This window comes from Carassius carassius, chromosome 20, assembly GCF_963082965.1.
Source record: "Carassius carassius chromosome 20, fCarCar2.1, whole genome shotgun sequence".
In the NCBI taxonomy this organism is placed as follows: Eukaryota; Metazoa; Chordata; class Actinopteri; order Cypriniformes; family Cyprinidae; genus Carassius; species Carassius carassius.
Genome location: NC_081774.1, coordinates 7,786,080 through 7,930,258, shown reverse-complemented (window position 1 = coordinate 7,930,258; position 144,179 = coordinate 7,786,080). Strand labels below are relative to the sequence as shown.

The 144,179-nt window shown below is 36.7% G+C and overlaps 5 protein-coding genes across 7 annotated transcripts; 1 reads left to right on the top strand and 4 right to left on the bottom strand.

The window, feature by feature from the left end:
* Window positions 1-39,086: 39,086 nt before the first annotated feature.
* On the bottom strand, window positions 39,087-48,436 carry otomp (otolith matrix protein). Its single transcript, XM_059500850.1, has 9 exons — window positions 47,656-48,436; window positions 46,826-46,962; window positions 46,472-46,574; window positions 46,183-46,368; window positions 45,808-45,982; window positions 45,376-45,443; window positions 43,167-43,351; window positions 41,661-41,832; window positions 39,087-40,393 (listed from the first exon to the last, which is right to left on the bottom strand). Exons 1-9 carry the CDS (start codon window positions 47,732-47,734, stop codon window positions 40,383-40,385), a joined length of 1,116 nt encoding a protein of 371 aa, XP_059356833.1. The 5' UTR covers window positions 47,735-48,436; the 3' UTR covers window positions 39,087-40,382.
* A 1,457-nt stretch (window positions 48,437-49,893) lies between these two features.
* Window positions 49,894-59,802, top strand: LOC132096225 (activin receptor type-1-like). Its single transcript, XM_059501465.1, has 11 exons — window positions 49,894-50,011; window positions 51,292-51,365; window positions 51,899-51,978; window positions 52,884-53,135; window positions 53,411-53,619; window positions 55,031-55,130; window positions 55,279-55,425; window positions 55,543-55,818; window positions 55,949-56,146; window positions 56,272-56,402; window positions 57,319-59,802. Exons 3-11 carry the CDS (start codon window positions 51,912-51,914, stop codon window positions 57,451-57,453), a joined length of 1,515 nt encoding a protein of 504 aa, XP_059357448.1. The 5' UTR covers window positions 49,894-50,011; window positions 51,292-51,365; window positions 51,899-51,911; the 3' UTR covers window positions 57,454-59,802.
* Window positions 59,803-60,151: 349 nt separating this feature from the next.
* d2hgdh (D-2-hydroxyglutarate dehydrogenase) lies at window positions 60,152-64,968 on the bottom strand. The gene is made up of 9 exons (XM_059501464.1): window positions 64,625-64,968; window positions 63,439-63,496; window positions 63,221-63,360; window positions 62,907-63,100; window positions 62,491-62,659; window positions 61,916-62,059; window positions 61,326-61,468; window positions 61,049-61,214; window positions 60,152-60,670 (listed from the first exon to the last, which is right to left on the bottom strand). Exons 1-9 carry the CDS (start codon window positions 64,944-64,946, stop codon window positions 60,408-60,410), a joined length of 1,599 nt encoding a protein of 532 aa, XP_059357447.1. The 5' UTR covers window positions 64,947-64,968; the 3' UTR covers window positions 60,152-60,407.
* A 1,190-nt stretch (window positions 64,969-66,158) lies between these two features.
* On the bottom strand, window positions 66,159-70,572 carry LOC132096223 (cytoplasmic 60S subunit biogenesis factor ZNF622-like). Its single transcript, XM_059501463.1, has 7 exons — window positions 70,477-70,572; window positions 68,638-69,192; window positions 67,727-67,978; window positions 67,474-67,636; window positions 67,090-67,205; window positions 66,686-66,829; window positions 66,159-66,593 (listed from the first exon to the last, which is right to left on the bottom strand). The coding sequence occupies exons 2-7, from the start codon at window positions 69,188-69,190 to the stop codon at window positions 66,460-66,462; spliced, it is 1,362 nt and encodes a 453-aa protein (XP_059357446.1). The 5' UTR covers window positions 69,191-69,192; window positions 70,477-70,572; the 3' UTR covers window positions 66,159-66,459.
* Window positions 70,573-75,660: 5,088 nt separating this feature from the next.
* zgc:110158 (uncharacterized protein LOC553590 homolog) lies at window positions 75,661-142,273 on the bottom strand. 3 transcript variants are annotated; one of them, XM_059501462.1, is made up of 18 exons: window positions 142,050-142,273; window positions 133,097-133,169; window positions 131,347-131,408; window positions 126,102-126,186; window positions 96,718-96,807; window positions 87,246-87,329; window positions 85,557-85,616; window positions 84,228-84,294; window positions 84,075-84,142; window positions 82,696-82,760; window positions 82,528-82,573; window positions 82,265-82,300; window positions 81,494-81,548; window positions 80,905-80,975; window positions 78,908-78,986; window positions 78,782-78,810; window positions 78,304-78,405; window positions 75,661-77,238 (listed from the first exon to the last, which is right to left on the bottom strand). In XM_059501462.1, exons 1-18 carry the CDS (start codon window positions 142,103-142,105, stop codon window positions 77,077-77,079), a joined length of 1,290 nt encoding a protein of 429 aa, XP_059357445.1. In that variant the 5' UTR covers window positions 142,106-142,273; the 3' UTR covers window positions 75,661-77,076. The 3 variants fall into 3 exon arrangements, with proteins under 3 accessions (XP_059357445.1, XP_059357443.1, XP_059357444.1); XM_059501460.1 differs by having other exon boundaries at window positions 75,661-77,423; window positions 142,050-142,270; XM_059501461.1 differs by lacking the exon at window positions 87,246-87,329 and having other exon boundaries at window positions 75,661-77,423; window positions 142,050-142,271.
* Window positions 142,274-144,179: the final 1,906 nt, after the last annotated feature.

Sequence of the window (144,179 nt, the reverse complement as noted above, 5' to 3'; positions counted from 1 at the left end):
TGTAGAGTCACACTGAAGGCATCAAGGGCTATTTGACCAAGAAGGAGAGTGATGGGGTGCTGCGCCAGATGACCTGGCCTCCACAGTCACCGGACCTGAACCCAATCGAGATGGTTTAGGGGTGAGCTGGACCGCAGACAGAAGGCAAAAGGGCCAACAAGTGCTAAGCATCTCTCGGGGAACTCCTTCAAGACTGTTGGAAGACCATTTCAGGTGACTACCTTTTGAAGCTCATCAAGAGAATGCCAAGAGTGTGCAAAGCAGTAATCAAAGCAAAAGGTGGCTACTTTGAAGAACCTAGAATATGACATATTTTCAGTTGTTTCACACTTTTTGTTATTTATATAATTCCATGTATAATTCCACATGTGTTAATTCATAATTCAATTTTGATGCCTTCAGTGTGAATCTACAATTTTCATAGTCATGAAAATAAAGAAAACTCTTTGAATGAGAAGGTGTGTCCAAACTTTTGGTCTGTACTGTATATATATATATATATAAACACTATAATACAATAAACATTAAATTATAGATCATTAAGAATATACTGATGTATAGAGAAAACTCACAAGCTCACCATATCATGAGCACAGACACTTTCTCCTATTGGAAACCATATTCTCTCTCTTTCCTCTTATGTTACCCTTCATTTTCAAAGTGGGGCAGCGGCAGGTGAAAGCCTGAGTTTTTGATCTGCTGGCTTGGCCAGTGGCTTGTTTGCCAGCACTGATCTTCAGTGCCTGGTAGAGCAGTTTCTCTGCTCTCACTGCTGCGTGTCATTCATCAGGATTCGCACTAAAACCAGAGTCCAAATGATTCTAATTACTGCCCAGGGATACTGATGCATTCTGTCACTTCATCAGAAGATGCACCAGCCAAGAGAATTAAAATAGATAGAAAAAGCAAATGCGTCATGCAAACTTTTATTTATTTATTTATTTATTTATTTTTTTGATGGAACTCCAGTGACAGTCATGGTTTGTTGTGCGCCCTGGATTGTGAGTAAATTATAAATAATTGATGCAACTGATCTGCAGAAAGTGCAACGTGGTTACTGATCAAATTAAAACAAGTGTGATTTTTTGTGAAGAAAGTACTGCAGCACTTATTACAATTGGTTATTGCATAAGGTATCATAAGGGAACAACATTTTTTCATTAACATTTATCTATTTCATGTTAATTTATAAACACATTGTTCACTGTTAATTTGTCACAGTATATTAAATATTTATACAACATTTAAAAAGTCAAATCAGTTAACAGAGAAATGAATTGCACAACATTTAAACTTTTGAAGATTAATCTAAACAAATTATACTTACATATTTTACACAATTTTATAATGTAAAAATTAGTTACCCAATAAATATATTGCTCAAATATATTGCTTCTGATCAAAAGCGATCAGTGCTTCGGGGAAAAAAATACTGTAGTTTGCAACTTTTTTTTCTTTTTTCTTGTTTTACAATATCTCCTTTCTCATGTTGTGGCTTAATGTGGTTTCCTGGTGGTGTGCTGTATCCTTGGTAACCAGGTTGATGAGTACCGCAGGGTAGATGGGGTGTGGTTATCTACTTCCGCTGTGGAGAAGTCCAATGGATTTGTCTAGAATATCCCAGCTAAGTGCTTCAGATAAGACCCAAAGGGAAACAGAGATGCCTCTGGAATGACTGACACAGATTGCCATCACCGCTGTCTATCAGCTAAGAACTGGGAGATTATGTTTTATCCACAAAATAAACTCAATAAACAAAGATTTCATATTAGAAAGAACAACTTGTTCATAAAATATTCATTTCATTAAAAAAAAAAAAATTTCATATGAGTTTAGAAACTGAGCTATAAACTCAGCAGCAGTTCCATACATCAAGTTTTTCTTGTTTTATACATCATTTGCCTGATTTATTCAAAATGTATTCCTAAAAATAGTGTATATTTAGTCTATTTCAGTCTGTTGACCATATTTTCAGATTTATCGAGAGATAAAACGACTCCAACAGCTATTCCAAACCTTTAACTCTACAGAGCTTTGAACCTGACTTTATCCGATATTCAGATTTTGGTTTATGAAATCTTTGCAAATTATTGCATATCTATTTTTTATTGATATATATATATGGGGAGGGAAAGGCAGTTCAGAAAACTTCAGGAAACAGCGGTCTTCATGTACTGTGATTAATCACTTGGGTAAGTATGGTGATATCTTCAAGTTGAAAGGTTTGCCCTATTTGCCTTAAGATGAATTAAACAAAATAACTTCCCCTTGCTCACATCATGAGAAGTTTACATCAGTTTAGAGTAGAAGATGAAAAATTGAATATAGAACTTTGCACAGAAAGGTTGATAAGTGGTTTTAATTACACTAGTCCCATGTTAAAAACGAATGAAGTCTTGAGTCTATATTTTCACTTTTAAAACAATGTGTATTGTAATGTTTGCTTTGGTGCAATGCCTTCCCCAATAAATGCCCACTGTAAGTGGATTACTTAAAGTCCAAAGATGAGTCTAAATTATTTTCTAGATTAAAACACACACATAGGCCCATTAAGCAATTAAACAGAAAGACGTTAAAATATGAAGCATAACCCAACATTTCAAACATTTCAGTCGGTTACAGTAAAGTATATCAATTCATTCAAATCATGTCCATGTCTTTGAGATATCTAACCCACACAGAAGTGATTCCACCTCATCTAAGCTCACACTGAGTTCCCAGAGCTCTTTCTGTTTATCAGCTCACCTGAGCACTTTTATATATGCTTGCTGAATTATTAGCAGTAAACGTATTGGTGAGGTACATACAGTATAATGGGGATGTGATGTTTATGTGATGATCTACTGTAGATCCCAAACTAATAATTCACTTTCACATCTAATATTTCACATTTGAATCTCTTGAATTATTCAGGAAAGGTTTCCACCGATTAAACAGACTTTAGTGCTAAAGGCATCTTAAAACAGATTCCCATAGTTCCTCACTGTAAACTAAATGTAGACAAAGGAATACAAGACATTAGCTTAAACCTGTTAATTGCTTCAATTCCTAGGAGATTTGTGTCGTCTCTTTGTGATTCTACATGGGACACCCCATTTTGTTCCCATTACACTGGTGATTTGTCATCTGAGCAGCTGTATTTCCTCGGGGTCAGGTTTATCCCTTTACTCTTCCCTTTGGGATGCCGCAGAGATGAGGAATTATTTGGGATTTTCATGTATCACAGCACTTTCTAGTCTCGTCGAAAGATAGAGTGAACATATACCCACCCACGCACACAAACAACATTGTGAAACACACACAAAAATATACAGGAAATGCACACACTCACACTTTCCTTCCTCTGTTGTTCATTTGTCTGGTATCAGTTTAGAGTCCTCTCTAATTGGCACCTGAGTTCGGCTACACAACAGTCTGTCAGCTGTGAAAGCCAAGGTATCATTATTTTCCTTACAAACACACATGTCTCTTAAAAATAACGGGATAGAAAGTCATTCTTCACACAGTGAGTGAATTTGCTTACTGCCTGCACAGACAGACTGTTCACTTCTGTGAGGTTCAGGGCATTTTGCATAGAGTTTACACATATAAAGCCAAGAAAGATCTGGAATACCTGGAGAAATTTATCGGTTAACACTCTTATTCATTTCAAAGGCAGAGGGGGAAAAAATCCATTACAAAAATATTCATTTCACTCCTTACATAACCCACAAAAAATAAATGTATATAAAATAATAGTAAAAGATATAAATAAATGTACATTAAAAAAAAAAAAAAAAAAAAAATATATATATATATATATATATATATATATATATATATATATATATGTTGCATAAATAATTTACAGGTTAAATTAATTTACGTTTAATAAATTAATTTACATAAACAAAAAAGTTTGTGCTGAATAAATAAATGTTTAATTTTGTGTCGTCTTATTGATTAATTGTGATTAATCGTATTCTAAATAAAAGTTTGTTTACAAAATATGTGTGTACTGTATATTTATATATAAAGACACATGCATGTATATATTTAAGAATTATTCATTCATATTATTTAAACATTTTATTAACTTGATAAATTAATAAACTGACATATTCAATCAATACAACTTACAAATAAACCGACATGTTTAATAAACATACATTTAAATAAACAAATAAACAAATTTACATTTTAAATGTATGTTTAATAAAAAAAGAAGTAAACGTGAAAACTGATAAATAAATTTTCATGATAAATGTAAAAAAAAACTAAACAAACAGGAAAGATGCATAAATAAATAAATAAATGTGGCCTCTATGAAACATCTACTGTAATATTTTGTGAGAATACACAGCTAGTTTTTAATGGCTATCAATTAAGACAAATCCATCACACACAAGAATTGTGTTGTTACAATAAATTGACAATCTACAACTAGGTACACCTTTTACTTACTAGCACTATCACACTCAAGATGGTACAGCACAGCACCAGCAAGCAACAGCGTAGTTATTGTTTCCAGGGAATGGACATACTGATAAAATGTAGCTATACTTTAAATGCAGTGTAACTCTCTCTAGATAATAGCATCAGCCAATTTAATAAATGTAAAAACGTCTAACTGAAGAAAATGTAAATGTCTTCCGCTGAGGAGAGTTTCTTTATTGCCTCACTTATTGCCTATATATATATAGAAGCAATGTGACGATTTTGGCTCACATTTAACAAAAACCCACCAATTCACAGAATACTTCATAGGACCAATAAAATCAATTAATAAATAAAAATAAAATAAAAACATTTTAGTGAATTGTTGGCCTTCTGGAAAGTATGTTCATTTACTGTACATGTACTCAATACTTGGTAGGGGCTCCTGTTCCTTTAAATACTGCCTCAATTCGGCGTGACATGGAGGTGATCAGTTTGTAGCACTGCTGAGGTGGTTTGGAAGCCCAGGTCTCTTTGACAGTGGCCTTCAACTCATCTGCATTTTTTGTTCTCTTGTTTCTCATTTTTCTCTCTGGGGTTCAGGTCTGGTGAGTTTGCTGGCCAGTTAAGCAGACCAACACCATGGTCATTTAACCAACTTTTGGTGCTTTTGCCAAATCCTGCTGGAAAATGAAATCAGCATTTTCAAAAAGCTGGTAAGCAGAAGGAAGCATGAAGTGCTCCAAAATATACTGGTAAATGGGTACAGTGTCTTTGGTTTCCAAAAAACACAATGGACCAACACCAGCAGGTGACATTGCACCCCAAATCATCACAAACTGTGGAAACTTAACACTGGACTTCAAGCAACTTGGGCTATGAGCTTCTTCAACCTTCCTCCAGACTCTAGGACCTTGGTTTCCAAATGAAATACAAAACTTGCTCTCATCTGAAAAGAGGACTTTGGACCACTGGCCAACAGTCCAGTTCTTCTTCTCCTTAGCCCAGGTAAGACACCTCTGATGTTGTCTGTGGTTCAGGAGTGGTTTAACAAGAGAAATACGACAACTGTAGCCAAATCCCTTGACACGTCTGTATGCCTTGACAATCCTCATAAGGCTGCGGTTCTCTCGGTTGGTTGTGCATTCTTCCACACTTTTTCCTTCCACTCAACTTTCTGTTAACATGCTTGGATACAGCACTCTGTGAACAGCCAGCTTTTTTGGCAATGAATGTTTGTGGCTTACCCTCCTTGTGAAGGGTGTCAATGATTGTCTTCTGGACAACAGAGATCATTTTGAAGGCTCAGGAAAACTTTGCAGGTGTTTTGAGATGATTAGCTGATTGGCTACTGAAATAAACTTTTCCATGACATTCTAATTTATTGAGATGTACCTGTAAATATGATATGGAAAAAGTAAGATTAAAAATAATAAATAAAATAAAAATGTGCAGGACAGTATACTGTAGACTTAAAAGATATTATGAGCTTGGATGTACAAGAGAAGAATGTGCAAAAGGTTGTACATGGTATTTACACAGCAGCAATAGAGGTAGTAAAAAAAATATAGAAAATGCTGTGTGCTAGTGACAATGTCAGTATATTAAGTATCGTACTGATAATTAAGTGAAGTCATGTAGAAGTTAGAAGAAGAATGTCCTTCTCTGTGGCCTGTAGATAAATGGATGGGGTAATGGGGCCTAGTAGTGAAGATGAGACCCCAGAGCGACAGGGAAGGGGAGGTTTGGGGGTAAACTCACACAGAAAAATATAATCGCAATGGGAAGAAAATCAATTCCTTCGATTTGCAGCAATTCCATGGAGTGCTTTTTCAACAGTGATGCAACAAAAGACACCCTTGCCAGTCAATTACACATTATATAATAGAGGTCACCTGAAGTTTAGTAACCACTAACTACAGATGTGAAGTGTGCTGGAAAAAGAGAAAATCCCATTCCCTTTCCAGGATTGTATTTACATTTCTGAAAGGATGCAGAATTCACAACTCATCAGAATAACCTCATCTTGAGTTACAGCTCTGATTGGTGGAGTTCTGATGTTTGAAAAACAAGACGTCTCATTCCGATCCCATCACTGCATTGAATTTGGACGTTTCTTTCTTTTTTAAAACCCTGCAAGACACAGCGGCTCTGAAAGTCAGAGTATGCTACAGTACGTGAAATGTCAAACATGACCACAGCAGCTTGGAGCAGCTGCCTGCACATTTTCAGCATCACAGCAGGTTTTTGTCTCCAGTGGGGAGTTTGTGTCTGAGGTAGTTTAGATAGAGGTTCAATGTTGCCTCCAACAGGCTTGAAGCAGCAAAACATTTTTGAAGTTTTAGGATGTGTCAGGCATTTTTCACATATCAAGTGTCAATTGTTTACTGAATGTAAAAAAAAATATCGGCTTCATCATTTACACGCTGTTCAAATGCTTGAGGTCTGTAAGATGTTTTAAAGTGCATGCAAGAAGCCTCTGTTGCTCACCTAGGCTGCATATATTTAATAAAAAATAGTTAAAATGCTAAATATTATTACAGTTTAAAAATGCTGTTTTCTATTTTAATACATTCTAAAATGTAATTTATTCCTGTGATGACAAAGCTGAATTATTCAGCATTCATTACTCCAGTCTTTAGTGTGACTAAAGACTAATCCTTGATTTGGTGCTCAAGAAGCATTGTTATCAATGTTGAAATAATTTGTGCTGCTTAATATTCTTGTGAAAACAGTGACACTCTTATTCAGGATTCTTTATAAAAAATTCTTATATTCTAAATAATAGATTCAAAAGAAATATGTAAAATAGTTAACAGACATTATGCATTCTTGTTGAATAAAAGTATACATTTCTTTCAATAATAATAATAGTAATTATAGTAATAATAAGACCAAAACATTTGAACTGAAACATTTGAACATCCGAACTGAGCACTGAGTGGCTCCAATCCAAGGGTCACACTAAATAAAATAAAATAATGAAATGAAATTAAATGAAATGAAAAAAAATTATATATATATATATATATATATATATATATATATATATATATATATATATACAGTACAGACCAAAAGTTTGGACACACCTTCTCATTCAAAGAGTTTTCTTTATTTTCATGACTATGAAAATTGTAGAGTCACACTCTACAATTAAAGTTTTATTTAAGTTTGGGGGGGGGGGGGGTTTGTTTTGTTTTTTTTTACAGTGCAAAGAATTAAAAAAATATATCCAATTTAAGGGAGCATATAGGATTTTTTTATGCACATTTAGAAATTGTATTGCCACAATTTTTTTAAGAAATAGGCTATCTCAAATTTCACCTGAAAAGAGGCAGCTGGAAACCTGACTAGTAGCCCATAAATGCAAACATACTCACTAATCATTTATGGAAACATGTAAATATGACAAACATGCCTACACTCATCTTTCCAAACACATGCATGAAACACAAATACTCATTTGCTTGTACATAAACATCAGGCTTTATGGGTTTTCTATATGAAGGACCGATCCATCACGCCAGTCCCTGAAGAGTTGTGAAATATAGCTCGCCGAGGGCCAGTTTGCTTTGCCTTCATACCAGGGAATGGAAGCATAAGGTCAGACTGTACAAGTGCAAAGAAAAGGGCTAACATAACTGATGATTATCGCCTGTATGTGTGTGTGAGAGAGAAAGCATGTGTGTTAAATAAAAAGGATGTAAGGTTACTGGTCTGAATGAACTCTTTCTTTAAGAAACCGTGTAAACGGGTCTGATGTCTACAGTGGAACGGCCTAAAGCGCTCCTACATCTATCAGGGTTAAAAGAGAGGAAAAACTGCACATTTATAGGCTCTTGAAAACATTAATGCTGTTACAGATTTATAGAACAAATTCTGTGGTCATTAGTAGCCATATGTCAAGCTCAGGCAACACATAATGATTTCTTCCACACCACAGTTTCCAGCAAAAACAAATGCTTCAAACTCTTCATCCATGAATTCTGAGAACACGCACACCCAGCCACACACAGCCACACAATATTCTCTAATAAGCGTGCTGGCAAGCAGCAACCCGATAGCTTACAGGCATGAGAGATTACATTAGCATGCATTAATGCAATTTCAGGATCCTACATTGTTTGGCACTGTAAAGAAATCTATTGCTCTCACCAGAGACAACCAGAAGCCGAAAGGAAGGGTAGGATCAGGAGCAGAGAAAAGAGGATGGGCTGGTTATTATAGAGGTTTATGTAGTGCCTGTGCATAGGGATGGCCGTGCGAGTGGTGTGTTTGTCCTCTGATAAGGCCCATGTTCCCGAAGCGCCTGGACTCCCCGGTCCAATATGATTTGGACAGACAGTGGATCAGAATGTCCAATTTCCTGCCACTGGAAAGGCAAGATGGACGGCGGATATCACTAGATCTATGGCGCAGGCGTTGGAGCAGACCAATCAGCTTAATGGCTTAGTAGTCTGTGGAGACGTGGAGGACGGACACTGCTGGACTGGATTATTACCAGTTTATTTGGATGGACAGTCAATATGTCTTTCTCTGTCCCATGCAAATTATTCCTTGTTGATGTGTAACTTTTTGACACAATCAGCAATGTGCTCATCTTATCATTTATATATATTTGTATATATATATATATATATATATATATATATATATATATATACATTTATTCATTTAGCAGACGCTTTTATCCAAAGCGACTTACAAATGAGGACAGTGGAAGCAATAAAAAACAACAAAAGGAGCAATGATATATAAGTGCTATAACAAGTCTAAGTTAGCTTAACACAGTACATGTAGCAAGGGCTTTTAAATAATAGAATAAATAATTAAAAGAAAACAGATAGAATAGAAAAAGAATAGAGCAAGCTAGTTTTAGAGGTCTTTATATATATATATATATATATATATATATATATATATATATATATATATATATATATATATATAACTGTGTGTGTGTGTGTGTGTGTGTGTGTGTATATATATATATATATATATATACACACACACACACACACACAGTTGCATAATAAATGAAAATAAAATAGAATACAAAAAGATTAGAAAGGTAGTTAGATTTTTTTTAAAGAATAGAATTAGAATAGTGAGTGCTAAAGTTAGAGAGTCAAATAAAGTTGGAAGAGATGTGTTTTAAGCCGATTCTTGAAGATGGCTAAGGACTCGGTTGCTCGGATTGAGTTGGGGAGGTCATTCCACCAGGAGGGAACATTTAATTTAAAAGTCCACAAAAGTGACTTTGTGCTTCTTTGGGATGGCACAATCAAGCGACGTTCAATTACAGAACGCAGGCTTCTAGAGGGCACATAAGTCTGTAAGTAATAAATGTAGGTAATATATATATATATATATGTTATATATAGGTAATATACATATATATGTTTAAATAAAGAGGGAAATGATCATTATATGGCTAAGAAAAAATAACACTTTGATATGCTGGCAATGAATTAAAGTATTTTTTTTTTTTAAGAAAGAAAATTATTGTTTGAAATTCAATCACAGTAAATGAACTGAAGCCAAACAGTAAATTAATTCCAGTTATCTGAAGCGCTTTGAATGTCCATACACTCTTTCAAATGTATTGCATATATGAGATTACTCCGATATATAGGCTACATAACACACATTCATGAAAAAAATGACATACTGTACTGTTCAAAGGTTTGGGGGTTTTTTAATGCCTTTGAAAGACATCCCTCATTATAACCAAGGCTGCATTTATTTGATCAATTTTGTGAAGTATTATTAGAGTTTAAAAATACTTTTTTCTATTTTAATATATTTTAAAATGTTAATTTATTCCAGTAAATTCTCAATGAGTATTTGAAATATACATCTTTTGAATCATCATAAATGTTATTAATGACAGAGTCCCTTCAGATCAATTTAATGCACCCTTGCTGAATAAAGGTATTACTTAAAATAATAATAATAATAATCTAATTATTGGTAATTGTTAAATGCATAAATCAACTAGTCAAATTACATGCCAGTCAAAATAGCACTAAATTGTGATTACACCCTTTCTGTAAAAATGCATTACAATTAATAATTTCATTTTTCTAATATAAAATCTCTTTCACTACTAACGTTCATGCCAATGTTTTCCCTTCTAGGAGTAAAATAACTGGAGAAAGCAATTTCCACACAGCAGTTGCTTGGCTGGCACAAGACCTTGTATACAATGCCATGAGACTAATAACTCCATATCATATGACGATATAATGACAGTGTTGATTGGCTGATTGCATCCCAGGAACCCACATATTCCCAAATCATTCACTAACTAAAGAAACAGTATAATATACATTATACTGTATATATAAAATTATTTATAAAAAAACCCTCAAAATTATTCAACAGATCATCAGTCGATGGTGGTTCATGTATGTAATTATGCAAAGCTCCAGGATGACTATCTGGCCCTAGACAAAATAAATACATATAAACTCAAATGCCCTATTCAAACTGCTTACAAAACAAAATGAATATCCACATCTAAACACTAACCAAATTAAGTCATAAATCAGATTCAGATGTTGCTAGAGGGATGTTAGCAAACCCGTCAAATAACGCCCTTCAAGCTATGCAGGACACGAGCTACATTAATTTACCATATTTAACATTTATGAAATTAATTACTCTACTCTGTCAAACCGGCACGCAGCAGTCATTAGAACGAGGCAATGCTAATAAGTCATTACTTGTTTATTGGTAACACAGTGTGTTCAAAACACATTTCCCTCTTGCTTTCTGTACAGGGTTGAACAGCAGGTAATTAAGGGCATATGTCACTGCACACAGCTAGATCTTATAGAGTCCAGTATTCACTGCCATGCCCTTACTGACCAATACATCCTGCCTAGCTGCCAATAGCAATGATGTCAGCAGCACTTTCCCACTGACGGCACAGTAGTTGATCTTCACTTTATCACAGTGACAGAACTCAAAGCTTTCTCTTTTGTGATCTGCAAAACGGCACAGACCATTAGCTCACAGTGAAAGTAAACCTCTGACCTCCTCACATAATGCTGTACAATGACAACGTACAACTGCACTGCAGTCAATAAACACTTTGTAATATATTACAAGAAAAGAGATTTGCTTGGCTTCTGAAAGGTTTAAAATTCAATTCAGAGATGTTATATGTCTTCTTAGGGTACAATTATTTTTGGTCACCTTTCAAGTCTTGAAGTGATTAAAAAAAACCTAAGGGCTTTAAGAGTACAAAATTATTGATAATTGCTAATGTTATTGCATAAATGAACGCTCTTGGTTTTAAATAAATCTAATTAATAATAACTAATAAATAAAATTTGGACTTCACCCACTGCTTAAAAGCACTTTTGGTGAGTCATCGCATCCAAAATTGCATACAGCATGAGCTGCATTTGATGAAGAGCTACTTCTTGAACTAAAAACCAGGGTCAGTAAGATTTTTTTAAAGACAAATTAATACATGTTTTTCAGCAAGAATGCATTAAATTGATAAAAAATGATAGTAAACACATTTTACATTTTTCAATTCACCAAAAAATACAATCCTTCCATACAAAGTTTTAAGCAGCACAACTGTTTTCAACATATTAATAATAAGAAATGATTTCTTGAGCACTAAATCAGCATATTAGAATGATTTCTGAAGGATCATGTGACACTGGAAAGAACAAATTAAATTTTAAAATAATTAAAATGTAAAATGGTTATCTGAAATTGTAATAATGGTTCACAATAATAACATTCATTTAATTAACCTTTTTTCCATATTTCTTTATCAAATAAATGCAGCCTTGCATCTTACTGACCATAAACTTTTGAACAGTAGTGTACATACAGAAGTAGTATTCAGACGAGCGACTGTTAACAGGGTTTTAAAACAAAATAATAAATAAATCATTGAAATTATTTTTAATGAGCAACTCCAGTTACTAAAACAGACAAAAAAATCTATAAGTATTTCATACATCTGATACATACAGTATGGCATAATAACTACTACTAGGAGGCCACCTAAAAAATTCTACTTATATATTCAAGTATATTTAATTCAATAAGCAATTTTCAGACAGGACCACTCACCGGATTGGCAAAAAAAATATATATATATATTATAATTAAAAATAATGCCTGGTTAATCCTTTTAAGACACTCAAAGTTAAATTTAAGACCTTTTGTAGCAGGTAAACTACAAGCTAAGCATAGTGTTTTTGCTTTTTCCACAGTGACTTACAAACTACTGAGGTCTCAAATATTTCAGAAATATCCACCACTAAACTGCATGCAAAAAGCAAAAACTATGGTCCATCTCATGACCAGTCAGTCATTGCCAGTATTGCCACCTTGTGGATGGACCACATAAAACTACCATAAATCAAATGAGTTTAAACATCACACATCCATTGTCCACATTGTAAAGGTAAAAATTTTAATCACCTTATCTCTCATCTTATCTCTCATCATCCAAATTTGAGTGTCTCTCACCATCTGAGACCTAACTGCCTATTTTTCAGCTATTCAAAAAGTATTATGTCATGTTTGGAAAGAGCAACACACAAAGGGACATCTATTAGCCCTATAAGCTTTATTTGTGAAAACACACATTTAAAAAGTGGCACAGTGATAAAGGTTGAAGAATCAGCAAGCAGTTTATGGAAATTCCCCCAGATCACTTCTAGAAGAAAGAACTTATGCAAATGAAATCAGACAGGAGAAATGGCAGGTGATAAGCAAGTAAAGAGAGGCAAAGGTGTGGTGACGGAGGTATCTGGGTGTATATTTTTAGAGTGTAAGAACATGATGAGACCTGAAGCTTGCTGATCAGCAGGGGAGCTTCTGCTTTTGAGCATGAGATAACTCAGACGTGCTGCTCTATTCATCTTCTCTGCCAGGAAGACATTCTCCCAGACATTAAAGCTTCACCGCAATCTTTCTGTTTCCCTCTTTTTCTTCTCTCCATTTCTGTTCCCTCTCTCTGTCTTCTTTTCACCCTCATGCATACACAAAAAGAGCGCACCGCTTATTAAATTTGCAGTTCTTTCTCCATGCTAATCTGCCTCCCATCTACACACATCCCACCTGATCCACAACTGTAATGAGAAAGATATGAGTGCATTTCAATGCAATTCAGTGGCTCTCAATTATTGTTTCTCTCTCTCTCTCTCTTTCTTTTCTTTTTTTTTTTTTTGGTAAGTGTTAAAAAAATATTTTGCAAAACCCCCCCAAAAAATACACAAAAGAACATAATTTAAATATGCATATACTGAAAGGAAAGGAAAGGAAAGGATTTGTGGTCAAGTATGGTGGTATGGTATAAGCAAACAAGTATTTAAGATTAAAAAAGAAGTTAAGGTAAGGCACCACAGGTTAAAATCAAATGCACCAAATGCAGAAACAAAAATCTAAACCATGAAAAAATAACAAGCAGCTCATTACATTATATTATAATCTCATTACATTATATTACATTATAATCTCATTACACGACATTATAACATTTTGTCAGACTAATACTGTGAATATATGTTTTATATTTACACACTTCAACAGAATAAAATTGAAGTAGATAACCTAGTCAACATTAGTTAAGTCGACTCCACAGTAATGCATAGATGTGGTTGGTTCAAAGAAACTCAAAACCATAGATAACACAGAAAAATCAAGGCTGTTTACAGAACATATTTGTTATATTCATTGCTAAACTGAAACATAAATAGTTTCTCTACTTTGTTAGTGTGGCTGAAACGAAATCTCAGACATCCTTACACCAGGAATCTCTCACTGCAGGAGGGCTAAATGAATTTCCCCAGCGGCGACTGAGCTCCTGTAAGATAATTCACTCCTGTTTTTATTGCATTTACTCCCGTCTCAGCTATCTGAAGCTTTATTAGTTTGTTTCAGTCAGGCTGCACTTCTCAATTTGATATTTAAAAAAATGTCCATCGCAGATAATTACTGTTAGAATGACCGCAACCTCAACAAATCATATAAATTTTCACATGTCCGGAGGGAAATGGACCTCTGATTGATCAGATGCTCAGGAAATTGAGTTTAAATAAATAATGAAGCATATAATCATTTTGGACTGTAAGGTAAAAACAATGTTCTCTCAAGAGTGCTTTAAATAAAAAGAAATCTTATAGTCTCAGATGTATATTCTATATATAGGCTAACGGTCAGTTCGCTAGATTTATGCTGCAGAAGTTGAGTGGTGCACTATTGTCACAGCGTGACTCAGATGAACACAACAATGAAGCAAATAATAATGACAACACAACAACAGTAGCAGTCAACAACACAATATCACAAAAGAACAACACAACAAGACCAAAAGAACATTCAAAACTGCTGCATTAAAATCATGTTTGATCAATAATCTTAAGTTTTCTAGGACAAAGAAACTCATTTAGCTTTAATGCTAGCATAGGATCAATAAATTACTACCATTTTCCAATGCTCTCAATAATGCATAACATCCCAAAAAACCTTTCTGTACTTTCTAGACAAAAGCATGGCAAACTTATACATCTCCCATTTTGATTTTCCGAGGGTTGGGTTTCAAAAAGAAATTAATCACTATTACTAATTACATCATCAATATTGTATTTAAATTACTTTACTAATTACTCTGTCTGAAAAGTAGCTAATTAAGCTACATCTTAAAATCCCTATAAACCTTAATAGAAATTAAACTCTTTATTCTTTCAATTTGAGTCAAACATAGAATAGTTTAGCTTTTTAGCTTTAAAACAACTGTAATACTTACACATTTTTATAAAAAATTTAACCTTCTTTGGTTAACAAATGGAAATACTCTGAAAAACAACATATCTGAATAACAAAAAAGCTTCAGAAAAAATACTAGTAAAATCCATACAGGTTTATGTAAAAATAACACGTTAACTAATGTAGGTAAGAATAAATTACATAAATGATCTTCTCTGCTGAATAAAGCCGTGTCAGATCACACTGTTCTTCTGAGATAAATTCCTCATAGCAGGACTTCTTTCAAAAATGATGAAAATGAGACGAATCTTTATTTTATTTATTTTTTGTATCTAGATGAGGCATGCATATAATCTAGGTGACTGCATATAATGAGCTCAGATACGGGAAAGACTGTACCTCGCTTTGGTTTCATACGGATTACATAATCAGAGAATATTCGCTTTCAATTGGAATTCGTTCATTTATATTTAGACACTTCAAGCTCAGATACAGGAAAGGCTGTACCAAGCTTTAGTTTCACACGGATTACATAATCAGAGAATATACACTTTCGATTTGAATTGGTTCATTTAAAAGTAGATACAAGCTTTATATAGACATATTTCTCACGTCTCTTGTCAAATATTCGCTGAGTTTGTGACGTGTAGAAAGCTGCTCACGGAGACCTAGATGGCAGAAAGTGCACCCTGTTTGTTTTGTTTATTTTGCAAAAGCACAGGGTTTTGTTGTTATTTTCAGTGTACACAAATAAAAGTAGGCCATTTTTAGATTTGATTGATTTAAGTATTATGTGTATCTGGGTATTTAAGGTTTCTCTGTGAATCAGGAAAAACAGAAAGTAAACGCGCTGGCGCGCTGAGGGTTAAAGACAGTAAATTTAGATGTAAAATTCAATATTGATTTTACTGTATGTAACGCAGGTACTTTATAAGTAACTGTAATTAAATTACCTAAAATTGAGCAGTAATCCCTTACTTTTTCAGTGGATAAGTAATTTAATTTACTTAGTAACGCATTACACCCAACACTGCTTGTGTACAACAAGAAATGCTGTTGTTTTGTGGCCTGATACTTTTGTGTTGAACTGTTGCTTACATTGCAAATATCTTTATCAAGGATCCCTAAAATACCTGGAGAAAGCAGTACAAAGGCCTCATTGATTTATAAAGTCCTGTCTTTGCTCATGGGTGCAAACTTTTACAACCAATCACCTGCTTCATAAATGTCATGTGATTTGGCCTGGAGCCACATGACATTTTGATAGGGTTGGGTAATTGGGCTGTGATCTCAAATGCAGCAGACAGCGGGACATATAAGTCAATATTAATATTTCAACAGAGAACAAAGCCATTTGTTAGATGCAATTGCTTCTAACTATGCTAAATATGCTAACTAACCAAACTTTAACCCCTGGTTGTGCCTAGCCTGGTAGCTTTTCAATGGTTCATCAAATCTTTTATATTTTCTTTGCCCACACACTAACTCCCTGTTGATATCTTCCATGTATAATGTACAATGAGTCATGTTTTCACTAAATGCACAGTGGGAAATTTGTGATTATTTAGTAAATTTTTCTCAACAATGACCTTTACATTAGTAGCCTACCGTTACATTCTTGTTCTTGCTAATTGACAGTTTTTTTCTGAGAGGCCTGTGGACTGATGAGTTGACAATGTTTAAATAAAGTGGCCCAATATCTTCTGGCATTTTCACAATAACATGCTCTCTAATGTGTCTTACTAAAAGGCTGACTGTGATTTAAAATTATGGTGCAAGTTTTCTATGTTAATAGGAACATTACACACTGACCTCGATAAGAGGGTAATTTTAGAGGAATGAATTAAAACAGCACTTTAATGAAAAATTAATGTGTAATGTAGCTTGGCAAGTCTATCATGCCAACAGTCCTAAAGCATGGAGTGAGCGGTTCTGACATCCATCATCCACTCTGCAATTTAACACGTAACCTTTTCAGTTCACGCCACATCAAAACTCTCGCTTTGACATGAATACATTTACGGATATGATTTTGTGTCCGTAAATGGGATTGAAGATGGGAGGGAGTGTTTTTAAATGGCTCATGGGTAAAATGATATGAAGCGAGTGACGCGTGATATTTCACTTTTTTAAGTTTATCTAGCTTATCTTTTTTTCAGTTTATCTAGCTTTACTAGTTGATCTAGTTAATTATCTTAATTTCACATTCAATTGTGAAAGGAGCCATTGGGTTTGCACAGCGCTCAAGGCTAGACTAAAACCAGGCACCTCACAGGATGTGAGAAGCCAAGGGGATGTCATGAGCGCAGAAGCTGTCATGTAGAAAGAGAGCAGGGTCATACAGCGATGAATCAAGGTTCCTGCCATGGTGGATGGATGAAGTAACTTTCATCAGAATGAAATTATCCATTAAGAGAGACAGCAAGCAGGCAGGCCAAGCCTTCAGAAGACAGCATTGTATATCAAATGAGTCCAGGGCTTATCTTCTCACCTGACCACCAGGGCCTCCTGAGCCCCTACAAGGTCACCTACAAGGTGAAACAATGGTGTGGCTGGAGAATCTAAAGATCTGGGCCATGCTGAGGTTGAGAATCGTGCCCACAAGGTAAAAAATCCATCACGGCATCATTTTATATTCAAAATCAGAATCCACTGTCTTCATCCACACTAGCTCAGGAGAAAAGTTGGCTTCTTGACCAGAGCCTTATCTTCCTTCTTCAAGTATTGGCTATTCTTTCAATAGGCTGCACATCTATGAATTCCCTCTCTCTCTCTCCAACAATGATGTGCTTTAAAGCTGTAATCTTATCAAACCTGTCCTTCAAAGACACCAGAGGCCCTATGTCAGCCCGGCGTTCTTGTGGAGATGAGTTTTAAAAGGGTAATGATGTCCATAGTGTGGGCAGAACGTTGTTTTTCATTGGTGCGCTGGCGCTCAGGGGGTGGAGGGTTTATGAAAATGTCTGTCGCTGATGCACGGAGCGTTCAAAGATGATTGATTTCAATGACACAGCGAGTGACCCTAAACCTAGCACGTCTACAAGCTCCAGGGCTTCTGCCTTCTTCTAATGGCCTTGGATAGAATTCTGTCATCACACCATCAACAGCATCACAAAAAAAAACAAGAAAAAAATACAACAACCCTCGCTCCCAACAGCAATCATTGCAGCAGCACTGCTGTTTAAAGGTTTCTATTGTACTTGAACTTTTTTAGATATTAAAAGCTTAACTGCACTCACAGACCTTTGTGCATTTATCATGAAGCCCCGCACATGACACACAGGAAAAAATATAAGGCTAAATCGTGTGCACGATTTACTAATTCGTTCCCTCAATGTACTAAAACGTGCACACGATTACTATAGCATTCCCTCTATTTACTATTGCATTCACTCGACTTATAAACTGTGTGCACGATTTACCAATTTGTTCCCTCGATTTGCTAAATCGTGCGCACGATTTAGCAAATAGAGCGAACGCAATAGTAAATCGAAGGAAAGCAATAGTAATCGTGTGCACGTTTTAGTAAATTGAGGGAACGAATTAGTAAATCGTGCGCACAATTTATTTATTTTTTCTTGCATGTCATATGCGGGGCTCTGTAACTAATAGCAATGTACAATGTCTAATTTTATGTGTGTTTCAGTATGCATTGGCGAGTTTCTTGCCTCTCCCTGCATGCAAAAGCTGGAGTAATATTCATGAGGTTTGGGGAATAAATAATATGTGGTACTCCCAGAATCCACCTTATTGCAGGAGCAGAGTACAGTATGTCCTCCATGCTATATATCAGTTTTATAAGCCCTCTCCTCAGGGCCCCAGAATCAGATGTATCACGCTCTATCATCCATCATTCACTCTGCCTCTCATGGCTTGGCCTAAAAATCCACTGTCTTTAAAGCTATATTTTCTCATTCATATATTTTGATGTAATTAAATCAGAGTAATACGAAACAGCAAAAGTCAAGGTCAAGGTCAAATTTATTTATATAGCACATTAAAACAACAAGAATGTTGACCAAAGTGCTTCGCGAGCAGAGCAAGTACACACAAATAAAACAGGGCTGGAAGGTATTCAGTCCAATCATAACAAGATCATTTAAACAAAATGTTTATATATATTAAGAAGAAAAGATCAAAACCTACTATATCCCAACAAATAGCAAAAATACAGTATATAACAATAATATATGTATATAAATTGTAATATATAATAATACAAATAAAATAATATATAGTTCTAAAGTCTCACATTTAAAAAAAGTTTCTTTGTTATTAAATACCATGAAAATAAAAGGTCCCTATACCTGGCAGATATTAATTAATTTATTGTTAATTGTTTATATTTTTATAAGTACATTTATTTTATTAATAGTCCAAGGCTATTAAAATAGTAATGTCAGGATAAAGTGAAGAATTAGCACTGAAAAACTGTGGACACAGTTATTTTTGTCTCTGATCTTATTGAATCTGCCTTTGTAGGAGTTTCCCTTTCAGACGCAAAATTTATGGGAGGAGAGTATTAAAATGAACAGAATTTACTAACGTGTGCGCTCGTCACATTGCTGGTATTTGCGCCATTATTTAATGCCCAAAAAAGCATGTCTAAAACTATTTTGCAACTGTGTCATAAATAGAACACCCGCACCCGATGAGCAATGACTATTTTCTACCACACTAATTTGCGCTGCACTTGGTATATTGCTTTGGTGGATATGTAAACGAAATGTTCACCTTCAGATATTTCCATGCCCATCGGCGCTGTTTTGGAAGTGTACTCTCGCGCTAATTTGCCCTGTTTAGTAAATCTGGCCCTAAAGCTAAATAGAAAACTAGCCAATCAGAAATGCATTCTGCATTCATTCTGCTGATATCAGATTTGTTGATATGCTTTTGGAGGGCTTTTCCCTCACTGTCATTGTTATTTTAGAGTCATATTCATTCAAGATATGATATCCTGTCAACGTTTACTCACCCTAAAGTTGTTCTAAATGTGAATTAGTTTCTTTCTTATATTGAACACAAAAGAAGATATTGTTGATTATCAAGCAGTTGCTGGTAGCCACTGACTTCTGTAGTATGGAAAAAAATACTATGGAAGTCAATGGCTACCGGCAACTGCTTGATAATCAGCAAAATCTTCTTTTGTGTTCAACAGAAGAAAGTCGTACAGGCTTAGAACAACTTGAATTCTTCTTTAAGAATATTCCTTTAAAGATGATGATTTATAATACAACTTTAAAGAGGTTATTTGTTCAGCATTCATTCCTGACTGGAACATTTTCTCCACAAGCTCCCTTCTCTCCTCAACTCTATTCACCCTTTCAGCCAACCCTGATCTTGATCAACACATTTCTCAATCTCTGCATATATCATCCTCATCACCTTCCTTTCCTCCCCCACTTATCTCTCTCTGTTCACTATCAGTGCGGTTTGGTGATTGTCACCCAGCCCACGTCCACGGAGCAGATGAGGGCTCAGTATGCTTCCAGGTTCTGAGTGTCAGTTCGTTGTGTGTGTGTGTGTGATGTATGTATGATGATGCATGAAACGTGGGCTGCTGCAGATTGAGAAGAGTTCCTGAGCAGACAAGAATATGATACTCTCACCCCAAAAAAGTTACAGCCCCTGGAACCAATTGTTTTCAGGAAATACATTTGGAACAGGAAATACACCAACTAGCCTCTAATGAGACCCGGTGTGAGATATTGTCATTTGTCTTTCCGCCTGCGCAGGTTTATTGTGAACGGTGCAGTGTTGTCATTACTGAGACACATTAAACACTATCAGCAGTGACTGACAAAGCAATTATCTCTTTTGCTGCTCCACAGGGTATTAATAAGTAAGTGCTAATAAGGAAACATAGCTGTTTTAATTTTAGCACAGTAAGGAGAAAACACTAGAGAAAACATTTGCCTGGACATAAAAAGTGTAAAACATAATTGTCTTGATTAATGTTTTTGTATTGTTTACCAGTAAAATATCTAAACATCCCTAAAACAAGATAAATTAACTTGAAAAGCAGATTTGCATTGACTTAAAAATAGAAAATGTATCTTGATTTAAGATATTTTATAGATTTTTTTTTTCCTTTGCATTATTTTTTTCTCATTTAAAGCATAAACCAAACAAAATAGAGTTAATTTATGCTTACAAATGTATGCTTTACGCTGCATGACAAAAACCCAAAGCTTATTCAATGCATATGTGTCTTTTAAATTCGAGCTCTTTGTTTATTTCTGAACCCCACAACACAGGGGGAAGAACTCATCATTTTAATAAATGTCTTTGTTTTGTTTTTTAGGAAAAATATCTGAGCATTCTCTAAACTATTACTTTGACCTAAGAAGCAAATCTGCACAAGACATTACAGCTTGTTTTCAGAGAATTTACATTGAATATTAAAGTAATTTTGTCTTCTGGTCCATACAGTTTTTTTGTTTTTTTTTAACCAGATTTAATGTGCTGCATCCCAATTAAACTATTATACTATGGCCTAAAAATATGTGCCGCTACTCTTTTCCTGAAGAAAATGTGGATACTTTTGAGTGTGCAGAACAAGTCAGCTTTAGGACATACTACAACACCATAAAATTGTGATTTGAAACTAACAAAACCTAACGCTTTGTCACTGCATTTTGTCACTGTAAACATATCCACAAACTTCCCTTAAGATTTTCCCCCGGGGCACTCCCTGCAGCAAATTTTGAAGTGCATACCATATTGTGAAGTGGATGAAGGAAGATTACTGTATGTAGACAGACCCTTAACCCCTCAAATAAAAAACAAAGTGGAACACCACCCTCATTAATTTTGCTTGTTTCTCTCACAAATACTTATTTTTCTTCTTGTTTTACAGCAGATCGCAGACCTATTACCGCCCCCTATCTCTCGAATGGACCGTTGACACTCTATCTATAACCTCCCAATTAATGTTCCAACCCACATTCAATCACCCTTGATTCTTGTACCCGCTTAGAGACTTCATAGATCTTCATCTGACGCTATGTGTTCAGCTCCTCCGTCCACCCTCAGCACCTCCTGGCAAGAATTAGAATACACACACACAAATTATATTTGCCTGTGCAATCCAGTCCTTCCCAAATATTGTAACAATAATGTTATTATACTTCTACTGGATTTAGTAAATCCTTAATTGTATACTGCTCGCCCTTATTCTCAAGTTTGTCCTTTAACTCATTTATTTCCACAGTTTATTTCCTACAGTACATTGTAACATGTTTAACTGTTTCATTAACGCTACATACCTCACATAACAGACTCTCATAAATAAATATAGTTCTTTGACTTTATACTGACACCTACAGGTGTGGATGCAGCATAATGCAAGAAAAAGCCCAGCTCCATCTAAGGGTGTACTCACACTAGGCATTTTGAACCATGCCTGAGCACGTTTGACCACCAAAGCCTGGTTCGTTTGACTAGTGTGAATGCTCCGTAGGTTCGTTTAGCCATCCCTGGCTAGCTTGGAAGAAGTGGGCCAGATCACGGTTCAGTTGCTTTGAATATACCACAAACATATTCTGTTACAACTACTTGCACAATTCAGCTAATTCAATTAAATCAAGTGTAGGCCTAATTAGGTTTATAACGGGCCTGTTTTTCACCATATTGATGAACAGGAAATGTAGTTTGTGAGTAAAGCTGCAAGTTCTTTCATTAACGTCAGCTGCCTCTGTAATAATTCTCTAAAACATACAAATGAAAACGGCTGCGCGGCAGAAGTTAGAAATTTATTACGCAGAATATAAGCAAAAGTGGTTTTCTCCATTATCACGTGCTTGACGTAAACATGCTCTGGCCCGGGATGTTTTAGTGCAAGTGTGAATGCAGGCCAGCAGGGGAGTGGGGAGGGGGAGCACTCTTTGCAACTAAAAACTGAAAACTATTTGGATGGTATTTTTAACAGCAACAGTATTTTGGGGGCCTAAAAATGCAAACTTTTGAAGACGGGTTTCACAGTGCACGTTTTTGAAAACCATACCATTATTATCTCTATGTAAACTACAAAAACACAAATTTGTGAATACGGTGACGTCATTTGCATTTATATTAGGTGTTCTGTCTACAGGTTTGCAGGAGTAGTACTGGCCTGGCATGCAGTCTTTTTCGCGGATCTGCGTGGACAGATATAATTTCGTCCATACTCAAAACTTTTCAAAAACACAAAGGAAAAACTTTTCTGTTTTTAGTTCATTGTTGTTGCGTAAATGTACCTTTAGAAAAAGCAAGTTTTGTGTCATTTATTAGAGACATCTCCTGTGAGTGTACATGATTTTAAATATACCTTTATAATTCATTTCTACTGTAGCCTTCATCAGGTTTTTTTAAATGGAAAACAAAGATAGTTGTTGTGGTTTTTTTTGTGTTTTTTGTTTCTGATTTGTTGTTTGGAGTGTTGCAGTATGATGTATTTTTAATCCTGACAAGAACTCACCTTTGGTAGCAAAACTTGCAATGTTACTTCTCTTTGAAAAATATCAGCAATTTAAAAAAAAAAAAAAAAAAAAAAGACTGATTTAAAAGGAGCAAAATATTTCTCTGGAGAGAATCTTTAAAACTCAGCATTCTGCATTTTTCCATCAAGCTGTCAAAGTAGTTTAGTGATATCATGCTCTTAACATACCATCTCCAAGTCCAGGAGGCTCCTGAGGTTTGGAGTGCCGATTCACTTTTTGCTGTCGATGTCCCCTTAACCACTTAATCTGTCTTTAATTCAGGGAGAGAGAGTGTGTGGGATCCTGGGTAATTTTGAAACGAAAATTTCTTACTTGTGCGCACATTAAGGCACCGGAGATTTTTTACGGCATAAAGCATGACGGAATATGAGTTTAATTTGATCCATACCTTTATTGAAGAGGAAAAATGGCCAATTTCTAGTTGGAATCGATCACGGAATTGCTTTAAAGTGTTCATTCCTATTTCTTTTCTGACAAGATAATGCACTTGGTCAGAGAGGCAGCAAACTTTTTGATAACAGTCAAAAGGACCAGCCTGAACTGTGTTTGAGGACACAGATTCTCAGTTCTGACAGCATCTGTAAAATCAAATCCATACATCATGGCAGCTCTTGTCACGAACTTGCTCATCTGCCACCCGTTGAGTGCAGCCCTCCCTACAATACGGCTTCGTATTAAAATTGCATGATGGTAGCATGATGGAACTGCAAGGGTCTTTCCCTTCTGAGACATCTAATAATGTCACCCTGCAACATTTATCACATCATGACAAGTCTGTTCATTAAATCTGCCATGTGATGTCTCCGCTGTCTCATCCCTTCCTCCCTTTTCCTCTCTCGTTGTTACCCCAGGTGGGACGCAGGATTACTAGAATAGCTAAAAACAGCCCAAGCCCGGCACAGTGTGGCCTGGATCTGTGCTCGCTCTTTGAAGGCTGAGCTGAGGGAAGCGGCCGTATCAAACATAATGAGGCCTGAGTTATGTAGGCCACTCACCATTTTTATGTCATTTTTAATTGCTGTTGCAGACATGGCCTCTCTCCAGATTCCCTGGGCAGACAACCTCATATGGCAAAGGACAATTAAAGGCCATTTTGTCAGAATTTACATCTTCATCGGCCATAAGACAAGCCAAAGATATGTCATGATTGTATTTTTCAAGTGGGAAATCTAATTGGTCCATTATGCTCTGACGGGAGACATTTGTACGAGCTGATGTGCTTTTAACACTCCCAAAAACGCAAACTTGAAAAGTTTTTTTTTTTTTTTTTTATGGATGTTTTTGTCACTAATGTATGTGTTGTAACAAATTATTTTGTTTGTGTGTGTGTAAGGACATAAAGATATTTTATTTGTGATTTACTCAACATAATGCCAGCAAATAATAAATGAAATAAATAACCTCGTAAAGCCTAGCATATAATAGTGAAGTGAAGTGACATTCAGCCAAGTATGGTGACCCATACTCAGAATTTGTGCTCTGCATTTAACCCATCCGAAATGCGCACACACACAGAGCAGTGAACACACACACACACACACTGTGAGCACACACCCGGAGCAGTGGGCAGCCATTTATGCTGCGGCGCCCGGGGAGCAGTTGGGGGTTCGATGCCTTGCTCAAGGGCACCTAAGTCGTGGTATTGAAGGTGGAGAGAGAACTGTACATGCACTCCCCCCACCCACAATTCCTGCCGGCCCGGGACTCGAACTCACAACCTTTCGATTGGGAGTCCGACTCTCTAACCATTAGGCCACGACTTCCCATATAAAATATATAAAATAACAGTCAGACAAAACTATTTGTTTTTAAATGCAACCTTTTGACAAAATATTTAAAAAGAAATGTAAAAGCATGCTGCATCTTATTTGACTCATATTTTAACGTGATTTTTCCCCAAAAAAATTAGAATCAAGTTGCTTCATTCCAGTAAGTTCTCATTGTGAAATATAAAACGCATGATTACTTTATAAAAATCATTAAGGATATTACAGAAAAAGACACATGTACAACCTACCTGAAGACTTTTACTGGGCAAAAAAAGTTCAATTAAGCTACAGAAGGCATGTATCAGATTGTGTACAAAAGGTAGTTAGTAAGGTAGTAAGGTAGTTTTTCAGTAGTTTTGATCATGCCAGTAATTTAGAGGTGTTTGAAATTTGCATATTAAATATGATACAGTAGTTTGTTTGTTTTTTTGGGATAAACATACTTTGGTTTTTAGAATTCATTGCTCATTCTCTGTTTAAGGTAAAAACCTATACTTACACCAAAAAAAAAACTGACATTTCTTAATATATATGTTTTGCAACTGCACTTTCTCCTCTTCCTGTCGCACTTTTTAAACCTCTTCCTGCTCCGTCTGCCCTTGTTTTTATCAATCGAATCGCTAATGAGCAGTAATACCCAATGCAACTGTTTGCCGGTCGATGTCTCTCATCACAATGGCAATCAGTTTTTATAGCACTCATCGGCGCGACTACCTGGAGTCTAATCAGATGTAATCACAAATGGCGTATTGATAATGACCACAGTACGATCAATGTCCTCCAGTAGAGAGAACAAATCATTAGGGGAACATAATCGTTAACTTTGACAACATTAAAATTTTATAATTTCATTTGCACCTTGTGAAAAATTGGGAGAGCAATACCCATGTCTCCAGGGCCACTTGTCATCGGAATCTCATTTGAATAAACAGCACCAGGCAAAGTGACGACATCAGAGTGCAGACAAAGTGTGTTAGGAGACAAAATCACTGCGTAAAATGTGATTACACGTCAATCTCTGGCATGTCTGGTGTATTTTTAAATCATACCGCTGAGGTTAGACAGACGCTTTCGTGTGTTTAAGTGCCCAGCTGAAGTTGGCCAGCATGGCAGGGACTAAATGTTCCCACTCAGTGTGTGAGATGGGCAGGAAGGATGGAGGTCTACTCCTGCTGTTTGATGAATGGCTGTGGAATCAATGTGGATGGGCTCTGACTGTAGGGATTGATAATACTATCAGTGCCCTTTTCCTTACCAGCAGATACATCAGCTGGCTTTAAGCATTGATAGAGTGGCAGACAGCATATTTGTGTGTGTTTGTATTTGTGACTGTCAAGCTTTGTTTGAACGGATCTATATTGGACATTTCATATGTAGCTGTCTGTGTGGGTACAAAATGTTTCATGTTTCTTCATGAAAGTCTTAAATATTTAGTTTTTAAGACAGTGAGCACACAGTGTTCTTCTCACTTTAGGTATAGGCATAGCACATGCAGTTTTAGACAGAATGACAGTGAACATGATGCTAGACGTATCTCTAGTGGTACAAAAAGGAATCTATGTCGGAGCCACGGCCTTATGGTACGATTTTAAGATTCCTTAAGCCACAGCACTGTTCATGCAGTTTTAAATCTGGCCCATGGCATTTAGTGAACCTGTTTTCATCATTTGCTGCCCATTTGGCTTATTTTCAGTTCATGAGTTGAAGACGGATCTGTCTATCTGCTTTCTCATTATCTCATCTTTCTCATTATTTTAGCTAAAATACATCTAATTTATTTATTTCATTTTTATGGGTGGTATTTCAAGCATTGATTGTTAATATTATCTATGTTTCAGGACAGGCCCCATTATGTTGTTTATCAGTTATTCTTACTGAATATAAAAATGAAATGTATTACTAAAGACTAGTCCTATAATTACAGCAGTTATGTGATTTTCTGATTTTCAGAAATAATAGTTTATTTCTGCTTCCTCAAGCTCAAATTTGAATTACAAATCTGAATCGTGTTTGCTTCCTAAATTAAATTCTGAATGGTGCTGTCTGTGCTAATATTGTTAAAACAGCATTAGTTAATCCACATTCATTTGAGCCATTAAAAATGTCTTAAACGTGATTTATACATATTTATATTTATGAACTACATAATCTTGGCTAATAAGTTGTTTTAAAGTGTAAAGAAATCCAAGCAGATGACTATATATATATATATATATATATATATATATATATATATAAATTTTTTGTTCTGATAGTCTTACAACAATGCATGCAGCTCTGCAATTTCTTTCCCTTCTGTGCGAGTTTCCGTCAACGTCCATCTCAGCTCATCTCCTCAGGAATAATGTGATTTCTGCCGCACTTTGTTAGAATCAAACTCGTCTGTCTGATAAGCATCCAGCTATATGCCAAACTCTAGAATCCCTATTAAAACAAAACAATTAAGCCCTTATTCATTATGAGGCTCCATCTCAATAAGTGCCGATCTATGTGATTATGAATTTGCTATTATGAATAAAAGGCCTATGTTTAAATGGCTGTATATTTATCAAGTGGTTAATGTCACTGTAGACATGCACTGCAACCTAGAATCTGATTATGACTGAGGCATTAATGGAAGGTGGAGACATAGCGACCTGCAAATGTGGTTTTCAAGAAATGTATGCTATTTATTTTCTTAGTGCATGATCCTGGTCCTGTTGTGAACGATTTATCAGTGAATGTTATTCCCAAATTAAAAGATTTGTCTTTCGTGCATTCATTTGTATGCTTTGTACAAACATAAGGCATTCATGGAGGTTAAAGGGGTCAGAAGTATTACATCTACCACTTGACCTTCCTGATGAAATGTTCTTAAACCCTAAAATCCATTAGACCAGAAATCCTCATTAATTATTTACCATCCAAAGCCCTTTTTAAATACACAACTTGCCCTACATGGTAAATCAATGAGAAGAGGCGTGCGATTTGAAAGAAGAAAATCTGTCAGGTGTTTGTGTGTGATATATTTTGCCCATTTCTGTCAGGTATTATGGAGCATTAAATACATTAAGGTCTGGTAACCTTGAGCAGAACGCTGAGTTAAGGAACTGTGCCTGAAGCCATCCCTCTTCACCAGCCCAAGTGATGGAGCAGAGGCTGCTTCATTAGCTCCCATCTCAGTCCCTTGACAGCTTCCACACACACTCACATATATATCTTAGCGTATGTGCATACACATTCTCCTAAAATATATATTGCGCTAAAGTGTCGATCGGTGCTGAACTGAATAGATTATCTCCAGAAAAATTCATAGCTGCCCTATTAACACTTTAAAGTAAGTAAAAATGTGCCATCTACTCTGCAAGTGACACGATGCTTCCATTATAATCAACAAATCTATGAACGCTTTTTGAATGCAGACAGCTTTGTTCACTTGCAGAGAAGAGCTGGGATAAAATTCCCACTGTTACTCAGACACAAACAGACTTCTGTGATAGAAAGGGATTCCTGATATCAATAATTCACTGTAATCCTGCCCATGTGAAATGAAATACGGAGGTCTGGATTTGCCAAATCCTGGTCTGTTTTGAAGAGGGTTTGACCATTATTGTCTTGGCCTGCCCTGGTGGTTTTATTGTCTACCCTGCTCATGAGAGATAACAACTACAGCTGCCATTCTGTTTGATATACAAAGAGAAATATGTTTATACGGTGGCATATGAATGGAAATATGAATATCCCGGTGCCAAGTACGGGGTAAGCAGTTCTGTGAAATTAATGATGCGCCACAGATCTGTTGTGCGCGGGTTCATATTTCAGCCAGTCTGTGCTGATATTCTCTCGAGCACTTGAGCTATTTTTCAGGATACAAAACCTTGCTAACACCACAAAGAGCTTGATGAAAAAAACAGCAACTGTAATTTTATGAAATATGATTTTATATTCCGGCAGTTGGAATGTCACTACATCTACTGGATGCTGGATTTTTCGCCTGTAGGTGGAAAGACAACAAACAACAGCAGCAGCAGCAATGGCAACATTGCCCTTCAGACTAGAGCCGCCCACTATTTATTAGAGAGCGAACACGCACCAACAAATGGCTGTGGGGATGTTTACAATTCCTCTAACAAAACCAGAAGAAAAACTGATCCACAGTCTACCTGCACTCTCTCCTCTATCCATTAAAGATTGCTCAGGTAGAGGGAGGCAAAGAGTGATGGATGCCGGCCGATGGCGTCTCTCCCCTCTCCTCTGTGATGGAATGGGAAAAGTCAGTGTTTGCCTGTGGATTGAGCTGCGGGTGATTAAATAGTCCAGTTAGTCCACAAAGTCGTTAAAAACATTAAGTGCTGGGTAATTAATCAGAGGAGCCGGGCAAATGAGTAATTGATTTGCCATTAAAAAAAGCCTTTCTTGCTCTTGGTCCACCCAGAGAGCCGTTGTTTTTTTTGTTGGTGAGCCCAGCCTCTTTGGATACAGCATTTTCATTCCACATCAATTAAGGCATCTCTCATCAGGGAAAATATTAACTCCTGATTCACTTTGCAAGTGACGTCGTTGGAGCGTGATTCAGTTTAGTTTCTCTGAGGTAAGGTTGGAAATATAGCTTTGATTAAAAAAGCAGTTTAATTAACTAAAAAATATTTTAAAAGCAACTGAGTTTAATTCTATTAAACTATTCTTTAAATTTAACGATATAGAATTAAGTTTATATATCAGTATATTACCTATAAACATTATAATACAAATGATTTATGTGGTACTGTATTTCCACAATTAGATAAAAAATGCAATACAAGTGAATATTTTTGTTTTCACATTTATATATATATATATATATATATATATATATATATATATATATATATATATATATATATAATTTTTTTTTTTTTTTTTACTTTTTTTTTTACTTTTTATGTAATCCATATATTTAATTTTCAATGCTTGTTGTTATAAAATTGTTTACTTTTAGAACATGTTTAGGACATGTTGTGGGGCACTATGGAAAAACTGAAGTTTTGACATCTTTAATACAGTTTGTATTTTTGTTTTATTAATATGTCTAGTCATTAATGAAAATGTATTCATTTCACAATTAGTCAAATTAATGCATTTACAATTACCAAAAATACTAAACTCTTTTGATGTGTAACTGTTAGATTGTGGCCAGTTTGATTCAAATTCACAATCATGAAAAGGGCACAACAGTTATGAGATAATATGGAGCGGGACTTCAAAATGACTTTGAAGTGTCCCCTGATGTCTGCTCATACATCTAAGTCAGCAATTAAAAGTCACAGATCTGAGTATACACAACTTTTTCTTATTATTGACCTATAGCAAAATATTTAAGCAATGATATCTACATTAATTGTATAGCTCGATACTCTTACTCTAAGCCAAAACATCTAATTTTTTCTACTTTTATTTATCCCAAGGAATTTTAGAAGAAACATCCGCAACAAAGTTTATATTGAACAGTATCTGAGACATCCATTAAACCTCTTGAGCTTCGAAAGAGCAACTTCCGAGAAAACACTGTCCTCTGGGATCAACTCGTTCTCTGTGTTTGAGCTCTTTTAGAATGAAGTCACCCGTGAATAGCAAAGTAAATCAGCAGACCGAAATACTGCAAAACCACTATGCACGATTCTAATTGAATTAGACAGTCATCATGGAAAAGACGGAGAGAGTACGGATCTCAGCTGGGAGAGTTAGACCCCCGCACAAAAGAAAGAAATCCATTAAGACAATGGACTTTAAGAGAAATTGAGGTTTAGCATGTGAACTAGTCACAGGCTTTTCCATTTTCTGCTTCTACTGTATATGATCATGCTTTGTTTGACCCATAATGTGTAATAATCATGTTTAAACAGCATGCTTCAGCCCCTAAAGTGATATTGATTCTTTCATTTGAGTGAATTGGTTGAGTATTGATTATGCAAATCATCCCACAAAATCGTAAATTAATCTAATCTAACTGACCACATTTGTACACTCTCTTATACCTCATTTTGCTATAATGTACAAAATACAGGGTGTAACCAAGCAAAACACAACATGATTTGTCAATACTGAGTTGTGCAGGACGTAATGGGATGCATTGGATTGTGGGAGTTGAGTTTGCCTACCTGCCTACACAGCTAACAAAAATATATTCTAAGAATGTTTCTTAAACATTACCATTAAGTTAGTTAATAAAAATGTTGTTTCTGAACATTCAAAACGTCCCGTTTTTAAAATGTTGTGCAAAAGTTCATTTTATAATTTTGAAAATATGGCAATTGTGCTTTTGAAATTTCTCTGAATGTTCTTAAACAAGTAGTAACATAAGAAAACATTAGATGAGCTTCCAACTTAACTCTTTCCCTGCCACTGACATTGAGTACTGTATCTCTGGCACAAAACACTGAAGAAGAAACACAAACAAGCAATAACATGTTAAGCAGACACATATATCAAATAAATAATGCAATCATCAAACATTTAACAGCATATAAATCAAAACGTGCCTAATGTTACAGAAATAAATGCCAACACCGTAATATATATATGACTGTGCAAGCTTTGGATGTGTTGATGGCAGCAATCTACTCCATCTATGTTTAAATCGTTATTCTGAATCCGAAATGGCTGTAGTCTTTGACAAAAATGCAATTTTCTATGCTAACGTTTTGAGAACATCATTAAACACCAAATACATAATATTGAATGAATGTTCTTATAACATTACTAAAAGAACATTTGTTCATAACTTTGAAAGAGCCCTTCCAGAATGTTCTGAGAACGCTCCCTGTTAGCTGGGTCTAAAATGAGAGCCTGAAAAGAGGCAGAGGCTTGGTTTATGGCCTTAAATGCGTAAACACACACACACTGACAGGAACCGAGATGGTAATGAGGAGGCGAGACTCAGCAAGTCATCTGTCGGGGCAGTGGGAGATTGTGTTCCCCTCCACTGAGTCCTCTCTCCCCTGGCGCCTTCATTTCCTGCTGTTAGCGCACTCATCAACATTACTGCTCTAAATCCTTAAACACTCCTACAGACCCACATCGCCGGCCGGATCTTTTCTTTGGCTTGACTTTGGAGTCTGTGGGCAGGCCGTTATTTCAGCGATATATCAGTTTGTGCTTCCACACACACATCTGCTTGACATTTGTCTTATTTCCCTTAAGGATGTGGTTGGTGGCTGTTTTGTTGGGCCTCTGTGACAGAACTCAGGCGGAGGCAGATAGAATGACAGTGTGTGTTGATAAATTCTACACACAGTGATACGTCTACAAATGCCGTGACATGTAACGTCATTATGGTGCTGCTGAGCTGAGCCAGGCATGTCCATCACCTGGAGAGATGCTGAGCTGTGAAATAGCGCCACCTAGTGAATAAAGTAATTTGAAGTCTTATATTCCAACCTCTATTTTCTAAAGCCCTAGTAAGGATCTGTATGTAGTTCACTGCAAAACCTCTATTTAACCGCCTAATATTTCTAGTATGCAAAGCTTATAGGCCTGATTGAGTTGTAGTCTTATGTAAATGTCAGTCTAATTTGTGACATACATAATTATGTAAATCAGATGAGCATGCAGTCTCTGGGGGAGGTGCATGAACATCTGGAGCTCTTGGCATAATAGCACGTTTTGGCAAGTGTTTGTTATACTGCACCTGCATATAGATTATGAATACACAGAACTGCTGTAAAGTGACTTAAAGCATCCTAACCTCCTCTACAGTTTCTAACTGTAAACATGTTTTTGTTAAATTTATGGGAAGCACTGATTGTACCTAAATATTAGTGTCTACTGTTACTATGCAATATTCTATAATATATATTCTATACTCTATAATATATATTTATTTGATCATGAGCCTCTAATTTAGCTTAGATGAATTCAATAAATATGTCTGATATGACATCTGCACCAATCTTACCTGTGGATTTATAATTTAAATAGAGAGGAATGAAAAAATTTATGGGGAGAATTACATTTTTACGAGAGGCAGATTTGTCTTTAATTGGATTCAGAATCGTTTGAGTCCTGTAATGAGTGGGCTATCTAAGATCCAAGCAATTACCGTAGTGCTAATGATGAGTTCAGGCAGGTGGAAAATATTGCAAATTCCAAAAGCATCTGAGGATGTGTGCATGTGTGTGTGTGTGTGTGTGTGTGTGTGTGTGTGTGTGTGCCCGCTTTAAAGTAGAGAATCACACATCTTGGGCATGTATTGCCTGAGTACAGCCGTGACATTTGATTGATGACTGTTCTACATCATGTTGTCATGTGTCAATTTTCATCCCTCAGTAGCTGGAGGGAGTTGTGTACCTGGCTTATATTCACTATGATCCTGCATCATTCATAACATACTTTAGAGCTTACTTCAATTATACTCACATTGTATTTTATCTAATTTAATGTCTCAGTTTATTGCCAAAGTGTTGCAGAGGAAGCACAAACACAGCTGACTGATGCACTTTTTTAAAACACAGACATGAAATTAGCATGTTTACCAGCTGTGATATAAGATACTCACAGTGTGTTTTAATGGAAAGAATAAGCTTTAAAATGATTTAACTCTATAAATGTACAGGAGTTGCAGTAAAACTACACAACACATTTTTTTCAACAATCCTGGTCAGGGTTTTCCTCATCTACAGGTATTTATCAAATTATGTAGTGCTTCACCTTGCTTTTGCTGTCTTTTAATTGCTTGTAAGGCAGTGCTGCTTTGTTGATTTCTATGGTAAGTATTACATTTCTGTAATTGATTTAGTCTTAACATACACTCTATATTCAGGGTTTGTAATATATACATACTGAACTGCAAATGGTCTGCTTTCTTTAAATTCAACATAAAATAGTTCCTATCACACACAAACTAATAACAATTTATTTTATTTTTTCATCGGCAAAGTTTATGATAAACAGCGCCTTCATCAAAAGGGGATAACTGTGAGCCTGCCCATTCGGTGTTATCTGATATTTAATAATGTTCTGAAAACATTAGCACAAAAACATAATGCATGGAATGTTTTTTTTGGTTTAGTTTTTTTCTCAAAATGTTTGGGTTGGTCATCTAACATTTTTAATGTTACTACTTATTTTCAGATGTGAATAGAAGAAAACATTCAAAACTTAATTAACGTTTGAAAAAATTATTAAAAAGTTAATGTGCATAACCACAAAAAAATTTGTTAAAAAAAATTAACAAAAAATAAAGTTTTTATAACTTAAGAACATTAGCAAAAAATGAAACATATTTTTGTTTGCAAAACTTAGTTTTGTTAGCTTGTTAGCTAGTTAACATTTAATGGATAATAAATTCCCAAGTTAAAGGGGGGGGGAATTATTAATATAATTATGCATCGGAAGTATCGATATATCAAGATCGCTCCATTCATCCCTAGTCGATTCTTATGAGCAGCCGAATGAAAACAAGACTTATGCTGATTGCAAAAAATTGCAAGGCACCCCTGATAAGCCATTTTATTTACACTAAACACCAAAGGCTGAAATTTTAACACTATTCTCATACTGTCTTAAAAGCACTGCTGTTTCCTTCAGGAAATTCGATACTGGTCCTAACTAAAAATCAATCATCAGTCACCGAGTCAAATTAATAATCCATTAATCAGTCAAATATCCACTCGCCCCTCACCCCTTGCTATGTCATCCAAGCGCAAAGCCTCAGTGTGAGGGATGGAGAAAAGAAGGAAAGAGTGTGTGGAAGCTGAGGGTCAGGTGTAGCAGGCCTGTTTGCAGTAACTGATACATTACACATCCAACAAGAGCTCTTTGATAAGCGCAAGAGCTCAGCTTACCGGATGGAGAAAATCCGGTGTCATTCACATTCAATTGTACATGCATCCCTTATCATACCCGGCACTTCAACTGAAACGATGTGTGACAGGGATGGAGCAGAATAACTTTCACACGCATCACCATGAAGTGTATACTGTATCTGCCTGACCTGAAGCTGTAATCTAGAGGAGTTACAGTACACTTCCTTGATGCACTGTTTGTGGAGCCAGAGCCTGGCTGTGGTAATAGTGAGCCTGGGTACACCGGCAGGCCAGAGTTCTCTCCCACACAAGTGAGGATCACTGCACAAGGGAACCTAAAAGGTCTGTGGAGCAAAGTGCTTTGGCAAGACGGCTGCCAAATACAGGGCCTCTTCGCCATCTACTCTGCACAGATCTGGCTTTGTGTGAGAGGTACCAGCTTATGCCCTCAGGGGACTCGAAACGACTGCCCCGTGGGTGGTCCGAAGAGAGCTATACTCTAGGAGTGGGAATTATGAGGGAATTTAAGTTTTCAGAACAGAATGCTTGTTTTGAGCACCGCTTTGTTAGCAGTAAAAGTGTAAGCATAGTTAGATGGTTTAGCAGTGCCTCTTTTACACTCTTTCATCTGTCACTCCATCACTCCCTTTTCATTCTCGCTCTCACACAATTGTTTTTTTTTTTTTTTTTTGGAAGTCATGAACATTAACATCACAGTGTCATTGCAGTACATGCTCAATTTATCTAGAATTGTATGCATTATACACACAGTTAAATATTAAAATACCTTAGATTTCAAATGTGCAATATTTTCCTTGATTCTTTTTCATTTTCTTCACATATCTCATGTTTCATCTCAGGCATGCTCTTCACTACTTTGAAATGATGGCTGGAGGACAGTGCTAGGATTTGTGTGCTGTAGAAACCTCCAGTAAAAATGTAGCACATCAAGAAGAAAAGAAGAGTGTGTGCTTTATTTGAAGAGGACAAAAATATCTTGATCATTACATCTCCTTTTCTGCTCTACTTTAATATTTCATCCTCCAGACAAAATAGTAGCTGTCTGATGTCCTGAGGATCCATCATGAGTGGGTGTTCATTTTCCTTCTCTGTAATTCACTGCAGGCTTCCTTCACCTCTGCTGTCAGTCACTCTGAATACAGTGTCCCTCTTTGAGACTGTAATCTAAGTTACCATCATCATGACACGATTCTCTATCCATTTCCCAATAATAACACGCATTTATAATTTCGACATACATACAATGTCTGTATACGGTGACACTTATGTTGTCAACATACGTTTACACAGCAGAAGAACAGTTTCAGTCCTGTTTTTGGTTTAAATGAAAATGAATTAGTTGCAATGTGACTTTCTGGATATACGGTTATTGTAGGCAGCTAAACTGAGAGGGAGTCATTTCCACTGGAAAAGATCCGATACGAATTCAAAACTATCCCTTGGAGCTAAGAAAATTTTAACTGATTCACTAAAAAAAGAACCAATTCAAAGGAGTAATTTTTCTGAATTGGACTTCTGATTGTAAACAGACGACCAACTGTACAGTACACACCTCTTTGTTTCTAACGCTAGATTTAAACTAAAATAGACATGTTACTGAAAATCTACATGATTTAAATAATACAAATTCTTCTCATTACTGCATACAAATATGTGACGTTGAAAGGCTCAAAATGCTTCTGAGCTCTTGGGACATATTCATCTTTCTGTTTTGGAGTGTAGAAAGGTTTGACATTAGAAATGAATCAAACAGTGAAAGTCTACTTTTATAGGTCTCTAGAGGTTTAGCTATTTTAGTTCTGGCCCATGGCCTCTCAGTTTGAGAGTGAAAGCTGCCATTGAGCGTGTCCGTGCCTGACTGATCACAACCACTCTCTGTATCCAGATTGTGTCCTTTTGACCCCGTCAGACCCCCCCCCCCCCCCCCCCCCTCTCTCTCTCTCTCTCTCTCTCTCAGGAGTGCCCCCACCTACCGGGATAAGCCTATGAAACGTGATCGAAGGGATTGTGAGCAGCAGAGATGTGAGGTTTACCTGACACCCCACCTTGCTCATGCAGGGAAAGATTATGCTGAAGGAATGAGTGAAGCCGCCCCCGTCCTAATTCTTTACCTGAGCAGGTAGCAGATTATACTCTAGACCGAGTCTGCTGTGCAATAGACTAGAAGTCTGAAGTCTGGATGTGTATTGTGTTTATGTATTAGTGATGGAAAATAGAAATATAATATTGTCAGAGATATAGTCTAATCCCTACTTGTAAATGACCTCCAATTTTGATTGGCTAACCTTTTTTCGCATGTAAAATGAGTAACAAAGCCTCTGCCAAGTTCATGAAAAACTTGACATTCAATTCATATGCTCTTATAGTTCTGATGTAAATATGAACTATTAACTTTCTATGAATATAATACATCAGAGTGCATAGAAGTACTCTTTTATCACAAGAGCAAGGAACATTTATATAATCCATTTAATAATCATAGTTATACCTTTGCTTTGGCAGTTTAAGCCCTGTTCACACTGACATCATTTAAATTGATTAAATATAACTGCTGTTGGCTGTAGACATACTATCAGGGAGTGGATTGCTGTTTGCGCTCCCATTGGTAGTTTGCATGTTACTTCGCTGCTTAGCTGGATTAAGTAATGCATGCTTAATTCTACCAGATATGGTCACTAAACAAGATGTCTCTTGTTCTTCCTTCCAAATCGCTTTCCAAAACCTTTACCTTCTCTGTTGGAATGAGCTGCCAGCCTCTTCCCAAACTGCTGAAACCAGCAACTGAAGACAACATTTCTGCCATAACCACACCACATTCACAATGCACTTGCCAAAAAAACTTTAAAAAATAAAATAAAAATGCATTTCTTCTCTGTTCTAGCTTGTTTTCTAACATTATAATAAACGTGGAATCGTATACTGTGAATATTAGCTCTGTGATGTATTGCTAATGCTCTTCTATTGTAAGTCGCTTTGGATAAAAGTATCTACTAAATGCATAAATGCAAAATCTACAGCAACTTTCTTGAAGACAAAAGACTTCACAATTGCAACAGAATCACTGTCCATGTAAACGCCCCTTTAGGCTTCCCTGCGTCATTGACAATAAACAATGCATGTTTTGACACAAGTATTAAATGTCTGCCGTGATTTATAGGGGACGTATACTCACAGAAAGCCGCATACAAATGGATTAAAAGGCTTCAGACTTCATTAACTTGTGTCTGTGTTAATGACATACGCTGCAGTCACAGCAGTGGTGATGACTGGCTCATCTTGCACTGCTGCTGGTGAGTGTCGTCTACATCTCAGATTAATGAAGCCTGTGTTCATAAACAGACACACTCAATGTGCGAGCTGTAGGACCATCTGGTACCATTAAAACTTTCTTCTTACTTTTCCTGTCTCTACAGTTTCATTGGTGGATAAATGTTTTCTCTGTTTGACACGCAGTGTGAACAATTGAAATGTCCACCTGGACATTTTTACTGATGTACTGATGGCTTAATCGGAGGCTTCTTAAGCAGCAGAATGTACTGCCACAGAGCCTGAGAGAGTCTAGATAATTAAACTTGTATTCAACATAAATAAATTATGAAACATTCACTGAAAACACAGAGATAGTCAATAATTAGAAATGTGAGCGTACAAAATTCAGACATTTTCAAGGACATTGGCACAAAATCCTCAATTAACCTGCAATCTCATGTTCATTGGCAATGTCATAGACAACTCATTATGAATTCATGCGAGAAGAGATTGTCATTAATAATACATTAGCATTCACACACTAGTGTATACGCCTCAGCATTTATGTAGACTATTGGATAAGTTCATTTCAGTCATTGGTTTTGATGTTGGCCTAAATGTAGAAATGAGGATTGCAAATGTTTGTCAACATAGATTTTTATTAATAAGAGAAGTTTCTGTAATTTCTAAGAGTGACATGACTATTTACACTGAAGTTCAAGTTGGTAATGTGTTATCCTGAAGGGTCAGGAAACAGCACCTTTAAAGCACCTGTTACGTAACAACCAACCATAAGTCTGTCCGCCTTTAAACCTTTTATGTCCTATTGTCTTGCTTTGTTTATCTTCATATATTTTGAATTTATTTGTATCTTCTAATTTTTAATCCCTTGATATCTGCACACCACTAGTTCAGATACACAAAGAATATAACATTTTGAAGTTTAAAGCTTTGATCAAACTTAAGTCAGAAACATACTATGTGCAAGTACGCAAACTCAGATGCAAATGAATATGTACACTGCAAAAAAAATATATACATATTATTTTTGTCTTGTTTTCTAGTACAGATATTTAAACTTTCCTAAATCAAGATACATTAAATGACATAAGATACTAACTTGGTTTCTCTTTAAAGTGACAGCAAATTTTTCATGTTTTAAGATTAAAGACACCTACTTTTGATAATTGTTCCAGAAAACAAGACTTAATATCTTAAGTAAGTTCCTTCTCAAGTAAATGTACCTTGATTTGGGAATTTTTGTAAATATTTTTATGGAAAAGGACAAAATTACTAAGAAGTGTATTTTTTTTTTGTAGTGTATCTAAATCTGTTTTCTTGCATCGTGGCTGTAATAATTCTCAGTATCCAAGGGGACGATTGTTAAGTTTTTAGTGTCTTTGCCATTAAAACAAATGTAATATTATTCAGGTATGTATCATTAGTTGATCTGAGAGAAAAAAAGTTGATGTAGAAGACAAAATATGTGTTGCTACTCCATGCAAAAATTTTTTTAGCTGTTTAACTAAAAGCACTTGCGTTCATGTACTTGCATAAAGTATGCTTTGGCCCTGAACGCAGAATGTGTATTTTGCATCCCTCGGTTGGTTTGTCATGAGATTACTTGGATTTACTAGGGCAGAATTCCTACATGATTTGTGGTGTGTTCCTCTGCAGTACTTTTCTGCATAGAAGTTTATTTTTGTATTTTTTACATGGCAGGAACAAAGACCCAAAGAAGTGTAATATCAACTAAATGTGATATATGAAGTCATACAAACACTGTGAGAAAAGATCAGTAATATCAGTACTACAAAGCACAGGCGAGAGCTGGCGTTCAGCCCATATACGAGAGTAACACACTTTACACAGAGTGCTTTAGAGTTAGTGTGAGAAGGATGGAGGGGAGATCTATAGTTTCCTCTTTCCTCATCAGATCAACACAAACCTGTAGTTTAAGAGAGAGAGGAAAGAAGTTCATTCATGTGTGCAGTGCAGAGGGTTTTATCACAGTATCTGCAATACCGACAGCTTAATTACATAATGAACAACATTTTAAAAGAATAAGCTAAAGTAACATGCAAACATGCAAAAAAGTCTTTGTTCACCATTTTGAAGAACTGCTACTGTTCAAAAGTTTGGGGTTGCTGGATTTTTTTCTAAAGAAGTCTCTTATGCTCATCAAGACTGAATTTATTTGATCAAAAATACATTAAAAACAATAATATTGTGAAATATTATTACAATTTAAAGTAACTATTTATTCTTGTGATGCAAAGCTAAATTGTCGGAAGTCATTATTGCAGTCTTGAGTGTCATATGATACTTTTGAAATTATTCTAATATGCTGATTTCTAACTCAATGTTGATTTCAACAATTATCAATGTTTAAAACAGTTGTGCAGCTTAATAGTTTTTGTGGAAACTGAGATACATTTTCCAAGGATCACTGAAAAAAAATGATTAATTGAATTTACAAAAAAATAATAATAATAATAAGGTAAGTGGTTTCAATCATTTTATTTTAGCTACATTTAAATACATTTAGTTGACTAAACATTTTTTATTAAATGTAGCTAAAATAAATAGTTTGCATCTACTTTTTTACAGTGATTCTTTGATGAATAAAAAAAAAATTATATTTAATTTAGAAATGTACTGTAACAATAAAAGTTTTTTATTCTCACTTTCAATCACATCCTTTCTGAATAAAAGTGCTTGTTTCAAAAATAAATGAATTTGAGTGGAAGTGTTTATGTATCTGTAATTTTTCTTTCCTTGTATACTGTTTTCAATAAATACAATAATCTAAAACAGACCGAATAATTTAAAGTTTAAGTTATCAATTTGTATAAATCCATAAAAAAAAGTATATAAGAAAAAAATCACGGTGCACTGGTGCATAACATGCCTAGTAAATATGCTTTCAGAACTCAAAAGTCTCAAAAAACCTCAAAGTCTCAAAAAGATCATTTAAACGTTTATAAGACATTTACTTTAGTCTTAAAGGAGCAGTAACAAAAAAAATGGTTATTGTACTTTATTTGGGATTGTGCCCTTAATGGTCTTAATGATGCACATTAACTAATAAGCAGACACTTAACAAAAAATAATTTAAAAATTCTGATATGAACAATATAAGCCCCTAAATAAACATTAACCATATTGATGTTTGCATAATACAATAACTGCATAACAGCTCTGCTCCACTGTACCTTCACACTCAAAAGCCTTCAGTATGGTGGTGTAACTGGGCCCCAACCAGGAAGTGTAGGTTCCCATAACACGCAGCAGCTTTCTGGTGGAATCGCTGAACAGAACATCAGGTTGCCCATAATTCACAGAGCTGAACAGAGAGAATCCTTCAGTGGCATTAGCAAATGCATTCTAGAAGACACAAACGAGTAAAACAAAATAAGAAAAAGAGAAAATGCAATCAAACAGTATTTCTGCAATACTCAAACAAAGAAAAGGGCTGAGGGTGGGTGTTAGTTTGGACTATGCATATTTTGTTTCATTTGCAAATATTGGAATCTTGTCGACAATCTTTGCTCATATCTTGCACCTTGCTTTGCTCAGTATATCTGTGTGTGCTAGTCCTGCTTTCATAACGGAGCTCACTATAGTGTCATCCTCCCCTAATGACACAGTGTAATGTTAGACGGTGTCTTGTGGAAATCAATGATCACCACAGGGCTCAGGCTGGATGTATTGAACGCATAAGTCAGCCTGATGAAATCTGTGTAATACTTGAGACGTTCAGAGATACCACTGTTAATATAAGTTTTGGCAAGGTTCGTTTAATCATACCGTTGACCGCTAATGTGCAGGAACAACCCTTCCAATGACAATTTCATGCTCTGTATTAAACAAAAGACATTTCAGTTTTTTCATTTTACTGTTTTTATATTATTTCACAGATATTGTAATAAAAATGAGAATCAAACCTGATATCCACAGACAATGTAACAGTCTGGCAGTATAATGTGTGTGTGTGTGTGTGTGTGTGTGTGTGTGTGTGTGTGTGTGTGTGTGTGTGTGTGTGTGTGTGTGTGTGTGTGTGTGTGTGTGTGTGCAGTACAATGTGGTCCAAAAGCCCGAGACTACTAGTTATACAAAATTTTCTTCATTAAAATAATAAGAATTACATTTTAGTCAACAGTTATATTAAAATAATAATTGGGCCTAAAAATAGTGCAGAATTATACATCTTCATTTCACATTAGGGGTGTACCAATACACTCATGTCTCACTTGGTTCGATACACAATACCAATCTCACAATAAAATATTATTATACAGTGCTCTCTTTTATTATTATTTTACTTCTAAGACATAAAGAGTTAGCAAAAAGCACTGTTCATTAACCAGAATAGAAATACTTATAATTTTGCTTAGCTGAAAAGTCAGAATTGTTATATATGTTTGCACTCTGTTCTTGACCATATATTTTTTAAAGGTTTTAAATATTGTATTTCATTAAATAAGGTTAATTATTATCATTATTATCAATTATTACAATACATATAATCACCGTCCACAATACATATTGTGGCACCTTTGTATCATGATATATTGTGACAGTGTATTGTTGCACCCCTATTTCACATAATACCTTTCATTTATTTTTTCCACTAGGTTTAAGTGCAAAAAATCCTGTATTTTCTAACTGTTCTCAGATTCTGGGCTCCAATGTGTGACTGTGTGGCCATTTCTCCTGACCTGCACACGTTCCAAGAACTTGTAAACGCGGCATTTGTCCTCCAAACGCACTACCACAGCATTGGTTGGCACCACAGCCAGGTGGCAGCTCTCATGTTGGAACAGGTCAGCTTCTCTCCCATCAGGACACAAAAGTTTCAAGTCTTCCAGCTCCAGGTCCAGCGCCCAGGACTCCTGGTTCTTGCCTTACATGAATAATAAGCCAGACAAAGGTTTTTTACAGACAGCGACAATTTCTAAAACACAAGGCGTGATGCAACATTTGTCTGATGAAGCTTTAAAAAATCAAACTAAAGCTTGCAAGTCACGCAGGTTTTTAACAAAAAATAATACAACCCGAATTCCGGAAAAGTTGGGACGTTTTTTAAATTTTAATAAAATGAAAACTAAAGGAATTTCAAACCACATGAGCCAATATTTTATTCACAATAAAACATAGATAACGTAGCAAATGTTTAAACTGAGAAATTTTACACTTTTATCCACTTAATTAGCTCATTTAAAATTTAATGCCTGCTACAGGTCTCAAAAAAGTTGGCACGGGGGCAACAAATGGCTAAAAAAGCAAGCAGTTTTGAAAAGATTCAGCTGGGAGAACATCTAGTTAATTGATATCAGGTCTGTAACATGATTAGCTATAAAAGCTTTGTCTTAGAGAAGCAGAGTCTCTCAGAAGTAAAGATGGGCAGAGGCTCTCCAATCTGTGAAAGACTGCGTAAAAAAATTGTGGAAAACTTTAAAAACAATGTTCCTCAACGTCAAATTGCAAAGGCTTTGCAAATCTCATCATCTACAGTGCATAACATCATCAAAAGATTCAGAGAAACTGGAGAAATCTCTGTGCGTAAGGGGGCGGAGACCTTTATTGGATGCCCGTGGTCTTCGGGCTCTCAGACGACACTGCATCACTCATCGGCATGATTGTGTCAATTACATTACTAAAAGGGCCCAGGAATACTTTCAGAAACCACTGTCGGTAAACACAATCCGCCGTGCCATCAGCAGATGCCAACTAAAGCTCTATCATGCAAAAAGGAAGCCATATGTGAACATGGTCCAGAAGCGCCGTCGTGTCCTGTGGGCCAAGGCTCATTTAAAATGGACTATTTCAAAGTGGAATAGTGTTTTATGGTCAGACGAGTCCAAATTTGACATTCTTGTTGGAAATCACGGACGCCGTGTCCTCCGGGCTAAAGAGGAGGGAGACCTTCCAGCATGTTATCAGCGTTCAGTTCAAAAGCCAGCATCTCTGATGGTATGGGGGTGCATAAGTGCATACGGTATGGGCAGCTTGCATGTTTTGGAAGGCTCTGTGAATGCTGAAAGGTATATAAAGGTTTTAGAGCAACATATGCTTCCCTCCAAACAACGTCTATTTCAGGGAAGGCCTTGTTTATTTCAGCAGGACAATGCAAAACCACATACTGCAGCTATAACAACAGCATGGCTTCGTCGTAGAAGAGTGCGGGTGCTAACCTGGCCTGCCTGCAGTCCAGATCTTTCACCTATAGAGAACATTTGGCGCATCATTAAACGAAAAATACGTCAAAGACGACCACGAACTCTTCAGCAGCTGGAAATCTATATAAGGCAAGAATGGGACCAAATTCCTCCAGCAACTCATAGCCTCAATGCCCAGACGTCTTCAAACTGTTTTGAAAAGAAAAGGAGATGCTACACCATGGTAAACATGCCCCGTCCCAACTATTTTGAGACCTGTAGCAGAAATCAAAATTGAAATGAGCTCATTTTGTGCATAAAATTGTAAACTTTCTCAGTTTAAACATTTGCTATGTTATCTATGTTCTATTGTGAATAAAATATTGGCTCATGTGATTTGAAAGTCTTTTAGTTTTCATTTTATTAAAATTTAAAAAACGTCCCAACTTTTCCGCAATTCGGGTTGTAATAATCTATTAAACTAGCATCTGTGATCCCTGAACTTGGCGAACATGGTGAACTGAGACTAAACAAGGGTTTCACAGATCCCAGCAGGCACACAAAGAGATTCATTGTTGGGAAATGCTGCCCCCCTGTGTCTGTCAGCCAGTGAAACATGATACAGATCATGAAGTGAAGGCTACAATTGTCCTCCTCCAGTCCCTTAAAAAATTCCATTTAATAAGAAACCATCTTGAAATTCTTACTGCATCTGGACATTTTTTGCTCTCCTGTTTAACTAGCTCTTCTTACACCTTGCACTACTTACCCTGCATGTTGTCGAAGACTGTCGTGTGCTTAACAAACGCAACATCCCCAAGATTCTCGGCCACACACCTGTATGTTTAAAATAATAATATATAATAATACACATAAAATATATACACTACCATTGAAAGGTTTTGGATTAGTAGTTTTTTTTTTGTTTTTTTATAAATGTATACTTATATAGTTATTTTAAACTGTAATAATATTTCACAATACTACTGTTTTTGATTAAACTAACGGAGTCTTGGTAAATGTTCTTTCAAAAACTCAAACTTTTAAATGGTTATGTATTATTGTCCATATATACATGGATTTTTTTTGTCCCAAACCCATTAAGTAATCCAGTATTCTCACTACACAAAGCACATTCATATTTTGACAAATGATTCCACTGAAACATATGCATTCTCTCACATCTCTGATCATACAGCACCTAAGAGCTCCAGCCTCCCCGAAGTGCCGTTCCCGAGGGTTGTTGGCGCAGATGTGGCGGTCGTTCTCGTCCCCAATGCAGGCCTCACACAGGTTCCTTGGGTTGTTTCCTTTGGGATCATGTTCTGGATCCTTCACTCCTGGGACACAGCTGTAGCCAAAGAAATCTCCTACCGCTGGAAACAATAGGGAGGCGGATATAGCTTTTTAAATGGCTGCCAAAAGATGCAATTACATTCTCAATTTGCATCTGAACCATTTTTAACCACAAAAAATGAAAACATTACTTAGTTAAAGCAGATGTCAAAGCTTTGTAATCTATAACAGATAACATCCGTAACTATTTGACATGAGCCACATAATGCAGTGATCTCACCATGGGGAAAGTTGCACTGCTCATCCACGCTGATCTGTGATGTGTTGACCAAGAAGCCGATGGGGACGGTCCAGCCCACTGTAGTCCGCATCCCTGGGTGACACGAACTGCGTTCATGCATCTCCAGCATTGACAGATCGCTGGACGATGTCCGTGCCAGTGCAACCACGTAATAATTAATGCCATCTGTGTCCGACACAAAACATTGGTAAAGACATGTGAATACACACTGACGTCAGATCTCTAATCTCTGGTGTTTTTATTGTTTTAATAGTTTAAACATACTCACCCACACTGTTATAAGACTCTCCCACAGCCACATCTAAGCCATAGCAAAACCCAGCTGTATAGATCTCATCCGCATACATAGTAGAGGCATCTGCAGTGCCATTCTGTTTACATCACAGACAAATTATACTAAACCATATACTGAAAAAATTCCATCATATAACGGAAAAGCGAAACATATCAAGCATTTTGTAAGACTGAATAAACAGTTGAGAAGTTTAGTGAGTGCAAGAAAAACAAAGGAGGAGCAAAAATTAGGGCAATTGTATGGCTCAATCTGAAATCTATGAGACTTAGTAATTTTCATGCACAGTATCTGATTTTATTTGCATCTTGGGAAGCAATTGTCTACAACCTTTATTTGCTTCATGCAGTCAGTGGGACTTTGGCCCCTCACACACAGGAGTTGTCCGCGGATGTTCCTGGCTGTGGCGTTCCCAGCTAGATCCAAACACTTTTGCTCTTCAGCATCAGATACTGTGCACCACCTGACTGCAAAGAGAGTTCCATTTCAATTCAAGATGTATACTTTCCCAAGGAGTAACAATCATCAAATACATTTCAGGATAAGTATTTCTTAACTGCACCTGGATACTGGTCAGAACGTTTACTTACATTTCATTGATTTCTATTTATTTTTTACACATTTTAGAATAATAGTTAAGAAAACCCAAAAGAGATAAAGTGATGACCAAAACGTTTGATACAAATTAAAACATTTGATATTTCAGATTCTTCAAAGAAGTCACTTCTAAGCAACATAATGAGCCAAACAGTATTTAATAAGTTAAATGTATCCTGGATCTTCTTTTCCATGAATAAAATAAATTAAAATAATCTCTAAATGAAACAAAATAAACTGATTAAAATAACAGTTAAAGTAATAAATTAATTAAAATAATACAATAAAATAATACTGAATGGCACAATTTATGTTTGCCTGCAAAAATACTGCCAAGCATTTAAGCATAAACTTTTAGATTAAAATTTGAGAAACATAATTTCAGTGAAGTTTGTCCAAACATTTTCCTTAAACTGAATGCTATATAAAGTTCCCCTAGTTCATTCTGATCTCAAATGAATCAAGTGTAAAAAGCCAATCCAAAAAAAAAGAACATTTCGTTTTATAATCAGACAATGTCATAGTAAGCCCAAAAAGCTAAAACACATAAATATAGTACTTACTAATGTTGTTTTCGGTGGACATAGAAACCAGAACAAGTAAGAGCAGAACCACAGCAAGGTGTCCTCCTGGATGATCCATGCTGACTTTGAACAGTAACCTTCCAAATGGGCTCAGACTCACAGAGGTGGTGTGGGAAGTAAAGTAAAAACAAGAAAAGGTAAAAAGTCAGAAAAAAAGGCTTGGGGCTCATATTGCTCCCTTTTTAGGGTACCCAGAAGTCTCAAAAACCAAGAGGGGAGGGAAAAACTTTCCATTAGATCTTAACCAAAGTTTCCTTGCCTTTTTTTCAGATCAAACATTGTTATTTTCCACTTATCCGATCACGATGGGCATCTAGAGTTTCTCTTCCTTATCCAATGGGATCTCATGGCATGCAAGCTTTTGCACACTTCACTGCACCTGGCACCGGACAGGTCAGATCATTTCTGAGGTTATAATTAAGACACAATAGCTTTTTGTTGACAGCCACTAAAGCCCCTCAAGATTAAACCAAAAGTCTGAAACAAGCCAAGTTTGATTGGAGATATGGATGAAGGGGCAACAGGAGATTCTTTTGTGCCACTATGCAGTTGAGGAAGCATATAAGTCACTCGATACCTACTCTGCATCTTAATTCTCATGTCACTTTCCCTATAATCAATGCTTTATTAAAGGAGACACAAGTCAACTATGAGATAGGAGACAGCATTTCAGAGCCAAAAACAAACCTATAAAGGTACACATACATTGATGTCTACATTTGGCCAAAACAATTAAAAAAATAATAATTTTTAATTAAATATATAATAAATAAATGTTAAGAAACAAAATGTAATTTTAAAAAATCCCATGCAAATTTTTAGACGCGATACTGTTTTTTAAAAGCGGTAAAAAGATTGATGTCAGTGGCTTTAACATGACAGCTGGTTCAATATTTGAACATTAAATCTGACTCTAATTTAGCCAGAATGCTATATGCAGTAACTAGATATATTCCTCTGGTTTTAGTGTTGTTGCAAGCAAAGGAAAAAAGCAAGAGCGTTTTATCCCCAGAGGTGCAATTGTGTTCCACACGACATTGACCTCAGTGCCATAAATGCCCCCAAAATTACACTGCATTGATTATACATGAAAAATCTATGATATTGAGTGGAACGGAATTGTGTCTAGTCACTTGAGGGCCGTGAGACGCCTTATCTCCCTGCCCTTCGGTGCCCCTGACTCCCTATCCTTTTTTCCCCATATAGAAAATGACATGGCCATTAATCAACAAGCTATTTTAGAACAAAAAACTGTCAGGCCACTGGCTCCTTGACTGCTATCATGCAAGGACATTTTGCTTACTTTAATCAGCTCTCTCTAATAGTTCATAAATAATAATATAAATGATAATTCACTTTCAGGTAAATTGATACAGTACAGAACTGATGAGCCTAACTTACAGTTGTAAACTTGGAGGTGTTGTAACACCAGATTTTATATAAAATTTCTAAAGATGTCAATGCTGTTGGGTTAGTTTTAGGGTTGGGTGTAGCAGATGTGTATTGATCAGCACCTTTATTTTGCTATAATAAGGATCTTTGAGATTTGCCTTAAAGGAACAGTTCACCGGAAAATTAAAAATAGCTTTTTAATTTATCCACCCTCACGCCATCCAAGATGTAAATATGTTTGTTTCCGCATTACAGATTTGGAGAAATGTATCATGTCATTTGCTCACTAATGGATCCTCTGCAGTGAACGGGTGCTGCCAGAATGAATGCCAAACAACTGATAAAAACAGAAGTCCAAAAGTAATTCACAAATTTCCTTCCATCAATTAACCTCTTGTCATAAAAACTGTGTTTGTAAAAGAAAATTATAATTATAAATAATAATAATAAATCCATTAAGTCGTTTTAACTTTAAACAATTGCTTCTAGTCAAAATAAAGTCCATAATTCATAATAACGCCATTCCAATTAAGAAACAAATTCATATATCTTCATATATATATCAATATATCTTGAAATCTTGTGGGCTGGTAAATGTTTAGCCAATTTTCATTTTGGGGTAAATTCCTATAACACCATTTCATGTTTTTATAGCTGTAAAAAAAAAATGAAATCACCATTAACTCACATAAGCTACTAAACTTGTAAGACAGAAACGTGTCGTTACAAAATAAAGTTATTTTATTCAGGTACTCACATTCGGCGGACTGCGGCATCCCACAATGCTCTCGCGCGTCCCTTGTTTATGGTGACGTCACGGCGCCGTCTTTTCAGTCTCTCTGGGTGGCGGCAGACAGTCTGTCAGCGTCTAAAACACGACTCCGAAGAAAACAGTAAAAACACGGAACAATAACACAAACATGAATCTCCATTGCAGCTAAAGGTAAAAGCGATCTTTAATGTCACTTTGATTTGTTGGAAATAAATGCGGCGAGTAAATAATGGTCGTTGTTAGCACAATTAGCACCGCTGCTGCAAACGGGCCGATTTTTAGAAAACGTTACATACGGTTATAATGCAGACTTTATTATGCCATGTCGACAGCTTCAGTTTTTGCATGTTAATTTATATTTTGTTGTTGTTTTGTGTTGATTCTGCTTGGATATCTGATTAATTTGTAGGGACTTGTATCCGTTAAAGTAGATCATCTGTAAATTAGTGTTATTGTCTCCCATCTTCTTGTTTAAATAATCTGCTGGATAAACGTTTCCATTAAAAGCTCAGTGTGTATTTCATTGCATGTCAGTCATTTGATTTTGTTGCCTGTAAGACTCTTAGAACGTAACAGGCTCTCAATAAAGGCTCTCTCTGATATTTCCTGAAAAGGTTCTCATAGGCAGTTGGGCACCTGGGCACCAAAACGTCAGTGTTAAAACTGAAAAATGTGTGTGAATTATTAAATTTGTTTGGCTATTCTATACTATTTTGCTGGCTAGAAAATTGTAACTTGAGTGTATCTAAGAACTATGTTGAGTCATTGGGAAAGCTTTTGAAAAAAAAATGTAAATGTTAATATTTAAAGTGGTCATTTCAGAATCATCACTATTTAATGTTCTTTCATATCCATTGAATTACAATTTTCTGCTGTCTATAAAGCGCAAGTTTATTTATATAGTACTTTTAGAATGGAATTAAAATAATTATCATAAAAAAAATAAACACAACAATAAAAAGTAATTTAAAAATGGATTTAAAATTAATTAAAACAGTTAAGAATAAAAAATGATTATTCATAAAATACAGTGCAATCAGTTCGGATGTAGTAGCACAAAAGAAGATAATTCATAATTATGTGTAATTTAATTATTTTAATTCAATTTAATTAACTGTATAATAATAAAATGAAATTTCTTATTATTTACTCAAATTGAAATGGTAATTATATCATTTTGAATAAAAAAAACTCCATTATTTCAGAAAAATGCAAAATAGGAGTATTTTTGCGATCTTTGCATTTCGAAAAAGCATCTGTTAATATGGGGATTCAAAAGGGAATCAAGCCGTGAGTCGAGTTCCAGTTCTCTGACTATCAGTGTGCAGAGACTCCCAGGCACCCCTCTTATCCTGTCACTCACTCCTTCCTTCCTGAAGAAATGACCATGAGAAAGGCACTGCTGTGGAAAAAGTTTAACATGCTGCTTTGGTTTTAATATTCTTTTTTAGGATCCAGTGGGAAGACAGAGTGGCTGTGTGCATACTGAAAGGCTGTGCTGAGAGTTACCTAAGGAGTTGTACAAGTAAGACTCTCCTCATCTTGAAGATATTTTTTTTAGTTGTCAGGATTAAAGAGGCATTGAATAAAATTTCACTACACCATTTAAAAATCATTATTTCAAGGACTTGTAGACTATAATTACTCATGATGTCGTTGTGAACAGTGCCCTTGAACATTACACTGTAATGGTGAGTCCTACACCCTTAAAATGCTTGTTCCTTTCTGCCTCTGCTAAAGTGCTCCTCCACTGTCTTTGATGTCACTCCATAATGTGCATCTCTCTCTCTCCTCGGTTGCCAAGGAGACGGCCCCCTGTCTGAAACACTCACACACACACACACACACACTGTGGTTGTGGAAATATTTGTTGCAGGAGAGAGAGAGGCAGAGCACAGCTGCATTCTCTAAAAAATGTAATTAAGTCATCATCTTTGCGGTTTTGTTCTCTTATTGGTAATTGATTCTAGCCCACTGTTCTGTAGAACTTTGAAAATAAGCAGTTGATTCGTGGTGTTTCTTGGTTTAAATGTGTATTTGTAACACCTTTCCTTTCAGTGCAGTGAACCAAATGGGGCATTGCAGTACTTGCATCATCTTCCTGTTCCTGCTTCAGTTCTTACAGTCATCAGCTAAAGGTAAAGAATTGGCTACTTTTTTTCTTTTTCTTTTTTTTTTCTTTTTATTTACTTAATTAAATTTCATGTTACTATTGTATAGTTTAATTATTTTTAATTATAATTAATAATAATATTATTAATTATTATTTTGTGATGTGGGGAATCTTTTTAAAGAAATGATGACTTCAACAAGTGTAAATTAAATTGATCACAAGTAAACAACATTTTGAACTTTACATTAATCAGAGAGTCATTTTCAATCCGTTTTTTAATTTTAATAATATTACATTTTTTTTTTTTTCAAATCAGCATATTAGAATGATTTCTGAAGGACCATGTGACACTGAAAACCAGTAATGGCTGCTGATCATTCAGCTCTGCATAACAGGAATAAATTACATGTTTTACAATAAATAGTAAAAATACAAAATTACTATACTATTAAATATAAATTACTATTACTATAGTGGCATTAACTAATAAGGCACAGTCAAAATGTCCAGCCATAAGGCAGTTGGTTTGGTGTGCCTAGTCGTAGTTGTGCTTTTATCAGGTGTCAGTGTGCTCTCTCCTCACTCTCTGTTAGCGAGTCTCACAGAGGGGCATAAAACATGAATGCTAGGTTAATTGATCTGTGTCACTGATGCTCTCTGGCCTTTATTCTGTGTAGTCAATTTGTAAAGTCGACAGAGTTCAGTGTCACAGGAAATTAAGGCAGAGAGAAGGGAAGAAAACAGTCTCAGTTATCAGGCAGAGAGAGGCTTGTCTGTGAGGTCTGGCATTATGCTGCTCTTCCTTAATTAATTTCATTGTTCCCTGAGTTTTTACAGCTGGTGACAACTGACAAATGGATACAGACTGACTCCCTTTTTCCTTCATTTATGATTGAACTCCCCGGCTTTCTGTTTTCTGTCTTTTTCCAGATGTCTCCATTGACTGCATGTGTGTCGGCAGTGACTGTAATGAGCAGCAGTGCACCGGAGACCAGTGTTACACCTCCGTTATCATTAGCAACGATGTGACAACGTTCAAACGTGGCTGCCTTATCGGGCCAGAGAGCAAGCGCATGACCTGCTCCGCAACACCCTCGGCTAGTCATGTCGTAGAATGCTGCTCTCAACACATGTGCAATGCCAATGTCTCCAAAGAGACCCTTCTTCGACTACTGCTGACAAGTAAGTCAATTAATTCTTTATAAATTCAAGACGTTAAACAACAAAATACATTTTAGCAACCTGTTTAAATGTACTTAATTTCTTTATTATATAAAAATATATATAATTAAACTGTTATCCTAAAGTCATTGGGAAATCTTTGAGCCCAGTTATTATATATTGAATTAATTCTAGCAAAAACGTTTTTTGTTTTTTTTTTCTTCATTATATTATGTCATTGGGCCAGATTCAGGTGAATATATTTCGCTGTGTTTGTTTGCTCTGAAAATGTCCAGAAGGAGAAGCGGCTGTGCATTACCGTGTGGAGATTCTGGTTCTCTTTGTGTTGGGGCCGTTTGTGGTTCTGGGTTTGCTGTCTGTGCTGGCTTTGCTGGTGTGCCGTAGACTCCATCACGGGCGTCTGGAAAGACTGCATGAGTTTGACACTGAGCAGGGGGCCATTGACGGGCTTATTGCATCTAATGTCGGAGACAGCACACTCGCGGTATTTCATTTCTATAGTTTACAAAAACTGTTAATATTTTGCAAATATCAGATCTTGTATAGAAATGGTTACAGCTCTTTATTTGGGCAAAGTAAATAATTGTAACGGGAAATTGTAATTGAAATGTCTCTGATGCTCATTAGGGCTGCTCCTTTAAAACGGTAATATTGTGAAATATTATTACAATTACAAGAAGTGTTTTCTATTGTAATATATTTTAAAATTTTATTTATTACTTTGATGTCAAAGCTTGATTTTCTACAGCCATTACTCCAGTCTTTGTTGTCAAATGATCCTTCAGAAATCATTCTAATATGCTGATTTGGTGCTCAGTAAAATTTTTTTATTATCATCAATGTTGAAGACAATTGTATTGCTTAATATGTTTGTGAAAACCATGATAGTTAAATTTAGTGGTCGACCAATATATGGCCAAGGCCGAAATATCAGCCATATCTTTTTTTAAATATCGGCACCAGCCAACACGTTTTTCTGCTTGGCCGATGTGTTCGAGGCGGTAGTTTTACTTTGACGGCGCGCCGGTCTTTTATTTTGATGCCGCTGAGAGCAGCAGCACCTGAGCACACAGTGCTCACACTCTCTCTTGTTTGCAGTCGTCTTTAACAGTTCTGTCTAATACGGATAGAAGTCTGTCTAATAATCAGATCAGGAATTATTATATACAGTAAGTATTCTAACGATTGCTTTTATATTAGGCCTATTAGTAATAGGAAGTCAAACATATAATACTTTTTCGTTTGCCGTCTGCATTATATGCATTTATATTATTTAAACAAATCTTTGAATGACTAATGAACATTTAATTTCACAAACCTTGCACACTTAGTTGAATCCAGCTGTGAGATCTTGTGAAGTGTGCATTTTTATCGTGTTCTCTGTGATGGTCGGTCAACATGAATTGAATGCTTTAAACTTTAAACTCGTGATTTCAAATTATGCTGCTTTATGCATTTGCCCACTGTCATATTCATGTAATTTTCTCTGTGTGCTGTATGTAAAACGAGGGTTATCTTGGCTTTATTTGAGAAATATGATTCCCAATGCACACAAACTTCCCAGAATACTGAGTGCACTGTTGGTTACAGTGTTTACTTCCTTTTAAATTATATTTTTATTAAATATTTATTTATTTGTGAAAAATACTTTGTCATCTAAAGTATAAGTACGTTTCGTTTACACATTTATTTTTTTTATCCATTGTCAAATGATTTCACATTTTATAAATGATAAAAATTATATTGGCTTTATATTGGCTATTGCCCCCTGTTTCCCAATATAGCGGCATCGGCTGTCAAAAAACATATTGGTCGACCACTAGTTAAATTATGTTATTCTGTATTCAGTTATTAACAGTTAGATAAGGACTCATCAGTCTGGTGTTGTTTTCTAGGATCTGATGGATCACTCCTGCACATCAGGAAGTGGTTCAGGACTGCCCTTCCTGGTGCAGAGGACGGTTGCTCGGCAGATCAGCCTGGTAGAGTGTGTCGGTAAGTCAAATCACAGGTGCATAAAAGACTACTGAATCTGTGACACTACTATATATCTTTTAGATAACATATTACACAATTATGTGATCTCTGTCTAGTGCAGAGAATGATGTATGTGATATGATTTTTGTGTGCTCTTTGTTCTCAGGTAAGGGACGGTATGGGGAAGTGTGGAGAGGTCAGTGGCAAGGAGAGAATGTAGCAGTGAAGATCTTCTCTTCCAGAGATGAGAAGTCATGGTTTAGAGAGACGGAAATATACAACACTGTTCTACTACGTCATGAAAATATATTAGGTGAGGCGGACATCTGTTATCTCAAACAAAAGCATCTTCTCTTTAAGTAAAATAAATTCTGGAGCAAAAAACTAGCTTTGTGCATTGTGTAATGTTATTTTAAACTTTTCTTTGCAGGATTTATGGCTTCTGATATGACCTCCCGAAACTCTAGCACTCAGCTGTGGCTCATCACACACTACCATGAGAACGGCTCACTCTACGATTACCTGCAGCGTGTTGCTGTGGAGATGGCAGATGGACTGCACATGGCGGCAACAATAGCCAGCGGGCTGGTGCACCTGCACACGGAGATCTTTGGCACTGAGGGCAAACCGGCCATCGCTCACAGAGACCTGAAGAGCAAGAACATCCTGGTGAAGAAAGATCTGCAGTGCTGCATCGCTGACCTGGGTAATCTGACCGTTTTCTAGTAATTGCAGGATTACATCTCACAATTCTGACTATTGAATAAATATGTATATATATTTTTTTTTTTTTTTACATTTTTAAGAACTCTTGTTCTGTTTGTATCTCTCTCTAGGTCTGGCAGTAACACACACACAGTCTGACAATCAGCTGGATGTAGGAAATAATCCAAAAGTGGGAACTAAGCGCTACATGGCACCAGAGGTTCTAGATGAGACCATTCAGACTGACTGTTTTGATGCCTATAAGAGGGTGGACATCTGGGCCTTTGGGCTGGTGCTGTGGGAGATCGCTCGCAGAACCATCAGTAACGGTCAGCTTACTGGACTCTGTTCAGAAAGATTTAATTGTTCGCAGCGTTTAAGGACAATATAGATCAGACTGTTCTCCAAATTAACATTCAGTGGCTTACTGTTTTCATCCACTGTTATCCTATAGGAATTGTAGAAGAATACAAGCCGCCTTTCTACGACCTGGTGCCTAATGACCCCAGCTTTGACGACATGAGGAAAGTGGTTTGTGTGGAGCAACAAAGGCCGTTTATTCCCAACCGCTGGTTTTCAGATCCTGTAAGTACTGATGAGACACACTCTGTATCCCTGTAAACATGTTTACCTTGGAGTGGCTAAGTTAATAGTCCCCTCATATAGATTGCTGTATGAATGAGTTATGCATGGAATGGAATAAATTTTTTCCATTCCAGTTCTGTTGTCCCAAAATGAAATGTTTTTTTTTTATGGGTTTTTGGTTAAATGCTTGAAATGAGGTTTTATGTTGAACACAAGCTGAAGGTATTTTCATGGTTTATTCTTACGACTTAAAGTACATCTGTGTTACCCCACCCAATTTGCTAAGCTTTTACACAATCTTAAAAAGGTTGCTAATAATAAGTGGCTAAACCACAGAGGTCATCAGGGACATTAAACGTCAACAAACCAAATAAAACCTTGTCTACTCACTAGCCAGCTTTCACAGCCTTATTGTGTTTCCAGTCACAATCTTGCAAACCATGCTAGCTAAAACCTTACAACTGTTAGAATTTAAGTAAATACTAATAGAGTTGTTGAGGGCTGGTGGGGATGTTGAAGTGATGTGAGGGGGATGTAGTTTGTTTATAGCCTAACTTTAGCTTTTTACATCAGGCCATTTGTATTTAGGCTTTAGAATCCATAAAAGCTATTAATTTGTGAACAAAACGTGTCAAAACAATACACTTTTGTTGGTCACAGAGTTTATTTTCTGTAGTCATACAAAAGCCAATGGAAAAATCCTACTGGGTTATTGTTAATGGAACCAGGCTGATGCAGATTTCCAGATTGGCCTATAAAAATGCATTATACCTGCAGCACTCTATAGCAGACGGTCTTTAGACTAAAAAAAGGAACTAAATCTCTTATTTTCCATGTATAAATGTTAACCATTGTATTTGACAGATCCTCACAATGATCTGAAAACAAATGTCTGTGTGTTTTTGTGTGGTCACAGACCCTGTCTGCTCTGGTGAAGCTGATGAAAGAGTGCTGGTACCAGAACCCCTCGGCTAGACTCACTGCCCTGCGCATCAAAAAGACTTTGGATAAAATCCACAGCTCACTGGAGAAGGGCAAAACCGACTGCTGAGGAGAGAGAGCCGCAGAACTGCTTGACCGCTCATTATACAGACACTGTGTAACCAGACATCTGCCATCTGTCCCAACTCTAACATGCTGTTTATTTGTTTAGTTCTTCCTGTCCATTGGCCTGAAAACTTTTTATAGAGAATTACGCTCTCTTTTATGGATCATTTTTCCCACTGAAACCGGTGGGACTCCCATTTCCACTCCAGAAACAGTGTAAAGGAGAAAAATACGGACACGGTCTGACAGACCCTCCATCATGGAATTTTTTTTAGCACCATCACATTGTCTATTTAACCATTGGCGAACTTTTAAGACCTGTCCCTTTCAGAAAAACGAAGAGGACAGATACACACGCCAAAATGCAATCAGTACCCATTGTATGTGTATGTGTGCGCATGATTCTTAATACAACCAGAAGAACTTTATAGCTGTAATGTCACATGCTTTTAGAAATCAAATGTTTTTGAGCTTTTCAAAGATTCTTGTAGATAAATAGATCAAATGTAAGTCACCGTTTCTGAATTTGCTATAGTGGACTTAGTTATAAAGCTCTTTGGTTACAAAATGCCACTATGTACAGTAGAGAACTACAGACTAGTGTCTTTAATTAGGCCTGTTTAGTGATCAGAATACAGTGGTTAAAAAGATAGTTCACCCAAAAATGAAAAAACCTGTCATCACTCATGTCATTCCGAAACTTAATCACTGTGGAGCATAAAAAAAGATGTTTTAAAGAATGTTCACGCTGCTCTTTTTTTCATACAATGAGTGCATTTAGTGTTTAAAAAAAAAACATAGGAAACATGGTAAAATGGGTTATGGAATGACATGAGGATGATGACAAATGACAGAATTAATTTTTTGTGTGGGAACTTTCTTGATCCCAGTCTAGTCCAGCTCATAGCAGCCCAAGAGGGCTTCCTTTGACACAAGGCCTTTCTGACCTGTTGCCTCTATGCCTGCCTGACAAAAGCCATTGTAGCACATCGTAGTGCTTTTTTGTAGCTGTTTGTCTTTCTCTTTGCCCTCAATGGCATGCATACTTGATGTTTCTTCACTGACAATCAGCCGCTGTCCAGTAGGGCCTGAATTATTTGCTAATGCGATGTACAAAATCACATAAGTCGCATAGGGTACAAAACCCTACTTATGAGTGTTCAAGGTGACAGAGCTAGTCATAAACACTCTGGTTTTTTTTAATTTCATATTTGTTTAACCTTACGCTTTTTTGACACTTTTGTATCACATACGCCATAAACCATGAGAATGCTGATTTTTAAATTTGAAACGTTTTTGACTATTTAAAAGTGTGACGTCACTCTAATATAGGATTTATGAGGTTTAAAAAGGAAAACACTATTGTTATGTCCCAAGTCGAAATGGTTTGTGGTATGTTGCTTTTGGTTTGGGTTGAGTTGTGTGGCATTTTATTAAGAATCTGTTGATGCTTTCATGACACTATATGAGGCGGCTGCGTGCCGCTCAACACTGGTCACTTTTGCTCTCCCAAAAACGGACGAACGTTTACATATTTGTGTTCTACAGGGGAACTATGATAGGGATTAGACAACAGGAATTGATGCATTATGAACTGTGAATATGTTATAATGAAGAAACCATATGTATGATGTTACTGGAATTTAAATGCAAGACATTTATGAATAAAAAAAAAATGCTTTATTTGTTACAACAGCGGAATGGTTGTCACGTCCTTGTGCTTAACAAAAGGTTGCTTATGCTGTGATCATGCTTTCTTTTTAGCAGTAAATTTCAAGAATCGTGTTGTGGATTATCATGCATCTGTCTTGCGTTTTCCTGTACAGAGATGAGTTAAATGAAGCCTTATGAAAAGGTTCCCCATTGTCCGAGTCTGCTGGGAAATGACCTTATCTGTGGTGATGTTTACAGGTCTCCAGCCTCTCTCTGATAACCAGTGCTTTCATAGCTGGTAGTACACCAGCTGAAGTTAATGAGAACGTGAATGCCAACCGATCTGCAGACACAAGATCAGTTGTAGACCGCTTTAATAACTCTTTAAAAATTAGCTCTGAAATAAGCTTAGGTGTAGTTCCACTGCTTTCTTCCAGATGAAGTTTTCCTATAGAAAGGAACCACATTTGTTTTCCATTTAGCATGATGGACAGATCCTTTATGAATTCATTTGTATGTGATGGGGGAGAAAATCAGTTTTTATGCCATTAAAAAGGCTTCAGCCGTTGTTAACCAAACTATTACTTTATTGTCTCAATGGATTTAACAACGTTTGTTAGTGAGGAACATTAGGCAAAATCTGGTGTATTTACATGCTGAAAAATAAAATAAATCTCATGCTGGGCTTTTATTTGAAGAATTCAGTGCTGATGTAATTCTTGTCTCAACCTACATTTTTAGATGCTCTTCGTTTGATGTGGCTCAATAGCGTCAATGCACCATCAAACTAAATTGTAAGAATAATTTTGAATACCTTACTGTTTTCCTTTAAACAGGTAGTTCTTTCCCAGACACCACTGGTTAATTTATGACTTATGAGTGCTCAAAGAGGCTGCAATTCATTGTGGTTTTATTCAAAATCCACAAATTTAAAACATTAGCTTTAACCTAAATCACTATGGTGGTAAGCCTATAATAATGTATATTTTCATCATTTTTCCATGTGTGTTTGTCATATCCATAAATAAAGGAATACCGCTAAATATTAAGTGTGTATAATATGGGTAATTTAATTTACCAAAACAGTGTTCCTATGCAAGTTACTTGCAGTTTTATGCTTTAATAAAAATACATAGTATAGCTTAGTTTAAAGCATGACTTCTAAAACACAAGACTGAACAAATTAAATACTGAAGAGTTTGATCTACTACAGTCCAACTCAAAACAATGACAGTTTGACAATAACACTTTGGCAATATATAAACAGCCTTATCTTTCATAGAAATCATGAACACCAAGAAACTATTAGTGTATATTGTCTGGCAGTGTTTTGTAAGGGTTGAGAATGCCCTTAGGATCCAGCATGGCTTTAATGCTGCCCATGAGGGCGACAGCCTCTGAGGGTTTACTGTAGTAAATGTAGTTTCTCTTCTTCAGACCGAGTCCATGCTCTGCACTGATGCTGCCTTTCCATTTGGATGTCCACTCGTACACATACGGCTCAATGGCAGCCAGTAGAGCGGGGTCTTTAGAGGGAGAAGTGATGTTCAGATGAAGATTTCCATCACCTGAAACAAAACAAAAACATTTTGGGCAAGGTTTGAGAGGGTCTTAACCTACTGTGTAAGAGTTTGTGCACATAAGTACACTGCTGTTCAGAAGTTAAGTGTTGGTAAAATTTTTGAATGATTTTGAAAGTTGTCTTAAAACAGTAGACTTCACACACTTTGAAAATAGTGACTGGATGGATTGAAGCAAAAATATCTGAATCGGTGCAGAATTTCATTCATTACATTTCTGAGACACCTGTCAACTCTTGACTGCCCAAAATCTGAAGACTGGCTTTACCTTTCAGTAACTAACATCAACTCACCCAGACTTTAAACCGGGGCAAAAGTTGTGTGGTGTATTCCAGCGATTATTGTAAGACAAAAGGGTAGCCATACCAACATGTCCATAGCCCACAACATTCTTGGCCCGGTCTCCAAGGTGCCCCCTCATGTCTTGGACTAAATCGTAGATCTTTTCCACTGGGAGGGAAATGTCATATTTGTAGGTGTAGCCTTCATGTGTCAAAGCTTCTGTGACTCTCTCCCTCAAAGACCACAATGCCTGTGAATGACACAAAACTTTCAGTATAAGACAGAACAAATGTCACATTCAAATTTTTTTTATTTTATTTTTTTGCTGATCAACAGAATAGAACAGAAAACAGAAGAGTGCCTTAATTTTTGTCGCCTCTGTTGCAACTGTCCCATCAGTTACTAGAGATGATGTCATGACTTCTTCAAGGAATTTGTGTAGTTTTTCTTCATCGTGGGCTGCATTGGATCCAGCGGTCTCGATGACAATGTAAAAGGGACTTTCTGCAACACATATCATTCCAATAAGTCCAATAAAAAAAGAAAAGAAAACACAAATGAGTGTTATCCAACGTTTTTAAAACATCTACCTACCCAAAGTTGGCATGAAATGAAAATTCACACCATATATATTTTCTTAATGCATTTTATTAATCTTGACTTCAGTCTTCTGGTCAATTGATAAACTTCTCTCTGGTGATATATGCTGCACTTCTCCAATCATAAACCTTGCAACTTTCTTACAATTGACCTTAAAGCTCACATTCAAATCTGCTTCTATCTAATGAATAACCGCAGAACAGAACCATGTCCCCAATTCTATTTTTTCCGATAGTCCACCTCACTTGGATGTATGTCACAAAGAAAAAAATCTGTTACTACTTCCATCTCCACTTGAAGAACACAGAAACCCAAGGTTGTCTTTGAAACAGTAAAGACACTAGTGTTTACCTGTGATGGGGTTGGTGAGTTTCAGATGCTTCTCCAGAAGGCTCATACAGGAGGCATCTAAAAACTCAAAAGCAGACAGGATTTCTCCCAGCATCCCTCTACAACACTGAAATGTTTCCAGCAGTTGCTGGAAGCTGGAGCACCCTGCAGGACACATGAGGAGCTGCAATAAGTGGATGTAGCCACCCATTTTACATAAAAAGAGACCTGAGAGTTCACAGAAACGATTACTATATTAGCATCCACACCAAAAGATAATAACCTTCTGTTTATTACATATAAGTACACACTGCAGTTATGTTGTCCGCTGCTTTAAATGCTCAAGCTCTTTAAAGTCTTGTGGATTCTGAGTAGTTGTCAATATTTTAATCATTCATAATCTGGAAAAAGAACCATTCTGCAACAACAGAATTCTTTTGTGTCGTTATCACTATAACTATGGTCTAGAGTTCCCTATTCTCATAGAATTAAGAATGATTACTAAAACTTTATAATTATATTTATCAATTTGATGTGAATAGCCCGCAATACATTAACAAGTTTAAAAAGTGCTTTATATCTGATGTGTCATTTACCTAAAAAAGCAACATTGACAGCTTTAGGCTTGCGGGGGCACAGGATGGAAACTGCTGTAATGACTCCTAATGTCCCTTCTGAGCCAATGAAAAGCTGCTTGAGGTCATAACCAGTGTTGTCCTTGCGAAGTGTGGCCAAGCAGTTCAAAATCCGCCCATCTGCCAAAACCTACACATGTGAGACATACAAGAATACAACTTAAAGCTATTTAGATCCTTTTCATCATATAAAAAGAGGCAGATTTCTGAATGTATTATTATCAAACTGTATCTGGAATAATCACATGTGCAAGAAATAAATACTAATTTGACACCTTCATTGTCTATGTTGAGTCAGTTTTACGTGTTTTTTTTAATGGAACATCGTCTATCAGAATGTCTGGGGTGTTCATTTCTGTTAAAGAGGAAAACCTCACCACTTCCAGGCCCAGAACTGTCCCTCGAAGCGACCCGTAGCGCAGCAGTCTGAGACCACCTGCATTAGTGGACACATTCCCTCCGATATGACAGCTTCCCTTCGCCCCTAGATCTAGCGGCATGATGAAGTCCTTTTCCTCTAGATAGTTCGACAGGTTCTCCAACACACAGCCTGCCTGACAAGTGAGGATACCTGGAAGCCAAACCAGTATCCTTTTAAGAAGTGTATTAAGGTATAATGATTTTGACTGTTTTTTTTATATTTAAATTTGTCACTGATGATAGATGCTTCATGAAAACATGGCAAACACACCCGAGATGTTGTCGAATGTGAGGACTTGGTTCATTAAAGAAGTGGAAATGATGATCTCATCAAAAACAGGGACGCTTCCTCCCACCAGACCGGTGTTTCCTCCCTGCGGACACACTGCCAGACTCCGCTCATTACAGTACCTGTGAAAAACATGGAAAATTTAATAGCACATTTTCTGTAACCAGCTGTAAAACTCAATGTGATCGTGGAAAACTGACCTAAGAATCTGAGAGACCTCTTTTGTCGTTTTGGGCCTCAATAGTACTTCACTATTACCTTCGAGAAAAAAACACCCATTAATTCAAATATTGCTATAAATCCCTAAACACCTAAATCCTAAATCAAATATTTAGATTGTATTTAGAATCTGCTGAATCTTTAAATTATTTTCATCTTATATGTTTGCATCACATTATGCCACATATAACATTACCATTTCAAATTTTTTTGTTTAAAAAAAAAGAAATAATGATTTTATTCTGCAAGGACACATTGAATTGATCAAAAGCGACAGTACAGACATTTAGAATTTTACAAAAGACTTATTTTTTTTTTACAAATATTGTTCTTTTGAACTTCCTATTTATCAAAGAACCACGAGAAAAAAAATCCGCAAAAATATGAAGCAGCACAACTGTTTTCAATATTGATAATAAGAAGTTTTTTTATTTTCTTGAGCACAAAATCAGCATTATAAAATGATTAAATCTAATGAAAATATTAAAAGTGAAGGATCTTGTGAAACTGAAGACTGGAGTAAAGATGATGAAAATTCAGCTTTACCATATGTAACAAATATGTAACAAACTTACTGTTTTAACCAGTTAACTGTCACTCACATTTTTGAACATAGACCTGAAAGTGCATGATCCAAACCTAAATTTTTATAATTCATGACTGAAAACATTTTGTAACATGATTTTGATGTACCAGTTTCATGGTAATGCACTGTTTGAATTTAAAATGGGTTTCAAAGGATGAATTTTGAGATTTTAAGTTTTCAAGTGATATATAATTTCTGATGATTTCTAAAGTTTTATTTTTTTTTGACAAAAGTCAGAACTCCTGTTTTTATGTAGTTTTTTGAGGTGCACTCTTGCCATAAATTAATCTATTACTTTTCTACATCATTTTTAACAAAAAAGATTGGTAAAATATCTATTTAGGAGTCATAGACCTTTTCAACAATATATAGTTTGTCATGATTAGATTAGGATTTAATTGTAATATAGTGAAGTAAACGTAGGAGGCCCACCGAGTGGCCGGGTGACAGTTAACAGGTTAAAATATTCCTGACACCAAACTTTAAAACTGAAAATGTGACAAAAGCTCAATTATAGATAAAACATGAAACTTTTCATAAAACTTGAAAACTACTCTTTAGAAAATGTAAATTGAGTCCACCTTCCACTGTCTTAAGCCAGTCTACATTGCTGGACTTCAGCAGGTCTGGATCAGTGATGGTTCTTCCAGGCAGCAGTGTTCTAAAGAAGGCAAGGTCTTCCTGTGTGACCCTGGAGAAGGGTAAACGTGGTGGGGCAGCACCCGGGTTGCCTGGACTGGCTCCCAACCCTCTGCTGTGCACACAGCGATGCTTAATCAGCTGGCTGGAGCGCACTATCAGAGCTCTGTCAACTGCAGTGAGATCAGTGCTGTACTGCGAGCACAGACACCAAATATATGTGGACTTCAGAGGAAGTCTTGCAAACCTCTGAAGGATCCCCATTTCTATAGTGGAGAGAAGATGACACTGATTACTTTCATTTCAAATTGCAAAATAGTACTTAAGTTTACCACTCATATAATTATATGTACATTAACTTCAGTCTTATCACATAGGAATAAATGGCTGATACAGTGCGCCAGCAAATCTATTACAGTCACCACAGTACACAGTAATTTTATTTCTAGAACAAAATATATTATCTTGAATCTGGTTATGGTAATCCGTTTAACATTACATGTTGCAGTGTATTCCATAATGGTGTATCAGAATATAAACCTATTACATAATGTATATCAGAATATAAACATGATATTATATATTATATTGTGACATATTATTATTGTATTATATAGATTGTTATGTTTATTTAACGTAACACTGACTGTCAGTGAACAGTTTGGTAAACTAGGCTCATAACGACAAATACTATTGACCCAAGTAACTACAAAATGCAATTTAAATAAAAAGCAAATTAAAAACATTTCCCGTGGTTTCCGTCTGTATTTGTTACATTAAAGGGTTAACAGCTTTAATACACCTGACATAAACATGTTGGAGCTTTGACCCGAAGTTCATTAACATTCGTTAAATTTATTCAAAATCCTGCTTCAAAACATATCAGGTACGATACCTACTTTATCAGGTGTAGACAGTTTCAGCTGGTTTCACATTATATAACAAAGGCACTTAATCTTCTACCATTTTTCTTACAACACTGACTGTTTAAATGTTACGATCAACTTCCTCCTGATCTTTTGAGTTTTCCAACAGTATTACAAACTGAAACAGCGCCATCTACTGGCGAGGAGTCTAATGACGCTAATTTATCCAGAGGGTAAGCGTTTGGTTCCTGTATAATTATTGTATGTTTTATATTTCTACCACACAGATTATAAAAACAATAGCGTTGTCTACGTTTGTACGTTTTAACTGACATTGTGTGGCCCTGGCTGTGAAAACCCAGCTAAAGTCATTTACAGTTTTCTATATACAATCATCCTTCATATGGTAAAGAACATTGTTTAAAAAAATGTAACATTGATATCTTTATTAGAGGAGTAAGACCATGTCAAAGATTGAATTAATAGTGAAATTAATGGTTGAAATCAAACTTTGATGTTTGTTATCTAAGATTTTGAGACTTTATTCTGGATTTCACAGAGAGGGTTACATATTTTTTAATCTTTATTTTCTGAAAGAAAAAAAACAGAGTCAGGCATTGCTTATTTTATTGATAATTTATACAGTATTATAAATCTGACGTAGGTTTTTATAATATGTCTTGTCTTACAAGGTCATTATGAACAATTTTCAAACCCTTATGTAGCAATCTCATGTTGATGCTGCAAAAGCACATCATTTGGATATCTAAAGCAAAATGTTTCCTTATACATTCATGTATGAATTTCCACCTTTTTTCATGACATTACCAGCAGTTCTAATCTCAGCTGAATCAACACAAAGACTATCATTATTTTCAGAAGTTGAATATCTACTGATGCTACAAATTAGTTTAGAACATGACTTGTGCTCTGAAATGGGTCTGTTTGGTGGTGTTATTGCTCATGCCCATCTTTAGCATCCACTTGGACTTCATCCTTCGCACATACTGCATGTCCTTCTGCTGCTGGCTCACAAAGCCTTTACCTGCAAGAGAAGACATGGGTAAAACAGTCAATGGTGCAGAAATACAGTTAACTGTCACTAGACAAAGATAACTCTTGACAGATCTAACTTACCAAAGTCTCCTGCCCATCCAAGTGCTTTGTACTGTTTAAGAACTCGACCAACAGCCTTCTGGTTATAAGCTGGAACCAATGCCCTCTGAACACCAAACCTCTGCTTATAGTACCTCATCAGGGAGCGATGGCCAATCTTTGCACCTGTAATAAACAGCAAAAACAAAGTTTGGTTTTACATGCATTTTAATTTTGAATAAATGCTCAATTCAGGAGAAATTGACTTTCAAGAGTAAAAGCCTGAAGCCTGATGGAATCAGTTAGGTGTAATTATTCTTCAAAAGGAAATATTTCCTGGCATGCTTAATATTTCATCTAAACATCAAGCCAATGTCATAATTAAATGTCATCATAGCATAATGCTTGTACAGAAATGTGTTGTAAATATAGCTGTTCATCAGTACCTGAGGGCAAAGTGAGCTCCAGCGTCTCATCATCAAACGCTACAGTCTTTTCATCAGGCAGTTCACCATCCTTCATCTCCACATCATCTCCATCTTTAGCATCAGGATAACTGCTCCTGTATGTTTAGAAGGACAATGATTATTATTGCGCATATTTAAAATAAAAATTATAAGCCAAGAACCTCAGTGCATTACTGATTAATTTAATAATGTAGGTAAATGTTCATTTATTTTTACCTTTTTTAAGTCATAGAAGTTTGTTCAAATGATTACCTAGTGTTAATAGAACTTTGTGAGCATTGCTCGAGTCATTATTTAATTACAAATCATAGGATATAAAATGACAATTAAAAAAAACACCAGGTTCAGCAAATGTCTGTGTACCTGAAGTCATAGAAGTCTGCGAACTCAAGAGCGGCGTCTCCGTCTGTGAATAGTTTGCAGTGACTCTTGTCGGTCATGTGTGCCTGAACTGCTTCTGTAGTGTAGAATGACTTCCCTTTTTCATTACACCATAAGCACACCTTACCAACACCAACCTTCTCTCCTACAGAGACATACACAGACAAACACACTGATTGAAGCTAATTCATAACTAATACTTTGAAAGACAACTTCAGTTCTCTCTCTGGCTTACCTAGGTATGATATAAATCCTCTCAGGTCCACCAGATACTCAATATCAGGGAGGAAGAAGCTGTGTGTTTTGGTCATGTGCGCCATGTTTCGGGCGAGTGAGCGTGAATGATGTCCACAGAACAGACAGTCTGTCACTGGGATGACCCCGGGGGCCGCAGCTGCCCCAGATGTGGAGTCCTCCTCCATCTCCTCCTCTTCATCATCATCATCATCATCATCATCATCCATATCCTCATCAACATCCTCCCATTCTTCAAAGAAAAAACAAGATTCTTAATTAGCAGTTTCTAAGCAAATCATTCAATTCAGAATTATTTACATGGAATTTTTTACAACACAGATTGTTTCACAGCAACTTCGTATTATTAAACATGACAACTACAGTGTACATGTTGTAAAATTCATCAATTATGAAACTAATTTACTTTCAGCTGTAAAGCAGCTCGACAGAAGATAATAGTTAAATTCAGTTCAATGCTGATTCAATACCTGTCAAAGATGATAAGTTCATTTAAGACTACAAAAGACAATTGTAAATATCCAGCTCAATTCAGTTCAAATTTTGTTCTCATTTAAATCAAATGTTACTAAATACATATTAATTGTCTTTTAAATGGAGCAAGCCACAAGCGACAGCTGCAAGGCAACAGTGATTTATTGTATTTTATTTTTATTTTTTATAAGAAAAAGATCTTTGGTTATGATTTATATTGTACTTTTAATTATTTTTAATCTTAATTTTACTAATTACCTAGCACCTTACTTAAATACTTTTTTTGTTACTGTTATTTCTTACTTTTACTATGATGTTGCATTGGCAATATTGAATGTAAACACAATCATGCCAAAACCGTCATTTTAAATTCAAGAAATGAAATGAAAATTGTATTTTATTGTAGATCATTCTTACCCTCCTCTTCTTCTTCTTCACCCTCCTCTGCAGTGATCTTCTTGGCCTGCTGCTCGAACCACTGCAGTCGAGGCGGTTTGTCCGGCCGCGTTCTGACCCGTTTCTCTGAGGGTGTGGCTTTAGAGGGGGTGTGTCTCTGCTGCTCCCTGAGGGCTTTCTGGAGCGCTTCGTTCTGTGTGTCTTTATCTAGCCCCGCCCCTTTCTCTAAATTCTTCTCATTCATTCTCTGGACTGTCTCCTGGGCGGCAGCCAAGGCTTTCCTCTCAGCGGCCAGGTGCTTACTGGATTGGATGTGATTGTTGTAAGCATTGTCAGTGGAGAACTTTTTGTTGCAGGTGGCGCAGTAGGCCGAGCTGTGTCCGCCGCTCTGACTCTGCTGCTCGGCCGCTGCCCGCTGTGCCAGCACTCGCTCCTCGAAGTTTTCTGCAGTGACCGGAGGCATGTCTGCAACCTTTCTCTTCAGATTATAGCGGTGCCAGTCTGTTCTGTAATGTGCCCGCTGGACCTCCCCATCAGAGAACTGCACACGGCAGCTGATGCATGTGTACGACATGACTGCAGAAAAATATACAGTGATTATCAATCAAATTATTTCAGGGTATTTTTTAATTTGGGTTACATGTGTGATTCTGACAGTCTAAGCTGCACAAAGACCAAAAATAGTGCAAATATTAGAGAAAAAAATGATATCGAATAATTGGGGGCAAATCCTATATGACCCTGAACCACAAAACCATTCTTGTGTCACAAGGGTATATTTGTAGCAATAGCCAACAATACACTGTATGGGTCAAACTTATTGATTATTCTTTTATGCCAAAATCATTAGGAAATTAAGTAAAGATCATGTTCCATGAAGATACTTTGTAAATTTCCTACTGTAAATATATAAAAACGTAATCTTTGATTAGTAATACACACTGCTAAGAACTTCATTTGGACAACTTTAAAGGTGATTTTCTCAATATATATATTTTTTTAATATTCCAGATTTTATTTTCAAATAGCTGTATCTCAGACAAATACTGTCCTATCCTAACAAACCGTACATCAATGGAAAGCTTATTTTATAATTCAGATTCCAAAAATGTACCCCTACGACTGGTTTTGTGATCCAGGGTCATATTTGACCTATGTTGTAGAGACAACAGATGGCTGTATGACCACACACATACAAGGATGTGAGAATAAAAAACGTTTTTTGTAATTACTTATTTCTGTATTGGATAATTATTAAGACATTAAGCATACTGTTGTGAAAGTTTAGGGTTTGTTTGTGTAATTTTATATTAATTAGCAAAAAAATGTTGCTCTGTAAAATTCACACTAGTTCATATGTTTGTCTGCACTATTGTGTGTTTGAGTGGGATTGTCCATGTCTGATGTGAAGTTATTTTGGTAACGTAACGTTACATGGAAACGTCATGGAAAAATACATCGAAATACTGTTTGTCCAAAATTATGTAATTAATAAACAGTGAAATAACAGCACAGAAAAACCTTATAGTTTAACTAAAATCTACAGCAAAAATAAAAGATAAAATGCATACACACTTATTGTAATTCAACACATTATTAAACTATGCGCTTGTCACAACTATAGCAAACCTCTTACACAGAAAACAAAGATTTGTATAATTGTACAGTTTGACTAGATATCTGTATTTACTGTTTGTTAACGTTACTGATGTCTGTTACACCGCATGTAACCAACAACACTATTAAATGACGTTAACATTTGCGTAACGTTATACCCACAACAAGAGTAATATGTGGTAAATCTGTCGAGAATTAATTCACTATTAATATATGTTCTTATATGAGAAAGTATAATCTTACTTGGTTTATTCACAGCCTCACAGCACTGACAACACGAGGATAGTGAACTTACCTTTGACCCCGAACAGAAGTACGCTCGCGCACACTGCGCCTCCCCGCGGTATGGAGGATAAACCACGTCTTCTGGGTAACACCATATTTGGTGTAAATGTCAAAACTCTTTGATTAGACATTATGGTTTTCTGCTTCGGTAAAAAATGAGATATCAGGGAAAAAGTTAAGTTACTTAGAATAAATCACTCGAAACTGACCTAATTTGTACTTCATAAAAAAAAAATAGTAGGCTATGTTTTCACTATGTAGGCTATGTTTTTAATGAGATGCTTAATTTCTTTCTTTTTTTATTTATCTATTTAAATTATATTCTGTGTTTTACTCTGCAACTCGGAAATGCTTCACAAATCTACTTACTTACCAATTGATGTACAAATATACAAAATCCTAACCTTCTGTGACAGTAAACCACTTAAGTGCAGGTTTAAGTTTGGATGTAGTAGGCTAATTTAATATTGACCAAAGAAAAACCCTGTATTTGTTGACCACTATTCTGAATATCAGAGGGAATATTTAAAATTGTGTCCTTTAAAATTGGCAAAGCCCTCTTGGTAATAAATTAGACTTCAGCCTTAACCAGATATAATTACATTTGAGAAAAAATAAAAAATAAAAACCTTGAAAATTTCAGTCACTAATGTCACTGTTGCCTGTGAATGAGCCAATGCCACCAAAGATATGCAATAAAAATATTAAAGACATGGTCCATAATATCAATATCCTGTAGGCCTATTAATTAATGTGGGTGAGCCATATGAATAAAAAATCTAAACAAACAAACTGTTTGAAATAATGTTCTTTTTAGTTAACAGTGCGAAGTGTCACAGCCTCTTTCAAACAGCATGTCTGCTTCCTGAAGGCTGAAGCTTTTATTCTCCCCTAAATTACAAAAGGTCATTTATGAACATTCCTGTAAAATGGCTGTGAAGAAATATTGTGCCCTTGTGTAGTCCACTTTAAACATGATGCTCATGGACATCTGAGGGATGAATTCAAAGCGCTTTTTAATAATTAATTGTGAGCCACTGCAGTGTGTTTACAGTATACACCTGACACTGGCAAATCTTCATGAAGGGAACATTTCAATCAGCACTTTCTTTTTCATCACAAGAGTAATGTATAATCTGGCAGTTGGAATATTTCTATACCTCAGGGACATCACAACCTTGGAGAATTGATAGCATTAATGCTGTTTGTATGAGTTCTTGCTGGAACCCCTCAATTGAAATTAATTGCAGCCCAAGGGTCACTGTTTCACTGCATTAATTAATATTCACACTCTTCCCTAGGAGAACAGCAGTGGCAATTTATAATAGCCGTACCCTGCTCTCCAGCCACACGAGAGGGGCACTTCCTGCCAGAGAGATTGATGTTGGTGCCGTATACTGAGTTCTCAGGGGACAAGAGAGAGGATGAAACTAGAAACCTCTGACAGAGGAGACCTCACCAGCACAGCCGGTTAAATATCCTCAGAACATGCACACCATCACAATGTTTGCCATAAACGCACAAGGATCCTGGTCAAAAGCTTTGAATAGGATTTATGATTGAATTATGATTTCTAAAAACAAGCTTCTTTTACTTCTTTACTGCATTTATTTGATCAAAAGGTAATATTGAAATGTTTGTTTTTTTTTGTATAATTTAAAATAGCTTTTTGAAATTTATTTGAAAATGTATTCATGTGATGCAAAGCTGATTTGCTGCTCAAGAAACATTTATTTTTATTATGTTGAAAAATGGCTTTGCGGTGTAATTATTTTTGTAGAAATCATGAATAGGAGCGAAAGGGCATTTATTTGAATGACATTTTAACAATGTTTAAATTTGTAACAATGTTAAAGTCTGAATGAATGAATGAATTCGCAGATATTTTCAGTAATAAAATGCTAACTTGAACCGGAAAAAAACAACAACAACAAAAAATATTTTAGTTTAAAATGGTTATAATCAGTGTAAGTTGAGCATGTACATACCTGTTAGTTGACTGAGAAAAAAAATAAAATGTCCCATTAACTGGAGATGTACAGAACTGTTCAAAAGTTTGGGGTATTTTTATTTATTTGTTTTTCAACAAGGATGCATTAAATTGATCAAAACTGACAGCAAAGTTTTATTTTATCAAATAAACATTTTTTGGAAATGACTATTCTTATAATGATCATGACAAAAATCTTCCACAAAAATATTAAGCAGCACAACTGTTTTCAACATTGATAACAATATGAACTTGAGCAATAAATAAATAAATCAGAATATTGAAATGATTTCTGAAGGATCATGTGACACTGAATACTGCAGAAATGTTGCTGACAACTTTGCCATCATAAGGATAAATTCCTTTTTAGAATACATTAGATTATATAGCTATTAGCCATTTGAATAATACTTCTCAATATAAATATTTTAATGATCAACTAAATGCAGTGAAAGTGAGCATAAGAGACTTTAATAATTATGGTCTTTCCACATCACCTGTGCCATTAAGAAGGCACACCAGAGGCTTTACTTCTTGAGGTATCTTAAGAAATATGGTATGTCACTAAATATTTTTAAAAAATTTTACCGTTGTACAATTGAGAGTATACTGACAGGTAATATTACAGTGTGGTTTGGAAGGGCTACTTCAAGTGAATTGAATCTTCTGACAAAGGTGGTTAAAACTGCAAAGAAACTATTGGGGTTCCACTGGAATCACTACAGGATATTTATTAGAAACGCAGCACTGGGAAGGCACTGAGTATTATACAGGATGTTAGTCATCTGGCACATGGTCTCTTCTCCCAACTCCCATCAGGGAGACGTTGGCAGAGCATCCCAACACATAAGTCACGTTTTAGGGACAGTTTTTATCCACAGGCTGTAAGGCTACTGAACGATAGTGTAAGAGGAAGGAGGGCTGAGGTTTGAGCGTATGTTTTTACATTTATTTTTATTCTATTCTATTCTATCTTATTTATTGACTGGTACTGAGAGAGTGCTAAGGCACATTGCATTTCATTGCTGTGGTACTCTGTACAAATATGCATATGACAATAAAACTGAAACTAAACTGAACTAAAAAATAAACTTATAAATGGTAGTTTACAAAAGCAGGTGAAGTGAACAGGACACATAAAAAGAACACACTCATTTCAAAATAAACTGTTTTAATAATAAATTAAGAGCTGGGACAGCAGAAAGTCTTGGTAAAAGGGGTTATGTTATTTTATTAGTCTTAAATTTGTATCTACAACGAAGGGACAAGCAAAAAAATAAGCAACAACTCCATGAAAAAAAGAAACCAGAGAGAGAGAGAAAAAAAAATACATTATTGAAACACTTTTTCCATCCTTTTTTAATAAGCAACTTTTAAATCTAAAAGAAACTTTACAATATAAAGAAACATACAAAGAACATCTTAATTTAGGTACTACACAAGACAGAAAGAGTCCCTAAGACAAGGATCCGAAACTACCCTAAACATAAAAATACAAAGCAAACCCCGGAGACAAGACTGCTTTATACACAATACTGCTTTTCAATTATCAGAAAGAACAACAGTGGAGGAGGATTTTTTTCTTTTTTCTTTCCCACATCTGAAGCCCCTCAGCAACTCGTCTCTTCGCTAATGTTACAGTATCGTACAGCGTCACAACAGAATTACAGAGATGGCCAACGACGTGAGTGGTTTACATACAGAGGACTGGCTGAGAGGAAGAGACCGCAGCCTATAAAACACTATCTTCAAAGGACACTTCCCTTCATTTTATAACCTTTTTTTTTTAAATCCCTACTCCGAACAATTTTTTAAACCTTTTTTTTTGTTTGTTTTGTTTCTGTTTTTTTTTTAATTTAAACAGATAAAAATCCTTCATAGTAAAGTTAGCGATGTTTGTGGTCCCTTTTGCACATAAAGAGACAAGTCCTGTGTTCATGTATGTCCACACAATGTGTTAAAAGGTGGGCTGCTGAATGGAAAGTGCAAAGTGAGGACAAGCCCGAGAGAGAACGGATCGTGAGGCTTTCGCCCTCCACATACGTCCCTCCTGTGAGTGTCTAGTCTACAAGGAGTGAACGGTACCGCTTCAAACACCCCTTACCTTCCTCTTCTCCTAAAACATGAGCGCTCAGATGTTGTTTACTAAGTAGAGGCTGACAAAACTTTACATTTGCATGATTTTGTACATCTGTACAGAGTCAAAGACAGAGAATGGTGACTCTTTAACTACAAACATGGGTTCTTTCCTTTACATATTTTTTTTTTAACCCCAAGATCTCAGTGTTCATTGGTAGTGACTGAAATATCAAAAGATGTCAATGATATCAAAATGCATTTTACAGTATTTACAAACAAACAAAGTAATAATATAGGATAGACGCTGTATAAATGTGTGTTTCTCTGTGTACATCGTGTCATCAAGCTGTGGAGAACTTAAAAACAGGTGCTGTGTGATTAATGTGGATGTAATCAGCAGGAGGATTTTAGCATCTGATATTTACTGGTTCCTTCTGATCCCTAATATCTATTTCACTGAGAGACCTACTTCCAAAAACACATTTTGTTTCAAGGGATAGGGCCACCCAAAAATCACTAACATCATTCCAAACCTAAGTGACTTTCAGCGGAAAATAAAAGAAGATACTTAGAAGAATGTTGGTAACCAAATAGTTTTGGTTCCCATTGACTTCCATTGCATGGTCAAAAATGAGTTAATTCTTCAAAAAAAAATAACTTCAAAAAGATGTTTTGGAAATTTCAGTTCCTATTCACTTCCATTGTATGAATTTTTTTTTAAATTGAAGTCAATGTAGAATGAAAAAGTGTAGTTCTCAACATTGTTCTTCCAAAAAAAAAAAAGTTTCACTTTCCATTGAGTGAATGAACAAAAATTATAGGAACTGAAACAGTTTTGTTACCAACATTCTTCAAAATACCTTCTGTAACAAGATAGATTAAAACATCAAAAAATTAAGAATATTTTGAAGAATTGGTACCTAAACAGTTTGCGTTTTCATTGACTTAGACCGTATGGCCAAAAATTATAATTGAGATCAATGAGACCCAAACCAATTTATTTACTAACATTCTTCAAAATTCTTCTCTAACAAGATATATTAAAGCATCTTCTTAAACAAATATTTTGAAAAATGTTGGTAACCAAAAATGTCCCATTGACTTTCATTATATAGACAAAAATTACAATGCAAGTCAATGGCAAATCAAAACTCTTTAGTTAGAAAGCCACAGTTTTGGAACGAGAAAAATGCAAGTAAATGCTAGAATTTTCTTTTTTGGATGGACTATCCCTTTAAAAGACAGATAGAAAATGCAAAACGACAAAATGAAAAAATGCATGTTAATATTATGAAAAAGACAGGTGGTGAGCACATTTAGTTCATGTATCCCTCATTCAGTAGTCCCTGGAAGTCCTATTACTATCCCCTCATCTCAGAAGCTCAGAAAAATAAGCCTTGGATGTGCCTGACATCTCACGGTTTTGAAGATGATGAGACATAATACAGAACACATACTTAAAATTTGTTTGAGGAGGAGGGCTCTATTCATGCACCCGAAAAAATCTCCAGCATGATGAGCACCGAGCCAACAGGATCCTCATCTGTAATGTCACGTGACTAGAGAAACCCTGTTCAGAATCATGCAGAAGGAAAGCATGTGGGTCTCTGGTGAGGGACAGAATGATATAAATCTTCAGGAGGTATCTTAGACTGGCATATTTACATGTGTACATAAGTCCTGACGGGTCGCATGCGAGACGTGTGCACGATAAATCAATTCATAAACGAAAACAACAAATAAATAAGTTGTGAATCACGGTGAGCAGACATCTGTCATGTGTTTGAGTCAAGTTTAGTTGTATAACCGGATGTTTCCGGCTCTGGCTCTGACATCACTTCCTCTCTACAGATGGATTGAGACTCCAAAAAGTGTTGTTGGATGCACAAGTTGGTCTGAGGAGGTTTAAGTCGCTGCTGGTTTGGGCCTCGAGCCTCATGGCCTCAGACGTTCACTCAACAGGGACAATTATACTACATTTCCTGTATATAGATGTGTACTAGAGACGTAGAAGAAAAGGTACGGCTACCTTTTTAATCTGCGGGAGGTAAGATTTCACAGCAAACACAAAACGTAGTGTAGACTTCCTGCAAAAGTCATGACACCGTTATTGTGCATTATGGAGGTGTGCTTTTTCTGCCGAATTTGTGGTTTAAATACAATGTGCCCCTTTCAAAAAAAGATTAAAACCTAAGCAGTAACCATCATTACAATATTAATAAAAATAAAATCAACAATTGAGAATAATACAATACATACACAGAATAATGAAAAAGTTCACTGCCGAATCCATCGTAAAGAGTTTCCTCTTGCATTCACACAATGAAATGGAGGAAAAAGGTGCAGATATTTTCTACTGTAAAAACGACTGCATCCATTCAAGATAAAAAAAAAAAAGAATCAAAAAGTGGAGTGTGTTCATAAAGTAGCCCGGTGAAGTGTGTGTCTTCTCAAACACACACCTGCCTTCCTGTGTGTGTTCAACCCTGTTAGTGTCCAGAACCAGAGAGGAAGTCCGGGAGGCAGGGAGAGTCAGTCAACAAGCTCTTCCTGTGGCTCTGGGACTGTTTCCTGTTGCCGGTGGCCATTTTGCACAGGCTGGGATGGGCCACTTTCATGTGAGTCCTGTTCTCATGGGGCATCCCAGAAGGCTGTGCAGAAAAAGCCAGAGTTCCGTGGGCAGAGGGTGCCAGGGGTTGATCGATGTGAAGAGGGGATGGGATTTTAAAAAAGGAATGGGGCGGTCGTAGGGGGTTTGAAAACAAAACCAAAAATAAAAGCCCAAATAAAACAAAACAAGAAGAAATCACACACTCATCGTCATGTTGGGTGAATACTGGAAAGAGACAAAGGAGAGGGGGGATATATAGCGGCGGTGAGATCGTGAGAACTCTACACAGAGCAAATACAAGATGGTTATGTCATCACCGTCCCAAAATACAGCAAGAAAATGCATGATTTTGTCGACAAAGCAGTAACCAAAGGACAGAAAACTTGGAAAGTGTCTGTCCAGGAAACTGCTGGTCTTTTATAACAAAAGCCATTACCAGCACTCACTCCTGGACTGAATCAATAACACTTACAAATCAAATCATTTTAATTATTATTATTATTTTTTTTTTTTTTGATATTCTGTTCTGTAAGTATCATGGTCAGTGGGTGTGGCCTTCTGAGTGCCTGCTGGGCGGAGCTACACTAATGGTCAAAAGTTTGGGGTCGGTAAGATTTTAAAATGTCTTTGATTCTTTGATTCTATGTTTCTTGTTCTTTGTCCTGCTCACCAAGGCTGTGTTTATTTGATCTTACAATAAAACAATACAAATATGAATATTTTGAAGTATTGTAGCAATTTAAAATAACTTCTATATTTTATGTATTTTAAAATGTAATTAATTCCTGTAATGGCAAATCTGACTTTCAAATAGCAATTACTCCAGTCTTCATGAGTAGTGTCATGTGATCCTTTAGAAACCATTCTAATATGCAGATTTGGTGGACATTCAAAATGTTAAAAACTGTTGTGATGCTGTGGAGAAAAAAAATTCTAACTATGTTTTAACTGTTAATTTTGAGAAATATATTTGCTGAATAAAAGTACTAATTTAACTTTTTTTTTTTTTTAATCTTGACTGACTCCAAACTTTTGGACCGTACTGTATATGACTGGCAGGTGAGGAAAGTGGCAGGTCTCTGGGTTTGGGTCAAAATCTACTCACACTTTCACTTTGGAATGGGTTAAGGAAGTTTCCTCCCATTTCTCCATCATCCCGCGGTGTGCCCGGTTGGTTGTTCATCCCTGCCATGTTGTTGGGGGAGTTCTGAAGCAAAAGAACAGTTCAGGTTGAGATGTGAAAACAGCATAGAAAAAAAAACACAATTCACAATCTAAGGGGCTGTTTACACCTGGTCACCTCATGCATTTTGTCGGATAGCTCTTCGATCGTGAAAAGACCAGGTGTAAAAGCCCTCCAAATGCATTGGAGACAGATATAAATCCATTCACTCAAACCACTTCAGGAGTTGGTCTGGGCTGCATTATAGACGAATCTGGACACGTGTAAATGCATCTTGTTGTAAATTTTACTCCTACCAAAATGTTCAAATAATGGACATGTGAGAGTGTGTTATAGGCATTAGACATTATAATCAGATATGACTGCACTAATGCAACACGGCCCTAAAAACCTTCTTTACCTTTGGCAGCCCATCCATGTCACCAGAGCCTGAAATAAATAAATAAAGTATATATTAATATTATGAAATAAACACCTTTTGAGATATCTGTATTATTTTGAATAACAGTGCAGTCTTTAAGCTTACCTAACGATCCGTTCATATGATGGGGTTCCATGCCACCCATGCCGCCCATTGGCCCATCAGGACCGGGACCCATGGGGAACTGAGAAACACAGAGAAACAAGCCCAATTCAACCAACCATCCCACATCCAGTGCCCTGAGTAACATAAGACTTCTTCTAAGATATAAACATTCATTTGAATAGGATGAGCATGTCCCCTTTGATTTCACTAAAAGCATGTCTGCATTTTTATGAAAACAATGATCATAATATGACATTTAGGATTATTATAAACAAAGCGTAATGTACAGGAAGGCGATTATTATTACAAATAAATCCAGACAGGTCTTTAATCACACTGAAGAGGTTTATTTTGCGATAATGACTGAATGACTGTACATTATAAAGCTTATTACATTACTAAAGCAAATAAATAAATAAATGGACATTAAATATTGATTTGAGTTCAAACAGTAGTATTATGTAAGAAGAAAGTAGCCATTGAGTGATATGAGCACTAGCACACAAGAAACTAGCATAGCTACAGTATGAAGGTAATCATCAATTCTACAGTTTAGGAATCATGATGCAAAAATATGTAGCTGCTAAATGAGAATAAAAATCAAGTATTCCAAAGAGCTGTAAAATATTCAAATATAGTATGTTTAGGAATCAAAAAGTGTAGATGTGGTTTTGGAAATACATCACAAATATATATATAAAAAAAGATCATTAAGTGGAGATATTTAGGGTGCTTTCACTTCTCTAGTTCGGTTCATTTGGTCCGAACCAAGGGCAAACAATTATACATTGTAGCATTTTTCAGCTTTTTTGGTTCCTTTTCACACTGATTGCTTTGGTCCGAACCAGTTGAAAAGAACCAAAATGCAGTCACATGACAACATCCACATCGCTCATTGGCCATGATGTATATCCTAAACTGCTTTTCGATTGGTCAGAATTTACATGTGGGAATATTCCAACATAAGAGAGAAAGCCAGTAAACAACATGGAGACAACACAACTATGGAGAGACGACTGCGCGGGCTGGTTTTGTCCCTGGCCATAATCTAGTACATTGTTTGTATACACCACAATATGCAAACAATACATTTCTATAATGAAGAACGGATGCGGCTTGAAAACAACGGTTTAATGCACTGCAAACTGCGAGCGGGCATCGCTCGTAACTTCAAGCGGAGGCGTGCATTAATTGTTCTTAACTCTGACATGCTCATGGTCTTCAGACCAAATTTCTATGAGGCTCCGCACCTCCTCACTACTCCAAGTTTGTCCATGAGCTGCCATGCTAAAGTGCAAACTGTCAACAAACACTTCCTCATCCCATAATGCACAACGCAGCTGACTACGGCAGCTGGTTTAGTCCAAAAATGATCAGTACTTTTTGCAGTTGGGTCGGTTTGAGGTCGGATCACGTTCTCACCACAAACGAACCGCTCCAGAGTTCGTTTGAAAGCGTACTGAGACCACCTCTTCAAGCAGGTCTCGGTACGCTTGTTTGGTCCGCTTTTGGTGCACACCCGAGTGCGATTGCTGCTTTAACACCTGCCCAAACTAACCGCACCAAATGGGGAAACGAACTCTTGTACGATTCAACCGAACTAAATGAGGCAGGTGTGAAAGCACCCTTACACTAATGTTCAAATATCTGGAGTCAGTAATATAATTTTTTTTTTTTTAAAGAGATGGATGCTTTTATTTAAAAGGGATGCGTTGAAATGATCAAAATGGAAGGTAAAGGCAAATGTAATGTTACATAAGGTTTACATTTGACACAAAATGCTGTTATTTTGTATTAATCAATGAATGATGTTTCCACAGAAATAAATGAATCACCACAACTAACAACCAACCATTGAGATTAACAAGAAATGTTTCTTGAGCACCAAATTAGCAACAGTTTTAAAATATAAAAAAAAAAATCTTACCGACCCTAAACTTTTGAATGGTAGTATAACTGCTCTAGTAAATGTATATCTAGATGGGGGTAATACATACATTGGGTCTGTTTCCTCCTGGTCCAATAGGGTTCATCATTGTGTAGATATTTTCACTGGAGTTTGTAGAGTCTAGATGAGAAGAGAGCAGAAAGTTTGCTTCTAAGACCAGTACAACTTCACCAAAACAAGAGACCAGAGTCGCTTCCAAGCATATATGGATGACCAATGCTTTATCAGCACACTGGATCAATACAGAACATGGCTGAACGAGATTAATCACCATAATGGATGTGTTTCTTTAATGATGTATGGCTTGTGTGAGCAAGAGAGAGGGAGACATCTCTCACACCTATAATCACAAACACATGCACGCCGACTGGAATTACATTAACAAAGTGGGAGGGGTGGAGCTGATCACATGTTTTATTTTCCTGCCAGAGGAAATGCAGGTAACCTTGCAGTGATATTGGCTGCTGGGTAGGGAAGGAGGGAGGAGGGTGTTAAATAGGGTGTTTGTGAAGTGCTGAGCATATTTCTTTCCTGGAGAGACACGAACTGTTTCCGGCTGTGCCGATTATAGAGGCGAGGTGAGAGCGAGTGTGTGAATGCTACGCAAAAGGGAAAGTGACAGAACAGATCTACCGTACCTCCTGGGCTTGGCATTATGGGAGTTCCTGGTGGACCGCCTCCTCCTGGAGGACCCTGAGGGAGGAAACACGCACACAAACCTGTGCTTAGCTTCTCAGTGTCTAAGAGTACCTGCCGTACTATCAAAGAACTACCAGAGGAGCAGTTTTTAAACAAAGACACACCAGGCTCAGGGGAGCCATTAAGCTGCTTTGACTAATGTGCAGATATTTTACTTTTAAGAGAGGCAATGCTAGCGGCAAAACTAAGCAGGATAGTAATTGCTCAAGTACATTTACATTTATCCAAGTAAAATCAATACATTTAGAAACTTTAATATCTGCTTAGTTATGCTTTTAGTTTCTAAAAGGAAAGACTACATTTTGCAGTTTTACTCTGAGTTAAAGACGACGAGGCAAAAAGCTAAAAAAAAACATGCCTGGCACACACTTTTGAGGAGGTTTTTGATTGGGACACTGATGTTGAAAGTCAAGTCCACCCTTGAGAGCATGTTACCATAACCTCTGATCCATGAACAAAATGACATTACAGTGTTAAACTACAGTCAATATTTTGGAAAGGCTTCATTTCCTTTAAGAGTAGCATAAAATAATGCTGAAATAGCTATTTGTTAACATTAACCAATACACTGCATGACCCATCATCAAAAATGAAAGTAGTTTTAGGGCAAGTTGATGAAATATTATGCAGATGGCTTTGAAACTGTTTCTGTTTTTATATTAAGACAATTAATATATACTGCAGAAAGCAAACTAAAGTTTGGTACTCACCACGTAGTTGCCTGGAGACGAGGAGGAGTATGCTATCTGTCGACCCAAACAAAAGAATAATACATTTACTTGGATGACAGTTAAACTACACCACTTAATAATACTATGAATATGATAATCTTTCATATATAATCTGAAACCATTTCTGTATCATGGTGCAACTGTATCATAAGTTTATATGGTCAGTGTAGCAATAACGCATGTCAGGTTTTTGTCTGCAGCCACAAAGCTACATGCAGACAACAGTGTGTGTGTGAACGTACCGAGTTAGCATTCGGGTTTGGCCACGGGCCACGTCCTCCAGGACCCCTATGAGGTGAAGGAAGAGCCAGAAAAGATAGAAATACAGAAAAGAGACAGAAGTTACCAAACATGATTTAACAGGATTAAATACATGGGGAAAGGGAGTGTTTTCATGTTGAAGGACTCACATGTTCATTCCGGGCATGCCTGGACCACCTAGAGAATTGGGAGGAGGCCTCATACCACCATAGTTCTATAACAGACAACACAAACATTTCAACAATTGTTTTTAATGGGACCATTCAAATCTGTAATCCAGTATAAACCTTTATCACTGTGTTTATAAATAAATTAATTACTTAATTAGATATAATTATAATTGCATTTATAAGAATTATATTATTTACTAATATATGTATTACAACAAATAAATGTAAATATATATATTTTTTTATTAAAATGAACAAAACCTTTTCAAAAAATTATAATGGTATATGTTATCATTATATCCAAGTATATTTATTAAAATTATTAAAACGCACAAACACACACACACACTATATATATATGAAAACTATTATATGTATATATATTTAACATATTATATACATATGTATTATTATGTATATAAATGTATAAATAAATAATAATATATGTATTAAAATAAACAAATAAATAATTGCACATTGAACTGAAAAGACGTGTTGTCTTGGCATTATTTTGTGCTATTGAAAGGATAGTACACCCAAAAATTACAATTCTTTTACTCACCCTCATGTCGTTCCAAACCTGTATGAGTTGCTTTCTTATGTTGAACATAAAAGAAGATATTTTGAAAAATGCTGGTTATCAAACAGTTGGCGGTTCCCATTGACTTCCATATTATTTCTTTCCCTACTCAGGAAGTCGATGGGGACCAACAACTGTTTGTTTGTTTTTTAATTTCTTCAAAATATCTTATTTTGTGTTCAACATAAGAAAGACACTTACACAGGTTTGGAACGACATGAGGGTGAGTAAATGATGACAGAATTTTCATTTTGGGGTGAATTATTCCTTCAAGTTCACACTTTGAAAAAAAAAGAAGATTTTTTTTGTTCTGCTGTGGGGCTGAAAATGCAGCAACTACACACTGCAGGAATCCCTGCCCTTCATTCACTGTTGTCCGCAGCGGTGGGGATCCAACCAAACAGGTTGGGATGCTGTTGATACTATGCTAACGAAGTTCTGCTCAGGCAGACGGCGGCCCACCTGTCTGGCTGCCTGTGGGTTTAGGGCAAAGTGTGACAGAGGCTTTCAGGCCTGAGGCTGCTTCTTTCTAACCCAAGCTTTTGTTCTGCGATCTACCCAATTTGTCGAACAGATGCTGCACCAGCTGCCGATTTGTGCTGCACCTCGCTTGCCAAGAACGAGAAAGACAGAGAGAGAGAGATAGAGAAGCAAGGACAACTCTGCTCTCAGCACAGGTGACTAAAGAGGAGTAACAGGGTTCCAGTCCTGTGACACTTTACTTGGGGCGACTACCAGAGGATAAACAAGTAGAAAACGGGCAAGAATATGTGTCTACCTGAGGGCCCATGCCACCCATCCCCCTGGGAGGATTCATTCTCATCGGACCGCCCATATTAGGATGTCCTATAAAAATATTAGATAAGAGTTATTACACAGCCGATACTGCGTCATTCATCATTTGTTATGAAGTTTTGGACCGAGATGTTACCTTGTGGTCTGGTTGGGTCCAAACTGTTTGGCAGGAGCGGTTGTGATCCTGGAACTCCTACAGGAGGCTGAGGAGGACATAAATAAAGGAAGGTCAGCGAAATACATGGGATGTGTTTTATTGAAAATGCGCATCCTGTTTACAATGGAGGTGAGGAACAAATGGAAACAAACGGAGCAATGGAACAAATTCCTTTTGTCCTTTTTTTTCAGTGGAAGTCCATTGGTATGAAAATATTAATTCCATAACCTTTTACACAACATGCCTTGAAAATCTTTACACATAATATCAAGTATTGCTATATTACTTTGGTGATAACAAGGACTTTATATTAGAACACCAGAGACCAGAAATATCACAAGCTGGCTTTGATGTAACAGTCAGAAATGATTTACATTTATAATGAATAAAATTAATGTAAATAGAATGCAAAAGAAAATCTGTTTACACACATACAACACATGATTTGCAAATAAAATTATTTTAGATTAGCATTTTGAGGCATCATAGGCATTTATGAACGTCAGTCGCATGCCTATGTATGCAGCTTTATGATTTCTATTTTAGTTCTTCAACTTTTAAATTTAATTTAGTTGCCAGATTATTTGCCAACATTTCTAATTTTCAGTTAATCTTTTCATCTATTTATATCTTATATTCATTTCAGTGTTATTTTCAGTTAACAAAAATAATAATTGTTTTAGTTTTATTTCATGCTAGATAATGCTCACAAATTTCAATTTCTGGCAAATAAAATATTTTAGAGCCATGCATAACAACAACAACAACAAAAATTTATCAGAAATTAAATTCCATGACCTTTATTAAAATATCCTGATATCTCCAGGTTTTTCTTGATTTCGGTGACCCTTAAAGAGATACTCAACCCCTAAATGAAAATATTGTCATTAGGTGATTAATGACAAAATTTTCATTTTGGGGTGGAGTATCCCTTCAAACAAATAGTTCACCCAAAAATTTTAATTTTGTCAACATTTACTCACCCTCATGTCGTTCCAAACCTGTGTAAGTTTCTTTCTAATGTTGAAAAGACAAGATATTTTAAAGAAATTTGAAGAAAAAACTATCGTTAACATCCATAGCAGAATGAAATAGAAAGTAATACTATAGAAGTCAATGGGGAATGCAAAATATCTTCTTTTACGTTCAATATAAGAAAGAAACTCATACAAGTTTGAAACAAAAATGTGAGCAAATGATGACAAAATTTTAATTTTGGGGTGTATACTATCCCATTAAGAGTGTGTAAAAATGGAAGAACTATTTGTATGCAATTTCAACACGACAGTGTGATGATGTTCCCTCTACCTGATTTGGCATGCGAAGAGATGGCCGGGGTCCACCAGGGTACCGTGGAGACATAAAAGGCTAAAAGAAGAAGAAGAAGAGAAAAAAAGACTTCATTAGCAACATGTTTCCCAATTTAAGAAGAAAGCGAGAGCATTGTAAAGACCAGAATGAATGAGTGCAGCAGGCCAGGCTATAGCAGATGGAATGGACAGACAGATGCACGGAGAGCAGAAGCCAACGCAAGACGAGATCAAATATATACATTTGACATCTCTCCTTTCTGTCCGTCAACACAGACTGCTCCCATTCCGCCTTTTAAACGTGCACACACATACACTACTCTTGTGGTGTTTCGGCGAACACACAGGAGAGCATCAGGAAAGTCAGACCTCGAGCGGCTGCACTTAGACGCTTCTCAAGTGAAAGTCTGGTCAGGAAGGAAAGTGACCACAACATCCCAAACGAGGGCAGTACCGTGCCTGCGTCCTGACATACAAACCATTAAAGCCGTGTGGCTGCGCGTCTAGATACGAAACCCGATGCCACTTCTGTGGTCAAGGCCTGTGGGAAGCTCCCCGAGAGACTTTCGCCAACTTTTAGGGCTCTGTTGCAACATGTTGGCAATGAACGGATGAGGGATAGACCATATGGGTGTGTGTGTGTGTGTGTGTCCATGTGTTTTTACAGCTAACTGCAGTGTTTTTACCATTGTAGGAAGATGTTGTACAACCATAGCACTCTAATATGCAGAATGTGTGCTTTTTCCTGGAGAAAGGAAGCGGAAGTGCCTTTGCGAGTTGATATGTGTAGGTTTCACTGTGTTTTGTGAACGCACATCGTTTTGGTTTCTGCACAGTCAGTGTGTGTTTGTGAGGGCGCTGTGTGGCTGTGTGTGCTATTGATGGGGGGTGGGGTGAGGGCCATCTCCAAGAACAAGGAGGAGACTGAATTATTTATCCTGTTCGCAGGGAGTCGACGTATACAGGATACTTCACACTCCCAGGATAGAGAAACAGAGGGAGGAAGAAAGAAAAAAGAAAGAGAAGACAAAGGAGGGATGGACCTTAGGGCGTACGCCCAAAGAACACAAGGCCATCAGTCTTAATGTAATTTTCACAACCATATGTTTTCCAGATTTGGCTAAATGAGAGACACAAGGGTACAACCTATTGAATTGTACTTTTATTCCTGACAGCCGTGCTTTCAGTTCTTAAATTGTATATATATAAATTATTTTTCTTTCATCATCATTAACATTACAAACCTCTATGACTTTCTTTTTCTGTGCTTCACAAAAGGAGATATTCTGAATACGGTGCTGGCTGCTCCTTTCCATACAATTTAAATGAATGGGGAACCAAGCTTTCAAGCACAAAAAAGGGTGAGAGTAAAGACATGAATGTATATTAATAATTATTAATAACAGTAAAGGCAATAATGTTACAAAACTTTAATTTTTGACTGAAATATCCCTCTAAATATGGAATCATTCCTGACTAAAGCCCATAGGATGGTCAAGTAAAACTCTGCAACTAGTTCTAGGGATCTGTTTCTATATGTCTGTGTAAAGAAAGAGGAATTATAAATAACCATGTCATTCACTCCATTCTTCTTGCCCTCATGTGTGCAAGTGTGACTGTATGTATACGGAGTGTGCGAGCAAGGACACGCTGTGTATGTGTGTGTGAGGGTTGCTGTGTGTCTTACCTGGCCGTGTGGTCCCATCATGGGGTTGCTGGTATTGTGTGGGGGAGGCTGTGCGTGTGGTGACGGCTGCGAGCCGGGAGGCCCCTTTAAGAGAGAAGAGGGAGATGAGAGATGCACAGACGGCCTTCCAGGGAGGCCTGCTGCTGCCGAAGCCCTTGCACAAACACACACGACACAAACTCACTCACTCTCATTCGCTAGGTACTGAATACTGCTGAGGAAATCCAAAGCTAGTGTGTAGAGTTCAATGAATAATGGAATAGTTTTATGAGAATCAAACAACCGTTAATGCAAGCAGAAAGTTCTCGACAAACCATGGCAAAATTCCACAGATTAACTTCAGTGTTTAAGATTAAAAAGTGAGTCTGCAAATTCATATTTTAGGCTAAAAAAGTTATAATACCAACCATACAAGCTCAACAGCACCGAGGGACATTGAACAATCATAACAGAAAATCATAACCACTACAAATATGGATGTACTAATTTCTAAACACTGATAACTAGATAATTATTTTCTGATATATTTTATTCTAAATGTTTTAATATAGATGCTAAAAAAATATTTTGTATAGCATAAAGTAAAATATAACAATAAAAATTGAATTAAAAAATAAATTCACTAAAAATATAAAATGCAAAAACATTTAAGAATTTAAGAATCACATTATAATGTAAATATGAAAAAATTAATATTCATTTTGAGACTTGCTAGAGGTTACATTTAAGGTATTTATTTATTAGATAAAAATGTGTAAAAATATAAAATTAAGGAGAATGAGAATGCAAAATTCAATATTGAACAATACCACTCAATCAAATAAAAGACTGCATTAGGTTTACAAAAAAAAATGTACACAAGTTTTAATAAAGAAAAACCAAAAAATGCACCCACTCATACCATTTTAGAAAACGCCCTTGTACTATGATGACAAGTTTTGCGTGAGCAAACGCCACACACATTTTCTTCAAAACAAGACAAATTAGTTTAGAAGGCATCGCTGATCGTGTACATTACGTGCTGCAGAAATATTTCCATGAAATGTGTCACATTAAACCCATTAAACCCTTTACTCCATATAACTAGTGCACAGAGCTTCCATTAGTGTTCATTAATGATCAACAGGCCGTTGAGCTCAAGTCCTAAATGGTTCTGTAAGGAACATGAGACTATATGACTAATAACTAACAAACAACAAAGGATCTTTGCTCCTCTCCCTCCCTGCACAACAAGCTTGAATGCGAAACATACAGCATTATGGGTCCTGTGCATCTATATTAGTGTCCCTACAGAAGTGTTCATCTAATCATGGTCACACTGCAGTCCTGCCTCATTGGGGAAAGATCTCAAAACAGCGATATATAAAAATCACTTTCAACACCTTTGAGAAGATAATAACCTGCCACTTACTGGCATGGCTATCAATAGAGAGCCCTTCAATCTCCATTCTCAGATCCTAAAGGGGCAGTTAGTTTGACAGTATTCATACACACTGAATGACCGCCGCAAGACAGCTGCAATAGTTCTTCTTGACCACTCGGAGGCAGTGTTAACAAAGCAACAGAAGTGCAACAATATTTAATTGTGAACGTCTTCACTGTTTGACTATACAGTAAACACATGCATACATTTCTATGCTAAACATATTGATCGTCTCTGAAGTTCAGTGATTAAACAAAAGAAGAAAAAAATCTAGTGAGGGAGACAGCAGAAGAGGCTGTTTCAGAAGTTTTTTCACCGCCCCTGTCGAGTCGGTGTATGTGGCTCTGACCCGCACTTATTAACGCCTCTTGACCTTTGGCCAGAACACCGGCCTCAGACAAGCCCTCCTGCTGGTTTCAGAGCAGCTGAGGAAACCATCCATCCAGCACGACCGGAAATCTCCTCGCTGATGATGAGAACTGCCACACAGACCGCAGCTGCAGAACAACACATCTGCCCAGGGTGCAACACTGACCCACCCACGCCAACAAAAATAACACAACTGAAAGAGATACAGCACAGTCAGAGTCTGACAAGTGGCCTGTAGCAGTTAGTAAAGATCCTCTGATACACAAATGCAGCTGGCCACTTTTTTCAGTACAGATGTATTTTTTCTCCACTGTCTGTATGAATAAAAGTGGCCAAAGGGCACAAAATATGCTAAAGAATTAAAAGGAATAATCCATCCAAAAATGAAAATTCTGTCATCATTTACTTATCTTCATGTTGATACCAATTTTTACGCCTTACTTTCTTTTGCAGAATACAAAAGAAGATATTTTGAGGAATGTTGGTAACTAAACTTCTTCGGGTCCCATTGACTTCCTTTTTCATTTTTGTCCACACAATGGAGGTCACTGGGAACCTGAAACTATTTGGTTACCAACATTCTGCAAAATGTATTCTTATCTTCAAAGTATCTTCTTAAGGTCAATGCGTACTGAAACCGTTTGGTTACCAAAATTATTTACAATATCTACTTATAGAAGTTAATGGGAAGAGAAAATGTTAATTACCAACATTCCTCAAATTATCTTCTTATAGAAGTCAATGGGAACCAAAATTGTTTGGTCATCAATGTTCTTAAAAATATCTTATCTTAAAAAATCTTTGTATAAAAGTCAATTGAGAACTGAAATTGTTTGGTCATCAACATTCTTCAGAATATCTTCTTATAGATGTCAATGAGACTTGAAAATGTTTTTGCTAGCAACATTCTTTCAAATATCTTCCTAACAAAGTCAATGTTGGTTATCAACATTTTTCAAAATATATTCTTATAGAAGTCAATAGGACTTGAAACTGTTTGGTTACCAACATTCTTCAAAGTCTCTTTTTAAAGTCAATGTGAACTGAAACTGTTTGGTTATCAAACGTCTTCACAATATCTACTTATAGAAGTAAATGGGAACAGAAATGGTTGGTTACCAACAATGTTCAAAATATCTTCTTGTAGAAGTCAATGGGAAGAGAAAACTGTTGGTAACAAGCATTCTTCAAAATATCTTCTTAAAGTCAATAGGAACCAAAATTGTTTGGTTACCATTGTTCAAAATATCTTTGTATAGAAGTCAATGGGAAGATAAATGGTTTGATTAGCAATATTCTTCAAAATATATTCTTATAGATGTCAATGGGACTTTAAACTGTTTGGTTTGCAACATTCTTCAAAATATCTTTTATGAAAGTCCACAGGAATGGAAACTTCTGTTCTGCAGAAGAAAAGTAAGTCTTACAGGTTTGGAATGACATGAGGGTGAGTAAATATTTATTTTAATTTTTTTTTTAATTTTGGGGTGGACTAACCCCTTAACAATTGCTAGGTTGATTTAATTGCATGGGACAATATTTAGTGATACCAGCAGCCTGTTTAAACACATGCATGAATTATGTGCACCGATAAACACTTACAGATTAGGTAAAGACTTTTTGAGCTGGTTTTTGGGAGATTTTTGTTTCAGATTTAGCCATGACCTGTCTCTGACCTCCCTGTGAGAGAGGATCACTGCGGGGTCTGGCATGAGAGCTGCTTTACTGACTGTCCCAGAAACCATGCGCCGAAACAACAGGAATACCTGAGCATGTGTGTGTGTGTGTGTGTGTGTATGAGAAAGAGAGAGAGAGTGTGTTTTCCCTGGCTCAGAGTGGGTCGAGGGAAGGATTACAGGGTCTAGGGATGCTCAAGGCCTCTTTAACTCACAGTAGCACTGAGGTCATGACTGTTCATTACACCTCATCACACACAGCAGTGGTAGCGCTCACTCTGCTGCTTGCCGTCTGCCCTTCTCTGCTAAATAATCTTGGTCCTTCACTAACACCCATTCACTTCCACTACATGTGACTTCAAATACAGTAAAAGCAGGGGTTTGTTGACCATATTGGCAAATATCTGCATTTTTCTATTATCCTGACTGGTGTGATTCGAAAGATGTTGGAAGCAGACGATACCACAACTTGTTCTTTAGATACATTTTTACATATTTCATATGTAAAATCTGGAGCTAAAAATCTACAGTAGAAAGAGTTTAATGTTTTTGAAACAGTAAAAAAGCAATTTCTTCATATTAATATACATTTTTTATTCTAATTATATTTTAAAATGTAATTAGAGCCCGACCGATATGGATTTTTGGGGGCCGATGCCGATATTAACTCGAAAAGAGCCGATTTATAAGCCGATATTTTGATTTTAAAAATAATCTGGATATTAGACCCATTTCCTATAAACTGCACTTACACAACATTCAATAGCAAAATATCTGCCTGTTCTATGTATGTGGGCTGTATAAACCATTTTCCAGAATGGATTATGTTAAAAAAAAGCCTTAGATTACAGTCTCAATGACTAAACAATTGCACATCAAAAGTATATATTTTTTAATGATCAAAAAACAGTCTGGTTTTAAACATTTAACACTTTTACTTTCTTCCAGTTGAAGCTGGTTTTAACAGTCTGTGTGTGTACTGTAAATAAATTATAATACTAAAGTTAAAGTATTTGCAGAAGTAGTCCCACACTTTGCTGCTACAGCATTCACCTTTTTCAGCCATCTGTAGGCAGATAGAGACATAAAGAATAAGCATGTGTATCAATAATATCACCATGTATCATTACTCATGTCATCATTAGAATTATAATAATAATAAACTGGGATCTCCTACATAGGCAAAAATTAGAAATATATATTTTTTTTTTATTTGTCAAGCAATGGGTATTACCTACTTACATTTAACAATATTATTTCAACATTTTCCTGTTATGTCTGTAAAGCTGCTTTGAAAAAATATGTTTAAAAAAAAGCGCTTGTTCAGCTCACATTTATTTACATGTCCCCTCTGGTTTAATCATTTCTGACGCACCTACTGTAGTTACTGTAACTACACTATATTTGCAAGTTAATAGCAAGCATTTAAGGGGCCTGCTAAAAAGGAAGCTATATTAGCGTTAGAGTAACGTAACCAGCCTGAATTCACCAAATTGTTCTCTGGACCTGACGGTAGCCTCTTCTTCCTTGCTTCTCTCTTAATTCTCATCAGCAGGACTAGCGCTATCGCTCGCTTCTTACAACGGGACAGATACATGTTGGCTGTGACCGAAAGGAGGAACAACAGACTATGAAAGAGCACCCGCTAAACGTTTTTAAAACTCCGCCTACGCCATAGCACAGCGCAGCGCAAATCGCGTTGTATCCAGTGTTGCCAGATTGGGCGGCTTTCCGCCCAATTGGGCGGTTTTGAATTTGATTGTGCGGGTAAAAATTGTCTTGGGCGGGTGGACAAAATTTGGGCTGGTTTGGGGTCAGTTTGGCGGTTTTCAAAAATATAAATTGTATAGGCTAATTGGCTTACAAACAAGCTCAAGTGTTCATATACTGCACCCGAACAGTCATCACGTTGTTATAAACTGCAGTGCAGAGGTGCTGATGATGATGTGGACGTCGCGGCCGTACTTTTAGCCAATCACTAGTGATCTACAGACACACGTGATGATTCATGAGCAATAACGGATCTAATTTTAAATGTATGAACTGTATGAGTGATCATAATGCCTAAATATATGTTACATGGTAAAGAGTGGGAGAGTGTTTTAACACTCAAAACGTTAATTACACCTGTTGAGAGAAAAGATGACACCAAGACTCTAATATTACTGCAACTCCTAAAATAGAGCACAGTTAAATTATTTAATTTATAACATAATCTATTTAGATCTAATCTATATCTAAACGATCTTGTCTTTTATCTTTTAAACAGTACAGATTGGTATATCTTCTTAGTTTTGACTGTGCAATGTAATGTTCTACAATATGAACTTAACAAAAGACTAAAGCCCCTATTAGGGCGGTATTGTTTCTCATGTGGACCGCTGTGAAAATAAATTTACATACCACCTCAATGATAAACTCATGGATTCGGATGGCGATTATTATTGTTGTTGTTAATTTTCATACAGTATTTATCAATGAATGACAACACAGTTTTGACTGTTATATGTGTGCATAAACAAGTGTGAAATACCTAATTACGTTGCTTTTTCCTATCACTTATATTGGACACTTATGCATTTAAATTCTAACTGTTGACATTGAAAATGATGCATATGTTTTTTCGAGGGTATCGGTAAATCAATTGTAAATCAATCAAATGTTTTGACGGTGACTGCTTGCAAAACCTATTTTAATCATATTCGGTAATTATCTTTAATGTATTTGCCACCATTTGATCCATGGGAAATTTATCTAATGTTATTATTTATTATTTCGTTTTAAGGAGTTAAAATGGCTCTTAACACCTTTGACTGACATGTTGTATCACATTATTTTGTTAGTTGAAGTTTTGGGCGGTTTTTTGTTGGAGTGAGCGGGTTTGTGTGAGCGTTTGGGCTGGAAATCGTCCATCCAATCTGGCAACACTGGTTGTATCTGAAGGGCAATGCTGAACCCAGCGGCAAGCGCCGTGCATACCGCGTCCTGTGTGAAAGGCCCAATTACGCGGTCATTATGTGGGAAACACACCGCAATAGAATAAGAATAAGTTAAACGCTAACGTTATAGTTTGACCTCCTATTAACGTTCGCGCTCTTCCACTGATAAACATGGTATTAGCTTAGTGGCTAATCTAATATAGCAATGCATTAGCGGCTGTAAGTGATGTTACAGAATATTTAGAAGTGATAATGATAGGACCGTTAGCTAGAACTACCACACAGTTTTTATATACAGGGTATGAACTAAATCTACAATCATTTCACATGACGAACGACAGACTCACCATCAAAACAGTAAGTTACATCTCCGTGGCTTGGCTGCTCGCTTTCTTCTGTAGTGAATTTCTGGCGCTGTTGTTAACTCTGGAGCTGCAGAGCTCCCTCTGGTGGGCACACTATGCAACACTCATAACATGAGTGAAGCATGAGACTCTGTTTCTCATGTTTCATCGGCCGTTATAAATGCCGATGCCGATTTAAATGCAATTAGCTTATATCGGCCGATAATATCCGCCGGCCAATATATCGGTCGGGCTCTAGTAATTTATCCCTCTGATGGCAAAGCTGAATTTTCAGCCACAATTACTAAAGATTTCATGTCACATGATCCTTCAGAAATCATTCTAATATGCTGATTTGGTGCTCAAGAAACATTTATTTTTATCAATGTTAAAAACAGCTGCTTTTTTCCAGTTGAAAGCATTTATTTGAAAAATGTTAAAATAGTTTTTAACATTATAAAATGTCTTCAGCTGAATTTAATTCCTGCTTAGTAAAAGTATACATTTCTTTGAAAACAAAGATTTAGAAATGAATGTTCATTAAATCAAAAAAGCTTGAAAGCATTTTTAAAAACTTTTAGACTTCAAATTTACATTGTACACACCATTTTACTTTAAAAATGGTACATAACTAAAAAAATATGGTTAAAAATGTATCAGCAGTATGAACTAATATTTCTATATTGTGCATCTCTCTTAAAAAGATGAATGAACCAAAACCCACACAGTCCTGGTCTCTCAATGATGTGGTAGAAACTAATCTCAGGTGCAGCAATCACACACACACACACACACACACACTCAAACACGCCAGAACACCTCACACCTCTTCTCTCTCTCTCCCTCAGCGCCGAGCTGATATAAATAGCACTCCTCTGCTTCTCCAAAAGATCTCCTCCGCATCTCTCCCTCCTTCTCCTCAAACCTTTCCCCTATATTTCTCTCCTAACCATTCCCTTCCCATACAGCGGAGACTCCAGACAGCGTCTCTTCCCTCGGCTCTGCCTTATCACTAACACTGCCAAATGCCAGACCTGTCCATCACTGAGCAAACACTCCACCACCGCTGCATCATGGGAAGGGCTGTGGATGTGTACAAGCATGTTTAATTATGAGGCTACGTGTGTCTGTGCATGTATGCAAGCGGTTGTGAGGTTTCATGTAAACACACAGAACTGGAAATAAAAAAATGCTCATGATAAGCAGACGAAATTTGATGAAAAACTGACGTCTGAGCACTTTATAATTAATATCACCATTACAAGTGCTCATACTGAAGATTAGAGAGCCACTAATAATTAGCCATGCACCAATATTCAAATACTGGCTTTCACCAATAAGTTTTTCATTACTTTCATCTTAAGGCAGATAGCATAAATCGCTAATATTAAAATTCTACAAAAATTCTATACGAATATATAAAATATTTTGTTAAATAAGCTACAAATAAAAACATGTCTTAATAAAAGCATAAATAAATGCTAGAGTTTGTTTTTTTAAGCAACAAAACATTGTAATGTACAGTGTGAAAATTAATATTCATTTTGAGATGTGCTAAAGATTATTAGTGTTTTTAAAGATAAACTTTAGGTTAGAAGATGACAGCAAAGGGAAACTAAACATAACAATAAGATAAATCACCATACACCATTGATGTATGAGCCAAAATCAGCCAATCCCATAAAAAAAGAAAAAAAAAAAAGAAAACAGAGTGGCTTGAGAAGTACTTTTAATCTGGCGGACAATGAAACGGGCAGATAAATGAGAATGAAGGGAGGGACCATATGTAACAGAATATCATAAAGACTCATTTTGACATGTGCCAACAAGTAACCACCTAGCAACCATTAAAAACACTGAGAACTCCTTAGCAACTGAGCAACGCCATAGCTTAACGGCAGCAATATTTCCACAGGAGAGCATCACTCGCATTTTCATCAGAACAAATCAAATCTAGTTTAACTTCAACGTTGCTGTATAGACATTACTGAAAAAGAAGACCGATCCGTTTCCACTTAAAATGGCTAAAGAAACTGATCAGAGAGAGAAAATTGTAAATGTCCACATCGCATTTAACAAGTATAACACCTTCATGAACACAACACGGCCTGCATTATGGAATGAAGAAAGCTGCAAGCAGATGGATAGAGGTATGAGAAAGAAAGAGGAGAAAGCTTAGCAAGGAAGAAAGAAATACAACAAAAGATTTTAAAGAGGCACAAAGTCATTCAAAAGCACATGAAGAGTGAAAATCCCATTCATTCATTTACTTAGAGCCACAGTTAAATGTTTTGTAACAGTTAATTGGTAATCAGCAGCAACTGTTTCCATTGATTCATTATGGGAGCCGTATAACACAAACATCAAAACTCCAGATATTAGCTGTTTGGTAACTATTGGGGTCTCAATAACTTGAGATGGGAAGTGTGATACAGCTACTTTCCACTAGCACTCAATGCTCTGAGCCTCCATCTTACTGGTGAGGAATAATACTGTGTGGAAAAAACAGAAGTTCAGAATGATCTTACACAGACAGCAGAGCTCCAGGCTGCTGTCAAGCCGCCCACAGCCACAGACAGACCCACCAGCGGCCCACGCGCACACAGAACGAGAGAGAGTGAATGAATGGATGAATGAATGAGCGAACGAATGTAGAGCAGGTGTGACATGGTGATGAATGGAAAAGAAGGCAAGGAAGAGAATGAAAGCAGCTGTGCTTACCTGAAAGAAACCAGGGGGCATGGGTCCACCTGGCATGCCGTCGTTGGGGGGCATGTTGCCCATTACGGGGCTGGGGGCTGCTGCTGCACTCTGGGAAACAGACAGAGAGAACAAGTACAGATATTAGACAACACTGATACAATACTAATATTACACCAATGCTACTTTGATTTCGACGTGACATGATTTATAGTGCATTGTTTGGTTCAATGGCAATATGGCATCAAAACACAGGTTTTTCAAAACCTGATGCTGATATTTGGATTATGAGTGTTATGCAGTACATTTACTTGTCTCCATCATGTCCTCATATATTGTTGAAAAATTTTAAAAAAATTTGTAAAGATATTAATCATATTAGTTAATTTTTTATAAAAATCGCCATTTTTTTTTTACATATGTTTATATTACATACAACATTAAAAACTGCCATTTATATTAATTTCTTTTTCATTTTCTGTTCCAAATGTTTTAAACAAAAACTTAAAACGAGAATTTTGTTTTAATTTGTAAATGAAATTAAAGTGATTCGTTTATTTTCATGTCTTATCATTTTGATATAATAATACATTTAGTTTAATTAAAAATGAATTATTCTCAATACTAATATACAGTAGTGCTGTCAAACATTTAATCTTGATTAATCACATCCAAAATAAAGGGTTATGTTTACATAATATGTGTTTACGGTGTATATTTATTATGAATATGTCTATGTATATATACATGAATGTATATAGTTACAAATAATATGACAGCACTAATACATATAGATTACTTTATATGGAATATATACATGTTTTATGGAATATAAAAAAGTTATATTTCAAATATATTCAGCTATTTTTAATTTTCAATTTATCAAAGAATCCTGAAAAAAGAAAAGAAAGAAAAGTATCACACTTTTCATAATAAAACGAAAAAATGTGCACAAAGCTTAAAATTCTGTTTTCCCATCATAGCAATAAATGCGATTTTAAAATATATTTATTAAAAGCTTACAGAACAGAAAACAGAAACGTTGTTTCAAATTGTAATAATATTTACTGGATTTGTCAATCAAGTAAATGCTTTTAGGACAATGTTATTGACCCATGACACTAATAAAACAACCAAATATGGCAGGAGAAGAAATAAATCAACGGTCTCAAGAGATAAATGCTTTAACAACAGTCGAGCAGACACAATACAACTCAGACTATAAAGAAAGAGAACAGCAGAATTTGCTATTGCAGTTTGTGTAATCACAGCAAACAAAGCTTTTAAGCTGTACAACTTCGCTACACGGCTCTAAAACAGAGCAGAATGCCAAGTATCAGTGTGCATTTACACAAGTGAAATCACTCTCGGTAAACCCGCACATTCAACTCAAAGAGTGTTAACACGAGACGTTTATTTGCATCAGAAAAACGCCTGCACTACAGCTCGGCTCTTGTGTATCTGTGTACATACTTCCCCTGGTAAAAGGGGCATATAACAAGCAAACAGAGCGAGAGGAGCCTCAAGTGGAATCTCCTGAGCTAGTGGAACACTTGGAGACTGGGGCCCCTTTCCTCCGTTGGCCCCGTTCCCTCTTTCAAACCTCTTTAACAGTCTGCTGCTGCTGGGGGCTTGTGTGCGCTTGCCAGTCTGCCCTGTTCTACCGGAGAGAGAGAAGATGGAAGGAGACGAGGTGCATTGTGCGCGTCTGTGTATGTGTGAGTGAAAATGAGAGAAAAAGAGACTAAACAAGGAGGGAAAGGGGGGAAGATAAAGGAAAAATAAGAGCAAGAGAGGGAAGATTAAAGAGCAAGAGCTGGCAGTCGGCTCACACACTCCCTGCTGAAACTCAAACCTCTCTACAGCCACTGTACAAACAGCTACCTCTGACCTCAAACACATACATACATACATACACAAACTCACAAAGTCTCTCTCTCACACACGCATGACCCTTGGGGTCAGTGGGCGGAGCCTATAGAGAACTACTCCTCCCATTTACTCCTGAAACACAAACACTGGGGAAGGCTGATATATGGAATACTCAAAGATTTTGATGCTGATATTAAAGGAAGCAACATTTTTATGTGCTTTTTATCTGGCAATTAAGCCTCCTACCATTTAAGACTACTTTTACAATCCCTCATTTGTTGTGCATCACGCAAATATGATGTTGTCAGATAATAACTTCAAGTGGCAAAACGGCTTCGAAAGTTGATGAGTTTGATTCATTTCTATGAAGCAGTTCAAATAATTCTAATTAAACTGGCCTTTTAAATGAATCAAACTGAATCGATTCAAAACTATGATTCAGTGATTAAATTGCATCACGACTCAGATGTTAACAGAAGTCCCTGCAATATATTAAATATTGAAAACGATTTTACTGCCATTGTAATGATTTTAATGTGCTGTGTCATTAGACTAGTTTCACAATTCCTCTTTGTCTTGTTTCTCAAAAACATGACAGTGCTAAGACAGTAATTCAAGATTCAGTAGAAAATGCTAGCTTATTAGATTTGGCAAGTTAGATTCATTTCTGTGAATTACTTCAACCTGGCATTTTAAATTAATTAAACACTATGATTCACTGATTTGTTTGCATCTTTCATCTTTCAATTAACGTTAAGTTGGATGAAATGAAAAGTCACTCCAACTTCTGGTGAAACGACAGACTTTTCTTTGGTAAATTATGTCAGACATCTCCTATTATTTAGTTCACTTAAACTCCATCCCTTTCTCTCAAACGACTACAAGCTCGCAAGCAGATCTCCCTCCATCCAAGAACAACCAATGAACTAAACCAAGGCCCACTAATGACTCTATATAACTGGATGTACATCAAAAAAAAAAAAAAAAAAAAAAACATCAGTTGCTACTTCCATTAAATTCTGACTTTTAAATTCAATTGCAAAAAGCAAAATTAGATTTGACCGTTTAAATTGTATCTGTAAATCTGTTCAAACTGTTCTTTTTAATTCAAAACTATGATTTGTTTGCATCATCACTCAAAAATGTCAACAGAAGTCCACAATCAGCAGAAAAGTGTCACACTTTCCATATAATAAAATTTTACAAAAAAATTAATAATAATAAAGGATAATATATATATTATTATACACAAGCATACATACAATTAAATAAAATTACAAATTTTACATAAAAAAAAACATTCTTGTGAGTAAGGAGAGTTGACGTTTTTTAGCTGTATTTTACCTATAAAATACACATTTCTGAAAATACATAGTAATCATAAAGAACTCAAAAAATATTTAAAAAAATAAAAACTTTTGACAAAAGGTTGAAAAACATCAAGATATAATCTTCTCAGCTTATATTGTCTGGCTGTAATACACAAAAACACACTTAAATGGCAGACAAGAAAGAAGACTATGGTAGAGTTTGCACTTGAACACACACATTGTGATACTGGCGGCTGGTACTGATTCAGTACTCAGGGGAGGTGAGTGTCTGTGAACAGGGTCTGGTTCCCTGTTCCACCATGAGATCTGTGGCTCTTATAGAGCTGTTATACAGCATCACCCTCTGTGCCACACACACACACACACACACACTCACACTTGGTCCCCCCTCGGCAGCCCAACCAATCCCAGCTAACACAGCAGCACAGGGGGCGTGTGGTGAACCGTAACCCGGGGCGACCAGAGAGTATTAGTGCTCAGGCTCCAGCTCTTTTTTTACGAGGAGAGAAAGAGAGAGAGACTGCGGTGGCTAGATATGGCTTCATACACACACATGCTTAAACACACAAAGAGCTGTGTATACTGCGGACAGAGGGGAGTGACACCAGAACTGCAGTAGTGTGCGCGTGTTTGTGTGTGTATGTGTGTGTGTGTGTGTGTGTGTGTGTGTGTGTGTGAGTAAACCCAGTCCTGCGAGTAAGATGCGGCTCTGTTCAGGTGCATAAAGAGAGAGTGAGGAAGAGGGGGAGAAAGAGGCCTCCTTCGCCTTGTTGTCATGACAACTCCGACCTCAGCACTCCCTCTACAGTGCCATTAAAACCCTCAGGCCGTCAATCATCTGCCAGTAGGGAGAGCATGTGCATGTGCATGTGTGTGTGTGTGTGCATGCATGTGAGAAGGGAGGGACTAAGCTTTTCAGCGCTCGTCTCGTTTCTCACTGATTACTGCCATCATCTCATCAAGCCATTAAACAGCAGCTCATTTCAGTATACACACCTCTACACCAGCCACTAAATAACAGTACTCATGTAAACATAAACATACACACACAACAAGCTCTCTCGGGTATTACGCTTCAGCACGGTACTCAATACCCACTGCACAAGTAAACAAACACTCCAGCATGTTCGCATAAATGCTTGGGGTTTACATCTCAACACCAGTTGCAAAACTAATATTCGCCAACCAGTGCTTGACAAAAGAGACACACGTCTCTGATAAAAAAATAATAATAATAATTACCATGGTAAGAGTATCATATAGAAATATCATGGTATTGTACACAAGTAAAATAACTATAAAATATATATTAAATAGATTAAATTATGATATATATATATATTGATATAAATACAAATATATATAGTGCCATCAAGCTATTAGTCGCGATAAATCGTATCCAAAATAAAAAATGTTTTTTACATGTGTGTGTGTACTGTGTACATTTATTATATATATACACACATGCAGTATATTTAAAAAAAATATTTACATGTATTTGCAACATATATACATTTATTTTCATATATATTTAATATATAAACATATTTTTCTGAACTTTATACCGCACATGGACATGTGTATTTATATATACATTATAAATATACACAATACACACATAAATATTATGTAGACAAAAACTTTTATTTTGGATGTGATTAATCGCGATTAATTGTTTGACAGCACTAATATATATATATATATATATATATATATATATATATATATATATAGATAGATAGATAGATAGATAAATACAAATATATATATAATAATTATATAATAATTTATATATTTTGTGTTTAAATATTATAACATATATCATACATACAGTGTTAAGATTTATTTATTCTACTTAACCATAATTAAAAAATAACATATTTTTCCTTCTCACATTTTGATTATGTGTGATTATAGACCAAAATTGTTCATGTGAGAATTTAAGATATACATTTTTGACTTAAGGGGCCCTATTTTAACGATCTAAACACAAAGTGTAAAGCGCACGGCGCAGGTGCACTCAGGGCATGTCCAAATCCACTTTTGCTATTTTAATGACGGAAAAACGGTTGGCATGTCCAGGGCATGGTCTAAACGGGTTGTCCCTATTCTCTTAATGAGTAATGGGTGTTTTTTGGGCGTAACGTGCAATAAACCAGTCAGAGTCTCATCTTCCATTCTCTTTAGAGCCAGTTGCGCTCGTGCCATGATGGATTTGCTATTTACATGGCGGAATTTGGAAAGCGCAAAGACAGAACGTGTCTCCGAGATAAAACGGAGCTGCTTGTGTGCGAGCAAATAGATAGCCTAATTCTGATTATGACATGTAGGCATTTATATATATACGGCAGACTTTAGACCAGGTTTGAGTTGGTCTATGGCGCAGTCTATTTTCAGCTCCTTAAAATAGCATTGCGCCAGCAATGTGCCTGAACACACCTCTTTTTTAGACCAGCACGCCCATGGACAAATGGGCACAAATGCTTTTATTAATTAAACGACATGGCGCTGGAAGGGGAAAATGTGAATGGCGCCAGACTGAAACTAGCAAACACACTTGCGCTACGCCTTGCGTTGCATTGCGCCGGGTGTATTATAGGGCCCAAGAAGTTCAATCCAGTATTTTGAAGTAAAATACAGCAATATTTTGAATTTTCCTGTAAATACTAGAGTTAAAAGAGGGAAAAACTGTCATTTCTATGAAAAAAAATAATGAAAAATGATTTGCCTTCCAAAGATTATCATGGTGTTGACATCATAGTAGTGTCCAAAAATGTTGCTATGGCATCATGTCCAAAAACATCAAAGAACGGTCTGTTTTTTTAATACCATGACACATTATGGCTTATTTATAATTTTTTTGTGTCCTCCGGTTTCTTTGCAAACCAGTTCCTACACACCACACTCCCACTCACAAACAAACAAACAGCTCTTAAGAAACTAAGCTTGATAAAAACACCACCAAGGCTGCCTCTCTCATTCATTTACATTTCAAGCTGAAGTTCAGTCAATTAAAACTTCACATATCTAAATGTTATCGGGCCGAGTAGCAGGACCTGTGGCATCCCTGAATGACTCGCTCCTGTAAATACACTCTTCTTTGAGGACAGACCTCTAAGCGGCTGTGCAGGTTATAAAAAAATTATTCAGCGGGCAGAGTGCAAAGCGGGAGGCAAGGATCGGACCCTTCAACTCAGTCCAGCGTCCTTAACCTTTCCACATCTCCTCCTCTCCAAATCACTCCTGATGTCATTCATATCCTGCTTTTCTCAGTCCCATGCATCTCTCTTCCCTTTCATTCTGTTCCCATCTCTCCATACCTCTCCTTTGTAGCTGTAGTTGAGTCTATAAAGATTAGCTGGAGAGACCTGCATGCATAATCAAGCTGCAGGCAGATGTGTCGTTAACTGAATGGGAGATGTGTGTGTGTAAGAAGGTGTGAAGGTAAGTTAAGTGAAAGTCAGTCGTGAGGTGAAGATAGTCCACTAACTAAAGCTTATTCAACCACAGATCAACCAGAACTTAAATCCTTCCTATGTATGTAAACAATCTGGGCCTAAAACCTTTTTGTACAGGTCGTCTGTGCTAAAAATGTATCGGTGTAATGTTCCATCTTTAGTCAGTTTAAAATGTTTGTTTATGGATAGAAGTCACACTTGTAGCACCATAGCAAATAAGAACAATAGTGCAATAAAGAGGAGGGGGTAATCAGGGATGCCAGGTATGCATAACAAAACCACCCCAATTGCAATCATTGCCAAAACTAACATTCTTAGGGAAAGAGTAATCATAATCACAACGAAATCAAATAACAGTATAAAAGTAGCCCAATTCCGTGGGAAAACTGCAGACTTGGCAACACTGGGTGGGGGGGGGGGGGGGGGGCTAAACTAACATTAAATAACAATAAGCAATACATGTGTTACAGTATTTGTAAAAGTTTCTGTATCATTACAGGTGCATCTCAAAAAATCATGGAAAAGGTATTTTATTTTTTATAATTTAATAAAAAAAAAAAATTCTTATATTCTAGATTCATTGCAAACAAACTGAAATATTTTAAGAATTTTTTTTGTTTTAATTCTGATGGTTACAACTTATAGCTTAGGAAAACTAAAAATTCAGTATCTCAAAAATTTGAATATTTCATTTTGAGCTTGATTAGTTTGATTACTTACCATCAACACCCTCCACAAGGAGGGTAAGCCACAGAAGTTCATTGCTAAAAGGGGTGGCTGTTCACAGAGTGCTGTATCAAAATATATTCATAGGAAGTTAACTGTAAGGAAAAAGTGGGGTAGGAAAAGGTGCACAAGCAACAGGGATGACCACAGCCTTGGGAAGATTGTCAGGAAAAGCCGATTCAAGAACTTGGGAGAGCTTCACAAGGAGTGGACTGAAGCCGGAGTCAGTGCATCAAGAGTCACCACACTCAGACATCTTTAGGAAAAGGGCTACAACTGTCCCATTCCTAGAACCAAGCCACTCCTGAACCAGAAAAAAAAACATCAGAAACATTTCACCTGGGGTAAGGAGAAAAAGAACTGGACTGTTGCTCAGTGGTGGTCCACAGTCCTATTTTCAGATTAAATTAAATTTAGCATTTCATTTGGAAATCAAGGTCTGGAGTCTGAAGGAAGACTGGAGAGGCACAAAATCCAAAGTTCAGTGTGAAGTTACTGAAGTCAGAGATGATTTGGGCGCCATGACATATACTGGTGTTGATCCATTGTGTTTTATCAACTCCAAAGTCAATGCAGCCATCTACCAGGAGATTTTGGAGCACTTTATGCTTCCATCTGATGACAAGCTTCATGGAGATGCTGATTTCATTTTGCAGTAAGTCATAACCATCAGAATATAAACAAAAACTTTTTAAATATTTAAGCATGTCCGTTCACATGAGCCACACATACCGGTGAGTGCTGACCCACCCCACAGATAAGACAGAGATAAACACCTGTGTGGGAAAACACACAGCAGATCTGCCTCGGCAAACTTAACTCTGACGCTGTGAACTACCGCTAATGAGGCTAACGTGCTGAAGTACTCTAACAGAACGAGAGAAAGAGAGAGAGAGGTGAAAGCCAGGCCTTGTAGCCTTTCATTAGGCCGGTGACAGCCCCACAGGGAGAATACTGTGTCACAGACCTCTGTGAAACAAAAGAAATGAGGGGACAGAAACGGCTGCCAAGACCACACTGCTAATTGGAGATAATTAATGCCATTAATTAGGCACTGAGAGGGAGGGAGGGGTGGGGAGAGAAGCAGTTATGCAGAAGAGAAACAGGAGAGGGATGGAGAACAGTACAGGGAGAGCACCAAGGAGTTTCTGGTGTGCGTTCACAGTGTCCGATTCCTCTGTGACCGGGGTAAGAGGGGGTCAACGACACCTTGGAGCGAACCTTTTGGCCCACAGAAAATTCGCAATGCAAAATGAGGCAGTGCACTTTTAAACTCGTAGCTTCGGGGAGAGTTACAGGCAATGCCTCGGCTAAAAGATACAAGGCAGGACTGAAAGAAAGAATATTATGTACAGTAACACTGGAACTTGCTCCCTTAATCCAGAGGCAACACATGATGAATTTTCTACTGTGGATATAATGTGAATACCACCAACTGACACATCGATATGAATGGAGTTAAGACTCAAATATAATAACGTTTCAATTTTTTTAAAATAATTGTAACAAAAGTTAATATATTTTTTTATAATTGAATAATAAATATACACTTCAAAGGTTTCATTGAAAGGTTTAAGGTTAGACTATTTTTTTTTTTTACTTGCACACCAAAGATGCATTTTAAATCTGATAATAATATGAAATGAAATAATAAAAAAATACCTGTTTTTAATTTAAACTTAAAATGCAATTTGTTACTATAATGGGACATGACACATTTTCCTTTTGACCCCATTGACTGTCACTGTAGGGAAAAAAATCCATATCTTCTTTTGTGTTCAACATTTAACTTTCATAATGAAATAAGTGAGCGTGTTCAACAACTGCATCATTATCACAGCATTATTTCACTTCGCAAGTATGTCAATTGACTATGAAAATTTTGGTATAGTGATACTCTATGACATACTGAACCAAGGTTTGACTGTGTCACTAAGAGGTAGAGAAAAGTAAGAAACGTGAAGCTCATAAAACTGAAACATGTTAGGATGAGCCAATTTAATAAATTTTTGTCACCCATAAGACTTTGGCTTGCACACTGGCCTGGGCTCAAACGTGCAACAAGTCCTCCTCACACTTTTAAAGTGACACAAAGAGTATGGATGAACACTGTGGGCCCTTGGGATGAGATTATATATGGGAGCATATTTAAAATTCTGTGTCTTCTCACTACTTTGCTTCTTAATGAAACAATTTTGTTAGTGGCAAAGTTTTGACCAATACCATACATAACACATAGTTAACTAAAATTATACAAAACAATATGGCATTTCAAGAAACTAAGCAGGCAGGCAAAACAAGTTGTAGGAGAGGAAGGCGTCTTTAATAGGTTCACAATATTGCAAAGACAATAAACAAACAAAAATAAACCACTTTTTTTGCAATGAGATATTCTTCACACATTCACTCACCATTGGCACAGTTGGCTGACACAGGTGGTCAACTAGAGATTTCCTCTACACTTGCTCACTTCAGCCTTGCTTAAACTTCGATGACCTCTCCATGCCCAAAATAATTTGGACGGGCACATGTTTCGAGTGCCCAGCTTTGGTGCAGAACCTCCTGCGTGCTCCGAGCAAGCTTTCCACTAATGTCCTCACCAGGGCGCACATACAGGTCAGATAAACAACCGGCCACAACATCTCTTAATCCAGTGTAAAGCCTGATCTCAACCCATAAAGAGTGCAAGAGCTCAGAGGATGGGCTGACAGGACACCAGACACAGCCATCTCAAGCTTTACAGAAGCTACTGGTGGTCTATGAAACTGCCTGACTGTAATATAGCGCTAAAAGAGACAGGAGGCACTCTGCAGCAAATACACTTCCCTACCTTTTAACTTCATATAGTATGACCTGCCTGTAAATAACTTAAATTACCTCATTACTTGACATAATGGAATTATATTGCTAAATAAAAGAATTAATCAACAAGATTTATTTAAAGAGACAGTTCATCCAAAAACAAACTTCTGTCATCATTTACTCACCCTCATTAGGGGTGGGAATCTATGGGTATCTCACGATTCGATTCGATTACGATTAATGATGCATCACAATGTTGTCATACAACCTGTACATCTATTAGGGGTGGGAATCTTCAGGCACTTCATGATCCGATCCAATTCTGGTAGTCACGATACAATTCCAAAACTATTCTTGATCTACATTTTTGACCCAATTAATTCTTCTGCTGTGCAAATAAATCTTTACAACTTTACATCTTAAAACTGCAGTTATATGCTTTTCTAGTTGGAATCTCTGTATGTCTGTACTCCCATCTTAAAAATATAGGGTCTGAAAGGTTCTTTTCTCTAGGTTCTCTAGGTTCTTTTTTTAAACAATTACTTATTTAAAATAAGTGTTCAAGTATCCGAAAGTGTACAGACAATAGTTGAGGATTTTTCTTTTTTTCCTCAGCATTATTGCCGTTTGATTATTACTAATGAGATCATAGAAAGTGGCAGCTTTAACAGGCTGCATTCACGCACAGATCTATTTTGATATCAGATATTTTGTCCTGCTCTGAAAAACGTAACTGTCTGTGTGTACATCAATTTCATGTAAAAGTATAAAAAAAATGAAAGTGCATTTAACCGCAGCCGCAATTGAGCTTCAGGACAACAAACACAAAGCACACGTGAAAGTCTGTCAGTGCGCGAGTCTCGTGCATTTAATAGTACTGCATTCCAAACAGCATAAATTAGAGCATATCTAAAATAAAACACGGCGGGTGGAAGCACAGATTGTCAAGCAATGCACACATGTCTCACAGCGCAAATTCTATGCATTGAAGCCATCCGCGTCTTTAGCTCGCACAAGTGTCATATTCGGGAAAAATAAACAAGCTCAGAATCGATTCTCAAATGTTAAGAATCAATTCAGAATCATTGAAGAGAGAATCGCGATGCATCGGAGAATCAATCTTTTCTCCCACCCCTAACCCTCATGTTATTTTTTTGTGAAACCCTATATATAGACACACATACATACATACAATTTTTTTTTAAAGATACAATATATATATATATATATATATATATATATATATATATATATATATATATATATATATATATATATATATATATATATTACTCCATTGACTTTCACTTTATGGACAAAAAATACATATATCCTTTTGTGTTCTATAGAAGAAAGTCAGTAAGAATGACATGAGGGTGAGTAAATGAAGACAGAACTTAAATTTTTGAGTGAGAAATCCCATAATTTCTTCACAAAAATAATTTGAGAACAACCGTGTGGTGTTTAAATCTGCTTTGGCCCTGATGAGATGCTGCAGACAAAGAGCGTGGAGTCGAATAAAGTTGTCAGGGCTTCCTCATGGCAGCTGGCAGCTTGCAAACAGGCACTTGCATGTCATTGGGGCAACCAGCACCAGCATCTCCATAAATAAATAACAACACACCTCAAAATATCCCTGCAGGACATGCCACACACCACAGCACATACAGCTTTATCAATCCCTCAATGTCATGGAATTTCATCCCTCTCTCTCTCTCTCTCGCTCTCCTCCGTTATGTTGGTGCGTGTGAGACAGCGTTACACAACAAGAGGCAAAAGAGTGTGTGCTTGAGTGTGTTGTATAGGGTGTGTTAGGCATTAACTATACATTTACAGTGATCTCTGTTTTCCTTTAGATGTTTAACCCCTCCCCTACCGTTGACGCTCCTTTTCCATCCAACTTCTGGATCTGATTTGAGGTATATCTCATGCACGCACACTGTGAATGTTTAAAGAAACTTCCATGTCATTTGTAATCATGTCTACGCTGACATACTGTCATTACAGGGTACGGTTGCTAGATGCACAAAGCTACAAATACTTTAGCAGCATATTTTCAATTATGTGAAACATCTAATGTCATTCTAAAAGCATGTTCTTAAGAATCATCATGGAAAACCAGTAAGCCTCAAAGTATACCAGGAAACTTTGCCTTTACTCAATTTTACCATAAAAACCATGGTTACTGCCACAACACCAATATTACATTAATTTCACTTGGGAAACCATGATTAATGTGTATGGAATCTCAGTACAAGAAGCTTCATGAATTTTTTGGAGATTTTTTTTTATTATATTACATTTCAGTGGGACTATTCAGTGGTTCTTGATGGCTTAATATTTAATTTTGAGATCTCATGAAAAAAAGTTGTTTTCTACTTTTTGACATGCGTTATGAATATTTTACATAATACAATAACATAAGATAAAAACAACAATAAAATAGAACCAATAAAGCAGAAAACCATTTATATTCTAATATATTATATTATAATTCAACCATCAGTTTGAGGTATGATTTGTTTTTTTTGTTTTTTTATGATAAAAAGTGCCAGTTGAGAAAATGTTAGTTTCAAATAAATGTTGTTCTTTCTATTCATTAAAGAATCATCACTGATCATAATAAGAAATGTTTCTTGAGCACCATTCAGCATATTTAAATGATTTCATTTTCATTTCAAGGATTGCGTTTAAACTGTAATAATATTTTCACAAAATTACTGTTTTTTACTGCAAATTTTGATCAAATAAATGCATCCCTGGTGAACATAAGAGACTTCCTTTAAACATTAAAAAAAAACTTACCAACCCAAAACCTTGAACGGGTGTCATATGTTTGTCAATAAGGAATAATAACCGTCTATCTCTCCTAAATTGACTTTATAATAACTCTAAAAATAACATCTGTTAAAAATAATGGTTACCATGTTATATTTTTACAAAAGATAAAAATAATACAACACAATATAATACAAACAATGACAGTGCAAACCTCCATGCAACAGACTGACCTAGACCCAGAGGCTTTAAGACCCTGGAGAGAGTCGTACCCCCAACACACTCTTACACACACACACACACACACACACACACACACACCCGTCCCCCTTCCTGCTCTATGCTAATTCTGTGAGTGAATGCACAGGCCGCCGAGTCTCAAGAGAGAGAATAGTGTCGCTTGCCTCTTCCTCCCTCCCCCCTGTCGAACACCCCCCATCCACCCTTTACCAACAGGGGATGGGTGTCAGCAGCTTGCCGAAGCTGTTGCCATGGAGACGGGTCCTGTCTGCACTCCGTCCCCCAGGCATCCCAGATCAAGAAGACAGTGGGGGGAAAGAAAGAGATAAAAGAGGGAGAAAAGAAAGAACGAGTGTGTGAAAAACAGAAAGTAAGAAGCAAAGAAGAAACCGTGCAAGAGAGAGAACTCAGCTGAGAAAATAATTATATAGGTATGGCCAATATTTGGCTAATTTGGGTTTACAGGTTAAAACAAGTGCTATTCCTGACTTTGTCAATGCACAATGCACCTTTTCTGCTAATATTTTAGTAAACTAGAGTAAATACTGAGTAAATTTGTTTGTATATATATATATATATATATATATATATATATATATATATATATATATATATATATATATATATATAGACACACACACTCACCTAAAGGATTATTAGGAACACCTGTTCAATTTCTCATTAATGCAATTATCTAATCAACCAATCACATGGCAGTTGCTTCAATGCATTTAGGGGTGTGGTCCTGGTCAAGACAATCTCCTGAACTCCAAACTGAATGTCAGAATGGGAAAGAAAGGTGATTTAAGCAATTTTGAGCGTGGCATGGTTGTTGGTGCCAGACGGGCCGGTCTGAGTATTTCACAATCTGCTCAATTACTGGGATTTTCACGCACAACCATTTCTAGGGTTTACAAAGAATGGTGTGAAAAGGGAAAAACATCCAGTGTGCGGCAGTCCTGTGGGCCTAAATGCCTTGTTGATGCTAGAGGTCAGAGGAGAATGGGCCAACTGATTCAAGCTGATAGAAGAGCAACTTTGACTGAAATAACCACTCGTTACAACCGAGGTATGCAGCATAGCATTTGTGAAGCCACAACACGCACATCCTTGAGGCGGATGGGCTACAACAGCAGAAGACCCCACCGGGTACCACTCATCTCCACTACAAATAGGAAAAAGAGGCTACAATTTGCACGAGCTCACCAAAATTGGACAGTTGAAGACTGGAAAAATGTTGCCTGCTGATTTCTGTTGCGACATTCAGATGGTAGAGTCCGAATTTGGCGTAAACAGAATGAGAACATGGATCTATCATGCCTTGTTACCACTGTGCAGGCGTGTGGTGGTGGTGTAATGGTGTGGGGGATGTTTTCTTGGCACACTTTAGGCCCCTTAGTGCCAATTGGGCATTGTTTAAATGCCACGGCCTACCTGAGCATTGTTTCTGACCATGTCCATCCCTTTATTACCACCATGTACCTATCCTCTGATGACTACTTCCAGCAGGATAATGCACCATGTCACAAAGCTCGAATCATTTCAAATTGGTTTCTTGAACATGACAATGAGTTCACTGTACTAAAATGGCCCCCACAGTCACCAGATCTCAACCCAATAGAGCATCTTTGGGATGTGGTGGAATGGGAGCTTCGTGCCCTGGATGTGCATCCCACAAATCTCCATCAACTGCAAGATGCTATCCTATAAATATGGGCCAACATTTCTAAAGAATGCATTCAGCACCTTATTGAATTAATGCCACGTGGAATTAAGGAAGTTCTGAAGGCGAAAGGGGGTCAAACACATTATTAGTATGGTGTTCCTATTAATCCTTTAGGTGAGTGTATATATATATATATATATATATAAATAAATATAGTTTGCTTTGATACATTTCTAAATTCAATAAACTCAACAGGACTCAACAGGATGATCATTATTACCATTATGTGGTTTATTTTAAGATAATGATGTGCTGACTTAACATTATCCTGCTAACTTATCAAATAAATAAGTAAATGGATATTAAATATTAACTTGAGCTTTTATTATGCAACAGTAAAAAGACTGTGGAGAGATACAACAGAGTTGCACAGCTATTTCGGCTGATCAATTAGCATCAACCATTAGTAAGAAAATCCAATCCAGCCAGATCACATATCAAACGCTGTCAAAAAGGGCATAGCTTGATTGGCTTGAACCCTGCAAACTTGTTGGCTCTCACTCCAGAAGTTCAATGTGACTGTTTCCAGTAGCTAATAGAAGTCAGTTGCGAGAACAAAAGGGGGTTTCCTGCTCTGGCTTAAGGGGGCGATATGTCATAACAGGACATGAGAGATGTCACTTTAAACTCTGAAACACACAAAGAGGAGGCGGTCTGGCCTGAGGAAAAATAACAGATGTCTTTGTCCACTGACTTCAGACTATCATTTAGACTTCCATTACATAAACCGTGATACCTCAAACAGTCATTTGAGCCCCTCAGGTGTTCAGTGCTGAGGTAAAAGCAGCTCGGCGAAGACACTCCATCTCCCTTCTGCGAGTCCGAAGCAATAACTCCTGCGTGAATATGAAGTGAGCACATTAAGGGCTGATAATGCAGGGGCTGGGAGGTCTTGTGTGAGATAACTGATGACTTTTGCCTGCGTCTGGCCGGCTCATCTGTGCCATAATTTAACCAATCAGAGCCTCTGCTCCTCAGTCACCTTCTCTGTCACCATCAGAGGAGAAAGAGAGCTATGGAGAGTGGAGGGGGGGCAGCGAAAGGGAGGGAAAATTCCCTCTGTGCCTTAGCCAGATTAAACTGGTTTTGTAATCCGCTTGGTTTTCACCCCCTCGTCCTCAGATCCGTGTGTATGTGTGCGCATGGAGAAGATAGGGAAAAACACACAGCATAAGTCAGTGGGGGAAAGGGGGAGTAAGATTTCCGTTATAAACAAACCGCACGTGTTCCAGACACTCCAACATAAATATAAATGAGGAAAAGATTAAAAAAAGGAGGTGTCAGTTTGATGGTGTTGATGACAGAAGGACCGAACGGAAGATGCCAGGAGGTGACTGCTTCACACTGCTGCCAGATAAAGAGAGAAGAACACGTCACAACACACAGCTAGTGGGAGGAAGAGTGTGTGTATATGATCAGCCCTCACTAAACCACACTCGCTGGTGGGGAAGACCAAACATGCAAACGAACGACTGTAACTCGTGTGTGTGTGTCACGATGGATTTGTATTAATCTGCGCTATCTGATTTGGAAAGGACAAGAATAAGGCATCAAACAGTTTGTAACTAGCATCACCAGCGTGTCTGTATTTCATGTGGGTCTCCTTTTGTGGGACAGTATAGTCCAAACAACTATTAGACTTAGTTAAAGTTTGTCAAACTGAGAGAACACAGAGTTCTTGAGAAACATTTGTGGTCTATTTTAAACTAGACGTACAACGCAATTCTCGAAGACATCTGTCTGCATGTGTGTGGCTGTTAAGTGGATGAATGAACGGATGAATGTCATTTTTTTGAAGTTTGGAAAAATTATATTTAGTAAGAAATTGAAAAAAAAATTAGAAAGAAAAGAAAGTGAAGTGACATTCAGCCAAGTATGGTGACCCATACTCAGAATTTGTGCTCTGCATTTAACCCATCCGAAATGCACACACACAGAGCAGTGAACACACACACACACTGTGAGCACACACCCGCAGCAGTGGGCAGCCATTTATGCTGCAGCGCCCGGGGAGCAGTTGGGGGTTCGATGCCTTGCTCAAGGGCACCTAAGTCGTGGTATTGAAGGTGGAGAGAGAACTGTACATGCACTCCCCCCACCCACAATTCCTGCCAGCCCGGGACTCGAACTCACAACCTTTCGATTGGGAGTCCGACTCTCTAACCATTAGGCCACGACTTCCCACGACTTCCCTAAGCAATTCAAAAAGAAACTACCGTAACAATTAGAGGAAAGAAAGAAAGAAAGAAAGAAAGAAAGAAAGAATTCCGAAAATGAAGTCAGAAAGAAAAAATGAGAGAAAAATGTAACTGTTCTTTATAAGCTGACCTCACTAAACGACTGGTGGGTTTTTGGAATAGTCAATAAGTTGACCATCACTGTAAAATGTAAGCCACAAATAGAGAAGCTGTCTGGGAAAACTTCTACAACAGTGGCAGGCAAAAATGAAATGTTGATTAAACAATCTCTGTTTGAAAAAACTAATACTTGTGACAATATGATGAATGTGCACAAACATTTATACCAGCAGTGTCTGAGAACACTTTCGATTTAATAAACTACAACAGCAACATTGTTAAACAATTACTGTTTGCAAACATAGTTCAACAAGTTTAGCATATAATTACAATAATATGATCAATGCAGAATTTTTTTTTAATACCCTAGCTTACCAAAACACACTAAAACTAAGACCTCCAAATTTTTATATATTATTGGGAAAATATGTATAAAAAAACAAAAACAAAAAACAGAACGCTGCTTTGGTTTGAAGTTCACGAGGCCAATTTGTAACTTTATGAATGAAACTAGCTTTGACTGGGAGCAGTGTTTAAGCATGTTTGTGTCAGGTTAATTGCCTGTTCATCATGTTAGTCATGACATTCACACTGGCCCTGCGGTGATCCTGTGACCTCTCTGACACACACCTGCAACCTTGAGTTATTAACCCTACAATGAAGACCAATGGTTAGACTGGTCAGTCAACTCAATCCTCTTTAGGTCGCTTTTTAACTCCACTAATCAGCATTACAATCCCAACAGTTGTGCAAAAAGGGATTCTTATAGTAAACCAGAGGACTACAATTGGTGTTTTTTAATTAGTCAATCAGTTGTCCACCATGACCATCCCTTGAATTACAATGGTAACAAAAATAGAAAATGAAATATGGAAGAAAACGTTCAAACGTTGTGACATGACAATGTATTCAGATGACAGAGGACGACAAAGAGCCAAGGATGGTCTATATCACTAAGAACAGCAATATGTTGCACATTAATATTGCCATGGACACCATGCCAAACGTATGCATGCTGTACATGCGGAAACGGCCAATTTGAGTCTGTCTGCGCTAGATCGGTTTATACCAAAGACCACATTAAAAACAAATCCAGAGGTTGAAGAATGGCTGAGAATGCATCTAAAAGAGCAGATTCCTTACTCTCCGTCTCCATCAAGAAGACCCTCATTAATTCATGGGGGAGAAGCTCACAGACATCAGTGAGCAGAGCAGAAATGCATTCCTCCGTAACGAGAATGACTTGGATTAAAAAAAGGAAATAAATCTATTTGTGGAATAAAATGTTAATCTTGCAGCTTTTACAAACATTAAAATCCTCTAGTCATTACTGCAAGTTTCAATGCTGATGAAGTCATGAGGAACTAGATACAGAACAGATTTAAAAGCTTTCTATGTTTTCTTTTCTTTGGTGATTTTAAACATTCACAGACAGTGAAAAGTGAGAGAGAAAAGAAGAAAAGATTCTGGAAATGTTGCAAGCTGCACTCAAACTTGTAACACCCACATGAGCATCATAGCTCAATCTAAAGTGGAAAAAAGCAGGAAACATAAAAAAGAATTGTTTTAAAGAAAGACAAAATATGGGAAAAGTGGGGTGGGGGGTATAAAGGAGATGAAAAGAAAAGGTAAAAAATGAAATATGTAAAGGAAAGAGAGTAAAGGAAAACCCAAAAAAAGAAGAAAAAATAAATTAAAATAAGAAATAAAAGAAACGCGTCACACGTCAAACTGATATGAATAAAGTAGAAAATTAAGAAAGAAAGAAAGAAAGAAAGAATTAAATGAAAATAGAAAGCAAAAATGGAAAGAAAAACAGCGTAAAGGAATACACAAGAAAATAAGAAAAGAAAAAACAAACAAAAAGGAAAATTAAAAGAAATAAATGACCAACATGACACAGACTAATTAAAGGAGAAAATTAAGAAAGAAAGAAAGAAAGAAAAGAAAAGAAACACATGAGTACCACATCTCAACTTTAAAACAGAAAGGGAGAAAAAGTAAAAGAGACAAAAATAAAAGCAAGAAAAGAAAAAAAGATGAGGGCAAAAAGGAAAAGCTGGTTCAACTCAACTCAATATCCAACATAAATATCCAAATCATTAACGCAGCACTGACTGACTCCAGAATATTTTGGCGTGCACAAACAGGCAGAGACATGAGCCTTCAGTGAGTGACTGATCCTGTCAGGTCACTCGTCTGATCACTGCAACTTTCCAGCGTCTTTATTAACAACTAAACGAATGAAATTACAGTCAAACACTTCATTTGTGCTAATGCAAAATCCATAAGAATTTAGACATGTGATCTAACTAATTAGTGGGTCAACACCGTGAGTGTGTGTGCAACCGTCACACAGCGTGCAGAACCAGAGCAGCTTGCAGCATCACATGCATCTAATTGTCCGTAGCGTACTGCTCTACATTACGGCGAATTCACTTTATCGATTTAAAATTGGCAGAGAGCTCCAATGGACTGGACTCAGAGGAAGCACAATCTGCATAAAAGTGTAAGCAGATCGGCCATGTGATAAACCAAGCTGTGTAAATATTCTCCAAGTAAACAACTATGAAAATAAAATAAGTTAGTCAAATATAAGTGAATAATATTCTAGGATAAAAAAAAATCAATAATAATAAAATTTAAATGACATTAAAATAATAAGAAACATTTCTTGAGCACCAAATCAGCATATTAGAATGATTTCTGAAGGATCATGTGACACCGAGGACTAGAGTAATGATGCTAAAAATCTGAGATCTTTGTTTTTCCTTATTTCTTTCCTTCCCTTTCTCTCTTATTTCTTTTTCCATTTCTCTCAACTCTCTTCGCTTTTCTCACACTGCAAGAAGGACAGCAGGTCAAGGAAAGAGCGAGCGGTGTGCTGGGGTTTCAGTGTGGTATAGAATGTAAATGAGGTGTGTAGGGAGACTTGCTGCGGGTCTCTGCCTGAGGTCTAACTACCGCAGCTGTGACAAACCACCACCACGCTTCAGCCCTATTCCAACCCTATATTGACAAGCGGCACGGGAGCATTACTGCAAATTGAGCTTGGAGTGTTTTGAAATATTTTAAGGTGTAATAGTGCCTTTAGAGTCTGGATTTTTTTATCGATAAACGAGAAATTTAAATCCCGAGGGGAGGAAGCTCTGCAGGCTCTGCAAAATTGCTTCAATTAATTTAGATTTTTATCATTAATACTATTATTAATCATATAACTACTATAATTATACAATTATTAATTACTATAATTATATAATTACTATAATAAAATTAATAATTTCATAAAAAATGCTTAAGTAATGGATATTTACATAATAACAATATGACAAAAAAGTGCTTAAATTAAAATAAGAACATTATTCATTATATTGTTGCTGTTGTTATTGTCATTGTTAATAATTTTATAATAACAAAATAATAAAAAGTGTTTAAGTAACGTAGATATTTGTATTATAACAATAATAATAATAATAATAACAACAACAAAATTGCTTAAATTAAGAATATTACATTTTACTATGTATTATTATTATTATTATTATTAAAGCAATATTAATATGAATATGAATATCTTCCAAAAATGTAATTATTAAAATATCAGCATTATACTGCCCACTGGTCATTCTGCTAACAACATTAGCAACCGACACATATCGAGTGACCATTAATTTGAACCCTGGTGGTTTGATTGCAATCATGTGGCTGGAATAAAAAAAACAAACAGAAACTAGTCATACCAGCTGAGCTTCTCACTTTCAATCATGATCATTTCCTCTCACTGTGTGTCCCATTAATTAGTGCCTCGTTGAGAGCTAACGAACACAACTTGTGTCAACAGCTATAATGTAACAGTGTAACTGGAAAGCGAGTAATCTGTTGTGTTGATACTCTCATTTGTTGCCATTAGTCGAGGCGGAGGAGAGGTTCTCAGATGAAAGGAGGTACGTAAAACACACGTGTGCCGTCTGAATAAGCGTAGATTGCGTTGTACACAGATGTAGAGTATTGCGACCCTCTGGAGAAAACAGCCTGCCGTAGGCCGTGTGTCCAAACACACATAAACATGCAGCATATGCAAACATGTCTGAGTGTGTACATGTACAGGCGCTCGTACCAACACAAACACACAAAGAAAAGAAAAGCGATCCAAGGAAGCCCCTTTTGGTTCAGGGATGGGTTTGGATGCCCAGCTGGTACTTGAGTCTGGTGTACTGGCACCACCCTCACAAGCTGCTACCAGCCAACACGCAACAACAGCACCAGACGCACGCCGCGCCAAGAGCATCCTGCCAGCACCGCCTGCCAACCCTACCAGAGAGAGAACATTCGTGTGAAGAACGAGAGAGCCTAACGGGAAGGAGCGTAGAGGAGCAATGGGATTCAGAGTGATTGAGGAAGACCAGGAGAAAGAGACCGGAAAAAGAAGTCTGGCGTGGCAGATCTGGGCTGGTAAGTGAAAGGTTGTAGGTTTGAACCTTTGTCAGCTGTGACAATTTTTCTGTCTAGCAACATCCCAAGTACTAAGAAAAGTTGACTAAAGTAAAGCAGATTTTTCAAAGTCTTTAAACATTTATTCCATGAAAACAGAGCAAAAAGTTTGATGACTCGCACTGCACTGATTTTTTTCAAATCGAATGCATTTTAGAATGAGAATATAACACAACAAATACCATCCGCACCCAACTCAGTATCATTAATAATCAAAAATTAAGAACAAAATTAACTGAAAGCATTGTTAAAAGAAATTAAAAAATCTAAAATACCATAACTAGAAAAAAAACTAAAATAAAATAAATCAATGACAAATAAGTTAAATAAAATAAAACAAAATGCAAAAACACCAGACTGCACTGGGAAAGTGTAATGTAGTTAATTTGTTTTATATATATTATTATTATTATTATTATTTATTTATTTATTTATTATAGGATCAACCCCATGAGATGAAACATCTCGTTTTCATGGGGGTCCTCAGAATATATATAGCAGTTAAAATTACATAACTAAAATTTAACACTAAATAAACTAAAAAAAACCTCCCAAGTAAAACTGTCATAGAGTGAAAATTACGAAAACTAAAAAAAACAAAACAAAAAGCTTGATCATCTAACACTATAGTACTCTGTATTCTTTTTCTTTTCTGTTTATTTCTTTTCTTTTTTTATATAAAAAATGGACTCTAACACTAGTTTTCTAAATTTTTTCTATTCTATCTACGTTTTCTTTTTATTTATTAAAAACAAAACAATTACCCTCTAACACTAGTTTTCTCAGTTTTTTCTATTCTATCTACTGGTTTTCTTTTTTATTTATAAAAAATGGACCCTCTAACACTAGCATTCTCTATTTTTTTCTATTCTATATACTTTTTTATTATTATTTATTATATATAAAAAATATATATATGATTATTTTGTTAGGCTAATCAGGACTTGTCACAGCACTTACATATTTTTGCTCTTATGCTAGTCTGATTGCTGATTGCTTTTTGTCTGCTAAATGACTAAATGTAAATGTATTTCACCACCAAATAATCAGACAATTCACCTTTAAGGCTCAACCATAAGGATGCGATCAACACAGTGAGGCAGAACTTGTAAACTGTGTGAGGGTCATTCTCATCATTGTTTGGACATGACACACACAGCAGTAATAAGCTGACGCAGTGCTGGTCATTAGTGTGTGCGTTGAAGAAATCTGCGGATGTGCTGTCTCGTCCAATAACTGCTGACCTGTTGGGCCTGTTCACCACAGGCAAAAAGAATAAAAAAATCCTGACATAAAGCATCAAGCGTAACATCTCTTCAATGTTAATTTGTGTTTATGTCCCTGCTGCAACTGTGTCAAAAAAGGTCATTTAAACCACCTAGCTCCGCCCACAGTCAATGCTGATTGGACCAGCTAATTAAAGCGCTATAATAAACGTGTTCTGGTTTAGAAAAACTGAAGGGGTGAACTGGATTGTGAATAGTTAAGACATGGATTTGGATTATGAACAGGAAAACACTGTTATGAACAGTCCTCCTCCAGTGAGTCTGGATCAAATATTAACTACTGAGCATGCTCGCTGCAACCCTGTGCGCCTCACTGGATAGCAATCATAAACAGCCAGTGGCTTTAACTTTTTACTCACAGCAGCGCGTCATGTTCAAGCAAACAATAAAAAAACCTGTGTTTGTCTTTCATGTTTGCTGACAAAATTCTCCTATAACGAAGAAAGCTCTCTTCTGTTTTGCATCCAATATCCATATAAAAATAAAAGAGTTTATGTGAGAGAAAATAACTTAGAGGACATGCGTATGTTTTTGACTAAGGATTCTCTTAACAAACAGCCTCGCTTCTCCTCCAGTGTAACCATGCATGTGTGTGCACGCGTTCCTTTTTTATCATTATTCCTGTGTGTCGTCATGCTGCCCGCACTGCCTCTCCTTCCCCCAAGCTAGCAAACGAACGGCATCATGGGGGAAACAGCAAGATTACCCAATCAATCTTCCCCAGAGAGAACGAAAGGGAATGAGGGGGAGGGGAAGGAGAAACACAGACGCACATACACAATATCTACATACAGCATGCAGTTTCCATATTTCAATACAGTAATCTTCCTGATGAAATCATAGCAGCCAAAACTAAGAATGATTAATTGTAATCCTAATACTCTACCACTATGACAAAAAAAAAAAGGTGAACTATCCCTTTAAGAAGCATTAATCTGAGAAGAAAAAAAATCCAGGTTGCTGCCAATATTAAAGAGAACATTTTAAATATGAAAGATAACAAGGACTAGCAACATGTCGTAAACCAAGTATTATAACATGGAAAAGGAAATATGAAGAAATAGAGAGAGAAAATGTCAAGATGATAACTGTCTGTTATCGCATTTGTGGTTGGCGTTTTCTGAAAAATACTTCTGATGTAAATTTGTCTGAAGTTTGTTTAACGACGCAACTGAATTTCAAGACACAGATGGTCATGTGATTTCATATGGCAGTCACTTTCTAAGTCTCCTTCTAAAATAATTAGAGTCTTAAGGTCCTTTCACACTGGACGCGATTTTGACGCGCGAATAATTCGCGCGATGGTTTTATTTTTTGATCAGCTGTTTGTGTAATGAGTGCTTTCACACCGAACGCGAATGTGCTGAGGCGAAAAAACGACTTTTATTTTTTTTGCTTCGATGTCGATTTTTTTTTACTTTTGAGGCGACAAAAAGGCTTCAGCCAATCACATACAAGGAAACAAAGGTGACGTCACAGCAAAAATGATGGATCTTCTGATTACTTGTGTGTGTGTTCTATGGGCTGATGTTTTTAAGAGGACAGCTCACCTTAAGCAGACTGCCAGACACTGCTCCGGATCAATTGGTTCCCTGAAGTTTGTGGTTTGTCTCTCGTCAGATGCAGTGCCACTATCTGAAGGAGCTCCTCGAATTGTCCCACAGACATCCGAAAGTAAGTGCGGAACCGGCCATGATAAAGTTTTAGCTCCTGTACAAGATTGGCATACTCGCCTTCAGACTCTCTGTTCTTTAGGACTGGGTGCACCCAAAACGTTCTTTTCTGTCTTTTAAAGAAAATGAAAAGCTCATCTTCACTGGATGATGATGTTGAAGTGTCCATTTTCTCAACTGTCGGCGCGAAAGTTTTGTAATGTTGAAGCTCTCTGAACGTTACAGACATCGCAAATTCGCGTCGCGGCTGATGTGAATGGTTTTGACTATTCGCACGCGAACTATTCGCTTTTTCGTTTCGCTTTTTCGTTACGCATCCGGTGTGAAAGGGCCTTTAACCTTAAATGATTTTAAACATTTTGCCTTAAAATCAAGTAAATCAAAAATTGGGTTATTTTATTCTACTATTATTCTACTACTATAACTTTTATTGTATTTAATAATAATACTACATTATATTATGTTAAATATTTAACAAGCAGGACTAACATGTGGTATACTTGGATAGTCAACCAGATCTGAGGTGTAAGCTTGTTCTGAGATGTCTGCGGTGTTTTTAATCAATGCTCATTATGAAGCTTTACGACTCAAGCCCGGCAGAAAGTGAAGAGCACACAGACAACTCTGGCATTTAGAGGTGTTGCGTCCCAGAATTCCATCCCTATTGCCAAGACGCCAATCCCACAAAATCCCTGGATTAGCCCTCAACCATTCCTGGGATTAGAGGATTAGACCGTTATATTCCATTATCTTACACCGAGAGGATTCCTGACTGTCTTGATTTCAGCACAGAAGCAGCCAGGAAGATGTGGGCAATGCAGGCCTGAAGACAAACATACACACACACACACACACACACACACAGAGCATGGGCCTCTACAGAGCTGTGACCCAACAAGGGAGCAAAGGGATCAGAATAAGAACATGATAAATCACTGAACTCAAGGACACCCTAGTAGCAGCAAAGACCTTGCCAAGACACGCACACATGATACTGCAGCTCCACAACACACACACACACACACACACACACACACACACACATACACATTCCAACAAAATACTTTTTACAATGGAATACTTGAAAACCTATAGTTTATAGCAACATCAAATTCCAAAAATAGCCCTCAATTCGTATGCTATATTTTCCGAAATCAATAACTTGTACATAAAGCTTTCAGAATGAATATGAAGCCTATGGAGCAGGTTTGATGTAATAATTTTTAGATATTTATTTTTAGCTATATCATAATATTTAGCTATATGTGAATAAATGTGACAAATATATACATTATACAATGTTGCATTACAGTGTTTGTTGTTGTTGTTGCTTTGTTGACAATAAGCAATGTTGGCTTGGCAACTAACTGAAGTTTTACGAAAAATACTAAAAACTGAAAAATAAGTTAAAACTAAATTTAGAAAAAAAATTATAAATAAAAAACCCTAACAAAAATTAAAAGAGCATATAACAAAATGACTAAGACTTAAAACTTTTAAATGAAAAATGAAAATGTAAAAATAAAATCTTATTCAAAATATAAATAAATAATAGTGTATAAATAACAGCGTTCTACTGAAAACAACAGTATATGGGGATGGAACAATATAAGGATTTACATTTTTGGGTGAACTGCTCTTTTTAGAAGATTAAGGGAAAGTTTTGGAAATGCAGAATGAAAAAAAATATACATTCTGATCAGAACATTATCTGGCGGTTTGGGAAAATTGAATATTTGCACTGCATATTTGCATGAAAAGGCTGCGCATATTTAATCATATTTAACCAAGTCATTTAAACAAGTAATACATTTAAGATCAATGAGCGATGATATGCATGAGGCGTGTGTGATTAGCTATTAGTAAAATACTGCAAATCACAACCGGGGGGTGTTGGGGGGGGGGGGGGTATACATTTCCTCTGGAAATATTTTAGTCAAATATTTGTTTTTTTATACAAGTTAGTGGAATGAAACTGGTTCTGTTTGCTCCCAGATGTTGACTTAACTCCTGACACGGAGCAGACCCATTCTGTGTTGTCGTCTCCATAAATGCCACCAGTCAAGTTCAGCAGACAGACTAGAGGTCGGGCCCTCTGAGCTAACCCTGATCCCATTATCCACTAAATTACATTTTCTTTTATCCCTCAAATTCTGTCTTTGCTTGTTTCCATTAGATTTCTGAAGCATCTTCACCAGATGTTAGAACATAGTTTGTAGAACAGACCTCTACAAGCACACATAACAAATGAAAAGAATATCACTAGTTATTTACAAGTAACTGTATCATTTTAGTGATATTGACAAATATCAACAACAGTTGATGAATTTGTTTGTTACAAATATGCAGCTGTTTGCTTCACAAGCTGTTAATAGATGGTCTGAAGTTTTCTGGATGACTTGTGGATTATTGTGATGTTTTTATCAGCTGTTTGGACTCTCATTCAGACGGCACCCATTCATTGCAGAGGATGCATTGGTGAACAAGTGATGCAATGATGTAATTTTGTTCCAAATTTGTTCCGCTGAAGAAACACACTCATGCACATCTTGGATGGCTGGAAGGCGAGTAAATATTCAGCAAATGTACATTTTTGGGTGAACTGTTCGAAACCAACCAACTTTCTGAATATACAATAAAAAAAAAAATTATAATAATGTTTATAATGTAGAATTGTATTCATGTGTACTATCCATATTATCTAGGGATGCACCGAAATGAAAATTCTTGGCCGAAACCGAAAACCGAAAAAGAGAAAACCAAGGCCGAAAACCGAAACCGAAACACCGAAAGAAATTATCCCAATTATTAGTACCATTGCTATGACCGTGTACTAACTTTACTAAAATTAAAACATTGCAATTGCATAAATTAATATTAAAGTTTCAAAGATAATTACAATTACATAAATTATAAAAAAACATAAAAATGCATAATTACAAATTATGCAAATATTTATTAAGCACATTGCAACAATGCACAGTATAAAATAAAATTCAAACTAAAATTTAATCCCACTCATCTGTATATTAAATAATAATGTACAGACCTACTGGCCTGCAGAAAGGTTTTAAAATTAACTGTTCTCTCATAAAAAGTGCATTTAGGTGAAGAGCATTTGAAATTTTTCTCTGTAGTACTAGAAAGTGCATTACTTCTCCAGTAGGCAAGACTGTTATCACTTCTGGGGATGGGGACTTCAGACAGATAACCATCTAGCTGTTGAGCAGTTGAGCTTGTCATCTGCCTGACATTTGAGAAATATTTGAGAGAGTGTATTTAAATAGGGCCAGGGCATAAATAAACATTTTTATCAAATTAAAGCAGAAATCTAGCAAAAAATCTAGCAGAAATATGGCTACAATCTGATATTATGCATGTATATGTATATGTGTGTGTATTATATATGCAGAGACGAGTCTTTTTTTTTTTTTGCGCTCTGATCTCAGTCTCCTGCGCTTGGCGCTTCTCCGTCTCCACGCGGGTTCTCCGCATCCAGCGCGGCCTGGAGCATTTCTCGTGTGCTCTGCCATATTTCCGCGTCCAAGTAATGGTCTTTATAACGCGGATCAAGCACATTCGCGATGAAGTGCGGAGGATCCGAAAAGATCTCAGTGAGACGTGTGCTAACAGACTCTATAAGACTGTACTTTTCTTTGTTTTCACTTCGTGGTCCGTCTCAATCTCTTTGTTAGGAGACGCTTTAGTGCTGCGAATAAAGGAATAAGAATAGAGAGAATGTTCTCTATTAAGACCCACTGGTGTGAAGTGAATGACGCGGGGAGCTCGTGGTCTGCGCTATGCAGGTGCATGTGCAGGTCGCGGTTTCTGTTTGCGTCATCATAACATTTCGGCCGTGTTGTTTCGGTAATAAAAGTGTTTCGGCCGAAAACCGAAAATGCACTTTTTGGCCATTTTCGGCCGAAAATTTTCGGTGGCCGAATATTCGGTGCATCCCTAATATTATCTAGGCTATAATTCATACATTTAAACTAGATAAATTCCATTAACTTAGTTTGTAATTTTTTAAGACTAAGAAAATAAGTAATTAAATTTAAAATTCCATTGCAACACAAAATTCAACAACCCTTATATGACCTTCATTTTAACAAACATACGCATAACCAGACGTTTAAAATCAACCTGTTTTTAGCCATCCGTCTATCCTTCCCGCTCTGACTCAACCCTGCGGGCATCCCAGCAACAACAACTGACATTTCATTATGCTTTTCACTGTTACTAAAATATAACATCTGTGAATGCACAGCATTCAGTATGTTAATAAGAATACATGTCTGTCTGTGCAAATTAAAGAATCTGCGCAAATCTGTGTTCACGAGACACCATGCAGCTGCTTTATGAAAGCCACTGCCGGAAAATTAAACGGAAATAAACATCCCATACTTGTCTTCCTAATGCACACAATAACATTCCGTTAGCATTTTTAAAAAGGACAACCAGGAAGAAACATGATATAGAACAAAACACTCATATACACACATAACGCATCTAACAGACACTAATTCACGTGAAAAACCTCTATTCAGCTCACTTAATGTATCCTGTAACACTTTGGTAAGCAAATCTGCCTCGTGTCGTTCACTAAACACTCACATCAATAAACCTGGACAAAAGATATAGGGTAAGCCCCGCCCCCAACACACATCGTCATTGGACGAGAAGTTGAAGCTCAGCTAAAAGACTGTCAAGTCTGTATGAACTCACATAGTCGTGGAAGGCCTTGGCCTCGCTGGAGTGCTCGCAGGTCTCCCGGCGGTCTGGAGCGGCACAGTACAAATCCCAGAATACACTGCAACAGGAAACAGGAGAGAATGGGACCTTTCAATAAAACATATATGAAGTCAAACCTTTTGAAATACACATAGTATAAGTATCCAGCCACAAAAAAAAGCTGTCAATAATTTGCTTTAACTTCATCTTTGTTTGATTACTCTTTAGAAAAGTTACAAGCAAAGCCAGCATGGTAAAAAAAAGGAAGTCCAGTCAAATTTGAGACTTGCACACACTCTTTCTCTTCTACCCGCTTGGCACAAACAGCAGGTTACAGATCAATTAGGTCAGGGATTTCCTCAATTAAGAGTCTTTGGATCCTGCAGGGATGTTTGGAGGGGGAACAAGGTTTGTGTCCAAATGGTATTTTAATTACTGCACTGAAACTAAGTACCTGTTTAAATGGCCCAAATTAGATCGCTCCAGGTCTTCAGATATCGATTTAATGGATAACCTATAAAATCTCCTGAAAAAAAAGGCCGGCGGGGGAAAGGCTAAAGACTAACCACCAGCACACGACACACGCCTGCTGTTCCTCTCACCAAGAAGTGGAAAATAAACCTTGGTTATCAAGGATATATTTATATCAGACAAAACTATTTGGTGAAATTATAGTCCTGCATTAAAAAAAACTTGTTGATAAGACTGATTTTGTGGCAATGCACGGGAAACTCTCTTTTTTTCCCTGCAAATATTTACCAGGATAAAGAACATTCCTGAACACTTGTTCAGCAAGTGAAAGAGTTACACAGGAAAAGGAGAGAAAGAGAGGATAAATATGAGGGGGAAGGGAACATTAATGGGAAGAGGAAACTAGAAACAGACATGGAAAGAGAGAGGGGGAAATGGAGGGAGAGAAAGAGGGGAATAGGAAGTGAGGGAGAAACAACTAAAAGTTCAGATAAATGGCTAGATAAAACATAACCACAGACTTACATTTACATTTAAGAATTATTAAACATGCATATGTGCACGTCCACTTTCTGAATTATTTGAGGGTGGCTCACTTGCTCTTAAAAGACATTTCTGCAAAACATAGCTAAATGTTTATTTGAGTCAGTATTTATATCATTTACAGGTAAAACTGTTTTAGCATTCATTTGGGATCTCTTTGCTGCTTTTAAAAGCTAAAGCATTCTGCACATTTTAAACAGCAAACTGGCCACATGAAACAATACGCTTATGATCGTCTTTGAAGTATTTCATATAAATGCGCCCATGCTTTAGACAACTTGGATGGTGCGGTTTGAAAAAATAATGTATTCCTGTGATGGCAAAACTGAATTTTCAGCCGCCATTACTTCAATCTTCAATGTCTAAAACTATTCTAATACAAGAAACATTTCTAATTATTATCAGTATTCGAAATAAATGTACTGCCTAATAATTCTGTGCAAACATGACAGTTTTTCAGAATTCTTTAATTTTTTCTAATATTATAAATGTCTTTACTATCACTTGTTTTGATATATTTAATGCATCCTTGCAGTTTTATTGACCCCAAACTTTTACTGTACTGTAATGTTCTATAGGGAAAAGGGATGTCCCTTCTAAAACCAAATAAACGGTGTAGCAAAGATTTATGGTTGACTCGTACACAGTGCCTAACCTCAAAACACCACCTGCAGGTTTTCCCGAATTACGTCATGGCACTTCCGAAACAAACAATGCAATTACTATGAGTCAGGTTTTACACGTGCCTCTGATGCTAATTGAAGTTAACTATATTCTCATGTTAATAGATTCTCTTAAATACTAAACTCTTCTCTGGGGGCAATTAAGCAAATCCTAAATGTGAAGACAAAAGCAGGGGTAATACAGCCACATCCATACGTATATGGACTTTACAGTGAGGACCTCTTTTTCATGTGTATTATTAGGAATACAGTGGATTATCATTTGCATTTGAGAAACGAGATAATCCTGACCCTCAGGCAGCCGCTGACCTCAGGTACTGGAACACTCGCACAGTTTATGGCTAATAACAGAATCATGACTAATAGAAAATCCTTGATGAATAAATATATTACTATAATCATAGGCGGAAATCGCGGGGGGTCGGGGGGGTCTGGACCCTAAAATATAATTGAAATATGTGTATTGTAAATAATATAATGATATATAGTTAAACTAATTGTTTAAGTAGTAAAACAATACAAATGCAAACTAGGCAACAACAAAAAAAAAAGTTTTAAACATCTCGAGTTCCCCCTGCTTTGCCTCACAGTGCTTTGGTCATGCACTGCCTGCTCCCCTTTTACCTCACCACCACCGACACACACACACAAACACACACACACAGTCCGGTGCGAGAAAACGTGTTTTCAGTTGTGGAACTCCATAAGTCTAGCTTACTTTATTCACATTAAACATCGGATGACGTGATTATTTTCTCTTTAATATAGATGATGCTGAGTCATTAATAAGTTGTGTCCAAAAAATATTATTGTGTACCAATTTATTTTTGTCACCGATGTAGTCTGCGCCGTTAGCGATTATAACGTTTACCCTTGTTTTATACAGGCGTTTACCTAGCTTGTTTAATAACGTCTTACACACAGAACCAGAAAGAAACTTTGCGAAGAAGGATAATGGAACGGTCTCCATGCAATAGTAAGGCTTTACTCTCTGTACACATATCCTTAAGTACAATTTTGCCTGTTTAATTGGTATCCCCTTCAAAACTTGCTCGTGAGAAATGTTATGTTTATTGCCCCCCCCCAACATTTAGATGAGATTTTCGCCCCTGAATATAATAATAACATATTATTGGGGAGTCAAAACCCAACGCATTTGAGAAGATTCATGCCGCCACAAAGTGTTACAAGGCGCTAACATACAGGAGGTGAGGTTTAATGACTCTTAACGAAGTTCTTTCCTCAAGTCTGCACTCGTCCTCCTTTAACCTATATGACTCCTACCAAGTGGTGAGCTGTCTTGACCCCCTGGCCTCCCGATGGCCCTCAGTTTGTCATTGGGCCACCCCCAATGGAGGAGAATATAACCGAATTGGGCCAGAGGGGGATTCAGACACTTGCCACAAAGGGGGAACGGTATGCAAAGAGTTAATCTGTGTTTGGGGTCTTTAACAGGAACAAAGGACAGCAGCAGAGACAAAGGTTGATGGAAGAGGTTTAGAAAAGGGATGGGCCATGTCTTTGCCCCACCATCTGGGCCTTTTGTCTGAAGGAGTGGGGTGGGAGGACCAGGCTTGGGCAGACGTGCCCTCTGTAAAGGCTGCCTGACCCAATAATACACCCACTGCCACGGGTCAAACTGCAGCAGGTTAAACATATAGTTTGACGGCTGGTGTCACAGCCAAACTTAAGTCTGAATTAGTATAAATCAATACAGTGAAAGTTAATCCAAACAATCTTGTAGACTGTAATAGATAAACTCTCTCTTTATGGTGGAGTCACTTTTAAGTTAACGGTGAGAATATTTTCAGTTTAACGTTATCATTCACACCGTTGGTTAACCAGGTCAGGGTTCAACACCAATTGTTTTTTTTTCTGCTTGCTTAGTTGGGACATACAGTTGTTCACACAACACAGTAACACAACATAATAACACACACACACAAAAAAAAAACTACTTTAAAATGTTTAATTAACTTACCTTAATAATCATTTTTAAAGAATTAAAAAAATATACATATTTTTTTACAATTCTTTTTAAAGCCAGAATTTATTATTATAATTATCTTGTATGCATATAAAAGCAATTTTTTTCTCACATCAATCTTTCCAGCTCAACACCACTCAGATAAACTGACAACCCCAAAAGCCGAACAGAAAAATTCAGCAGACCACCTATCCCCTATATACAGTATGTGGATTTAAATAAACTTTGTACCTGTACCTAGCTTACAAGCTAAAAAAAGTTGACAGGAAGAATCCTCCATCGTTATTGCTGAGCCCTGCAGGTGCAATGCGATACAGTGACAAGCAACAAATCCTAACAAGGGCTGTGTGATATAGACAAAAAAAACCTATCACAATTTTTTTTATCAATTTTGCGATTTCTATTTTAATCACGATTTTGACACACACAGACATGCTTTACAGTCATAAATGCATGCAGTATAAATTTGAAACATATTTCCAAAAGAAAACCAATGAAAGCTTTATCAAAAATTTGTAACATGTCTCTAGAACAGACATAAGTCAAAATAATCACTAAGTAAAGATGTCAAACAAAATGTCTAGACATATGGCAAATAATAAAAAAAAATTTTTTTAAAAAAAACCTGTGTTCAGGGATTTATTTATTTATTGCTATTCATTGGTCATAGAGCTCACTGTAGCGGTACCTCAGGTGTTATATGTTTTGCCCAATATATTTATTGCCCAAGGTTCACACGTACTCTGTTACGTTATGTGTTAAGTTATGTGTACGCGGTTCAGAAGCAGCAACGAGAGCGCATTATTTTAAGGCGAAAGCACATTAAAAGCATGCGCCAGAGCGAATCTATCCGCTCGCACGCAGATTTTCTTTGCTCTGTTAACAAAACCAGATGCGCATGCTCAGATCATATTAAATCTTTCCGCAACTTTCTATTTATAACCTTTTCTGTTCTCATCTTTTTACTGCGTGCAGTGTGAACGTTCTGATCCGTTAAAATGGGTTCGAAAAAACAAAAAAAGGCTACGCATTCACAGACAGTGTGTGAACCTGGAGTTAGGCATATGCCCAGTCTGCTCTGTTCTCGCGCTCCACTTAGGCGTGCTGCATCCTGCTTGGTTCAGTTAACATGAAAAATCGTGCTATAAAGCAATTTAGAAATCGCGCACACTCAAATCACGATTTTATTTCGATTTCGATTAATCGCACAGCCCTAATCCTAACTCTGAGTTTTTGCTTAAACCAGCCATAACGAGCACCGCATGATGATGAGACATTTGAGGTTTGCTCAAACTAACTCTGGAAAACAGTAATAGAGATGCTTGTCTTAGTAAGCACTTTTAAGTATGTGCAGATGAGCTGTAAATTTTGTAACTTCACGCAACATTTGAACTGAGATATCACTTGCAATGTGCCCGGATTGGACAAGATGTCAGGGCATTAATAATAAAACTACACTATTTGTCCATTTTGAATTACACACTTATTAGTACTAGCTTACACACAGACAGAAAGACAGCATGTATAAAATATAAAGAAAACACATGAGACCTACCACCACCATGAATGGAGGAATCCAGGAGGCTCTCCTAGCGTAATGTTCTTCTCCCATCGGATCTACAACAGGCAGTGAGCAGGAAAAAATGAGAAAAAGAAAGAGAGGTTGTGAGACTGTACATAATGTAACATTCTCCTGTCAGACGTTGCGCAGTCTGCTCTCTGACCCAATCCAGATCCCATATATCACCCTGCTTTCTCCACCACAACAACCGACTTGTTTTCCTCAAATCCTTCTATGACACTGGAGCTTAAAATGTCATAGGCAAAGAGGAGCGAGTCCTTCTGGGAAGCCCCTACGTATGAGTTTGGAAGTCATAATTCAGCTGTGAAGTGCATTAAAGTAAGAATTTGTCCGTATAGCGAATTAAGTTAATGGGGTCCATCATTGTTTTGGGCCCCAATGACTTGCATTATATGGATAAAAACGGTTGAAACGATCTTCAAAATAGCCTTTCTTTTTTGTGTATTCTTGGCAGTCATTAATTAGCTTCTCAGCCTGGTCAATCCACTAGTCTGGAGACCTACAGCAGGCTTTGGCGATCCAGAGCCATGACCCTCAAAATGAATCATGGCTTCTGTTTTTCCTACACTTCATTCAGGCCTTGGGGCTCACTTTCACCCTCCATCCCTCCTGCTTGTGTGGAAATGACCAGGCCGACTCTCATTAAGGCCATAATCTCAGTGTATTTAAGAAATGTTCTCCTTTGTAACAGGCGAGTAGAAGGACCTGAACTGCTGGTGGAAAGTGCGGGCAAAGAATTAGCCTATTATAACAATTATATATGGATGATTAAACAGGAAAATGTAGTGAGAAAAAAAGAAAATCTAAGAGGAAAGGTTTGTTCACTGCAGCTGAAAAGTGGATCATTGAAGCAGGTCTGAAGGTTAAGAACACATTATCAGTCAATTTCACCTCGTCGGCCTGCCAAACGGTACGATAAAGATCTGACCAACTTGCGGTGCTTTTGAGAAGTGCTGCAGAAAGTCAGCAGCGCAGCAGAGATGCCGCCAAGCCAACAGGGAGAAAAAACACCCTTGGGTAACAGAGCGATTGACGGATATGACCACTCACAAACAAACGGCAAATAAAAGTCCTGCCAGTCAGTGTATCATAAACAGCTATTAACTGAAATTAATGATGGGTAATTAATATTTTTGCACATGGTTGGTGCACACATACTGGCCCACAGATTCTGAGACTGTTTAATATGGAGGAAAACAAACAATTCAGTATAGTTAAAATTAACTACAGATCACTACACTAATGCAGAAGTGTCAATGTGGGATATCTGCTGTGTTTTAAGATATTTCCTGACCCAAACAGCGAAATCAAATGGATTATAATGTTCTCATTTAAATGTGGTACAAGAAAAATCGAGAACAATGTTGCTGTGGCAGTACAGCGCAGACTCACAACGGAACCCATTTAAACGAAACAAGTGGATTTATTTTTGATTTTATTGCACTGCAGAAAAGAACAAGCTTGATTGGAAACTTGCTTTGGTAAGTGATGCCATATCACCACATTAGAAAAAAAATTGTCTATTTCAATGCTTGACACACTGCACAAAATATATTATAGTGTATTATACAATAGATTATATAAAATGTTCAATATATACAGTATTATGTTTATAAAAATGCAACTTGGTGGATGATTTATATGTGCTTTCTAACAAAAATATGTACTAAAGTCATATTAAAGAGACTAAAGTGTGTGTGTGTGTGTGTAAGCAGAGACTTACCTCGGAAAGGAAGGTCTGTGCTGATTTCTGGGCCCCAACATGCAACAAGTACTCGTACACGTATAAAGCTAATCTAGAAGAGAACAAGAGAGAAACAGGCATTAGATTCAGGGCATGAAAAGGAAATCTCTGCAAGTAAGCAAAAATAATAACTCCAAGATGACAAGAAGAAATTTTAATATAAACTATAAACATTTTCATTCAATAATAAAAAAAACTAGTTTATACTGCGTGCTGTTTTTTTTTTTTTATTGCATCATTATCCTTGAAACACACCAATATCAAACTTCATGAAAATCAACTGCAAGTCAAGCTCCATCTGCAGATCGCTATGTATGTTGCTGACTATGTAGAGTGTCAAAATCAGTCACTTATAAATTTATAATGCTGTCTAAGAAGGTAGCTGTTTATGTAGACAGCTAGCGAGGCTTTAGAACAGCGATATAGACTTTTATTCCCAGTTGTGTGCCGTCACTCTAGTTTGGATGTTGTTCAAAAGTTTCGGAAAGAAAATCAGTGGCTAGAGACAACTCACTACAGATTGTTGATTACACAACTACACATGAACACACAAAACACCCATCAACAGCAGCAACCGCATGTCCGATCTCCATAGCCCTTTTGCTCCGTGAAAAGAACAGAAAGATCAGCCAAAGCATGCATAGCTGGGGTTGTCAAGGGAATCTGACGGCACCATTGCGGTTCTTGTGTTTTTGTCATTTACTGTATCCATTATGTCTGTTGTTTAGCCACTTGGGCTAGCAATTACCCAGCTCCCAGTGTACCACGGGGCTGAAACTGCACCATACCTCTACTCCTGTCCTTTCCTTTTCTCTTCCATCAGCCACGAAAGAAAATAGCCCCACAAAGCTCTCCTGGCAAAATTACACTCAGAGACAGGCACAATTTGGTAGAAACATGGCTGTAGTGTATTTGGGGCAAGAACATTTATTTCCACCATGGGTAAGGCAATAATGGTATTCACAAGAGTGGCTCTTCCATGATGACGTGAGTTGACATCCAAAAAAATGTCTCAACAAAGATATAGGCTAGTTTGGTCATTTTATGTAAAACTAAACACCCATAACACAAGAAAGATAACTTAAAGTGATAGTTCCAAACCAATTTACTCATCCTTATCTTCCAATTATATTTTAGAAAATTTGGTTGGAATGGTGATTTTTGTTTATACAATGAAAGTATGGTCCAGTGTTATTTTGGACCTCATTGATTTTCAGTGTATAGTGTATTTCAGAGTAACTTCAGAGAATAAAGACAACATTCTTCAAAATATCTTCTTTTACATTCCGAAAAAGTCTTACAGGTTAGAGGTTGACAGATTATCGGCCTGGGCAATTATTGGCGTTGATATAGGCTAAAGCATTTTTATTGTTACCGACCGTATTGGTCATTTTCAAAACTGATTTGCCAATAAAATAATTTATAAGCATTTAAGGAAAGTTTTTGTCAGATTTTGTCAGTATTTTGATATCAATTCTCAATTTTACACAAGCCATATTGGTTCAAAATACAGTAATCAGTATCAGCATCAGCCCTGAAAAATACATAGGCTATCCGTCGAACCCTATTACAGAATTGAGGACGAGTAACATGACAAAATTTTTCGACCTTTTCCACTGTTAATTTCATTTGCATGTGTTTTTAAGTCCTGTCAGTTTAACAGAGCAGAGAGAGAGAGAGAGAGTGCGCGCACGAGAGAGAGAGAGAGTGTGCGAGAGAGACAGAGGGGGAGAGAGAGACAGAGAGAGAGCGCGTGAGAGAGACAGAGGGAGAGAGAGAGACAGAGAGAGAGAGACAGAGAGAGAGAGAGAGAGAGAGAGAGAGAGAGAGAGAGAGAGAGAGAGAGAGAGAGAGAGAGAGAGAGAGCCCCGGGCGCACACTTACCGTCTTCAAACAACATGAGCGCTGTCTTGCTCTCTCTCCCTCGCGCATATTAATCAATTGACACAATGGTGTCGATGTTTAAATCATTTAAAATGAGAATATATATATATATATATATATTAGATGGAAAACTTAAACAAAAAAAACATTTTGTAGAATTTAGTGGATAAAAATTTGGAGCACTATAATTAGTAGCTGGAAACTATTAAAAACTAAAACTAATCCAAAACTGAAAAAAAAAACCTAAGTAGCAATAAAAAAAAAGGACAAAAGCACATATTAAAATATCTAAAAATGAAACCTGAAAATACAAAAATAAAAGAAAATTCAAAATATTCATAAAACTACACTATTACAGTATATCAATAAAACTAAGATAACACTGTTTTGATGGAACCTTCAATCCAACACACATACAAGTGGGCAGAATCGTTTTTCTGTGTGGGAGCAGGAAGCTTTCCCAGGCATCAGCGAGTACGTAAATGAGTCAGTGGAAGGAGGCGCCCAGGGTGGCAGACTCATAAATAGCAGAGGAGAGCTCCCTCTGATCAGCCAGTCAATGACTGTGATAAAGTTGGATATGAAAGACAGGGAGGAGATCCAGCACTCCATCACTGCACAAACCCTGACGCGCTGGCGCGGGAGAGTGACCAGAATTACAATGCCTCCCACCGAGACACAGTGAAGGAAAGGGAGTCAACGATGACCATAAACTGTGGATGAGAGGTTCAAACAAAGTCCATCAAAAGATACTATTACCACAAAGGATCTACGGAACATAAACAAGTCAGCAATATCTACTTGTAAGGTTTTAAACTTAAGCTGCATCACCTGTTGACACCATGACAAACAGAAGCAAAAGTTGGTGATATGGCAAAAAAAAGGCAGAATCGGGATCTTATCACAATAATTGTTTATTTTTATTTGGGTTATTAAAGGGATAGTTAATCCAAAAATTAACATTCTCTCATTGTTTACTCACCCTCCTGTCAACCTTTCAATGTTTAGTTGTAAATAACCACATCTCTTCACAAGACTTGCATTAAACTGATTCACTTTATGACATCTTTATAACCTTTTTGGCTCCTCCATGTTTTGGTTACCTGGACTTTTAATGGAGGGCCAGAAACCTTGCAGGTTTCATTAAAAATATCTCAATTTGTGTTTTGAGGATAAATGGTTTTGTAACCACATGAGGATGAGTTAACAATGACAGAATTTTCATTTTTGAATGAACTATCCCTTTAAGACTAACCAAATTCCCTTAAAAATAAATAGCCCTACAAGGTAAAAAAAAAAAAAATGTACATCCATAATAACAGGTCAGAAAGTCTAGGTTTTGTTACAGAAACTAGAGGGAGATAGTAATAAACTGCTTTAAAAAAGAAATTGGCCCTAATGTGTTAGTTTTCGAAATTGCAGCATAATTATTAATTTAGCAAAAGCCATTTCAGTGAATATCACTATACATTTCAAAGCCTTGCATTTGAACGGTACCCATGACACTCATACAAGCTCTGTTAAGGAGCTTAGTCAGGAAAAATGCCATATTTAATTGTACATGAATGAAAACGAGGCCTAGTCCTAGTTCAGATGTACTGTCCATTCAATAGTCACATCTTTTTTCCCCTATACATTTTCTGGAAAAGTACACAACAGCATGAGTAACTGAACATACAGTACATCTGTCCCTCACAGCCATTTTATTAACACATTAATTCATATAAAAAACTCTAAAGTCCATAACTCCTATACTCTCTGAAAGCATAAACAAGAACATATCAGATACATTCTACCATGGCATTTTGTCTGTAGAAGCACACAAAATAAAACTACAAGAGACTTGTCATTTGGGACAAAACACTGAAATTATTTTGTGTTCCAAAGAAGTAAAAACCAGAGTTGTATGTCTCTGGCTGACTTACTCATGACCAATTTAGTAAAGACAACTGTACCACTTTGCAATTTGCTAGTCACTTATCTCACTACCTGTCTCACCATAAACAACGCTTTGGAACACCAATGGAGCTCGACCTCTGGCTTGAAGAAAACATCTAGCAGCTGCCATCTGCTTAAATATGAGGGAGCCACGAGACAATCTGGATCACACTGTGGATTCCCAGGAGTGGGCTGATAAAAATGTCATGGCAGGGAGGCCCATGTGATCTGGGTGGAGGGGGGTACTATGCGCCTTGCCCTGATGCATTATTGAACACTGTTCATTCAATTCTGCCTTCAAGGAGCACCTTGTGTAGAGTTGTCAGGAACATTGATTGGGAGAGCCAAGAACAGGACCTCTGGATTCTGAATGTCCCGTTTGGAAGCCCAAACACTTAAAGACATCACAGAGGAATGGGAACAGGGAACTACAGCTGATGGGACAAGACCTTGAGGTGCGGGCAAGAAAAAAAGTCTGGCTTGGCTATGAGAGCAGACACTACAAGCAATGCTGGAATACGGCCAAAATAAATTAGATCAAGTTCATTAGACAAGTTAAATCACAGCAATTTCAGCTGGATAACAACAAGTACAGAACTAACAACAACCTCAATACATAAGCATGTAAATATCGGGAGAACTGAGACCAAAGTAGTATTTGAACTTTATAATAGATTTTTAATAGACCCTTAAAAGGATAATTCACCTAAAAATGAAAATTATGTCATTAATTACTCACCCTCATGACCCGTAAGACCTTTGTTCATCTCCAGAACACAAATTAAGATATTTTTGATGAACTCCAAGAGCTTTCTGGCCCTGCATAGACTGCAATGCAACGAACACGTTAAAGTGTACGAAAGCAGACGAGGAAACAAACGTAGTACTCTTGACATCATGCGCTGAAGACTGACACAGAAGAGAAGAAATTGTTGAGCAAAGTCGTTATTTTTGTTTTCTTTGCACAAAAAGTATTCTCATAGTTTCAGAACATTAAGGTTGAACTGCTGATGTCACATAAGCCCCTTTCACACTGCACGTTGGACCCGGAAAATTGCCGGAACATTGCCGGGTCGCCTTCTGTCTGAACGCAAACACGTCCCGGGATTGATTCCGGGATTGATCCCATGTCGGGGACCTAGTAACATTGCCGGGTTCAGTCCCGGAATGAGCACTGTGTGAACAAAAGTCAGAACTAATGCCATGAAGGGTGTGTCGTAGTGATGATGCATGTTAACGTGCAACTTTTTTTACCAGGTGTTTTGAAGGCAGATCAACATTCGTTACAAAAAAAAATACCTGTAATGAAGCAGATATTAGTTCCTCACTTTCCGCGCTAACGCTGAGATCGTTCGCCAGCTTCAGAGAAAGTAAACATGCCTAGCGTTTTCGACTCATACATTACGCGTAACATCGTGATGTCACATGTCTTTACGGGACCTATACGGGTTGTGTGTGAACATACACATATATTCCGGGTAATCACTGGCAGTGTGAAAGGGGCTATATACTATTTTAAATATCTCCTTTCTGGGTCTTAAACGTGGTAGTTGCGATGCTGTCTATGCAGGATAAGAAAGCACCTGGATTTCATCAAAAATATCTTAATTTGTGTTCCCGAAAATCTACAAAGATCTTATGGGTTTGGAATGACATGAGGGTGAGTATTTGAAGATAGAATTTTCATTTTTAGGTGAACCATCCCTTTAATAGACCCTATTTACTTTCATTGTAAGGACTGAAAAAGAACAGATCTTTTTAAATATATTATTTTGGTTCCAGGGAAGAATTTCATACAGATTTGGGGATCAATAAACGATGACAGAAGTTTCACTGTTGCCATTACTTCACATGATCAACCAGGTGAAAATATTAATTATAAACATTAAGTCAGTTAGATAAACAAAGCCTAGCTTTGCTCATTTAGCCAAATAATTTGACATACTGTTCATGTTTGTAGCACAAACAGTTCGAGAAATTTGGCTACAAGCTGAATGGAAAACATACAAGCAATAGGAATAGTGATACCTGTCCAATCAGGTACTGCTATAAAATAAAAAAAGTAATACATTCTATTTTATTTCTTTTTTTAAGCACACCATTTAAAATTTGAATGGTGTGCTTAAAAAAAAAGATTTTCAAATCCATCTGTCTCTCTCATATTCAAATGACTGAGGGCAGGCGTTAATGTATGCAAACCTGATCTAAATCTAAACGGTGCGCTCTCTCTGAGGAGCACAGGACATATAAAGAGCTATATTATGGAGACGGAGAGGGGGTGGTGGAGACCGTGTCACTGGCTTGGGCCTCAGGAGCCTGCGGCATGCCGTCTTAAAGCTCAGCCTCCCTCTTCAAAAGCCCCAAAAAGAGGTCTGCTGGAGAGAATGCCCAGGGGACGACCCCCGAGTCTCTCAGGCCCTTCCCCCTCAGTTGTTTTCAGATCTACAATGTCCCTTTGGGAGAAAGCCCTGCCAATCTGAGCCATTCAGAAGAGCTAGTCCAGAATCTAGTGATGTTCCAGTACTTCAGCATAGGTGGGTTTGTTTTGAGGTGAGTGGGGTAAAAAGAGCTGATGTTACGGTACTGATGGAACATAAGGTCTTACTGCAAAATAGCTTCACCATGACTCCTTGTAGCACTGTGGGAAGTCTCATGCGCACAGGGAACATTAAACACAGGTCAGATTGCTTGGCCTACAATATAATGCCAGGTGCGAATTGCGAAACACTGTTGTCATAGCTATTTCCCCCCTTACTTTCAGAAGAGGAAAAGGGCCATTAAAAGAATAGTTCACCCAAAAATGTAATGTTTATCTCAAATAAAATACGCCACAGGCTGGATGTCAAAAACATCAAGTGGCAGTGGTTTCATGTCTTGTCATCTGACATCATGATGTGAGAACTGTGGCATATTGGAGATGCATAATTTCATGCATTATTTGATTTGAAAAATGACTCACAAAAAGTTATCATATGTCTTCAGAAACACTGTTATAATTGCAAATAAAAACTAAATGAAAACTTTTCCATTAACTAAATGTAAAAATAAAATTAGTTTAACCAAATGTTCATCTTGAAGACTTAAAAAAAAATAATAATAAATAAATTTAATTTAATTGACATTAAAACATTAAAATAATTAAAAATGTTTTGGAAAAAAAGATATGTTTAGTATAAAAAAATGTAATAATAATAATCCTGGACGAGATCTATGCACTACTTTAATGGTGCATTTAGAACCTTTTCGAAGCCTGACAGACTAGTCACTATGCCACTGCCTCTATGGAAAACAGGGATTGGAAAATATTCCAAATGTCCCACTGTGTGTTCCTTGCAAATATTAACAGCATAATGGTTTAAAATGATGACATAAGGGTAAATAAGTACATTTTAGATGAATCCTCCCTTTAGAAGAGTTCGCTCAGGGATGTGACATTTTTCATTACACATGAACCAAGGTGAGAAAAAATCATATGACAGTTTATGACAGCTCCAGAGGAAAATCTCTAAAAAGTATCACCAGAGATAAACGGGTCTCCCATTCCGCTCTCATCACAACAGAGCCCACACGGAGTCCTCACATCAAAGAAATCTGCCAAATGTATGCCTTGAGCACACCTGACATCTCGCCCGAGGCTCTCTGATAAAACCATCTTTAAACATGAATGAATCACTCATAACCGTCCTACAAAGGCACCGTTAGAAAATCATGTTTTCAACTCTCCTATCAATTATTCACCCAGCACAGACGCACGAGACAAGGGAAAAGGGTGAAAATGACAAGTTCCTAAAAAGTTCTCTGATAAAAATGAAAGTGCTGCATCCTCGCATCGACACTGCCAAACGGAGACTGCATCTGCTCCTTTGGCCAGAGACAGCGTGCTTCCAATGGATCCATTTTTCATAAACTGGAGTTTAAAGCGCTTAAATGCTCTGCCACAAGTTGTAATTTAAAGTTTCTATCAGGTGTAGAAACTCCTCATTACTGAGAACAAAAACTGAACGTAAATGTGAGCTCAGCTAGAATTACTTTCATTCATTCAAGCCATTTCTGAGCATAAAAAAGGTCTTGAACATTCAGTAAAGTACAAATATGCATGAGCATCATAAAACTGTGGATGAGGTTTCAGTTCATTATCTTAAACTAAGCATCTCTTACGTTCCATTTAAGCCCCTTAAACAGTGTTGTCTAACTCTGATCCTCATCATGTTGAGTGTTCACTATCTGCACAACAACCAGAATAGATATACATTTTATTTAAAGGGTTTCTGTATTGTTTTACTTTTCAATGACCTTTCCAGCCATTCATAATCACCAAGTAAGGCTTTTAAAATATATATCATAGATATTTCAGTAATAAATTTCCATTAACAGGCAACAAGCTTTGGAATTAATTATGCAAACAATTAAACTTATTAGTATACAAATGTTTTACTCCATAAAGTCTGGTGGCTTAAACATCTCTATTGTTTAAACTACACTGCCCACATACTATGCAAAAGCATCATAACTTTCATTTCTTGCAACTCCTCCTGTTTTTACACAAAATACAAACCTGCATATGTATTTATAACAACAAACCTAAAAAAGAAAAAAAAAGTCACTAAAACAAAAAGGTAAGAAATTGAGAATTTATACCAACAGCAATGAGCAAGTCCGGGGGTTTAAACCAAGTACTATCTACTAAGTCACAAACTCATCCATCAAATCAAACTATTTAATTACATTAGTTTGTACAGCTGCTCTAACGTGATTATGTGCATCAAAGATGAGATCTCGAGACTCAAAAAGCATCCGAGCATCTACATGATGCATTGATCCAAGCCTTCCACAAACTCTCTATCTGCATCTGCACCGTACAATCCTTCATGTAACATCTACTACCCGAATGTATGAGAGAGTTGCTCCAAAGCAAGCACAAGTAGCATGCATAAGGAAAAACACATCAAAACAGCTGTGCAACACAGCTAGATGAACGCTGCACAACACACCGCACAGAATCTGCAAAGAAACTACTTAGTAGAGTGTTCGATTCGCCGATAGCCGTCTCGTGCATCAGAGAACATGCATGGTTTTTGCTCTATATGTGACAATGCACAAATTCACTTACTTCTCTCTGGCTTGATTATCGGATGGAACGACAGCTCCCTTCCCTTTGGCGTACATGGTGGACTCTGTTTGAAGACTTTTAACCTACTCAACACCTGTCAAAGGAAGCGGCCAGGAAGACAGTCTATCTCCATAGCTACCCGCTTAGTGTTTTCCTCCCTTTTCGTACATCTCCAGCATTGGCCACAAATCAGGCACAGTTTCTGCTAGGGGAACTTGAAACAGTCTACTGGTGGATTTTTTTTTCAATCGCTGTTCCAGGATTATGCTCGGCCTCCCCCTGCTGTGGAGAGAAGGGGGGGGGGCTCCTTAAAGGGAAAGACACGCTCTAATCGGTTGGAGTGTTGTACTTGTGTCTGTGTAAATCAAGTAACAAACTTAAATGAGAATTAGTTACTGAATATAAATTTTTAGAATCTCAGTAAAATAAAAAAAGAATAATCGTGAAATTGTTTCAGCAAAAAATATATTTATTTATCAAATGAAGAGGCCAGACCAAGGTTACAGAGTACCCGCTTTATCATGTTTGGCTTGAAACTGGTGTGCATATGATTTGTTTTTTCAATTATATTTATTTGTAATGTTTGAAGAAGCAAGGTTATGACCATGTTTCCTTTATTTATTACATTTTTTTTTTTGTTATTGTAATTACATTTTACACATTTAACACATACACATTTAATGTTTTATTTTTAAATTGTTTCTAAAATTAACATTTCCCGCACCCCAAAACTCTCTGCAGCTGTCTTGAAAAGTAGCAAATCCTAGTTCTTGGCAGTGATATCTGTGATACATTGAAGCCGTTCCGGCAGATGATGTAGGACGTCGGCGTTGTGTGATTATCAAATTCAAGGTACTGATGCTTGCCTACAAGACGACCACTGGCACGGCACCAATATACCTAAACTCACTAGTTCAAACTTATGTGCCCTCCAGAAGTTTGCACTCTGCAAGTGAACGGCGCCTTGTGGTACCATCCCAAAGAAGTTCAAAATCACTCTAACAGACCTTTTCCTGGACTGTGCCCAGCTGGTGAAACGACCTCCCAATCTCAATTCGAACAGCTGATTCTTTACTCAAAAAACATCTAAAGACTCTTTTTCGACAACACTTGACCAACTAATACTAGCACTTACCTTTTCTTGTCTATCCTATTCTTGGAAAAAAAAAACATAGCTACGTGTTCTGTAGACAAACTGAGACTTGTCATGGCACTTGTATACTGTTGTTGTTCTCTTGTTGGTCTGATTGCTTCTATTGTTCTCATTTGTAAGGAACACAAGCCCTTTAAAGTCTGCATAAAAATAAATATCTAGTTTGTAAATGCATTTTATAGGTCTTACTGGGTGTTTTTTTTTTTTTGTTTGTTTGTTTTTACCTCATATTGTCATATTATTATTTGATCTGGTGAAAAGACACTTCTATCTGGTGACAAATGCCAAACTTCTCCAATCATTTAGCTTGAATCCCTACAATTGACTGCTGTGTTTCATTTCAAAGGCCCAAACTTCCTGTTTCAATAGGAAATACATTAACACAGGAAAAAATGTGCTCATCAAGCAAATGCACTGGATATTTAAACACTCAGGCAATAATAACTGGTTAATTGTATCTAGATTGTTGAACATTACTATATAGAGCTAATTTCCAGGCTTTACACAACCATTTGATTCATAAAGATTTTTAATCCATTTTATTTTCTCTAATTTTGCCCATTCAAGTACAAGTGGTTCATGCTGATTTAATGTCAGGATAAAAATGTACAAACAAATAACTTAAATGAATGAAGTATAGGCTTCATATTCATATTATTTTACTGGCAAAATTTCACACTTATTTTTATTCATACATTTATTCCAAGTGCTGTACCTTTATTCAGAACAAATCAATGTTGAAAAAGTGATGTTTGTTTTGAAATGCATTTGTCAGGCTCTGATTTACATCATGTATAAGGCACATTATGATACTAGGTCAACAAGGACACCAGTGGAGGCCTGACCACATCGCCTCCATTACACAAGTGTTGTTTACCCAGAATGTTCCTCCACACTCTCCGGCCTCCTCCTGTGGTTCATGAGGCATGGCTGAGTCATGTTTATGGCAATAGCTCCGGCAACATCTTGTAAATACC

Bases quoted from the DNA above. Each gene is read 5' to 3' on its own strand.
- otomp (XM_059500850.1), bottom strand. From the start codon at position 47,734: ATGGATCATCCAGGAGGACACCTTGCTGTGGTTCTGCTCTTACTTGTT. The intron at 45,444-45,807 runs GTGCTGTATGAT...TTAAACATACAG, and splicing joins GGGGAGGCTGGAGCTCTTAG to GTGTGTGGCCGAGAATCTTG. The intron at 41,833-43,166 runs GTCAGGAGAAAT...TGTGTCTTCTAG, and splicing joins AGTTCTTGGAACGTGTGCAG to AATGCATTTGCTAATGCCAC.
- d2hgdh (XM_059501464.1), bottom strand. From the start codon at position 64,946: ATGGGGATCCTTCAGAGGTTTGCAAGACTTCCTCTGAAGTCCACATAT. The intron at 62,060-62,490 runs GTAAATGACACA...TGTGTCCTGCAG, and splicing joins TGTCAATGTTGCTTTTTTAG to GGTGCTCCAGCTTCCAGCAA. The intron at 61,215-61,325 runs GCACTCTTCTGT...TGTCATTCACAG, and splicing joins CAGAGGCGACAAAAATTAAG to GCATTGTGGTCTTTGAGGGA.
- LOC132096223 (XM_059501463.1), bottom strand. From the start codon at position 69,190: ATGTCGTACACATGCATCAGCTGCCGTGTGCAGTTCTCTGATGGGGAG. The intron at 67,206-67,473 runs GTACACAGACAT...CTAAACATACAG, and splicing joins GCAGACTTCTATGACTTCAG to GAGCAGTTATCCTGATGCTA. The intron at 66,594-66,685 runs GTAAGTTAGATC...CTTCTCTTGCAG, and splicing joins TGGATGGGCAGGAGACTTTG to GTAAAGGCTTTGTGAGCCAG.
- LOC132096225 (XM_059501465.1), top strand. From the start codon at position 51,912: ATGGGGCATTGCAGTACTTGCATCATCTTCCTGTTCCTGCTTCAGTTC. The intron at 55,426-55,542 runs GTGAGGCGGACA...TTTTCTTTGCAG, and splicing joins ACGTCATGAAAATATATTAG to GATTTATGGCTTCTGATATG. The intron at 56,403-57,318 runs GTAAGTACTGAT...GTGTGGTCACAG, and splicing joins ACCGCTGGTTTTCAGATCCT to ACCCTGTCTGCTCTGGTGAA.
- zgc:110158 (XM_059501462.1), bottom strand. From the start codon at position 142,105: ATGTACGCCAAAGGGAAGGGAGCTGTCGTTCCATCCGATAATCAAGCC. The intron at 78,987-80,904 runs GTATGTATTACC...TGTGTTTCTCAG, and splicing joins CAGGAGGAAACAGACCCAAT to TTCCCCATGGGTCCCGGTCC. The intron at 77,239-78,303 runs GTGAGTAGATTT...TTTTCTGCACAG, and splicing joins ACCCATTCCAAAGTGAAAGT to CCTTCTGGGATGCCCCATGA.